The sequence below is a fragment of the Arvicanthis niloticus genome, chromosome 6 (genome assembly GCF_011762505.2).
Source record: "Arvicanthis niloticus isolate mArvNil1 chromosome 6, mArvNil1.pat.X, whole genome shotgun sequence".
Classification (NCBI taxonomy): domain Eukaryota; kingdom Metazoa; phylum Chordata; class Mammalia; order Rodentia; family Muridae; genus Arvicanthis; species Arvicanthis niloticus.
In genome coordinates, this window is record NC_047663.1 from 35,135,311 (window position 1) to 35,278,545 (window position 143,235).

Sequence of the window (143,235 nt, forward strand, 5' to 3'; positions counted from 1 at the left end):
TTGCTGGAATTAGAATATTGCCATCATTTGAAAGTCTGGCTAGTCAAGTTGCTAGGAATCAGATGACATTGTCTTTGGCAGATAGAAATGGATCCCTTTTGGTGTTATTTGAAAAAGGGGGTTGCCTAGATGGTGCAGCCTAAAATATGGGTAGTTGGCCTCAGATTTATTGACCATCCTATACTCTGGTAGCAGCCAGCATCCCAGAAACTACTCAACCTTTGTAAACTCAGCTCAGTGTATCAATTTACCTTAGCTGTCGTGTAGAATAATGAGCCTTTGTTGGGAAGTTGGGCCTCAGTGTCCAGCTGAATCATCAATTGCCAGGCAGGTTAATGAATTACACTGTTCCAAAAAGAAAAACAAAACAAAATAAACAAACAAAAAAAACCCAAAACAACCATAGGCTGGGGGGTGGTGGCAGGGGGTAGGACACCTCTGCAATTCCAGCAGCTGGGAAGTGGAAGCAGGAGGATGAAAATTTAAAGTTAGCTAGCCATGGTGGTGCACACCTTCAATGCTGGTACTCCGTAGGCCGAGCTCTCTGAGTTTGAGGCCAGTCTGTACTACCTAATGTGTTCCGGGATAGCCAGGACTATACAAACAGGGCTATTTCAAAACAAAACCATAAACAAAATAAACAGACAACAACAAAAATTTTAAGGTTGAAGCCAGGGAAATGACTTAGTGGGTAAAGTACTTGCTATGTAAGAGAAGACTGGAGTTTGGGTCCCCAGCACGCATGTAGAGACAGGTAGACACAACTCTCTGTCTATATTCCCAGTGCTTGGGAGGCGGAAACAGGGGATCCCCAAAACAAGCTGGAACGCTAGACTAGCGAGTCAGTGAGCATTCCAGTGAAAGATCCTGCCTAAATAATGTGGAGAGCATTAGAAGACACCCGACAGCTAACACTGGCCTCCAGTGTTAGCATGTGCACACACACTCAAGAGAACCACACACATTCACACACACAGAGGACAAAAACAAAGTGCAAGGTCATGCTCAGATACAAAGCGAGTTTGGGTCCAGCCTGGGCTACAGGAAACCCTATCTTAAAACAAAACAACAACAAACAGGAAGCCAGGTGGTAGTGTCGATCACCTTTAGTCCCAGCACTCAGGAGGCAGAGGCAGGTACAGCTCTGAATTCCAGGCCAACCTAGTCTACAGAGTGAGTTCAGGACAGCCAGGACTACTCAGAGAAACTCTTTGTCTTGAAAAGTCAAAACCAACCAACCAACCAACTAACCAACTAACCAAAAAAGTAAACAGGGCAGGCCAGATGTGGTCACAGAGGTCTTTAATCCCAATTGAGAGGGAGAGGCAGGTATGATCTCTGTGTTCAAGGACAGTTTGGTCTACATAGGGAATTCCAAGCCAGGGCTACACTTGAAACTCTGTCTCAAAACAAATAGACAGACAGACAGACAGACAGACAGACAGGATTAGAGAGATGGCCCAGCAGTTAAGAGTGTGCTGTGCACGGCTCTTGGAGAAGACCAGATGGAGACTGGTCCCCAGAACCAGCACTAGGCTGTTTAGAACCACAGGTAACTCCAGTTCCAAGGGAACTTCTGGTTTCTAGAGACATATACACTTATAGGTCCATGTTTAGACACACACACACACACACACACTCACACAGGGCATGCATGCATGTGCACACACATATTTTTTTAAAATTTAAAAATAGCAGTCTTGTTAAATCTTTGTCTATTTTGTGAAGTTTAACTTGATGAAGAAGAATCACTATAGTGTAGGTTGGCGAGATGGCTTAGTGATTATAGGCTCTTGCCAGGAAACCTGATGTTCTGAGTTCAAGCCCCTGGACCCACATGGTGAAAGGAAAAAACTGACTCCCTAAAGTTGTTCTCTGACCTTTGCATAGGTGTCCCCTAAAATAAATACATATTTTAAATGTTATTACAGGACACAGTAAACTGTGAAATGCCATGTACTGAAAACAAACAGTGAACTGTCTGTGGAAACTTCCAGTGTAGAATTCCCATTTTTCCCTGGCGCGCCTCAGTAACTAATGGGAGTCTACTTCAAACAGCAAACCACACAATGGATTCACTCAGACAACATCATATTTGACAGCTTTGGATACAATAGGATTATGCAATTGTTCTTCTCTGAAAATGAAGCCTGGAGCAGTAATTGGTTGTGTGTGGTCTCAAGTTTCCAGCTGCCCATTTGCTGACGGGCTATTATCACAAGAACATCTCAAAGCCAGGGAGGCCCAGGACTTGGGAAGTGGAGAGAAGAAAACCTGAAATTCAAAGTTGCTCTCGGCTATTTAGTGAGTTTGAATCCAACCTGGGCTACATAAGACCTAGAGAGCAAACAGTGAGCCAACAGCCTCAGAGGCAGCCATGCTAAAACAGCAATTCTGGTTGAAGTTATCAGGAAAATTATGTTACTCTTGCACTGTGAGGCTTCACCTGTAGACTACTCAGGGATGAACTTCCAGAGAGTTTGAATTGTATTGAGCTGGGGGACAGGGCACAGTGGCAGGACACTTGTCTTACAGGTTAGAGGCCCTATGTTTGATTCCCAGCATTAACAAGTAAATTAAGTAAACAAACAAACAAACAAACAGTAGTGCTGTTTAAGACATTTGAAAACTAGCGAACCGCGTTTGAATCCCGCTCGGTCCGGTTTGTCTCCTCCCGCGTCTCATGGGGGGTGGGGGGAGTTCCAGGCCAGCCTGGTCTACAGAGTGAGTTCCAGGACAGCCAAGGCTATACAGAAAAACCCTGTCTCGAAAAACAAAAACAACAACAACAACAAAAGACATTTGAAAACTGACCAACAGGAAATTCCTGGTTTGGTGTGCTGCCAGTGAATCTGCAGGAGGTCCCTGCAAAGCTACAGTGAGGACAAAGGGGCTGGGTAGAACACTAATGGGAGAATAACAGGCCGGGCTGTGGTGGCGCATGCCTTTAATCCCAGCACTTGGGAGTCAGAGGCAGGCGGATTTCTGAGTTCAAGGCCAGCCTGGTCTACGGAGTGAGTTCCAGGACAGCCAGGGCTCCACAGAGAAACCCTGTCTAGAAAACAAAACAAAAAACAAAAAAAATAAAACAAAACAAACAAACAAAAAAGAATAACAGAATACAGGGACCAGCCTGGCTAACCTGTGAGACCTTGGAAAACCTGATGAGAGGAATCTGTGAGTCTGTGTTTACCAGGACATAGCAGAATTTAGACTCTACAGTTAGGCAGTTGTTGTTTGTTTTAATTTAATTGTCTTTGTTTGTTTTAATTTTCTTTCTGTTTTCCTTTTGGGTCTCTCTGTGTAACAGCCCTGGCTGTCCTGGAACTCACTATGTAGACCAGGTTGACCTGGAACTTGCAGAGATCTGCCTGCCTCTGCCTCTTGAGCTCTGGGATCAAAGGTGTGCACCACCATATCTGACAATTAATTTAATACTTAAAGAAATGAACACTAAGCAAGATGTGGCAACTCACATCTGTGAATCCAGTGTTCATGAGGTTGAGGCAGGACTGCCATGAGTGCTTGTCTATTCTGGGTACCAGTGAGTTTCTGGTTATTCTGGGCTACAATGTAACACCATGACCCCTGTCAAGAAAGAAAGAGAGAGAGAGAGAGAGAGAGAGAGAGAGAGAGAGAGAGAGAGAGAGAGAGAGAGCCGTCTATACCAGTTCCTAGAACATAGGAAATGTATCACTGTCACTATATTTATTTTTTTTTCCATGTTAAGACTGAACCCACTAGGTAGCTCCTTGTGCATGTTGTATAAGTACTCTATGACTGAACTTCATCCCTAGCACTCTTTATTTTACTGATCTGTTGGCTGGCTGACTGAGAAAAGGGTTCTCCCTGTAGCCCAGGCTAGACCGGAACTCATTATGTTACTCAGACTCATGTCAATCCTTCAATCATAGCACCTTCCTAGTGCTGGATTATAGATCTGAACCACCACAACGGTCTTTAGTATTTTATATGAGAGTGTTTTGTCAGTCTAACTGAATGTATGTATGTATGTATGTATATATGTATACCATGTGCCTGCAGAGGTCAGAAGAGGGTGTTGAATGTCTAGAAAGGGAGTTCTAGATGAGTGAGACTCACCAAGTGGATGCTGGGAAACAAACATATATCCTCTGCAAGATCAAAGCGAACTCTCTGAGCTATTTCTCCAGCCCTAAATTCTTTTTTTTTTTTCAATACCAGAAACTGAACCCAGTACCTTACACAAGCACACAAGCACACAAGCTTACAAGCTTTCTGTTACCAGTCACTGGGTTGGCCATATCCCTAGCCTTTTTTTTTTTTTTTTTTTTTTTTTTTTTTTTTTTAAGATTTGTTGCTTTTTTTGTTTGTTTGTCTTTCAAGGTAGGGTTTCTTTGTGTAGCCCTATCCTGGAACTGACTTTGTAGATTGGGCTGGCCTGAAATTGAGAGATATGCTTGCCTCTGTCTCTTGGGTACTGGGATTAAAGGCATGCACCACCACAACCCAGCTTGGTTTTGTTATTTTTATTTGTGAGTGTGTGTGTGTGTGTGTGTGTGTGTGTGTGTGTGTGTGTGTATATAATGCCACATGTTTGTAAGCCTGTGGAGGTCAGGAGAAGGCATCAGGTTCCCCCAAGAGCTAGAGTTACAGGTGCTTGTGAACCACTATGTGGTTGCTGGGAACCAAACTGAGGAACCTCTGGAAGAGCAGTCAGTGCTCTTAACCACTGAGCCATCTCTCCCTTTCCACCTATTTTTTTTTTTTTTTTTTTTTAAGGAAGAAAATATCTATCTTGGAGCTTGCCTTAAAACAACAAACAGCAGGGAGTGGAGGGACACGCCTTTAATCCCAGTACTTGGGAGGTAGAGTCAGGCCAATCTTTGAGTTCAAGGCCAGCCTGGTCAACAAAGTGAGTTTCAGCATAGCCAAGGCTACACAGAGAAACCCTGTCTGGAAAAACCAAAACAACCAAAAAAAAAAAAAAAAAGACAAAAGTGTGGATCAGACACTGCTCTCTATGTGAGAGGCTCTAGGAAAATGGAAGCAGCTTTTATTAAAACAAGCTCAAGACCAGAAAGGTCCAAGGTACTTAAAAACAGCCTGCAAGGCACAGCATGAGAGACAGTCATGACCGAAAACAGTACTTGGCCTGAACTGAGAGAAAGCATTTATTGTACATCAAGAGACAAAGCACAGTTAGAATGTCTGTCCACACAGGAAGATGGCACCAGGCCCTTTTCTGTGATGTAATGCCACAGGACTTTACCGATGGGTGTGGCGAGAGAGCATGCAGTCAGTGTGAAGAGCCCTTCCCCCTCCCGACATGAGCAGAACTGGAAGTTTTCCCAGGTGGGGTGGCAGAACTTGCAGCCTTTACCCTTCAGGAAGTTTCCATTGTACTGTAATTTTTCCCCCTTTAATGCAGCCTGCCCCTTTTATTATAGAACATCCTGAAGTTTCAGGTTCAACGTGTTCATACTTGAAAGCAGAACTGCTATCCTCAGATCAGCACGCCGAGCACAGATGAGAACAGACCCCATCCAGTCCTTCGTGATTCCCACTGGATCCAACTCTGACAGGAACCTGTCTGGAGGAGCGACCAGGTGCCAGGTGCTGAAAGCGCACTGTGGATCTGATAAGCTCGGCAGCGGGGCCTGGCAGAGAGGACAGATAGCTGATAACTCTTCCTAGGGAGTGTGGAGGCCTGGGTGAGGTAATGGAGCTGTGAACAAAGTGCTATTCAGGGCACTGAGGAGAGAAACATTAATTTCCTTACAGAGGGTTAAGGGAAAGTCCTCTAAAGAGACATTTGATCTGCTCTTTGGACCCAGTCAACAGGCAAATAGTCTCTCTCTCTCTCTCTCTCTCTCTCTCTCTCTCTCTCTCTCTCTCTGTATGTGTTCTCTCTCCCTCTCTTTTCTTAATATCCTGGGCGAGCACTGCACAACTGAGCTATGTATCTTCCTTATTTTTAGTATCAATGCCATTTATTTGTTTTAAATATTAAAGATTCTCTTCAGGTTTGTAGAGACATGTACTGAGGCAGACTTCAGGTGATCGGGCCCTTTAATAAGGTGGGCCACTCCCAGCAGTGGAAGCTGGGATTTAGTGGTGATCGAGTAGCGAGTGGCAAAGCAAAGGCAATTCTCTGGCTTTGTAGACTTTAGAGGGAGGGGGTCTCAGGAGGTCGGAATGGTTTCTGAGGCAGCAGGTCAGTGCAGGCCAGTAGATAGCATAGAAGACGGTCATACAGGAAGCCGAGTGAGCCTATTGTCCTAACCTAGGAGCTTCAAAGCATAGTGAAGGGACAGATGGGGTCTAAGACATGGCTAGTCCCTCTACAGTTGCACAGATGATGGAAGCTTTCCCTGTAACCCAGGATGGCCTTGAACCAGATGAACAAACATGTTCCTACCCCAGGCTCCTGAATGCTGAGATTACAGCTGTAATTCATCATGATTTGATTATTTTAATCTCTCTCTCTCTCTCTCTCTCTCTCTCTCTCTCTCTCTCTCTTTCTTTCTTCCTCTCTCTCTCTCTCTCTTTCTTTCAATTGGCTTTTTGAGACAGGGTTTCTCTGTATAGCCCAGGCTGTCTTGGAACTTGATTTGTCCACTAGGTTAATCTTGAAGTTAGAGATCCAACTGCTTCTCACCATCTATGTATGCCTGGCTCTGTGTGTGTGTGTTTCGAATATAGATAGATAGATAGATAGATAGATAGATAGATAGATAGACAGACAGACAGATAGGGAGAGGGAGAGAGATTTCTCTATATAGCCTTGGCTGTCCTGGAACTCACTATGTACTCCAGGCTGACCTTGATCTTGAACTCACAGAGATCTACCTGCCTCTGCTACCTCAACCCACAGCTGGACCCCCAGTGCTGGGATTAAAGCCTTGCACTACCACTCAAGGATTATTTTGAATTTTGAAACAGGATATTACTCTTTAGCCCAGACCACCCTTGGTGTGCAGTCATCCTATGCTTTAGCCTTCTAGGTTACTGAGATTGAAGGTGGGCACCATGAAAAACTCTCAGATTCCTGGCATTAAAGAAACAGTAAGGGAAGCCAGGCAGTGGTGGTGCACACCTTTAGTCCCAGCACTTGGGAGGCAGACACAGGCAGATCTCTGAGTTCCAGGACAGCCTGGTCTACACACCAAGTTCTAGGATAGTCAAGGCTACACAGAGAAACAATGTCTTGATAAGCCAAGAATAGAAAAAAGAAAGAAAGAAAGCAGAGGAGGGCAATACTGTTAGAACTAGTTACAGCTAGACAGAACAGAAAACAAACTAAGTGAACAAGATGACTTCCAGGATCAATCATAAGGTATAAAGACAGTAAGAGTAAGTTGGGTATGACCCTGTCTGGGGGTCAGGTCTCATAAGACTGAATGATCCTGGAGAGCCCTCTGGAGGAAGCATTTGACCTGAGAACCAAACGTTAAAGAGGCAGGGTTCTTGAGCAAAGTGTCCCAGGTTGAGGAACAAATACAATCTGATTTAACAGACTACAGTTTAAAAATATCTCAGAAATAGAATTGTGAGTCTAGTGGACACATAGACGCCTTCTCTTCTTATCATTCTCTAAACAATAGTCTAGCAACTGTTTACATAGCACTGAATGTGAGCTAGACATATCTAAGTACATGGGAACATTTACATTAACAGGGGCTGGTGCCAATATGGAGGGGGGTGGAGCCAATCTCTAATGGGTTTCAAGGGATGACCTCATAAATATTCTACAAGATGAGGCCTGGGATATTGGTGGGATGGAAAAGAGGCCAGCCTGACTTGAGCAGGCTGAGCAAAGGACAGACCTTGGAAGGCCAGAGGGGTTGGCAGGCCTAGTGAGTGGGCTCATGGACTACCATAAGGCATTTGTTTTGAAGAAGTACCATCTGGCTAAGTATGATTTAGAAGCAGGAAGCTCTAATGGGAAGTTGTGGCTTCCTCAAGGCCTCTGTCCAGAGTGGCATTGGTGAGGATGGGCATGGTTTCTTTTTTTTTTTTTTTTTTTGACAGGGTTTCTCTGTGAGGCCCTGGCTATCCTGGAACTCACTCTGTAGACCAGGCTGGCATCCAACTCAGAAATCCAGCCTGATGCTGTGACTAAAGGTGTGCATCACCCACCGCCAACCGGCAAAGCAAATGTGCATTTCGAAGTGAAGCTGACTGGACTTGAGGGTGGATTGTGGTGTGGGAGGGGAAGGGAACAGAAGATGGGAGTATTCCCAATGCTATGGAAGGTTACAGTGACCTCGGTGCTCGTGGTTTGTCATCCCAACATGTATGAGGCTGGAGCTGGAGGAGCATCCGTAGTTCAAGGTCATCCTCTGCTATGTAGAAATGTTTTGGCTGGCCTGGCTTGAGTGAGGTCTCGTCTCAAAAAAAAGCAAACTCAGACAAAACCCCAAAGGGAGCTGATGGGGGGGGATTAGGATTAGTACAATGATCTGTATGTGTAAATATGCCATAATGAAACCCACTGCTTACATGCTACCTTGAAGTTAATAAAAGCAAAAAAGAGTGGTTGGGATGTGACTTAGTTGGTAGAATTCTTGCCTAGTGTGCACCAAACCCTGGATGTGATGCTAGGCACTGCATAAAACTGCATTTAGTGGGTAAATGTTCATGATTTCAGAGCTTCAAGGTAGGAAGAATCCTTGTCTACACAAGGAGTTCAAAGCCAGCCTGAGTTCTGAATTCTCTCAACACAGATGGTCTCTTACACATAGAGAAACAGAGAGACAAAGATACAGGAATCAGACACACACAGAGAGAGAACTTGTCTTGGTTGAAAACACCTATAGTCCCAGCATTTTGGAGGCTGAGGCAGGAGGATTGCTGCAAATAGGAGGCTAGCCCCAAGCTACAGATTTTGCCTTTATCTTAAACAACCAAACAAAACTGGGGCACGTAAAGGTCACCTTGAGGCTGGAGAGACGGCTCCAAAGGTAAATAGACTTGTGCAAGCCCAAGGACTTGGAACCCATGTAAAAAGCCAAGCAGCAACTTAGCCCGAAGTTCTGAGGACAGGTAGCTCGGAGTATGCACTGAAAAGAAATAACAAGAGTGACCCTACCTAGCAAGGGGGCAGCTGGCACTTGAGGACTCTCCTGTAGCTTGCTGTCAACACTTATAGCACAGCTCTATAATCTACATTATCCCTTTGCTCAGACTGAAGTTATCTTGGCAGCTGGAAAAATGGCTGAATGGTTAAGTGCACTTGCTGCTCTTCCAGAGGATCTGGGTTTGGCTCCCAGCACCCACACCAGATGGCTCACAACTGCTTGGAGCTCCAGCCTAGGTAATCAAACACCTTCTTCTGGCTTCAGTAAGCATGGAACTTGTATGATGCACATGTACACAGATACAACCATTATTTAAAAAAAATGGTTAATGGAAACTGCAGAGTGAACCACGTATACAAATGCAAGTTTCTTTTGTCTGTAGGAGGCACCAACCCTACAGAAACACAGAGGTCTCTAACTTAGCACAGCTGGCAAGTCTGATTATTTCCCTCGACACAACCTTCAGAACTGCCATTCTAAATATTATACTGTTTTCCCTAATATGGTCCTCAATATCTCTGCTTAATAGTGTACTGGATTACAGAAGCAAGCAAACGGTAAAGCTAGTTTCCCAACAACAACAAAAAAGTTATCTTTCTGCTTTTTGCAAAACAATGAAGCCAAGATGGAAATGGAGTGCTGACTCCCACAAGCTGTCCTTTCTTAACTTCTGCATGTACACAGTCACATACCAGCAACAAAACAAATGCTTTTTAAGTGAAAAGAGAAACTGGGCGTGGTGCTGCACATTTTTAATCCTGGCACTGGGGAGGCAGAGGCAGGAGGATCTCTGTGAGTTCAAGGTTAGACTGAGCTAACAGGTGAGTTCCAGGCAGGCAGGGCCATAAAATGCAGACTCCAGCCAGGCAGTGGTGGTGCATGCCTTTAATCCCAGCACTTGGGAGGTAGAGGCAGGTGGATCTCTGAGTTCCAGGACAGCCAGGGCTACACAGAGAAACCCTGTCTCCAAAAACAAAAAAACAAAAAACAAACAAACCAAACCAAAACAAAAAAAGGTGGGGACAAAGGAGGAAGAAAAAACTAAAACAAAAACAAAAGGCAGAAAGAGACTTGTTCCCAGCCAGAGCCGCACTTGTGTGGCAAAATCGAGAACACAGGATTAGTGAGGGAAGCTGATGGCAAACACTGACTGGGAAAGCTTTTCGAGAATGAATAAATTCGTAAATTTGGCTTGGATTTACAAAGTGGAGTGCAATTCCTCAAGACAGCCAGGCAGAGAACACGCCTGTGAGGCCAGGAGCCTCGAAAAGATTTATTGCCAACTTTTTATTGCCAACTTGTTTGTTTGTTTGTTTTTGGTTTTATTGTTTTTAAGGGGGCCTTCTGACTCTGAATAAGTTTGGTTGCTGTCTTTCTGCATGCATAGTTGCTTCATCTCGGTTGCTGCCCTCAGGATAAATATCTGTCTGTTCTCAAACTGCCCATTGACCTGGGCTTCTCTCCTCTCCATAGGTTCTCAGAATAAGTCCAAGGCAACAGGAAAACCGGCTGATATGGGCACTAAGTCAATGTGCACCGAGGGCCAGCGAAGGTGTCTGGGTGCAGAGAAAGAGAAGCAGTCTCTAGTATTTAGCTCTCCCCCCCCCCCCACCCGTTCTTTGTTTCAGTTCTCCCTTCTGTCAACTCACAAGGCTTGGCTCCTTTGGCTGGGAGAAGGCATGATCTGGCTTTTTTTTTTTTTTATTCTGGCTGGCTGATTCTATTGTTTTTCAGCCCAGTGGTTCTGGTGCCTCTTACAGTCTCCTGCAATCACACAGCAAGCCTGCAGGGGTCCTCAGCGCACCCTGCACAGGGCAGATCTTCTTCAGCTAGTGTTATCTTCTATTTAAACACAGAACAGTAGCCTCCACTCTCGTTACATAACATACCAGTATCTCAGGGTGTTAAACCAGTACAGAATCTACTATTAGGCTTTAGGGAACCTGTGGATATAAACATATTTAGTAACATGCTATTGCAGAAATGTAACCAGTTTTTAATTTTCTGTTTCCTGATTTGAAATGTTAGAGTTGGAAGGGACGTCAGAAACTATCTTATTTCAGCCGTCCTTATTTATTTTTGCAGTAATGGGTATTGAATCCAGAGCCTCAAGAACCTTAGGCAAAATCTCTACTCCGTCCCCAGATCTCAGTTCTTCCTTATTTTAGGCAATGGGTACTAAGGTCTAACCTCAGAAGGTATAGCCCTGGGCTGGTAATCAAGCTTTTGATAATCTAAAGAATTTAGTATATCTTCTCAAAGATCCAATCTCAAGTCTTTTCAAGTTTGTGATGAATTAGCTGAAGGCTTTTTGGCCCCAGGATTTACACTTCCCAAAGCAGTCAATTGTAAAAACTGACGTTGCCCTTATACTGAAACTGGTATCTACCTACAAAAGTGAGGTGGTTTTGTTCTTACTAACATTGGGACTGAATTCTTACCTACCCATGTCATGCGCATTCACTGAAGACAACTTGATTGCATGTATATTAAAAACAGCTGGGTGGAGTGACAGGTGATGTTTTGAGTAACCTGGGGATCTACCCAAATACCATACTGGGTTTGTGTGTAAGCTACTGCCAGATAGGAGACCGTGGACCTCCTTCAGCACCTCTCAGGTACCTTTTCAGTAACCTGGCTAGCTTGGAACTATGTAGTTAAGGATGACCTTGAACTGCTGATCACTTCCCAAGCCCTGGGTTATAACTGGGTTGTAAAGCACCAACCACCCCATCCAATTACCATGCATTTTCTTCTCTTCTAAAATGGCAATGAAAACACATATTTTGCCCAACACCATTTAGAACCCCAGAGGCTTAGAGAAAAGGGTGGACCTGCTGTCTCCTCCAGCAGAAATTCTTTAATCAAATTGACCTGTTTTCCTGTTGGAAGACTCTGCGCCACTCCACCCACCTGGTGCCTCCCTGGACTTCCCGACTGTCATGAGTTTATTTTTTAACCCTCTCTTCCTTGAAAAGCACCACCCCACTGACCCAGAACGCCGGCTCCTCCCCTTTGGTCACTTTGACTATTCTTATTCTATTTTCTGTTGCTAATAAATCTCACTAGCCATTAGTAATAGGGACCCCAGTTCCTCTATAGTCCTCCATGTTCTTTCACTCTTAGTACTAGGATTCAACCCAGGGACTCAACACACTAGGATTCAACACACTAGGCAACCCTTTCCTAGTTTTAATTAGGAAATTACTAGCAGGGCAGAGGGAATAGAGAATTGTCGCTCTGCTTCTGAGCAGGGCACGGGTGGACCTGATGAGACTGGTACTATCTTATTAAACACACCTGCCTTGAACTCTGAGGGCCACTTCTAGTAATTTATGCACTGGGTCAGGAGTGGTTTAAAGGTGGAGCAAGGAATTACTGTCTAGGTTCTCAAAACAAAAGCACTGTAAATCCCTCTTCCCAACATAGCCCCGGGTCCTGGGAATCCCAGTAAACCCAAACAAACAGCCTCCTATCTCAGAAAGCTCCCCCACTCTAATCACCTCTTCTCCCAGCCCCGCCCGCCAGCTGCCGGGACTGGCAGGACCCAGACCTTGCCACACTCCTCGCACGCGCGCCCCGCCAGGGCCGAGGGGCGGGTGGGGGTTGGGGGGCGGGAGGCAGGGGAAGCAGGGGCGGAGTTCCGTCCTCCGGTGATTGGCTCCTCGTGGATGGGCTGCGGCCGTGCCGGACCAACCAGTGGCGTGTTGCTATGTGCTGAGCCGATGGGATAGGCGCGGGGGCGCGTCCGTCACCCGGCAAGCCCCCAGCCCGGACTCGAGGGATGCGGAGCGGCAGTGGCGGCGGCGGTGGCGGAGACTGTGGCTTTAAGAGCGCGCAGGGAGCGCTAGAGTCAGCCGTGCAGTCTTTCGTCGCCAAGCACTCCGGATCAGCCGAGCCCGGCGCTGGCCGGACCGGGCAGCCTACCGCCAGGTATTGGGGGATCTCGAGCTGGGCTCGCGTGGGCGTGGGGCGCTTTCCGCTCGGGTTCGGGCTGTGCGCCTTAGGGACGGTCCGGCTCCCGCGCTACAGACAGCCCGGCTCGCCTGAGGCGGTGCTGTCGCGGTCCCGAGGGGGCTCCCCGAAGGTTCCCGGGGTGCTAGGGGCGGGGAGCGGGTTGCTGCGGCCACGTGACCGGTTTGTTTACAAACACTGGCGCGCGCTCCGGGTTCGGGACTTGCTGGTGACGAAAAGCAGCCGGGCAAATATGGGGACCCAGAGACCTGGGCGCCACCGCTTCACTTGTTCGGCGTGATCCACCCCCCCACCCCCCCACCACGGGTGGCCCCGGTCTCCATCGAGATACTTGGGTCTGGGGCACATCGCCTTCAAAAGTCCCCGGAGCGTTTTGGCAGCCTCAGGCCAAGGGAACCACAGCGAGTTCCTGCCTGGACGCTTCCCGGCGCCTCCCCAGCGGCCTTGCCAAGGGGTGGGCGCGAACTCGGTTGCCAGACCCGCTGCGGGGGCCTCTGCGGAGGGTCCCTCCCCGGAGCTGGCTTCTGCTTCTTCCTGCTTCAAGTTTTACCTGCCTAGTTGCTGACTCCCTTCTGGTGAGCCTTACTCCGGTCTCGTGGCTGGCACTTAGCTGGGGAAGCAGCGTTCCTTTGGACCCCTTTTGCAAAGAACTGCCTGCCACCTCTGACTACATTTTTTTTTATCCACAGTTTTTAAAAAGCTGAGTGGGCATCCTCTGGTTTGCCAAGCCTTCCACGGTCCGGCTGCTGGAAATGGCAAATGCCCCGGAGTCCTGCTTTTTTATTTTTTGGCCTCCTTGTTGATTTGTATTTGCCACGTTGGAGGGTCTTTGAGCCACTAAGTTGAAGTCTTATTAGTCTTTTGTTCCTCATGCTCGTATTAGTTCTAGCAAAATGGGGCTCCCTGTCCATCGCTCTGGACAAGACTAGGGATTACTTTTTTGAACCCCATTTACAGAACATTAGAGGCACAAAGGAATTAACAGCAAATCTAATGCTTGAGGCTCTGCAGTAGTCTGGTTTGGGGGTTCACAGGTTCTGATCAGTAAGATAGGATTGCTTTTCCTTTTGGCACACACTGCTGTAGGCTTTACCTGAGTTCATTCCTTCACCCCTTCGATTTCTTAGCATTTGATATTCTTATCTTTAAGGAAGTTTCTACCTCTATTTTAAATTCTGTTGTTTACAAAATAATGGCTTTATTAGAACATTTTCATACATATGTATCAATTGTGACTCGTTCATACTCAACCATTACTGCTTCCACCCCCATTTTTGTCCTGAGCTGTGATATGTGTGGCTGTGAGTTCTTTACACTGACAACAAGCCCAGCCTGAGGAGAGCTGGGTAAACTTCCTTTAGGCACTGTGATTTAACCCCTATTCTACGACAGGGCCAGATGGGAGAGAGTGGAGGTCCTGGGCTCATGCCCTGCCTCAGTTGGGCTCTACTTAGTTTAGAATTCAGTAACATCATTTCTTAGATCTCTCTGCTTGAATTGAGGTAGGAATGGGAAAAGGGAAGTAAAGAACATATATAAGAATCCCAGAGCCCGGCAGTGGTGGTGCACGCCTTTAATCCCAGCACTTGGGAGGCAGAGGCAGGTGGATTTCTGAGTTCGAGGCCAGCCTGGTCTACAGAGTGAGTGCCAGGACAGCCAGGGCCACACAGAGAAACCCTGTCTCGAAAAACCAACAACAACAACAACAACAACAACAAAAAAATCCCAGTACGGGTAAGGCAGAGGCAGGTGGATCTCTGTGAATGCAAAATGAGCCTGGTCTACAAAGCAAGTTCCAAGACAGCTAAAGCTACACAGAAATCCTGTCTCAAGAAAAACAAAGACTACAGTTTTCCTAGCTAGGAATGGTAGTATATAACTTAGTATATAACTAACCCCAGAACCCTGCAAGTTTGAGGTCAGCCTGGTCTGTATTAAAGGGATTCTAGGTTAGACAGGTCTATGTAGGGGAGACACTCTTGACTCAGGAAAGAAAAAACAAAATCAAACCACTTCAATTCTTTCGAGCCATGGTTTTCAAACTTGGCTAGGGATTCACAGTAAGGAATATATTACAGCAACGCCTGCTGGCCTGCTACTACAGTTCTAGGAGACAGTAACTCACCATACTACCTGCAGTATGCTCTGTTTTTTTTTCCTGCTTCATTAGAAAAAAAAAACAATCAGCTGGTGGTCATGACTCATTAATTTGATTTCCTAACCAAATGGGTCATGACCTTCAGTTTGAGAAACATTGGTTCAGGGTGGAGATCCTCCAGCCTGGATGTGCATGAATATGGCCAGAACAGTGTTTAAAAGTACAGCGGGGTTGAAAAAAAATGTGTGTTTGTATTTTGCATATACATAGATACATATGTGTATGTATGTGTATAGTGTGTTAATTACTCCAGAGATGGTTATTTTTCCTCTGTCTTATTGAGACAGGATTTCATACTATACAGCCCAGACTGGCCTGGAACATGTTGCATAATGCCAGGCTGGCTTTGCACTTTACTACAGTCCCCCTGCCTCAGCCTCCCAGGAGGTGGGGTGGGTGGGAGGGGGGAGGGGGTGTTAGAGATTCCAGGTGTTAGACACCACACATCTGTTTTGGGGATGCTAATGGCGGAGGAGGGGGCTTGGCTGATTCAGGTTGCTGATTACTGGGAGTTGGTGGTCATGAACAGTGAGAATGGGTGTGAAATGCAGAGTCAGGTAGATGGCTCATACTTGGGGTGCAAGCCGTCAGAGTCAGATCACTCGGCTGCCAGCCAGTCGTCTTTGAAAAGGGGCCTGGCATGGTGATGTTCGAACTTATGGTCCCACTCAGGAAGCCGAGGCCAGTCAGCTCTTGAGTTCTCTGCATAATAGCGAGTTCCAGGCCAGCTGGGGCTGTAGAGTGGGATCCTCCAAAGCTTTGGTAAAAGGTAAGAGACCGACTGGCAGCCCTGGCACCTGGCTGCACCTCATCTCCTCTAAGGCTGCTGCTCACTGTTCTGTAGCAATGGCTGTCTCTGAGTGCCTGGGGGTGGGAGAGGTGAACCTTGCCTGTGAGCTGCGGTGCTGTTCACAGATTTTGTGAGTTTTCATTGTCATGATGATGTTAATGGTTTTGAGGCAGTCATTGTGCCTAGGGGATTAACAATTGGCCGGCTGAAGAAAGGATTGATTTTGTTTAATGTCTGGCTGGCTGGTATTCTAGACTCTGTAGCCTGAGGGAGAAGCAGGCTGTGACTTTATTTTGATATGGGGGTTGCGGGAATCAGGGACTTGTCTATCATCAGATGTTAATAAGAGACTCAGGTTCCCACGTCTCTTGCCTAGTCAGCTGGTTCTTTCCCATTGCCTGGGCACAGGGTGTGCAGGTGGATCTAGTCAGCCAGTCATCCAGTTTCTGGTGCTTTTTACCTCTGCCTTTTAAGCACAGATACAAACACCAGTGGAGCTGTTCATTCAATTTTCCCTCTTATTTTGTCCAGACAGGTTAGTGGAAGAGATTTCTTTGAATTAAATCTGCAGTTTAGCTTTTACAAAGGACACTTAATCATCTACATTCAGACTGTGGTCCTTGGCAAAAAATGCCTTGTATGAGAACATTCACTGTGAGATTGTTTAAATTAACTTTAATAACGCTCCATTTGGCCTAGCTGCTCACATTTGGAATATCCAGTTTTGAGCACATAGAGAAATGAGAGGGGCAGAAAAGTGGGTGTGGTGGTGGTTGGGGGGAATCACAGGTCTTAGGAATAGCAGAGGTGAGGGGATTGGGAAGGAGTCAGGATCTGTTCTCTTTGTAAATTATCTCAGTCTTTCCCTGGTCTAGCAACTAAACCACTGGGTACTCTTGGCAGGTATAAAGCATCATATTGAATTCTAGCCCACAGAGATGGACAGCCAGCCAGTGCCCTCCTGTCTGCCTGCCTTCCAGCTAAAGGTATTTTGTTAGGGCTGACAGGGTTTTGGTGATATCCATAACAAAAGATGCTGTCTACTTGGGTCTGTAAAAGATTGCACCTGGCTGTGGCGAGCTCTGCCTCCTGCACTTTAGTCTACTGCAGCTTCTTTCTCTGTGCCCTTTCCCGGGCTCCCAACCCCACCCCCTCCCACCTTATCACTTTCCTTCCTAACCTCATTCCATTTCTGCTACAACTACATGAGGCCTTGTGAAGTTTCTGAAGCATGCGGTGCTGTTTTTGAGAGAGTGTCATCTCACTTGCTCACAGGCTGTCTTCAGACTTGTTCAGCAGCTCAGGCTGACCCTCTGACCTCTACCACCTGACTCTTGTTTTAAAGGGTATGTCAGTCATCACACCCAGTTTAAGCCTCCCCCCGCCCCCCCCATTACCACCCCCCCCTTAAGCATTTCCTTTTTAAAGATTTATTTTACTTGTGTATTTTGTCTGCATGCATTTATGGTCCCAGATTAGAGAGTATCAAGGGATCGTTGTTTCACCATGTGCCATCGTGTGGGTGCTGGGAACCAAACCCTGGTCCTCTCCGAGTAACAAGAGCCATACTCTCAGAACCCTGGTGCCTTTTGACTCTGCAGTTACTTTCCCCAACTACTTACCAACAGCTCCTCACCTTTGGCCCACAGTTTCTTTATATCCCTTAACTTGTTTGTCTTGGGATCCAGGAGACCTCAGGCTGGTCTTGAATTTATTATGCCAGGTGTCTGTCTCCCTAATGCTGGAATTATAGGCTGAGTTCTGTGTCTTGCAGGGCTCCCAACTACAATGCATGCTAAGCAAGCAGTCTACCAACAGCTACATCCCCCACACCCATCATCATCATCATCTTTTTAAAAACCAGTTTACTACTGACTAGGAATATATTATCTACTTATTTCTTGGAATGGGATATTGAGAGTGTCCATTCCATTCTGACTTGCTCCATCCTGGCAGTACTTGGCGATTAGTGGTGCCGGATAAATACCTGTTGGTTAAAAGCATAAACGATCAAAGAGGCAAGGCTCAGCCTCTGAAGTAGGAAGTGATTTTTGTTGTTTTGTTTGTTTTGCTTGTTGAGACAGGTTTTTTTTTTTTTCTTTGTAGCTGTGCCTGGTCTACAGCTCAGCAGAGATCCACCAACCTCTGCCTCCCAAATGCAGGGATTAAAGGCGTGAAACAATCTTTTTAAGAGACTATGAAAAAGCCAGGCAGTGGTGGCACACGCCTTTAATCCCAGCACTTGGGAGGCAGAGGCAGGCAGATTTCTGAGTTCAAGGCCAGCCTGGTCTACAGAGTGAATTCCAGGACAACCAGGACTACATAGAGAAACCCTGTCTCCAAAAACAAAAACAAAACAAAACCAAACACCCCCCCCCCCCAAAAAAAAAGACTATGAGGAAAATAAATGTTTTTTCCTCTTTCTTGGGATAATATTTTCAAAATTCCTTTTGCACTTTGCATTTTTCACAGTATTACTTTGTATTCCTTTATTCCATTATAGGCTGCCAGTCTCTGAAAGATCCAGAACCAGTTATTGTTAATAAACATCCCTTGCCTCTTCCACTGACCTCACTCTGGGCCTCCCCCAACCCCTCCCCCCCCCTTTTTTTTTTTTTCCACATGCATTGGCATTTCTATCAGGAACCAGCAGGCCCTACAGTGGAGCTGAGGGGTCTGGCTCCCGAGTCAGAAAGAACCTGGTAATTAACTCTGTGACCTTGGGCAATCTACATTTCTCTAACTCTTTGGTCCTTATTTGTAAAATGGGACTAATAATAGTAACTATCACTTGGGATTTATGGGAGGATTAGAGGAGAATGCAGGGGAAACCAGGCCCAGAGCCCAGCACCTAGGAAGCACTCAGTGCTCCTGTTAATAACAAAATGGCATTAATAGTGTGAGGTAGATTCCCAGTCTGGCTGGCAGAAATTCATCCCCAAATCAATTGATTTGGCGGGGAGTGGTGGGCAATGACCAAGTCTTTATTTATATTAAGTAAATGAAGGCCATAAATATCACTAAGGTTTGTCAGAACTAGAATGGAATTTATTTTATTTTATGGACAGGGTTTCATTATGTGGCACTGACTGTCCTGGAATTTGCTGTGTAGACCAGGCTGGCCTTGCAGAAATCCACCTGCCTCTGCCTCCTGCGTGCTGGGATTAAAGTCCTGCACTACTATGCCTGGGTAGAATGGAATTGAGTGATCATGACATTGTGTACAGCTGTCTCTGTCTCTCTCTCTGTCTCTTTCTGCCTCTCTCTCTCTCTCTCTCTCTCTCTCTCTCTCTCTCTCTCTCTCTTTCTCTCTACCTTTTGAATCTTTCTGAGATTGGGTCTTTCTCCAGCCCAGGCTGGCTTGGATGGAGCTCACCAGCTGACTGCTCTTACTTCATGTTAGCTTCCTATCCAAGACTAGTGTCTTTGGAAGAAGTAGTATTTGTGATAGTTGAAGACATACTGTTAGCTGGTTGGTAGGAGGCAGAGGCAGGTGGATCTCTGAGTTTGAGGCTAGCCTGTGCTAGAGTGAGTTCCAGGACAGCCAGGGCTACAAACCCTGTCTCAAAAACAAACAAGCAAAACAAAAACAAAGCATGCTGTCTGCCTGTCGTGGTCACTCTTGGTTTAGGCTTGACTAAACAAGCTGGGCTGACAGGAAGCTGTAGACTGAGGTCCTCTTTTCTCATTGTTACCAGAAGTGCTTTGACTAAGTGCCCTTCACTTTCACTGAAAAACAGCACGAGAAGGTGCTTTATATAACTTGTTTCTTAGGATTTATATGGTTGGAGACTCTACCACATCCTATAATGTCTCCCTTAAGAAGTTCAAGGGAGACATTCTTTTAGAACATAGTGCCAGGAAAAGCTTTGGCCCTTCAGAGGAACTGGTATGCCTTTTTTTTTCCTTCTTTCTTTTTTTGGACAATTGGAAATTTATAACTGCTCATATTTCTCTTTTTGCTATGGTTGCCAGGAAGTACAGAGCCAAAACTGTGGCTTACTCCACAGAGGCCTGCATCCTAATTTTTTCCCAGTGTTAACCTTATCATTTTTTTTTCCTTATTTCATTCGAATGACTTGTAACTTTAGATACAACCTGGCTATATGCTGGGTTGGGAATTAACTCCAGTTAGGTAGTTTCATTTAAGAAATATAAAGAAGTAAGGCTTAAGTGGCCAGAAGGACTTGTTTAACACACAGCTCTGATGAGGTGTAGCAGAACGCAGTGGGTGAGGAGGTGAAGGTGGAAGAGTGGGAAGTCCACAGCTTGGGATACATGAAACTGCATCAAACTGGGTTAGGATGTAGCTCAGTGATTTTTCTGCCTAGCATGTGCTAAGAAGCCCCGGTTTCGAGTGCCAGCATTGTATATGTAAACCAGGCAAGGCCATGCACATCTGTAATCCCAGAACTTTGTAGGTGGAGGCAGGAAGATGGGCAAGTTCATGGTCAGCCTAGGAAATGAGCTAAGTACAGATATTCTCTCTCTCTCTCTCTCTCTCTCTCTCTCTCTCTCTCTCTCTCTCTCTCTCTCAGGTCAGAGGTTCTTTCTATTTCTGTGGTTTTAGAGGAGTGCGCACTTCTGACCTAGTCCTAAATGGCCTATAATGTTTCAATCTTAAGTGAAACATGCTTCTAAAATGGGTGAATGAGCCTTTTTAGTGTCGGGCATCTCTGCCAGTGTGCTGCACTGCTGCTGCCTGCATTTCTGCTACAGAGCTGTTTTGTCTCCCAGATACAGGGCAGCCCTTCCTTATGGTTGTGGTGTTGAGAATGGGGTATGTCCAAACAAGAGTGACAGTTGAGAAAGAAGCAGGCATGGCTGGTCTGTGGCGCACGCATTTAATCCAAGCACTTGGGGGGCAGAGGCAGGTGGATTTCGGAATTCAAGGCCAGCCTGATCTACGGAGTGAGTTCCAGAACAGCCAGTATTACACAGAGAAACCCTGTCTCAAAAAACAAACAAAACAACAACAAACCTAGGAACAAACAAGAAACAAGAAAATGAAAAGAAAAAACCAGGCCTGGAGTTCTTGTGTGTTTCTCATTGGGAAAGGAAGGGTTGGCGTGAAGATAGTGAACGGGTTCCACTGGACTCAGACAGGGCCTCGGGGTGAATGGTGGCTGAACTTTATTGTTCACATTGGCTTTATTTTGTTTTGGCTGGTCGAAATTTAGTCCTGGGAGACACTGAGCTTCCTAATGGTTTACACTGTTTGGTTTCTCCAGTCCTGTTTGGGAATATAATACCTGAGGCTTTGGGAGTTTGGGGTCAACCTTGACTGCCAATGAAGAATAATACGGACCAGTAGAAGTAGAACTTCTAAGTTGGGGCTGAAATGTAATCTTGGTTCTTTTATTTTCAGAGGTAATAATCATCACTCAGATAATAAGACCTTTGGGAGAAAAAGATAAGACATGGACCTGTCCCCTGTTGGACATTGTCCAACCAGTGATGAAGGCATATGTGGACAGGGTACAAGGTAGAAGGAATTTAATTGTTGGGGAGATTGGGAAGGAAGGGTTGGGTTTTGGAGGTGGGGCTGAATAAAGAGATTCTAAATTGGGAGCATACTAAATTCAGTGTATACTGAAGGGTGCAGACGGGGAGGATGTGGGGATGCCCAGGAGCCAGCTGAAACATGGGGAAGAATGCCAGGGTGTTGCCATCCCTGCAACCAGGGGCAGTTTCATGGAAGTGAACTGTCACCTCCTTTCTCAGAACTTAAGGTTGAAGAGCTTGTAACAGTGGCTCATAGACACTGATTAAAATGTCCTTAGAAGAAAACTGGTAGAGATACTCACTCTTATTCCCTTACCCAGTCCTAGTCTCCGGTGGTCCAGGCTGACTCCTCCAAAGGCTGAGATCTGAAGTCTGTATGTATGTCTGCATTCCATGTGTATGCCTGGTGCCTGAATATCAGAAGAGGATGTTGAATCCTCGAAGACTGAGGTTATCGATGGCAGGGATAGAACCCAGGTCCTCTATAAGGGCAGCCAGTATTCTAAACCTTAGCTACCTTTGTATTTAATGTAGAAGTATTAAATCTGCTTATGTTTCAAGAGAATTTGACATTCTCATTCAGAATTTGGATGGGAATTTGACAGAATTCTCAAATACATATCATATTATCAGTATGTGATGCATAGCTATCATCCAAACATTTAGAGGTAGGAATATTGTTTCCGTTCTAAACAACAGGCCAGCCTCAACAATGCGATTGTCTTGGTCACAACACATATACTCTGACCTAACAAAGCCAATAATTTGTGCATGTGTATACATTTTATGTTTTTGTAGTGCTAGAAATTGAATCCAAGGCTTTGTGCTTGGCAGGCAAGCATTCTGCCACTGACCTGCACCCTAAATCTACATTCTATATCTACATCCCTGGCTGTATCTTTTGTTTTTGTATTTTGAGATGCTGTCTTACTCAGCCTCTTAGAGTGGCCTTGGCCATCCTGTACCCCTGCATAGCTTGAAGATTCTCCCGTTGTTTAAGCTCTGGAGGCTACAGGGGTCAAGAATACATTTCCAGAGACCTCTTCTGGTTTGTCAGGGTAGAAAGAATTTATCCCAGTATGAGGGGAATAGAAGCAGAAGGTTCAGGAATTCAGGGTCACCTTTGGCGACATCTCCAGTTTAAGACCAGACCTCTGACGATCATACTGCCTTGAACTTTTATCCTCCTGCCTCAGCTTTCCAAGCACTGTGGTTTCAGGCATGCACCCCACATCCAGCCCGACTAAGCTTTCCAAGTTTGCAAGTCCTGTCCAGCTTTGGGGACGACCCATTAACTAGCCTTGGAAGCTTCTTAAATGGAGAAGCTGAGTTGGCAAAGTGCATGTAAATCTGTCCTCCAAGCATCAGGCCTGAAAGGAAAAAGGTTTCATTTCTGAATAAGGTCTACTTGCTATTCCCATGTAGAAAAGCCCAGAAATTCGTCATGGAGTCAGCCTCTTCCCTCCCCCCCTCCCTCTTTCCCTCTCTCTGTTTCTCTCCCACCCCTTTCCCTTGCCCCCTTTTTTCATTTCCTCCATATCCTAGAATACAAATTTATCCATCTATGGGCTGGCCATTACATTGTATCTCAGGCTTCCTTTCAATAACTGTCTCTTCCCTTTCTCACTCTTAAATTTTAAAAGTTCAATTTTCAGATTCCAGTTGTGGAAAGGCAGAGCGCTCAGCCACAGACAGGCTGGATCTAGGATGTGGGATTTATGTGAACTGGGGATAAAGCTGAGAAAGCATGCAGACAGCTGAAAGCAGCATTGATTGGCAGGTTTGGGATAGATAGCCTGTAGTTAATTGGGGCCCCAGCTGTGCCCCAGAGACCCATCGGTGAGAAAAATCAAGGTCATGGCAATGCCTATTATCCAAAAGACATTCATTAATTCAGCAGATAGTTCAGTTTGGGAAGCACAGATGTGGTCAAATAATCACTTCAGTAAAAGAAAACGAAGATGGAGCCATTGATGGTTCTGAGCGTGTGCATTCTGAGGGGCCAGACTGGGGCTTGAAGGCAAACGAGGATTCTGAGCGATGTAGCTTCTGAGGAGGGGCCACTTCTTTGCTTTAGGGAGTGGATAAGTTGGTCATACAGGGGCTTCCTATGTAGCTAAGGCTGTTCTGGAACTCACTTACCTTGGCTAGCCTCAAGTGTGTAAGATTCCTGCCTCCACCTCCTGAGTTCTGGGATTCCAGACCACTCCTCTCTCAAGTCTCTTATTTTCTGAAGCTGTGTCAGTAGACTTCCTTAATGGCCGTTCTTCATTATAGGTCAAGCATAGCCTTGTTTAGGCGCAGAAGAATGGACTAGTTCTCTGGGTCACAGACCATAGAAAGAATGTTACTTGTTTTGTTTTAACCAGGATTGTCATCTGTGGGCATGGTCAAGTATTGAAGGCTGGTACTGAAGGATGGTAGAATTGGCCTGGAGAAAAAAAGGGGATTGGTTAGGCCTTTGCTATCTTGAGTAGAAACAGAGTCGAGAGCTCCTATACCTGGCCTGACCCAAGTCCGACAGTACTTGTCTCGTGGGTTTTGTCAGTGTGTCTGCAGAGAATATGCCTAGGCTGGAAGTCTGAGAGCTTCTCTAGGGTCCAGAGGGCACTTATAGCCTGGGTAGGCTCATGTGGGGTGCTCTCCTGGGATACAGTGGCGAATGAAGATTCAGGGATGCAGAACAGAGACAGTTTCACAGCGGCCAGGTAAAACTGCAGATGTTCACGTGGTGTGGTTCATCTTAGCTGTGACCTCATGGTGCTGAGTCTCACACCATCTGTAGGCCCTGGTGACCTGGCCCCTCAAGAGTTAATTGCCAAGAGTTAATGGTGAGTCCCATTAATAGTGTAATTCCCAGAATTGGGTATCTGGGCTTGTAGATTCTTAAGAGCCCAGGAAAGCAGGGAGGCACAAGAATAAGATTTGGAGCCACCAGTATAGTTTCACTGATAGTCTCTCTCTCATCTCCCAGTTAGCCACCTTTCAAGGCTCCCTAGTGTGCTGAGTGCTGAGTCCTGGGTGTAAAGGATGGGCTAGGACATTGGACCTTTTCAGGCAGTTCCTATCTATCTTGCAGGATAGAGTCTAACTCAGAGAAAGATGTTCTTTGTGTGCTGGTATAAGGGGCTGCCAGCTCTGCCTAGGGTTTCATTTATGCTGGGTATTAAGGGATGAGCATTTACAGGGCACAGGAGATAGGTTAAAATATGGCAGGTAACTGAAATACTTTGGAGCAGTGTAGTAAGTACCTTGGTCCATTGGGCAGGTTTGGAGTGGAGCCGGGAGGCAATGAGAATATACAGAGTTGGCCCAGGCTCTTGGTACTGCCAGAGTGGTGTAGACTGTGCCCTGTAGTCTGGTAGGAAACTGGTACAGGTTTTGAAATATGAGAGAGAAGTGGTCAAAATGTGTTTTAGAAATAGAATTCTAGAATGGGCTGGAGAAAGAGCTGAGTCAGGGAGTCAGGAAGCAAGGACAGTTGTCTGTTGAAAGGATGGCGCTTGTGCAGTGGCCCCCGTGAGGATTGCCATGGATGGTAGGGTGACAGCAGGCCTGGGGGAGAAGGAAGTGTAGCTTAGTAGGAGAGTGCTTGCCAGGCATATCTGTGGCCCTGCAGCCTATTAACCAAACCAAACAAAACCCCCAAAACAAGAGTCAACTGCTTAGAAGCCCTGAGCTATAAAAGGAGAGAAAGGAGCTGCCTGCTTCGTCAGTGGGGTCTTTAAGGAGATGAAATGGGTTTGAGGCCTGTGGGACACAACATCTGCTTATCATGTGCAGGGCTCTAGGTTCAGTCTCCAGCATCACAAAGGGTTGGGGAGAAAGATAATTGGTGAAACTGTAGCAAGCCTGTGGAGAAGAGGTGATGACTCTTTAAGCTGCCTTTGGGGTCTGGAGCTATAGAGGGCTTCTCAGATAAGAGCACTTCTTGCTCTTGTAGAGAACTCCCCAGTACACAACCCATCTATAACTCCAGTTCTAGGAGATCCAGTGGCACCATTCACTCTTCTGCACATATAAACATGAGCTCAGAAAACTCAATACATAAGGACAAACCTAAGCATACTACAAGGACTAGCGAGGGACTAAAGGCACTTGCTGTGCAAGCCTGGTGAACTGAGCTGGAGTCACGGATGCTGTAGTGAGCATGCACAAACATACACATCCATGGATACATACACATCCACACAGTGATAAAGGTATATTTTTAAAATACAGTACCTGCAGGTAGTCCGAACCCAGAGCCTCATGGGTAGCTAAGTGCTCTACCACTTAGCTTCATCCCATCCATGATGTCTACTTCAAATAAGCTTAGTGTGATGTGTCTTCTTAGAGCTTACAAGAAGTGCCCCTAGGAAAGGGGTCTGAGGTGCGGAAGCAGAGTGTACAGCTTAGGCTTGGATGTCTATGGAGGAACCCATCCGTGGGGAGTCAGGCTTAGGGAGGAAGTGAAGCCCAGGAAGCTTTGCTTTTGAGATCCAGGGGCTTGCTGACTTCTGTAGCTCACGCTGCTTGGGACTTGCTTTATTGTTTAGGCTGTTCTTAAACTAGCAGTCCTCCTGAGTCCCCTGATTATAGGCATGCACCGCCATGCCCAGCGTGGGTAAGGAGCTGATGCCGCACCATGGCTGAATAGTGTTAGCAGTAAATAAACTTTTAGTGTTTGCAACTTGCTTGTTTGCAGAGAGAGGCCCATGTTTTTGTTCCTCAATCTTGATTGTGATTAATGATGATGAAGCCTTGCCAGAAACTTCTGTGGCTTGTCATTCTGCTTGAGTCAGCACTAACCCTAGACTCCAGGAAGACCATCTGAAATCCATGTTCTGCTCTGATTCCCCCCCACACACACACACCCCAGCTTCAAGCTTATGTCTTGTTTTCGAAGAGGATGTTCCAAAAAATAATTTTATGAGATAGTCACATGATCTGAACTCTTCAGGTAGTCTTGGAAGATTTTTGACACTGAGACAGGGTCTCACTGTAACCCAGGTTGGCCTAGAACTCACTAAGTAGGTTAGGCCAACGCTGAACTACAACAGTCCCCTCGCCTCAATCTCTGAGTGCCAGGACTACCGGTATGAGCCACAAGGCCTGGTTTATCTTGGGATTTTGTATATTAGATTTCTCACCGACTTCCTGTCCTCACAGGAAAATTTCAAAAATCTGTATACTCAGTTCCAGGATGCTTGCAGGTCAGGTATTTCACTTCCCCAGATCATGAGGAGTTGAAAAGGAAATTTTCATTTGAGCTTCAGAAGTAATTTTTTAAATTTATTATTATTATTATTTTGGTTTTTTGAGACAAGGTTTCTCTGTGTAGCCCTGGCTGTCCTGGAACTCACTCTGTAGACCAGGCTGGCCTCTAACTCAGAAATCCGCCTGCCTCTGCCTCCCAAGTGCTGGGATTAAAGGCCTGCGCCACCACTGCCCCGGCCAGAAGTAATTTTAAGAACATTCATTTGAAGCTGGACTTGACCTCCTTATCATACATACATATTTTAAAAGCTGGTGTATGTGAATATGTGTTTATGCACCAAGTGTTAACTGCATGTGTGTAGGTGCCATGGAGGCCAGAAGAGGTTGTTGGTTGTTCCCTGGGGCTGAAGTTAGGCAATTGAGAGCCTTCTAACCTGAGTTCTGAGTCCTCTGGAGGAGCATCAGGGCTCTTAGCCGTTAGTCCAGCCTGTCTTCATCACTGTTCTATTGCTATGAAGAGACACCGTGACCACGGCAACTCTTATGAAAGAAAGCATTTGACTGGGGCCTTGCTTATGTTTTTCATTGTGATCATGTTGGGAGCTTGGTGGTAGGTAGGTGTGGTGCTGGAGAAGTAGCCGACAGCTATATCCTGATCCTTAAGCAGAGGGCACAACACTGGGCATGTCCTGGGCTTTTGAGACCACACCAATAGTGACACACTTCCTCTAACAAGGCCATACCTACTAATCCTTCTCAAATAATGTCACTCCCTGGTGACTAAGCATTCCAATATAAGCCTATGGGAGCCAGTTTTATTCAAACTACCACACAGCTCATAATTCTGTTATTTTGAAAAGATATTTTGTGTGTACAAGTGTTTGCCTGCATGTATGTCTTATGCATCATATGTACCTGTAGGCACCAGAGGTTAGAAGGCATCAGTAATATCATCTGAAACAGGAGTTAGAGATGCTGTGAGCCATCATATGTCTGCTGGGATTAATTAAACCCAGGTCCTCTGTAAGAACACTCAGAGCTCTTAAACTGGTGAGCTATCTCTTGACTGACACTTGCTTTTTAAAATATATTTAAACTCTAGAGTCTGCATGAGATAACAGGTATTTTCTCCTCCTCACCCTTATCCTCCCTTTTCTTTCTCTAGCACGATTTTAATCCCAGCACTTAGGGAGGAAGAGGCACCTGGATCTTCCTGTTCAAGGCCAGCCTCGTCTACAGAGAGTTCCAGGACAGCCAGGGCTACCAGAGAAACCCTGTTTGTTTTGTCTTAAAAAAAAAAAAAAAAAAAAAAGCAAAACAAAAACCTCTTCCTTTCAGTCTCCCACTTACTTTCATGGCCTGTATATATTTTCATATTTAATTCTAGATTTCACACTTGATAGAACTAATTTCTCTTCTTAATTTTACTACCTGATCCTGATTTTATAATCTTAAATCTTGATGTATAGTAAATACATATTTTCCTTTGTTTTGCCACATGTGATCTCAACTATGTAGACCAAGCTGTTTTGGAACTCAGAATCCCCCTGCCTCTGCCTCCCAGAGTATTGGGATTAAAGGGGTACATTACCACACCTGGCCCTGTGTACATACTTTGTAAGTTACCTTAACTCTGGTTCGGAGCTGGGAACTAACTGTATAAGAAAAGAAAGAGAAGCTGTTGAATTCTGGCCGAGTGGCCTTAGTGTCTGCAGATACTTGAGGTCTCCCTACTCTTCTCTATTGCAGTTGTAGACACAACTTGTGATATTTGATCTTCTTGATAGCCAGCCTCAGCTGCTTCTGCCCAGTACCTAGTAAATGCCATGGAAGTTGGAGGATGTTCAAGGGAACTGTTTGTTTTTCCACACAGATGTGCTAGCAGATGTGAGCCTCGCCAGGTAAATTGCCACACTCAAAGCCATGGTCACATTGCTCTTCTAATGGATGTTGCAAGGGCACCATTCAGCAGCCACCTCTGAATGGACTTTCTAGGACCGGCATGTCCTGTGACCTTGCTGAATTGGAGGCCTTAATAAAATGAAGGTTGGTGCAAGAAAGACGCTTCACTCTAGAAGAAGGTTTTCCTTAAACACTAAAACATGGAGTTAGAGGGGCTGGAGAGACGGCTCAGTGCTGAAGAGCACTTGCTTTTTTTGGAAGACCCAGGTTTGATTCCCAGCACTAACACACTGACTTAAAACTACCTGTAACTCCTGATTTTCCAGGGCCTCCTACATTGTCTTCTGGCCTCTGAGGGCCCTGCATAGACACATGCAGGCAAAACAGTCATCCACAGTTAAACTTTTTTTTTTTCCTGTTTTTTCAAGACAGGGTTTCTCTGTGTAGTCCTGGCTGTCCTGGAACTCACTCTGTAGACCAGGCTGGCCTCGAACTCAGAAATCCGCCTGCCTCGGTCTCCCAAGTGCTGGGATTAAAGGCGTGCACCACCACTGCCCGGCCACAGTTAAACTTTAATCCCAACAGGAAAGCGTAACAACTGCAGCACACTTTAAAGAGAGGAGTCCCAGAGATCATGAAGGATTATCATGTGACAGATACCTCCCCAAAATCAAGACTATATATCCAGGGTTGAGGTAAATGGCTGGCTTTGTTTCTGAAGGACCATGGTTCCTTGCTGTCCAAGCTGGGTTGTGTTACTACATGCATTTCAAGTTTTCTGTGGTCCAGAGCTATAAAAGAGGTATCTGGGAGCTGGAGAGATGGCTCAGCAGTTAAGAGTACCCTCTGCTCTTCTAGAGGTCCTGAGTTCAATTCCCAGCAACCACATGGTGGCTCACAACCATCTGTAATGGGATCCACTGCCCTTCTCTGGTGTGTCTGAAGATAGTAACAGAGTACTCACATACATAAAATAAATAATTTTTTTCCTGTTGATTTCTTTTTTCTTTTTTGTTTTGGAATTGAGGCAAGGTTTCATTGAGTGGCCCTTGCTAACCTTGAACTTGAAATATAGACTGGCCTGGATCAAACTTGGGGAAGTCTTCCTGGAGTGCTGGGATTGTAGGCCTGGTCCATCACACCCAAGTTATGACAGTAGGTAGCTTAGCTTTGTTTTGTTTTTGAGACAGGGTCTCACTATGTATGTAGTCCTGGCTGACGTGAAACTCTGCAACCTCCTAACCACCATGAATCATGGCATGGGGACACTGGTACCCTGGTCTTGGTGGGGGGGAGGGTAGGAATGATTATAGCTAATTAGGGATGTTGAATGTTCCACTCTTTCAGGTATTTTGCTCAGTTTGCTATGGCAACTAGTGAGAAAAATCCAGACTGAATCCAAGTTTACCTGCTCCCCAGGTCTCATGTTTCTTGCTGTCTGCAGGCTCTCCTCATAGCATCTTCCTGCCTCAGCTTTACAAATGCCAGTTTTGCAGCATTGCCACACCCACCTTCCTGGCTAAGTTTGAGTGGACAAGTGAGGGCTTGGTCTAGGGACAGGAGAAAGTTGTACTAGACTTGGGAGGTGGTGGGAGTGGCCACAGAAGTTCGGGGTGTGAATGTGAACATGGTGTGTTGGAACCACCCAAACAGTTCAAGCTGTCCCATCCCAAGTGGGATCATTCTGTTTCTGCTGAGCACTGAAAATACAGTTTGTAGATTGTGTGCCAGCCCTGGGTCATCTCATCTCACACTTGGACGTAAAAGCAAGGGTCAGTGATTGAGGACTTGCTGGGTATTACCCAGCTAGGAGGGAATAGAACTCATTTGTGAGATTCTAGAATCTACTTCTGTTCACCTTCCCTCTACATAAATAACAGCACAAACACATTAGGGACAGCCCTGTCTTTTCCTGTGGTACTTTCTCCAGCGGCTAGTTTGAGACTGTTGCGTGGTGCTGCCTGGCTTCCAGGTCACCTCTCAGGTTCCTTATGGCTTAACTAAAAGAGCACATGCCACTCTTCCCAGTGACACCTGGGAGGTACAGTTTTGAATTTCAGTGACTACTGTGACTCCCCAAGGGAATGGCCTGTCAGTCAGGAGGGGCTGCCAGGCACAGCTTGTGTCCCCTATGCCATTGACTCTCGAGGTGGTGGTATTATCTGAGATCTTTTTTTTAATCATAACACTTCTCATTTTCTTTCCATGGTGATCAGCACGAGCCAGCTGGTGGTGGTAGAAAAGTCTCCCTTTAATTTCCACTGTGGATTATTAGTTCACTTAAAATGCTGTTTAAATTGTACATAAGCCCTGGGGCTTTTGATTATTGTTGGAAATCAATTGGACTTCACAAAATGCTCAACAGGTTGGACTCTTGATTCCACACACGCTGTGGCACCATTAGCAGAGACCAAAGTTCAGAAATTAAAATGTGCCGAGTTTTGTGACCCTGTATGCGCAGTTTCTTTCCCTTCAGAAAAAGCAATGCAATTCTCTTTATTGAGAATTAGATCAAGCAATTTAAATCTCCCTTAAATGATGCGATGGCTGTTCTTGGTTGTCTACTATATCTGGAATTAAAACCCAAGCTTCAGGGCATACCTGTGAGGGATCTCTTTTCTTTTTGTTTTTCCTTTTCCTTTCCTTTCCTCTTTCCTTCATCCAGGCAGGATTTCTCCCCTGAACTCGAGATCCAGCCTGTTCCCATCCCTGTTCAGTGTCCCCTCCTCCCCCAAATCCCCCACCAAGTGTTGGGATTAAATGCATGTGCCACCACCACCCAGCTAGGGACTTTTCTTGATTTGAAATGGGAAGACCCACTTTAATCTGGACTTACACCTGCTGGCAAAGCCCATAGAAGGACACGGGAAATAAAGCTTTTGCTCTACTTGTCCTTTTCTGGCATTAGAGACGCCTTCAGGATTCAGGCATATGCAGAAGGCAGCTGAGACATTCGCCTCTGAATGTCTCCTGGATTCTCGACTTACTCTGGGTAGCCAGCCTAGCTGGACCAAAGCCTTTGAGCACCTCCAATCCCATGTCAGTTCTGCCCCTTAAAAACCCTGACTGCTATAAATGAAAGGAATGCTGAGTGATTAGGTGATTACCCCCACACCACCACCACCAACACACACACACACCTTCCCGGGGTCTGGAATTGATCTTTTCTATTTGGCCTGTGGTTTATTAGATGCAAAATGCCTCTTGCTACTGCCTGGACATTCATGCAAGGTGTTTTATTTTAAGAGGAGGAGTGTATACAACTCTGAGGTCAGAGGCATTGGATCCCCCGAAGCTGGAGTTGCAGGCTGCTGTGAGCCATCTGCTGTGGGTGCTGGAAGCTGACTGTGCCAGAGCAGTGCATGGTCTTAACTGTCACTGTCTCTCCTGCCTGGTCTCACTACCATTCTTGCCGTTTTTCTAGGTCTTTCTACCTTGTCTGGACCAGTTTTTAACCACCACTATTTCTAATACTTTCTCTGAGTTCAAGGCCAGCCTGGTTTACCTGGTTCTAGGTCAGCCAAAGTCACATAGTGAGACCCTGTCCCGGTCTTCCCAGGGTTTTTAGTACCTTGCAGCCTGGGCCATTACTTACATGGTAGCTCAGCCTTGGCGAGGTGAGGCATATTACGCGGCTCCATGCTTGTGACCTACTCAATACTTAAGATGCCACAGAGCCTCGTTCTATAGACGGAGCCGTGAATTCAGTGTTTGTGGATTCAGGGCATAACCGGGAACCTCTGCCTGTGTACTTTTTTAAGGCTTCCTACAGAGGAGCAGTGAGAAAAGAAATAATTCTACTCCAGGGAAATGCATAATTGAGAAGCTGTCTGCGTGCTTAAGAAAACACCCTGTATGGCCTCTCTAAGGCAGAAAGGCTGCCAGAGCCATTGTTTTTCTTTCTCTCCCCAGCGTTTGTGTAAGACCCGTGGGTTCAGCATTGTTCATCCTGGCCACTGGGCAGCCACGGCTGTGGACTTAGACATCTGGGCATGGCACTGCACGCTTCTAATCCCAGCTCTAGGGAACCAAGACAAGAAGTTCCAGGCCTGCCTGGGCTATGGAGAAAGCAAACAAACGCAGCCCAGACCAAACAAAAAGAACTCCCACCTGCTAATATACAACACAGCAGCATTTGGCATGAACTGAGGCTGGATGCTGCTTCCATGGTTCTATGTCCTCTTCTGGAATTTTTGTTCTTGCTAGGAGCAGAATCAGGGTGTTGGAAATATTGAGCATGTGTCAGGAAACCCAGTGGAAGGGCGGGGAAATAGTAACTTAGCTCTTTCACCTTTTAGCCTTTGGTCACCACAGGCTAGCTTGGGATCCAAGGCATCTGTTGTGGCTAAGCCTAACTCTGAGGCACAGTGTAAGGTATCATTTCCCACCTCTGTCTCCTGCCAGCATTTCTGTGTGTAACCCAATTCCTCATCTCGAACAGGTGGGAGACTGGGCCGGGAAGGCATCGTGCCCTGGTCCCTGTGGGTTTGAATCTGAATCCCTTTAGAAATCAGACAAGTCACATGAGACTTGTGACTACACATGGAGTCCACTTGGCTCAAGGATGCTGTGAAGAGACATGTATAAGGGATACTAGCCGCTCGTTTTCGCTGCAGTACTACCGGGCAGTGATATTATCCACTCTGAAAGGTAGACAGCCCAAAGGGCTGGCGTGGGAAGAATGAAAGGCAGGCTGGTGGGGAAGGGTGTGAAGCCTCCCATGGAAGACTTGCTTCTAGTGCGTGTAGAGGGGAAAGAACATTATGATTCGCAGGTTTTCTCTTAAGTCCACATGGATCCCAGACAGTCCAGCAAGGAAGAGCTTATTTTATTTGTCTTCCTCCCCCGTTTCTCTTAATTTAATCTTCAAAGCATGGTGCAGGTGTTAATTAACACTCATGGCTCTCCTGGGAAGGTAGGCAAGTGGGAACGCCTCCCCCCATTAGGAAGTCCAGGGAATAGACAGGTTGTCAGAGCCTCAGGTAAGCGAAGCTTTTAGTCCTTCAGAGTCATTCACTCATGATTCCACTGGGAGCCTTGTTTCTCTCCCCCACTCGTGCCCCGTGTTCCCAGAGCTGGGACTACATGATAGAGTCTTCAACCTGCGAGAAGTAATGGGGAGACAGGAAAGTGGGGAAGAAGTTGTGAACCTGACGATCATTACGGTCTTTCAAATGTGAGCACGTTATGTCGCTGAGTTACTTTATCTACTTGCCTTTTAAAATACACAAACATACATACACACACTGGCCATCTTGTCTCAACAAGACGTTACAAAGGGAATCACCTCTCAGACAAGCTGGCTACCCTCCTCAGGGGTTTTATTAAATGGGAAGTTAGTCCTTTGTATCCCACACCTATTCCAGCAGAGGCCATTCTGTGGTTTCATCCTCTGCTGGTTGTGGCTCCGAGGGCCGGTATCCTCTTGGTATCTGAAAGTGGATGAGCCTCAGACAGGGCCGTTGGATGTGGAAGATAGTCCCCGCATCAAAGGTGATGGTTGCTAGAAGGTCTTTTCCCAAGGACTGCACAGAGTCCACTTTCAGTCCTAGTCTTTGACCAGGGATGGTGATGATGCCAGTTTGCTGGGTGCCTGCGTGATTCTTGCAGATACTGTGCTAATACATAACCTCCAACTGTCTATCAGGCTAGAGTGGACACAGAGAGAGGGAACACAGAAGAAGGTGATGGTTTATGTGGCAGGGTCTGTTGCTCCTCTCAGGGTGGCATGTGTGCTCATCTTGTAGGAAGCTTTGTTCCATTTGCTGATGGTCATTGTCCCTTTGCTGTAGGCTGCTGAGAACAAGCTCTAGACCTCTGCCAGAGAGTCCTTCTTCTGAAGACATCACCAGTGTGTGGAGCCTGCCGCACACCCACCCCCTGCCAAACCACGGCCTTTACCTGTGTCTTTCGGTGTTTCCCGTGCGACCCGTCCTGTGGGAGTGCCTCGTGGGCTGCCCCGGAGTTTGCCCCACACTCAGCAGCGCCAATGGTGAAGATGACAAGATCCAAGACCTTTCAGGCATACCTGCCCTCCTGCCACCGGACCTACAGCTGCATCCACTGCCGAGCTCACTTGGCCAATCACGACGAACTCATTTCCAAGGTACCTGCCTGCCACTGAGGAGGGCATTTCCTGTTCCTGGGGTTACAGATTCATATAGGCTGGGTTTTTTTGTTTGTTTTTTTTGTTTTTGTTTTTTTTTTTTCAAGACAGGGTTTCTCTGTGTAACTCTGGCTGTCTTGGAACTTACTCTATAAACCAGAAATCCGCCTGCCTCTGCCTCCCAAGCGCTGGGATTAAAGGCGTGCGCCATCACTGCTGGGCTAGACTGGGATATTTGCATGCTGTCTTTTATAGAAGGGGAGGGCTGACCCACAGGCTATCTCCTCAACTGAGAGTTAACTCTGATTTGTGGGGACAGAGTAATGGTTCTGTGTGTTATTTTGGAAGTTAGATGTCAACTGTCTCAAAGGCTTCAGGGCCTGGCAGCTCACAGACCAGACAAGGCAGGAAAAAGGTTTTTGGTTTTTGGCTTGTTTTGGTTTGGTTTTTGCGACAGGGTTTTTCTGTATAGCCCTGGCTGTCCTGGAACTCATTCTGTAGACCAGGCTGGTCTTGAACTCAGAAATCTGCCTGCCTCTCCCTCCCAAGTGCTGCCCAGCAGGAAAAAGTTTTAGAACCTTATGTTTGTTTACTGAGTTTAGCTTGGTAGAATAAGGAACAGTTCTAAAAACCGTATGTTTGTTTACTTGGTTTAGAATGAAAAAAAAATGCTTTCTGCTTGGAAGTGAATTCTCAGAGAGGTGAGGAAGAGGGGTCTTGTGGAGGGTGTTGTTTGGTTTTGCAGTCCATCCAGGCCTCTGTATGTTAGGCAAGAACTTGACCACAGAGCCACACTCCAACTTGACTGGAGCAGCTTTGTTAGCTGAGATGGGAGAGCCCCTGGCAAGCCCCAGGGAGAGTCGCTAGGCTGTAACATTACGACACTTGTTCTTTGGGAAGGAGCAGAAGTAGCCTGTTGAAGAAGCTGAGCCCCTGGCCTGTTGGGACCTTAATATATGAAGTGATACAGTGTGACATTTGATCACAATCAAATGTGATCATTTGAAGATCGAGCCCATGGTTTCCCAGAGGTGCCTTGATAGCTGCTTCTGAAGTTGAGGCTGGGGCTTACCAATAAATAAAGCCAGCATCACGGTTGTGTAATACAGGAACCCAATACTTTGGGCAGCATTCTCAAGGGAGCTATCTCCCTCCTGGCCCTAGATTCCCAGGGGAGGAGGAACAGGTTTTACTGGGGCTAGATGACAAAGAGGAAAAGATCGTGGGAGAATTTCCCCCTTAATAGCATCTTTCCTGAGAAGCTAGCCTTCACACAATTAGAGGACAAACAGATACTTACGCAGATCCAGACTTTAAAAAAAAAAAAAAAAAAAAAAAAAGCAATCTCCAGCTGTTTGCAAGAAGCACTGGCAAAGGCACCTGCCTCTCACTGCTTGCTTTTCTTTAGGTTTTGTAGTCTCAGCTCCAGATGAGTGACAGCCAGCATCCTCTTCAGCAGGCTGACATGACAGGCACCTGAAGGCTGCCTAGACAACCACATCTGTGGTTATAGATTCTAACCTGAGGCCTCAGAACAGACCTCTGTGGTTCTAGTCCAGGGTGCTGACTTACACACTGGATTCCTAGAGCGCCCAGGGTCCTGGCTGAACTTTACCTTTTCCAACTCTCTTTTGCATTCTCAAACTTTGTTATTTATACTTAAGCCTGCCTTTACTTTCCACCTATGTCATATAATTCCTTTTAAGTTTTGGGGTAAACCATTGGCTGGGAATTTGGATATAGGAAGCCATGTCTGTCATTGGGAGAACTAGCCAGTCTCCTGGCATGGAACGTGAGCCCACAAACTTGTATTTGAGTTGGCTCTGTTCTCCCCTTCCACAACCTTTTTTTGTAGACATTTCCAAAATAAGTGTTTCTATCTAGGGAGGAATCTGAGGCACCATTTTAACATAAGAAGTCAAGGCTCTAATAAAGTATATTTTTTGGTATCTTTTATGTACTGAAAACTGTTATCTCACTAACCTGTGTAACTCTTCAAGGTGAGTGGATACTCATGTCATACCAGTGAGAAACTGAGACTCAAAAATATTCAAGATCTCAACGTGGAGGTTAAGAAAAGTGATTATTGTTTGCCGGTGCTCAGTGAGATTTCTTGACAAGGTCTTTCTTTGAGCTGGGCCTGAAAAGATGGGTGGAAGTTGGATATGTAGAGATGGCAGTGCTTTTCGGGGTCATATCTGCTGTATTTAGGCAGGTGTGCAGGGCCTTGCTTTGTTTTAGCCACGAGACAGTAGCACCGTTCCATGAGCATGCTGGTAACCGGTATCTCACATCTCTGCCAAGAAGCAGCCCCCCTTACCTTCTCTCTCGAACCTTCCATGTCCTTCTGTGAGTTCTGTTTGACTTAATCCCCTGATCAGAATTTGACAGACCCATGGCAGAAGCTCAGTAAATGATCAAATAAGTGGGCAGATGATGCTTGTGCCTTGGGAGACGATGAAGAAGAAACAGAAGAGTCGGTATTGCCTTCCTGTCCTCCTCCTTACCCGTTCTGGGGCAGGAAGGCTCACAAGTCTAAGCCAAAGTCAGCAGAGGCTTTGATTTCATTGGCCACAGCCAGTGCACAGATGGGGTACATTAGAGCTGGGTGATTTAAGGAGTTGGGTGAAATGCCTGACTGGGGAAAGAGTGAGGGAGCCGTGCTTGGAATTGGACAAAGATTCCTTTATTCCGCTGCACAGCCACCCCCGGCATTAAATAATCTATACATTCTTATGCACGTCCCCTTAATGGAAAGATCATTGCCTCGGCCCCCTCCTTGGAAAAATGGGCCTTTCTTCTCATGCCCACCCCCCTCCGTCTAGGAAAGTTCAAGGAGAGAATGTCCCTCCTGTTCCCCTCTTGACTTAATCTCCTGTGTGGTTTCAGAGTCTGCCCAGTAGGAGTAGAGAGCTGGGCAGCAGATAGTCAGTTGGGGCGGGAACCCAGTGAAATTAATGAGGCTTTGTACTTGTAATAGGGTCTTTAGTCAGAGAGCTGGATGTTTGTTGTGTGTGTGTGGGGGGGGGGGGGGAGACAAAAATAAAAAAGTGAGCCTGACTTCATGATGGAGAGAGACAGGCAAAGGCCCAGAGGAGTGAGTGAGTGTCTAGGATGCCACCAGGGAAATGCAGCATTGTAAAGTTTTAAACAGTTGAGTGTGTTGATTCTGGGGGTGGAAAGCTCTGTGCTGGGCTTGTTTCCTGCCCGGCTCACTTTACATACCCGGGAGCTAAGTTGCCAGCAACCAGCTGTCCAACCCCTGAGTCTCAGTTTCTTACAAAATGGGCAAAATGGCATCCTCTGTGTTTATATGCCTGAGTGTGTGGGGGCTGGAGTCACCAGACTCTCACCAGAGTGGCTCCTGAACAAGCAAGTTTACCTCTCACAGGTCTGGAGGCTGGAAAACCCCAGATTTGGAAATTTGGCAGACTCTGTGTATCAAGGTTTAGTTTCCAGTTCACACATGGCTTGTTACTGTGTGGCCTTATGTGGGAGGGGCAAAAGATGTTCCTCCAGCTTATGTCTTTATTACCGTATTTTGTGTGTATGCTTTGAGACAGTCTTGTGGAGTTGCCCTTATCTACGGTCTTTAACTGCTGGGCCTTAAGAGGTTTCTCTGCTTCCAGAAAACAAACCGCTGTGCTTGGTTTGTTCTGGCCCCTTTATACTGACAATAATCTCACTTATGAAGGCTCTGCCTTCATTGCCTAATAACTCCCTAAAAGCCACATGTCCCAGTATATCTGGGGGATGGGTAGACGCTGAGACCATATCAAGTGGCAGGTAACTAGCATTTAATGTATTCCTCCGTGTGCTGTCTCCATAGCAAGGCAAACCTCACTGGGAAGGGAGCGCCCTTACCTCATTGGGTTGCCACACAACTCAGATGCTATCAGGGTGGATTGTGAATGACAAAAATCTTCACAATATAAAGTTGTTCCAAATGTAAAGCGGGAAGCAGGTTGGAAGGATATTCTGCTTAAGTAAGGAGTTTTCCATCAAGACCTGGTGTATAGACATTGGATGTAGGGAAAGGACAGTTGGTAGCACAGTGTGTCTAGAGGTAGTACCAGAGCCTCCGGACTGTGGGATGGGAGAAGTTTGAATTTATAATAGAACCATCTAGAGAATGTGCTAAGGCGCCCCACATTCTCTTTCTTGAGGGTGCTGGGGTCTGCAGAGGGATTTTGAGCTGGTCTGAAGAATTGCTTGCACTATTAATGCTGCCAGCCCCAGAAAGCATAAAAATACACTTGGGTTATAAAATAATAATGGCTCCCACCGGATCAGTGAGTTCTTCTGCCTCAACCTCCCATGTAGTCAAGATGTACAGACCGTACCACCAAGTCCAGCTGGGAGGCCTCTCGACTTGCTGTCCTCCTGCCAACCCTCAATTGAGCAGCCGGGCGTTTGAGAATTTGTGACTTCATTCCAAGACTTGATCCTTATCAGAGGGAAGGGCATTGTGGTAGGCTGTTAGGTGGGAGTCCAGGGCAGGTGGAAAGAAGAAATAGTTTGCTGGACACCCGACCTACTTGTTACTGTTTGGTTAGATCTTTGGGTCTGATTATTTTTTTAGAGACAGAGGTGCTCCAGAACTGCAAAGCTGTCTAGTCTTGGTCAGGAAACAGGTCAGAGTGAGGCAGTGAAGCAGCAGCCTTAGGTCACACTGCCTCTGAACCAGGGACCTCTGTCTCAGCCTAGGCCATGTTCTGTGGGATAAGCCCTGAACTGACTTGCCTTCTGATTTCTGGCAATACTTGGGAAGCAGGGGTTTTTTGTTCCTTGTGGGGTTCCTCGGGCTGCCTGTGGTGGCATTTGGACTCTTTCTTCCTGCCAAGAGATTAGATGTAGCATTGCATTGAGAAGAGAGTCAGGAGGGCAACAGGAGGGCAATATGCTACAGCTGTATTGATCTTGTGGCTGCCAGAGGGCTAACCTGCCCTCGTTTCCCACCTGTGCCATTGAGCCCTAGAGGTGACACCTGTGGTTCCCAGCAAGCCTTTGACCTCTTGTTCCAGTGCACTGGTTTACAGGTTACAGACATGGGGCTGCTGATGTGGCAGCCCAGAGATATGCCCCATCCTGCTGACCGTCCTGCCAAGGCAGACTTTGTTTCCCTTAGTTTCTTCTGCCCACCATTTTGTGCTTTTAATAAATAAAGCAGATGTTCTCAACCTTCCCAATGCTGTGACCCTTTAATACAGTTCCTCACGTTGTGGTAACCCCCAACCATAAAATTATTTTCATTGCTACATGCATAACTGTAATTTTGCTACTGTTATGAATCATAGTGTAAATATCTGATATGCAGGATGGTCTTAAGGCAATCCTTATAAAAGGGTCATTGAACCCCCAAAGGGTTATAACCCACAGGTTGAAAACCGCTGCTCTACAGTATTAAGGCCCTGAGCAGAGGATGTATCCAGAGTGTTTGAACTAGCATGTAGGAAGCCCTAAATTAGATCCCAGAACTACAGATATGTGTGATACCAGCATTAAGGAAATGGAGACAGTATGGTCAGGAAGTTCAAAGGTCACCCTTGGCTACATAGCAAGTTTGAGGCCAACCTGAGCTATATAAAGTCCTATTTCAAAAAGAAGGAAAAAAAGCACATGAAGAATATAGAAGTAGGAAATGCCTGCATTTCCTTTTCTTTAGGTAAAACTGAAAGCAGACAGACCTTGGCCTGTTAGAACAGTTGTAGTGTGTGCTCCCATGGAAGGTAGAAATGCATAAGGAACACTTCCGTATAACACGGCCCTCACTGGCTAGTAGTCCCTTAGTATCTGTCTCTAGCTTGCAAATTATGTTGAACTCTAATTTGACTGTGTATGTGTTTGCCTGAATGTATGTATACCATATGTGTCTGGTGCCTGAGGAGGGCCCTGGATCCTCTGTAACTGGAATTATGGCCCTGAGCCACCATGTGGGTTTTAGGAATTGAACTCTGGTCCTTTCTTAACTGCTGAGCCATCTCACCCGCCCCTTGCATTTTTTTTTTTTTTTTTTTTTTTTTTTTTTTTTAAAATCCAATGGATATATGTTCTGTTTGGTTTAAAGAAAAACACTGAAATGAAATTAGTTTCTATTGACACTGGGAAGAAAACAAAGGCCTGAAATTAAATCTATAAATAAATATCTAGCTTCATAAAAAGTTTTTGAGTAACAGGGCTTCACTTGTATCCCAGTAATTAAAAGGCTTTGAGAAACAGGTGGTTGATCCATTCCTGTGTGACCTAAATCAAAGTTTTGTGACCCGAGTCTTTGTGTTTTTCTTTTTAAAGTTTCTTCCCTCTGTCCCCTAACTCCCCCCCCCCCGCCCCCATGTCTGTCAGTTTATAGGTGTGGCCCTGTCTATGTACCTATACTTACATGTGGAGGCCAGAGGTCAGTCTTCAGTGTTACTCCTCAGCTGTGGTTCACCTTGTCTCTTACTGGCCTAGAACTCACTGATTAGGCTTGACTGATTGGCCAGCCAGCCCCAGGAATCCCCCTGCCTCTGCCTCCCAGTTGCAGGAAGTGCATACCATCACACCTGTCATTTACTTATTTTTTTTCCACACAGCTTTTTTTTTCTCCCCCTTCACACCCAATTTTTCATTTTAATATGGGTTGTAAGGTTTGAACTCAGGACTCCCTGCGTGTGCAGCAAGCCCTCTGTCTCTCCAGCCTGAACGTCTTGAAGGGATGTGTGTATACGTGTGTTTTGGGTAAAAGAAATCTGAACAGAAAAGTTTTTGAACCACATGCCCTGGTTGGACTGCAGCATTTCTTGGTAAAACTGTCTGGAACCTGCAGATGCTGTGACGCATGGTGTCTTCAGGGTGAGATGAGCCACAGATGAGATTGATCCTGTGATGACAGCAGCGACCGAGCTTGTACTTTCTCTTGAGTTTCGTTTGCTCCTTCTGTCGTTGTACAAACACCACATATGCACCGAGCTCTCTCTTTGTGCATGGCCATGCTGCACACAGGAGGTTACTGTCTGCAATGATTTCACTGAGGAGCTTTGATCCTCAAGGTGACAATAGGTTCATTCCTCGGAAAGTTTGCACTTGACCTTAAGTTTCTCCTGAGACAGCCATCACCAGTGTGATGACATCTGTGTCCCATTGGTCCATGTGTTACTTGACAGGGTGGTTATGATGTCATGTTACTCTGACGTCAGCAGCGCTCTTCAAGATTATTTAGTAGTAAAATAAGACTAGCACCAGGAGGCAGGTTTTCACCAAAGTCCCAGTCTAGGGTCTGTGGAGTCCCTGAAATTATGTATGTGATTATTATATATGCATAGGAAGATAGCTCTGTCGGATATTTGACAGCAGGCAAAGAAAACAGCTGAACCCCTGTGCTGTTCTAGCTGTACTTGAAGGACATGTCTGTGAACCAAGCATGGTGGGTGGCACATGCTTTGCAGTCCCCTCCCTCTTGGGAAACTTAGGCAGGAGACCTTTACCCACTGTGTTTAGAAGCCTGTAGAAATAGCGGGAAGGACTGCATGCACACAGGCCATGCAGGAAGCCTTTCTTCTGGGTTAATAAAAGATTGAAGGAGAAGGTGGAAGCCATTTTTTTCTGGAAGTTGAGGCTTCATCCAATTGGCAGTGTGATGTTACTAAAGACTGGGCATGAAGGTTTGTATATACTTGGCCTAGGGAGTGCCACTATTAGAAGGTGTGGCCTTGTGGTAAGGCTTTAAGACCCTCATCCTAGCTGCCTGGAAGCCAGTATTCTGCTAGCAGCCTTCAGATGAAGATGTTGAACTCTCAGCTCCTCCTGCACCATGCCGGCCTGGATGCTGCCATGTTCCCACCTTGATGGTAATGGTCTGAACCTCTGTAAGCCAGCCCCGATTAAATGTTGCCCTTATAAGAGTTGCCTTGGTCATGGTGTCTGCTCACACAGCAGTAAGACCCTCACTAAGACACTGGGTAAGTCATGCTGTGGCCAGCTTGCAGTTAGTGCTGCTGTGGTGTGGAAGATGAGCGAGCTGAGGAGGGGCTGCAGCTGCAACTTGATTATGTCCACTGCTCCACTGCTGTTGTCTGAATGTTCTGGAACCTGCATGGCAGTTCAGGCCTCCACAAGTCAAGCTGGCCACATGGTTGCTCCCTGGGAGAGTGAATGACCCAGCACCTGTGTTACTCACCGTCTGTCATCAAGAGCTCTCTGGGGACCAGGACTGATAGTCTGTGTCTTGCTGCAGACTGCAGGGAGCTGAAACACAAAGGTGCTCAAATGGGATCCTTTCCGTGTGGTTCCTTTAAATAGCAGAAAGAGGCATGTGCTGCAAGCCTGTTCTGTGGCTGACAAACATGTACCAGACTACCCTAAGATTCTATCTAGATTGTACCCCAAGAATGGGTTTACGTGACTGCACCCTAAGATTGGGTTTCACATTATTATTTGGACAGCTGTTCATAAGTTTATTTCCACTCGAAATCCATGGGAGGCAGACATGCACACACATACACTTATTTTGCTCTGTAGCCCAGGCTGGCCTAGAACTCTACATAGTATAGGCTTCAGGCTTGCAGTCATTCTGCCTCTTGCTGAGATTACAGGTAGGCACCATCACTTCTCCTGGCAAGAAACTTACTCAGGAGTGCTCATGTTTGGGAACAAGACTTTGCTGTAAGCCTGCCCCACTCCTGCCATTTTGCTCTAGCGCTTCCTCTGGCCTTCGGAATGACAAAGCCGTCCCACTGCTGGTTTGGTTGCTGAACTTGGAGGACCTGACCAGAGTCTAAGTTCTTGTACAGTTTGTTGAATATTTTATTTCTTGTGCTCAATCTCACCGCTTGATTGTCTTGATCCATTGTCAGTGTTGACCTGGGATCCTCTGTTTTAGCCTGCCTGTTGCTACGATTTTAGGGGTAGAATCGTAGACTCAACATGAATGATACTTCTTTAAACACTTGTTTTGGAGCTAGGGATGAGGAGATGAAGGCAGCGTGATTTCTGCAGTGAGGGCCAGTGATCTTCGTAGATGAGACAGGGGAGAGCAAGGCTCACTGAGGGTAGAAGAATGTTACTTCTGAGACTGCTTTGGGTATTATTTAAAAAAAAAAAAAATGACCTAAGAAATTTACATCGCCGCTGTTGGCTATGTGCTGCCTGTCAGACTGTTCCAGATGTTTCTCCTTCATGCACTTTGCAACAGCCCTTCTAGGTAGGCATTGTGTGGCGTGCCCAAGGCCAAGGTTACAGAGGAGCCAAATCTGAACCCGCCCAGTTTTTTTCAGCACAGCCTGTGCGACCTGGGCTACTCCTTTTGGCCTTTGCTAACCTATGGTTATTTAGAAGTATCGGTGGTAGATACCACCCTCCGTTCCCCACACAGCCCATGCTGGGGAATCTTCCTTACTCCCACCTAAGTCCCATACATTGGAGGGGTGGGGGTGGACCTTGGGATGGAACCTAGGACCTCACCCATGCCAGGCAAGCACATCCTACATGAAATCTCTACCCATTCTCGGACCAGCTGAGGTTGTTTACTATGAGCTGCCTGGCCCGTAACTGTCCCTCCCTGCTTTGAATTGTTACAGAACTGCCTGGTTTTTAACCTCCGACCCCCCATTCCCACGGGGAGAGTCTCATTGTGTAGCCTAGGTCAGGCTGGATCCTCCTGTCTTGGTCTCAAGTTCTGGAATCAGGGTTCCCCCCTCACCCCCAGCAGATAGATGCACTTTTCACGTATAATCGCCTTGTTTCCTAATGACGTTCACTTGCCCTTAGAACTTTATAACTGAATGGCTTTGAACCTGAGCGCTCTCCTTTTATGGATTAGGAAACCAAGGCCCAGAGAGAGAAATGGAGGAGGAGGGCTTTTGAGTTTATTCTTTGCTGCCTCACTGCTCACTGCTTACTGCCTTGCATATAACAGGTGCTTACAAGCAGTGGGTCCAGCCCCTGCTGCCAGGAGAATGAAGGTGTCAAGCCTGTGGTCCTCCAGGGCTGCTCCACTCTAACTCTTTTCTGTGTGCATCTACATAAGTGCAGGATGCTAGACTGGCAAGGTTCCTTCCACCTCCTCCACCTTCTGAATGCAAGACCTTGCAAAAGAGGATCCACGGCAACAGTTTGGTACAAACCAGGCCGCCAGCATTCCGACCTCCACTGTCTTCACCTGGTCACTGTGCAAGCTCAGTGACAAAGTGAGACTAGCATAGCAAGAAATATGTGGTTTGATTTTGGGTGGGGAGGAATTAAGCGAGGTAACTGGAAAGGAGTGCACACAGTGTAATACAAAGTATAGCCGTGGTAGTGGCGGTGGCTTCCCGGAGCTAGCCCTCTGAATTTCCTTCTTTGAGACTCTTAGATTTTGCATGGCAGCCATCAGTTATCCTCAGTGATGGACGCCTTTGCAATCATGGAGTCTCTTTACAATTGGAAGGTAGCTGAAGAGCAGCTCCTTGGAGCAGCGCTTGTCTCTTGGCAGTGGCAGCAGAGGAGCTCCCACCTTCCCATCTAATCTTTGAGTTTGGTTCATTCTTTTTGTTTTGCTTTTGGCCCACATTTCAGCCAGTTACAGAGATGTTGACCCAGTGTGACAGCCGCTGCTCTGGCCTCTGGAGGAGGGTTTTCAGGCTGGCTTTGCATCCCTAGTTGAGAATGTCTTGTCAGTTTGCCTCATTCTGTGAGGCTGCAGGGTGGACTTAGGGGTTGGGGTTCTTTTGAAAGGAGACATTTTCTTTATCTTGAAACAAAACAAAACAAAAACAAAAAACTGATATCTTTGTTCCTGAAATTCAGCAAACCTGAGGGGAAGGGTTTGACCCTGTGATCCCAAGTATTGTCTTAGAGGTCAGAGCAGCCAAACTCCTCTCTCTCTCTTCCCTGGCCTGTGGCTGGGCACTTGAGTCAGAGGAGAGGGGGAGGAGATAGTGCAGCCAGCTGCACTATCCAGCATCCACTGGTCCACAAACACCCTCTTTAGACCCACAGTAATGTCAGAGGGCATAGCCGGTGGTGTTGGTCACCCTTTCTCTATGGCTCCTCTCCCTTTGTTGTTTTTTTTTTTTTGGGGTGGGGGGCAGCTTATAAACATCAGTAGGAAATTTGCCCGTCTTTGAGAAGCCAGGAGCCCCTTTTCCTTCATGTTAGGTTTGGCCCCATTAAGAACATTTTTCTTTTTTCTTTTTTTAGCGTCTGTTTCCCAACAGATGGATAGAGAACATCCATGGATGTGAAAAGAGGCCAGCAGGAGACCTGCTGCTGCAAGCCTGTCCCTTAGCTCTTAGATTAGGGATGCCAAAGTGACAGAAAAGAGTCTTGGCCTCCCTGAGCTGGTCCACTGGACCCTTTGGCTACATAGTAGATAGTAGTAGCCAAAATGAAAGCCCTCACCCCGAGCCTGGTCCCTGAGATTGTCTGTGGTGCCGAGAAACCATCACCTCCATACTATTCAGATTGTCTGACATGAGATGCCCCGGTGTCCACAGCTTTGCCCCTGTCCATCCTGCAGTGCCAGCCTGTGCTAGTTCAGCCTAGCACAACTGCCCGCTGTTTGCTCTTGTTTGGGGAGGCTGTCTGTTCCCAGGGGCAGGGCCTCTCCCTGTTAGCTATCGGCGGCTGCTCTGCTCATAACTCTGGACCTTCTAAAAGTTGTCCAAGCCCACCCCCAGGCTCCCTTTTCACTTTCCATGCTGAAAGCTCCAAATGACAAGAAGGGTACCCAGGAGGCTTATTCCAGACAGATTTCACCCAGGAAACCTGAAGGGAGAAAGCAAATGAAATCATATTTCTTCATCCTCCCCTCACCAGGAGAAAGAAGAAACGCAAAGTCTATCTGTGGGGGAGGAAAGCTCCTCCCTGCCTGTCTGCCTCTCTGTGAAAACTACAGGCCATTCCGCCCTGGGCACTGTGGGGGTGGGGTGCTGGGTAAGTACATGAGGAAGAAGGAAAGCCGATAAGATAAGCCCTGGCACATCTAGGTCACCAGGCTGCTGCTAGCCACCTGTGTGATTGGTCACCTTGAAACTGACAGGGGGATGGACTTTGGTTCAGGGCTAGACTGGCTGACTTCCCATGCCTCAGCTTTATTCAGTAAACATTTATTGAGCACCATTAGGTGCCAGGTCATGTGCTAGGTATTCAGGCTCCTGTATGTCTCTAAACTGGCTAGTGTGGATCCCAGGCTTGCAAACAGTGCTAAAAAAAGAAATGACTTCATTCAAAAAAAACTGAGCTTGCAAAGAAAGGGGAGGTGAGGGGTGAGAGTGGGGAGCCTGTCTCGGGGGGGCGGGGGGGCGGCTCTCCGGAGTCTTGAGCCTCTCTTTTTGGGTTGAAGCCAAGGGTCTACAAGACTTTCTGTAAAGACTAGATTAAATATTAGGCTTTGCTGAGCCTGTATCATCTTAGTGGCCAACCTCTGTGGTACTGGAGAAAACATCAACAAACAGCGTCAGAGCTCCACCAAAACAACATGAGTGGCCCTGGGCTTCCAGGCCTTGCAAATGCCTGGGGTAGATGTTTGAGATGACCATTGCGAAGTCAGTGTTGGAGGAAGTGGTCGCACAGGGCTCCAGTGGGCATGGCATGGATAATTTAGGAATTGAGGCAACGGTATGGAAAATTCCATTTCACTGCCTGGACATTTTTTCTCACCATAGGGTTAAGCTGATGACCAAGCCAGCTTTAAAAAGTTCCCCATTCTAATTGTGCAGACCTATTGGGTAAAGAGTCAGTGGCGCAATTTTCAAAATCTTGTGCTTGAGGCCTGGCTTTGCACCAAGTTTTCAGTGTTAAATTGGACAAGTCTCTAAACCTCCCTGACCACTAGGCAGACAGTGAACACTGCCGGATGCAGTTCTGAAGCTGTTGAGGTGGCCAGAATATAATGCCTATAGACAGCTTATGTTCTAGTGCAAAAGTTGTTATAAAATGGGCTGAAACACACACAGGCTCAGGCTGTTCTGTACACTGCATAGATGTGAAGTCTTGCTCTGTGGCTAGTGGACAGGAGTCCATTCTGAGTGGAGTGTGTCTTAGAGTCATGTCTGGGGAGCCATAACTAAGGCAGCCTGTGTCAGAAGCAGGAGGTCTGCAGGTGTGGGTCACAGAGTGTAAGGAGTTTAGACACCATTTTGTATGCTGTAACGGACAGGAATATCATAGCATAGCCTGTTTCTGGAAAATCCAACTTCCCTTTAGCTTCTGTAAGTGACTCGACTACCATTGCTGACCATGTATACCAGTTGATAAAGCATTGATAATGTGCTATGGCTGTTTATAATTAATAATAATCAGGCTCCATCACCCTGACAATGCTATCAGCTAAGCAGCAGTCAGCAGGCAGGTAAATCATTTGCCAACCACAGGCCATGGCAGGCCTTTATAAAGGCTCCCTATGTGGCCTGGAGGCTCTCAGGGCCTGGGCCCAATGTCCCCAACTTCTTGAGTTAAGGCTGCCTGGATGATTAAGAGCTGTCCGTTGTAGCCCCACACTTGGAAGCTTCTTCTATTACTTTTTTTTTTTTTTTTTAATTACATCATTTGTTTATGTATGTGCATGCAGTGGGTTTGCCTGTGCAAGAATATGTAGAAAGAGACCTGGAACTTGGTAATTGGCAAAGGCCAGCCAGCTGCGAATACCCCGAGTTTGCCTGATCTCAGCCATGTCTTTTCCTCTCCTCCCACCCAACACTTCCTCCTAATCACCATCGCTGGGGTTACAGGTGGAGGCTGCCATGCCCAGATTTTCTGCAGAGCAACCTCTTTATCACATCATCTTAGCCCATAGAAAGCTTTGTAGAGACAAGGTCTTTCTTACTGTATAGCCTAGGCAGGTCCTGAACTCCTCCTGCCTCCTCCTCCAGAGTGCTGGGATTACAGGTGTGGACCAGCAGGCCTGGCTCTGTTTATTTGTCTTAGGCCATTTATTTTTTCCTCTGTGGGTGTGTGAGGGCTGAAGTATATATTTGGGTGTGCCTGCTGCGTCCTGTGTGTGGATGTCAGAGGACAGTTTGGATCCTAGTTTTCCTCCTCTGCCGTGTGTGTCCTGGAACTCAGGTGATCAGACTTTACCAGGGCAAGCACCATCTTGCCACCCCTACCCCCTACCCCTACCCCCACCCTCCCTTTTCAAAAATAGGGTTTTGTTGTTGTTGTTTGGTTTTGGTATTTTTGTTTGGTTTCTTTGTTTTGGTTTTGGTTTTTGGCTCAGATCCACCGCACAGGAGAGGATAGAGAGGGAAGCCATGATCTCCTGCAGGGGTAGACAGTTACTTTTCTTAAAATGTTTGCTGATTAACTCTCTTCTTTCCAGAAACCAGATGAGAAGAGGAAATCAACAGTCAGCAGGGCTTGGGAGCCTTAATTAACTGTGGTCCCAACTGGGTCAGGGGAGTGACCTTTGGATTGCCCCTCCCTCAGCCCCCACATGTATACTTCAGCTCACTGGAGCAGAGTTCCCCCATCACTGAGGGGTTAGGATTCCAGCACCCAGCCAAGGGAATCTGTTTCTGTAAAACACAGGCCTGCCTGTTCATTGCCTTCCTCCCTGGTGCTCTGGTCCAGCCAGTGCTGCTGTTTCCCCAATGCCCACTCTCCTGTTTCACACCTCAGGCTGAGGTCCTGCAGCCAGCCAAATGCTTTTTCTCGGCTCACCTTTCCTACTTGCTGCTCACTGATAAGCTCTTGAGAGGAGGGCAGAGGGAAGGTGGAGAGGTGGCTACCCCCACCCCCCATAGACTTCTTTGTCATTGGCATGGTGCCCTGAAGTTCCACAGAGCTGTGTAGGTAGGGTCCAGGCCTCTGCTGGCAGATGGAACCTGGCTGGGGCCCAGTTGTGTATACGCTGAAGCTTTACCTCACGGTGGAAATCAGAGGTTGAAGTCAAGGGACAAGGCAACTCTGAAGTGTGGTTCTTGGACACAGGGGTTACCTGAACCAGACTCTGTTTCTGGGCATGCCAGATGCACTGTCCAATTCCCTGGGCCGGACTGAACTGAGACACTTCCTGTGGCTGGAGCAGGAGGTAGAAGCCAGTGGACAGATGTTAGATAGGCCTGCTGCAGCATAGCCGGAGTCCTTAGGAGCAGAGATGAAACCTCTTCCCCTTCTCTACCCTTCCCATGCACTGAGTAATGAGTTCTGTTTCTGCCCAGCTCCACGGGTTTTAATTTACCTTTCTGCTGAGACAAACGTGTGTAAATAAAGAAGGCAACAATGGGGAGTCCCCACAGGTCACATTGCAGGCCTGCTTTGGAGAGTAGCCGTGTACGCCTAGGCCAGGATTCCCTGTTACCCAGTACCTAGGACCTGGTTATAGAGATCACCAAGTTACCTGGTAGAGCTGTAACCCAGTCAGCCTCAAGACCGGTTCCCAGGGAGTAATTCTTCACCCACGGCTATCAAACAATGACCTTGTGGGCCCAGGCCACAGTGACAGAATCCAAGAACTCAGCCTCTCTGTCTGCATTGCTCTTGAGTATCTTGAGTGTCTGTTGAGCATCCCGAGACTGTTTTCAGATGTGTATGGAAAGGTGGCAGTGTTTGTCTCGGAATAACCCCAGCCTCTGTGCTCTCCCGGGAGCCCGTGCCTAGGGAGGGTGATTATAAATAGATCTGAGGAACACTTCCTGCCCAGCAGATGGCTGACAGCAAATGCTAGGGCTTGTGGCTGACCTTTCTTCTGAAATCTGCTCTGTGTTTCCATGATGCTAATTGAGTCCCTTGCTAGGCCTAATCAGAGGCTCTGTCACTGACATGTAAAACACCAGGACTTACTGTCCTGGCTCAGCAATGTGACAGTGCTGCAGGTGGTATGGAAACACCCACTCCTTGGTCCAACTGGCTGGTCCTTGTGTAAAAAACTAACAAGTTCTGCTTTCAGATCGACGACCCCTCTGTTAGCTGTCCCTCACCTTGTCCAGCCCCATCAGCAGTGGAAGTTGAGTAAGGAAGCAGTAAGAAAGCCCAGTGTTTAGAAGTACACACAATACACCAGGCGTACAGACCAATATACAGATGCCTGAAAGGGATCAAAGCTTCTTTGGGGGTCTAAGAGTAGCCCAGGCCCCAGGCCTTTTTCCTCACCCACACAACACAGATAGTAACTGCCTTCATAGTCCTAGGGGTTACAAGATGGCCCAGCAGCTAAAGGTGCCTGTGGCCAAGTCTGAAGATTTTCGTCCCCATCACCTGCAGAGTGAAAGGAGGGAACCGGTTTCTGGAAACTGTCCTCTGACCTCCATATGTGTACACATTCACAAAATAAATGAATACATGTGAAGAAAAAATCAATACCATGTCCCATTGGTATAAAATTGTGGGAAATATAAGGGGGGGGTCTTTATTTTGCCCACAAATGGCTCATACCTGTACTGGTACCCTTGAGTGGTTGAGGTGTGATCACTTAGTTCAGGGTACCTGGGCTCCCACGTTCATAGCAAGATGTTGTCTCAATTGTCTTGACACCTGTTTGTATCACTGTTTCTTTTCTTTTTCTCTTCTTTTTTTTTATGAGTACACTATCACTGTTCTCAGAAACACCAGGGGGGGTGGGCATCGGATCCTATTACAGATGGTTGTGAGTCACCATGTGGTTGCTGGGAATTGAACTCAGAACCTCTGAAAGAGCAGTCAGTGTTCTTAACCACTGAGCCATCTCTCCAGCACCCACTGTTTGTTTCTATCACATGTGGGCAGGGTAGGTGGCTGGCTTCTGACTTTGATGGCTTCTTATCTTAGGCTTAACTCTTTTTTTCTTTCCAACGAAAGCCCTCTCCTGTGGACAGACCCAGGCAATGCTCCAACCCTCTCCAGACCAGCCATCTTCTCTAAACACAGAGTGTTAGAATGTTTTATTATTTATGTATTTTTGGCCTGTCTCCTGCTTGGCCAGATTGTAATAAGCACCTTCAGGACAGATGTCTAGCTGAAATCCTCCATGGTACCCAGCCGGTCTTGCAGCTTTAAATAAAGGATACTAGTATGCTGTTCATGTGACCATACAGGATGGTTCTGAACCCCTCCCTCCCTCATTGGGTATTTAGACATCCTCAGTTCTTTTGACTAGGCAGTGATCTTCCAATGCCTCATAATTCATGGTGAGCCCAATACTGTCATGTTGGCCAAGGAAATTGAACACCAGATTATATGACAGGAATTTTAGTTTCCCTATCTAAGTGTTGAGAGCCCTAGGGAAAGGGACCATCAGTTAGACCAGCCGATGAGCAGCAAAGCCACAAGGAGGACACTCACAAACATGTGGCAAGGTCTAACTTGGGAGTCAGAAATGTTCAGTTAGCTGTCTTTAGAGAATATGAGCTCAGAAGGTTTGCTCTGTAAGAGACCTTGTCAGCTCCTGCAGCTCACAGATTATGCAGTGTTCAGAGTGTTCAAGACAGGTTGTAGAGCCGTTCCTGGTTTGGGTAGGATCAGATCACCTAGTTATTCTGATCCAGTTATGTTCTATTTCTGGGGAGCCAGAAATACCAGGAGTCTTTATTGTGTGTATAGCTTTTGCCCTGTAGCAAGCTCTTAGGTGCTTTACCTGGTTTCTTCAGTCCACACTGAGGCTCTTACAGGGACACTCCCCTCCCGCACATCTGCTTTTTTCCATGCTGAGATACAGTCTCTTTATGTAGCTCTGGCTGTCCTCAAACTCACTATGTAGATGAGGTCTGCAGCTCACAGAGATCCACTGAACTCCAGGCTTTTTTTTCCTGGCATTCAGGCTGGCCTGGAGTTACCACATTGCCAAGCTAGTCTTGGACTCTGGAACTCCTTTTTGCTTTAGCTTCTCCTCTCAAATGTTATGACCTTTTAAGTAATGTATCTGACTTCATGATTGTATCATTCCACTCCCCTAAACCCAGTTCCTAAAGGTATGTGAGTGTAGAAGCTGGAGGTGGGAATATGCTGATAATGGTATAAGCTGGAGAGCTGCCGCAGCAGGAAAGAACGTTTTTATCAGCCTCTTTAGTTTGAACCGACCTGAAACACAGTTACTTTTAGTAAAGCCTTACGTTGATTGGCATCTCCAGGAGGAGAAAGAGGTATTGCGCATTTAGGGCTGAAAATGAGGCACAGACATCTAGGGCGGCGTGGGCAGGAGGTGGAAAGCAAGGATAACTGAAGGGAAGTGGATGTTGTCTTCCCAGTGCACAGAGGAGGAACTGGAGACCAGAGACACATAAAGCTCAAGACAAAGTGTTAGAACCATGGATTAAGTCTCTCTTGCCCAAGCACAGTCATGTGTCAGCAGAATGTTCTGAGAAGTTTGTCCCTAGAAGATTTCAGCCTTGTACAGCTATCACAGGGTACTAGTTAGTTCTGTCACCAGGCCTTCTATGCTTAGAGAACTGCCCCCCCCCCGCCCCCAAGACAGACACACATTTTGAGACAGGGTTTTATTATATTTGGCTGTGGATGGCCTTGAACTTGCCACGTAGACCAGGCTAGCCTAGAACTCAGATCTATCTGCCTCTGTTTTTTGGGTTCTGGGATTAAAAGTATGTGCCAGCCAAACTGCTGGGTGTCAGACCATAGGTGCTTGATACAGCCAAAACTTCAAATAGATGACCCAAAGAATGAAAACAGCAAAGGATCTGAGGCTCTAAGAGAAAAGGGTGCACTCAGCTCATTTGAGGAATTTGGCAGTGTAGGGTCAGTCGGCCGTAACATGGGTTGACTCAGAAGGTAGTGAGTTCACTCCAAAAAGTGTTGAGATTTGGTTGCGATTCAGGCAAGAACTGTGTATGTCTATGAAATAAGATAAAGGCCTATGTGTTTGGAGGGCTTCCAGGACACTCTAAGCTCAGCCCACTACACGGACTTTCGGGGGACCACAGTTACTGGAGCATTTGATGTACAAGTCCCAAACAGTCTTCTAATTCTTCTTTGCCAAGGAAAGGCTTTTTAAGGAGCTAAAAAAGCTAAAAGCTAACTTCTTAGCTTTGAATTATTTATTTCAAGTGTTGTGCAGTAACCATTCAGAAGTGATCTGGAAGAGCTGTTTTTAGTCTGGGATGCAGAACATTCCCTGGGTGGTCCTCAGTTAACCTTCAACACTGTAGGCCAATAAATCAAGGTTTTTTTGTTTTTGTTTTGTTTTTGTTTTTGTTTTTTTGTTTTTTAACCACAGGGTGAACCAACTCTGAACTGGTTCACTATAACAAAAGTCATTGGAAGCTGAGGTAAGTCAGAATTCGAATTCATTAATTCATAGTGGTGTACTTAATCCTGAAGGCGGGAACTGTGTGCTATCTTCCTTGAAGGTGAACTCACTTGAGCAAGATAATTAAATTTGTACCATTAAGTAAATATGGCATCAGAGCAGAGGCATGTGACTAGCCTATGAGATTTCACCAGTTCTGACAAATTGACCCATCCCTGTTCATTAAAGAGACAGCTTTCTCCAGTGAACACCTGCTTGGGAAATCTTGGGACTCAGGGACTCAGAAGCCGTAGATTACGTCCTGACCTTGACTGTAACCAAGCTGTGGGGAGCTGGGAGGTTCCTTCGGGCTCTGGGCTTTACTTAAACTATAACATGCACTATAGCCTGTAACTCTGGAGTCCCTTCTTTTTAGGATGTCATGTATACAACACCCTTGTTACCCTATCTTAGTTCTCCAGGTTTTAGAGCCAATTTTCTGAGTCTCTCACATGTTGTTTGATCCTTACTTGGTGTTTTCTTATTTATTCATGAACCACTTTGTGTTTTCTGTATCCATAAAGTGGGTGGGTGGGGGTAATTTAATTTTCTCATCATATTGCATAGAGGATTGTGTTCAGATCACAATCTGAATCATACCTGGCATATAGTAAGTTACCATGTCAGCATGAGCCATGACTGTTATGTCCAGCCTTACCCCCCAACACCCCCCTCCGCCCACTTTGTTTTTTCAAGATTTTACTGCATTTTAACTTATTGTGTGGTTCTCTCTATCATGTGACCTGGGGAATGAACTCGTCATCAGACTTAGCGAATGCCTTAACCCGCTGAGCCTTTTTGGCCCCCACTTCAATCCTTACAGTGAACCACTTCAATCTCATGCATTTTTAACTCTCTGCAATTTCACTGCAGCAATAGCTAAAAATATTTAGAAAGCATGGGTTTTTTGTTATTGTTTTGTTTTGTGTAGAGCATGTGACTTTAGCCTTGGAAGGTGTTGGAAGCTTATTCTTTAGGAGTCTATTGGTTTTAACCACAGACTTCACAGTTATCCTTAGGACTCTAAAGATAGATATTTCATTAGCAAGTGCTTCATGGATTTCAGGAATAGTGCAGATAGTCAGCAGATGTTTTGATTTTTTTTTGTATATTTAATATATTTTAAATTGATATTAATTATGAAATATAAATACTGATATTGATACTTCAAGCATAGTATCATTGGATAATAGCAACTCTGAATTATTTTCAAAGGCCCAATGGCTTTGAGCTCCAACATGAATACTCTCTTCAAAGTTTTTGGGTTTATATTTGAATTGCAAAGGGCCCAGCGGCTGACTGCCATTACATCATTCCACCACCCCCAGTGGCCAGTTCAGAAAAGGTCGCTTTCCTAGGCAGGCCTCGTGAGGGTGACTCCAGCCTTTGTCCTGGGGGACAGGGTGTGTTGCTTTGTACATCCTCTACTCTGTGGAGCTGAAAGCTGAGCATTTGCTAGTCCGTATTTTTCTGCGGGGATAGGGGAGGGGCTGAGGACCACCTCGAGCTGGCAACATCTGTCTTCTTACTGGCTGGTTGTTTTCATGAGGGGTTACCACTCAAACCCACTGCCACAGACTGGGGAGCTTAGCCTGCCTTTAGTTCAGCAGAGAGCAACCAGTCACCAAGTCTGTCTGAGGCACTAGGACAGTGGAAGAAGGAGCCTGTGGGGTTCTGAGGGCAAAGGCAATTTGGAAGGGAGTCTGGGAGGCCCGTTGTGAGCTCCCTAAAAGCTATGGTTGTGTGAAAGAAAACACTTATCAATGAAGCGCTTATTAAGGCCTCTCTATGAAGCAGGCTGCGTGTCTACTATATACGCATGCACTTAATCATCACACCATCCTTCTTGTGGTATATCATGGGGGAGGCACTATTTTCAAAACCCTTCTGCATATGGGTGCCCGAGGCTCAGAAGAGACTTACCCAGGGATGTGCAGCCAGTAAGAACTGTTCCAAGGCAACAAAGCTGCCAGCATTCTTTCTACCAAACAGGCAGACATGACTGTGAGCAGGGGCCTGTCCTCAGGCCCAGCCTTGAAACTACTGGTCACATGGCTCAGCAGGTGTGGGGTAGGTCTCAACATCAAGAGGCATGGATCCTAGACTCTGGTTTTCAGCAATGGATGGAAGCACCCAAGGCCCTGAATCCTCCTGTGCACAGCAGATATTCTGTGTTCCTTCTGTCCCGCCTTCTGTGTGCTTAAAGCCGGTGAGGGTGAAGGGGACTCATAGGCCAAAGGCATGGAAGAGGGACCATCCTGCAGGCATTCCTTTCCTTCTGTTTGTTTGACAGAGCCTCCCTATTGTAATTCTGGGTCACATGGTACTCAGCTCAACATCAGTTCTGCCGCTGCTGAGGTGGGGGGGGGGGGGGCGTGGTGGGGGTTGGTGGTGCTGGGATCACACATGCAACACTTAGCACCACTGAGGTTTCTAGATCCCTATGTGAAAGTTTTGGGTAAGTCATGAAGATACACAAATTTTATCCCTGTCTTTCCTGGTGACCTATGTCCCAGTGTGGAAATCACAGTCAGGAAATTCCTTTATAATTAACTCGTCTCCCCTGTTTCCATGTGAGTCCATTTCCTTTGGTTCTTGTAGAGACGATGGGAGAAGTCCCCTGCAGAAATCCTTGCTCTTAGCTAAACCGCACTTGTGTTCTAATTCTGCGAGTCTCTAACATTGCTCACAGTTCCCCACTCTTCCACCTCTCCATGTGCTTCATCAAGGATGAGGTCCAGGCAAGATCTAGTGCTATTTGTTCCTGGTCTAGCAGGTTACAGTGACACGAGAAAACCCGTAGGATAGACAGAGAAAAGAATGAGACTGAATAATAGGAAAGTGGCTGACCAGACCCTTGCTCATAACATACACATCTGTTTCCTGCTGGGTCAGGGGTGGCGCCAGCCAAAATTCCAAGGGAAAAAATATTACTAATCCCCCCTTGTCCCTCTACCCAAACACTCGCAACCATCCTAGGAAATGCTTTAACCAGCTCTTAAGTGTAATGCCTTGTGCATAGAGAGGTACAAATGAGTCTGGCTCCCAGAGGCTGAGACCAGAGACAGAAAGGTGCTGTGAGATTTCTTTTTGGAGTGTGAGAATGTTCTAGAATTAGATAGTGATAATGATTGTACAACCTGTGATTATACTAAGATCTATGGAATGTTATATTAAGTCATGTTTCCATCCTTTTTGTGTATTTTTGAGTCAAAATCTCCTATCCCAGGCTGGTCTCGAACTCACTAACCTCATTCTCCTTTTGTATGAAGACAAAGAGGGGGAGCTTTGCCTTTTGTCATTCTGAGAGAGAGGGTGGAGAAGAACTAAGCTGTCAAAAGCTCTTGGTGCTTTTAGGGTGGACATGGATCTGACCTCCAGCACCCCAGACAGAGCACAGCCATCCATAGCTTTAGTCCCAGGGGAACCGATGGCCTCTTCTGACCTCTGGGCACCAGGCACACAAGCGATGTGATGCACTTGTACAAACCTATATAAAACACTTGGACATGTAAAAACTATTTTTAAGATCCCCCCCACCACCACCAAATCAAAGTTACCAAAGAAAAAGGGACTTGAGGGATTGAATAGGCTTTTCATCTCTTCCTCAGGCCCTGAGAACCCTTCAGTGAGATAGAAACTTTCTGATTTGACTCAGCCTGTTCTGCTCACTGTTCTTAACTGCCCTGTGAAACAGGCTGATTTCCATTCACAGATGGAGAAGAAGAGCCAAGAGATGGTTTAAGTGGGAGCTGCACTGTCAGATTTAGATGTGAACAAGGGCTCAGTCAATTCCCAGAGGTCATACCTGCTCCCCACACCTCCTCATTCAGCTACCCTCCACCCACATTACAGTTGTGTGCTGCCAAACTCAAAGCCTGTTTATTTTAATCATTTTGAGACAGGGTCTTGCTGTGTAGCCCACATTGGCCTTGAACCTGCATTCCTTCTTCCTCTGCCTTGTTAACAAATGTGGACTACCACACCAGGCTCCAGCAGTTCTACTTAAAAAAGGAATTGCTGCCTTCCAGACTCCCAACAGGGCCAGAAATGAGTGGTTTTGGCTACCAAACAGGAAACTCAAAGCCCTTTCCGTTTCTTTGAGCTGGCTGGAAGGGCTGGGCCTGCAACTAGTACTGTACCATAAAGGATAGGAGAAAAGTTTTGTATGGCTTGAAAGAAAACAAACAAAACAAAACAAAACAAAAAAAACCTCTCCGGAAGGCCTGCACACCAGCCTTGGTTGACACACAACATGGAAAAGAACTGCCTTGTTGCCAGGCAGTAATGACAGCAAACAAATGTGTCTGACAGTCTGTTCGGCATCTCCTGTCTGAATCCTATTTGCTTCATTTCAGTTGCTTCCTCAGCTCCCTTTCGGCTTCCCCACCTCAGCACCACCCCCACCCAGGGGAACACCAGGCTGTGCCAGGTTGTGCTGGGCTAGGCTGGGCCCCACAGGATACAGTGACCCAGCCAGGCTATTCTTGTCTGTGTCTATTTGCAAGAAGCCTGTTGTTCTCAGTGTCTGTTTTTCTCATCATAAATGTTGAGTTGGCAGGGTCCCCAGGGTGGTGGAAGCCACGGTAGAAGATTGTCCAGACTTCTGCCTAAAAAAAAAAAAGAAAGAAAAGAAAAAGAAAAAAAGAAAGAACAAAAGAAAGAATATGCATCTGGCTATGAATGCCAGGCTGAGGAACGGGGCGCAGATGCTGCATCTGTGGGCTTACCTGAGGAAATGTTCCCACACGACAGCCCTGCTTGCATCTAGCCCCCTTGGCAGGACCTGGACTTCTACCAGTAGAGTTGCACCAAACATGCCTGGAGGAACTGTCCTAGCATACCTGTGAGCCACCTTTAAGCCTAAGAAGATTGTTTTCTTTGCCCATCCATCCTCCCCTGCCCCTACTCTCTAGGAATCTTAATCTGGGTCAGACTAGCGCTCGCTACTCCTGGGCAGTGCGCTGGAGCAGATGGACATCCCCAGAGCAAGTGACCTTTCAGCAAAGCTCAATCGTCCTTTTCACGTACATGTGCGTGGATTCCATGAATGTACCGCTATGAAGTGTATTTGTTGTGAACATAAGAATTTTATATGGGGCTGGAGAGATGGCTCAGTGATTAAGAGCACCAGCTACTCCTCCAGAAGTCCTGAGTTCAGTTCTTAGCAACCACGTGACAGCTCATACTCCAATGCCTCTTCTGGTGTGCAGACATGCAGGCAGACAAAATATCTGTATACATAAATAAACTTTTAAAAATTTTTTACATTGCTTTATTTTATTTTATATCACTTTTCATATTATTGAATTGTTACTGTTTTTGCCCTGTTATTCTTTCTGATCTTTTTGTTTGGGTGGTGTTTGAGATAGGGTCTTGCTTTGTAGCTCTGACTGGCCTCAGACTCCAACCCCATCCCCCAAGAGATCCACCTTCAAGATTAAAGCATGTACCATGACTGGCTTCTCTGATCATTCAACTTTTGGTTTTTTGAGACAGGGTTTCTCTGTACAGCTCTAGCTATTCTGGAACTCATTCTGTAGACCAGGCTAGCCCCAAACTCAGAAATCTGCCTGCCTCTGCCTCCCAAGTGCTGGGATTAAATGTATGTGACACCACACTGTGCTCTGATCATTTTTCAAACACAAAAACACAGAAAAGGGTAGGGTGGTGTTGCCTACTATATAACCCTGGCCCTTGAGTGCTGGAGACAGGAGGCAGGACAGCTGCTGTGCAGGGAGTTTGTGATTAGCCTGGGTTTTATGTACATGAAACCCTGGCACAAAAGAAAGAAAAGGAATAAACTGGGTTTTAATACAGCATGGATACTTTTTGAAAGAACTGCTAGAGGCTGGAGGTAACGGCTCCACAGTGAAGAACATTTGCTGCTGTTATAGAGGACCTGGGTTCAGTTCCCAGCACCCACATCAGATGGGCACCAACTTGGGATACATACACATAAATAAAATACACCATAAATTTTGTAAATACTTCTGAGTAAAAAGCCTAACAAGAAAAGCACATATTTGAGTGACAGAAAGCAGAGTTTGCCTGTGGAGCCATAATCGGTAAAGTCACGAAGAGCAGAGGGCAGTAGACTTGGAGGCCCTAGGAAATCTTGAATAATTGGTGCCCTCCGCCCTTTGTTTTTGCCTCACTATGTTACCTTGGCTAGCCTGCAACACTCTTAGGTAGACTAGGTTGGCCTCAACCAATTGAGAGCTGGGCCAGGTGCAGTGTGCCTTTTTGATCCTACCCAAGTGCACATCTGCCCATGATCAGAAGTTTGTATTTTACAGATAGATGCTAAGTGATATTCCTGAGATCATTGTGTAACTGCATTTAATGGCTTGTTATTCAGCAGGGGACTGTAACACACTTTGTATTTCTAGAATACATGGAGAAAGAAGCAATGATATGGGGGAGTGACACCACTGAGTTCCAGATGAAAAATCTATTGTAGTCTAGTGTGGTGGCGCATGGCCTTAATCCCAGGCACGGGCAGCTAGTTCAGTCTACCAACCAGGGACACACACATACTCACTCACTCACTGAGTCCTGCCTCAAAAACACAAAACTGGCTCTCTGAAATGTTATATAGACCAATGTCACCAGGCCTGATGATTATCCTTAGTCTTGATTGTGGTGATGCCTTCCTGGGCTCACAGGTATCAGAGCTCATATAGTAATGCACCCCAATAGAAAACAATAGGGAGGCAGCTGACTGGAGTACGTTTATGTGGTGACTGAACTGGATGTAATGGCTCACACCCATGATAGTATCAGCTCTGGAGGCTGAAACAGGAGGAGTATTACTGGGAGAGTTCAAGGCCAGTCCGGGATAGACTCTTCAAAATAAAAATAAGCAATTATTATGTGCCAGAGGCACATGCTGTGGGGTTTGGAGAGATCCTGAAGATGAGAGCCATACCTCTTAGACTCACAGCATAGAGAAGGAATTTGATTAAAATTTTTAAATCCAGACGTAAAGAAAAAAGAAAAGCACACAGAATAAGGAGCCTCTGGAACACAGGTGTTGGTTGCGTGTCTTACTGGGAAGGCCAGAGAACAGTGTGGGCAACCTGGGAAGTTAACCATTGTGGGCAGTCAGGCTTGGGCTAGAGCGTTGGGCACAGCCTTGAAGTAGCCAGAGAGCAGTTTGTGTAATGTCTAGGCTTTGTCACGGGGACCTTTGTTTTCAATTTGAGAGGTTTTGGTCCCCAGAGTAGCTTCATTGTGCCTGGGAGGTCTGGTTTAAGAAATGTGGTTCAGGTCTGGACAGCAGCTGGTGACTATCTGCTTGCTCCTTAAACTGCACCTGGGCAGGAAGGCAGCCAGCAATCCAGCTGTTCCTTAGCGGCATCTCCACAGGAAGTCTGCCTTTCTCTGGCCAGAGGCACCAAGCCTGAAGACAGAATGGCTGTCCTAGGCACAGTGATCTGAGCCCCATCTGGTGCTTTTAGTCATCTGTCAGCTAGAAGCCCTAGATTTCTTCAGAGTTCCTTGTTTCCTTGTCTGTTTTTATACTGGTTCCCCCCACACTCCCAGAGCTGACTAGGAAGTTAAATTGGGATACAATTGTCATACTGCATTAAAAATGCAAGCAGCAAGGCAGAATATGGCAGGCTCATGTCGGCCAGACAGCTCAGTGAGACCAGAGGAGGGAAACCTGTGTGAATGGAGGTAGATGTCAGATTGCATGGCAAGCCCTGACTCCTTTCTGTCCCGTCCTGTCACCTCTGCCACCGACAAGCCAGAGGGTGAAATGGGACTTCTGCTCAGTGGGCGTCAGTGAGACCACTTAGACAGCAGAAGAGGAGCCTGAGAGTCCCCACTTAGGACCGGAACTGCTGTGGTGGATGGAACTGACCAGAGCAAGACAAGTAACGAGTGCAGGCTCTTTTGCTGGGGCCTGAGGAAGAAGAGGGCAATCTAAAATGTCCATACTGGTTCCCCATGCGACAGCCAGCACAGAGAGCTGACTTCAGGTCAAACCAGGAAAGATAGGGCAGATTAATTTTCCCAGTGAATTGTCAGGCAGTGTCAAGAACAGAGGGGTATTTAATTACCTGGAGTTGTGTTGTTAAATAAAGATCAACTTTCTCAGTGTGTCCCAGGTTGGCCATAGCTTTCCAGCCTGGCTACTCTCTTGTGTCTGTACCCTGGCCCTCAAGTCACCTGAGCTGGTAAAAATAGCGCAAGTGTGTGGGATGCCTTGATCTCTGAACTGTTTATTCGTCTTCACCACCTCCCACCTCATGCCAGCTGCCAGCTAGACAAACTCCTTGCTGGCTACGTGCTCCCTTCTGCATGGAAGGTCGGGTTTGTTGTGATTTGGAGTCAGTTTCCCAAATAAGAAACATGGATATCTAACTATTGATTTGTCTTCTTGTATTTCAGTCCTTCCAGGGAAGTCAAGGGCGAGCCTACCTCTTCAACTCAGTGTGAGTATCTCTGACTGGGACATCTGTTTTTTATTGGGTGCAAGTCTTGAGGGGTAGGGAAAGTACTCCCTTGATTCAGCAAGGACCGCTGCCTTAGTAATATTAATAATAATAAAATCCCTAGGGGTATTCCCATTAATAACTGATAGTCGGTTACCTTAAGGGAAATTGTGTTGGCAGCATCTCCAACTAAAAATACTACACTCACTATAGTGTCCCCAGAACTGGCCCTTTCCCCAGGGAAGACTTAGAGAGGTCTCTGCTAGACCTTCAGCATGGAGGTCAACCAGACCTTAGATTTGTGATGGGGGTGGTGGCCTTAGGGGGAAGGCTTAGGAAGAGCCTCATCCCTTCTGCAGAGGATGTCGACACAGCCTGTTGTCACCATGGGCATGGGATTCACAGCCTCTGACTGGGATAGGAAGCTCACAGTCATCTGATAAACTGTGAAAGGAAATGTAGCACATTCCTTGAAATCTGTTCTCTAAAGCATGTGTGATACTCAGGGCTTACTCGTCCTTATTTAAGGGCCAAATGCATTGTGTTCACTGTCTTAGGCATCCTCTAGGCCTGTAACCCTGTGGACTTGTATAAAGGCTGTGGACCTCCCCTTCAGTTACAAGACTCAGGGAGAAGAGATGGCTGAGGCAGTGCTGCCAAGCCTGGCAACATGGGGTTGGATCACTAGAAACCTAAGCTTACTGTAGGAGGAGAGGACCCATCCCCAAAGCTGTCCTTGCCTCCACACAGGCGGCACAGCATGCATGTGTCCACCCCATCAACAAGTACATGAATATGAATTTTCTTTAGTTACAGGATTAAAAATTTGTGTCAGAAAATTTAAATCCTAAGCAAACTGTCATCCAGTGCTATTTTGGTCAACCCACAGAATTGAATCCTGCAGATCTAGGATTTATTCCCACAGAGACATTTCCATGTGGTTACCTTTGAGGAGATGGATGTTTTTCATTTCAGTTTTAGACCAGTTTTTTCTCCCTGTTGGCTTCCCTGGGAGTAGCCTTGTCCAGTCAGTTTTTGCCAGAAGCTCAGCTTGAATGACTAATGGTTGTTTATCCTTCTGACTAACCACCCGCTCACTCTCTTTCTGTCTTTGGCGTAGAGTTAATGTGGGCTGTGGGCCTGCAGAAGAGCGGGTGTTGCTAACAGGACTACATGCCGTTGCAGACATTTACTGTGAAAACTGCAAAACCACTTTGGGCTGGAAATATGTAAGTACAGAAGAGCTTGGGGTGGGGGTGGGGGCTATGAGGGATAGATAGCAGAGGGCCTGGGGGGGGGCTATGAGAGATAGATAGCAGAGGGCCTGGGGGGGCTATGAGGGATAGATAGCAGAGGGCCTCCTGGTTAAGAGAGGCTTCCCTCCAGAGGCTGCCCTCAGCCCTGGGTTCTTGCACCTCCCGGCTCATTCCTTCATGTGTCCTGGAAATGCTTCCATGGGAGTGCATGTATGCATTTACTAACAGGACCTTAAAGCATCTCCTGAAACCTTACTGTGTAACAACACTGGGAAGACAGCTCAGTCAGCAAAATGCTTGTCTATAAACACAAGGACATGAATTCTGATCCCCAGCACCCTTGGAAAAAACTGGGTGCAGCATTCCATGTTTGTAATCCCAGAGCTGGGTAGGCACAGACCAGGAGAATCCTTGAGGCAGCTAGTCTAGCCAGTCCATGAGCTCCTGATTCAGTGGGAGACACTCTCAAAAAAGTAACTGAGGAAGACACTTGACATTAACCTCTGGCTAACACACCTTCATTTTTTCTTTCTCTCTCACACATAAACACATATACACACATAAACAGATATATACATAAAAATAAAAAAAACCCACTAGTTATCCAGACATGGTCCTACACGCTTATAATATGTGTACTTAAGAGGTTAAAGTACGGGGCCGGGCAGTGGTGGCGCATGCCTTTAATCCCAGCACTTGGGAGGCAGAGAAAGGTGGATTTCTGAGTTCGAGGCCAGCCTGGTCTACAGAGTGAGTTCCAGGACAGCCAAGGCTATACAGAGAAACCCTGTCTCGAAAAACCAAAAAAACAAACAAACAAACAAACAAAAACCAAGAGGTTAAAGTAGGAAAATGACAGACCCAGATGGACTACATGAGACCCTCTGTCAGTAAACTAAGATAAACAGCCAGTCCGCCAGCCAACAGCAACCATCAGTACTGACTGGGTATTATAGCTGGGTATTCTAGCTGGATTTGGGTCTCTACAGAAGTATGATCAAGGCTTCCACAGCTACCAGCTAGTTTTTAAATGCCGTCTAAGCAGCAGAATGGGGTTCCAGTACGGCTCTGTCTCTTAGCTGGCTTTATGCCCTGTCACTTAGCCTTTCGGTGCCACCTGGGCACAGCCGTGCAAGCCTGTTATTTTAGTATTTGGGAGGAAGTGGTAGAAGGAACTTGGCCTTGCTGGGGAACTAATAAAATCTCTTTAAAAAATAATAAAGTTTATTGCAGGGAAATAAATTTAGGAACAGTAGGGCTGTGGGGTGGTGGTGTTAGGTTTTGCTAAGGGCTAGATTGGCCTGAAATTGGGTCCTTTCTCTTCAGCGCCCCCATGAGCAGTACCACCACGTGACCACACAGTTCTCCTGTTGCTCCTAGAGCTGCTTCATCCATTGAGATGTTGGAGTAGAGGAAGAGATAACCCTGATTGGCTGGTTTCGTTTGTTGCTTGAGGTTCAGGTTCAGTGATCTGACAATTTTATAAAAAGCTGTTGCCTAGAAACTTCATGGGAGCGAATGCAGCAGCGAGCACTTGCCTAGCAGCCCTGAGTTTGATTCTCGGCATCAGGAGAGAGAAAAAGATGGCGATCCACTCCCTGACATGATGATCGGGAAGACACTAGGGAAGCATCCGATGGTATCATATTGATGCCCTGAACGTACTCAACTCTGCTCCTTAGTTGTGGTATTTTTATGAACCTACAGAACAGTCCTGTGTGGGTCTCAACCTTCCTAATGCTGTGACCCTTTACTACAGTTCCTCATGTTGTGATGACCTCCAACCAAAAGATTATTTTTGTTGCTACCTTATAACTGTAGTTTTGCTACTGTTATGAATGATGATGTGAATATTTTTGGAGACCGAGGTTTGCCCGAGGGGTTGTGACCCATAGGTTGAGAGCCGCTGCTACAGACGCTGACTGAGTAGCTAATCAGTTGGTGAGCAGTTCCAGAGACTGACCCAGATTACTGACTCTTCCTGCTGGAGTCCAGTGCCGCTGCCACAGATGCCAGTGGGTGGTTGGATTTGCTTTGCTTTTCTTTATCACAGGATGTATCGCAGGATGGCTGGAAACTGGTTTGTAGCTCAGGCTTTACTCCTTGCTCCTGCCTCTGTTTACCAGTGCTGGGATTACAGAAATGCCCCTTGGTACCTGAGGAAAACTCACCCTATTATTTATTGGGTTTTTTTTTTTTAAAGATTTATTTTATGTAAGTACACTGTAGCTATCTTCAGACACACCAGAAGAGGGTATTGGATCCCATTACAGATGGTTGTGAGCCACCATGTGGTTGCTGGGAATTGAACTCAGGAAGATCAGTCAGTGCTTTTAACTGCTGAGCCATCTCTCTAGCCCCCCACTCTAGTATTCTTACTCTCTACTTCTGCCCAAAACATGGGCGCAACAGGTCTTATTCTCAAATCATAGCTAGCGTGTTCTCGTTCTCTCTCTCTCTCTCTCTCTCTCTCTCCAGTTGTTTGCACATTCTCTGGTCTCCTGGCTCCCCTCTTCCTCCTCGCTTTGTAAATTGATTCTTCACTCAACAAGACAACTTAAAGTCTGAACTCTAAAACACAAAGCCCCCAGGTTCTGAAATAGACATCGTACTTCACTAGTAATGCCCTGCTGGGTGGTGGTGGCACAGGCCTCTAATCCAAGCACTTTGGAGGCAGAGGCAAGCTGACCTCTGAGTTTAAGGACAGCCAGGGATACACAGAGAGACCCTGTCTTGAAAACAAACAAACAAACAAACAAAAAAAAACAAAACAAAACAAAAAAAAAGCTGTAGTCCATATCAATATTTTGTTGGAACCTACTTGACAGTAGGACTTGGTTTCTTACTGATCTCAGAGGCTCAGCCAGAAGAGACACTTGTCTACTGCTTGTGCCTCTGTCATTACCCGAGTGACTCCAGGGACCCGTGTTCTGGGACAATGCATAAATGCTTGTGTTTCCTCGTTGCATGGAAATAGTCCTTTCCTATATTGGGCAGGATGGCTTTCTGTAGGACCCACTGAGAGGCTCCACAAGGGTAGAAGCGACCTGCCAGGTAGGTAGAGAGGGTGGGGTGGGAGAAGGTTCTGCAGCTTCGGGGTTCATGCAGTGTCTGTCTCCCTGGAGAAAGGCAGTGAAAGAGAAACACTTGATTCACCTGACATGGAAACATCGAGAACAGAAAATAAGTTATGGTTGGCCTCAGTACTGGTTTCTCTTGTTGTCCTACTTCTTAAGATGACAACCAGGCTTCCCTGTGCTCCTAGAAACTCATGGAAATAACATAGAAACATGCAATGTCTGTAAGGCAGACTTCTAGTAAGCTTCAGGATTCTCAGTTCCCCGAAGAGCTCATGTGTATGTGTGTGAATGATCATCAGCTTAACACAGGGATCACTGTGTAGCCTTGGCTGGCCTGGAGCTCACACAGACCTGCCTGCCTCTGCCTCCCAAGTGCTAGGATCAAAGGTGTGCACCATGTTGTCAGGAATTTTTTTTTTTTTTTTAGTTTTTTTAAAAAAAGAAACCAAGAAACTTCATATGAAACCAAGGTCGTCCTCAACTCTTGTGCTCCCAAATTGGCTTCCAGATTCAGTAGCTGTTTACTGAAGGCCTGTTATCTGGCTTTTAGTCTTCAAGAATACAGCGGTATGCAAAGCAAGAGCATCTCTGCTTTGCTTCAAGTTTTTACTGCATTACAGGCAACAGAAAGTGACTGAGACTAGAGATTAGGGAATGTGATGGGAAGAGATGGCTGTGGCGTGAGGCCACGGGTGAACTTGGGATTTCAGATTGAGTAGCTGGGAAAGAACTTACTGAGATGCTGACCTTTGGGCAGAGGTTTAAAAGGGGACTGATCCATATAAATCCTGTCATGATGCTGAGGAAGCCCAGATGTCCCTCAGTTGTGCTGTTAACAGCGAGAACTCAGGATGCCTGCAAGCTTGGGTGTTTGGTGAACCTGATTGCTGTCCAGGTGCCTGTCGTCAGCCCTGTCGATGTTTTCTGTGTCTCAGCAGTCATCTTTGCCTTCAGTCACTCAGTGTCTTTTTTTTTTTTTTCTCTTCCTCTGTTTTTTATAGGAACATGCCTTTGAAAGCAGTCAGAAATACAAAGAAGGCAAGTACATCATTGAACTAGCACACATGATCAAGGACAATGGCTGGGACTGATAGCATCCACCCGGTCCAGCATCCATGTGAATGCCACCCAACTGAACATTCTACCCAAGCGTGAGAGAGTGACTGAACACACTCAGTTCCATCTACTTAGGGGCCTTGCCATCAGGGGGCATCCTCCCACCCTGACGTCATCTTTTTTGGTGACTGGCCTCTAAATCACTGTCTCTCTGTCTCTTTGCTTTGTATCTGTTTGTGAGTTGATCTCAGCTTCTCTGTTCTAGTGTTGGCTGAAAACAGTTCTGAGCGGAACGGACCCTTGGCCGGGTGGTGGCAGCGCACCTTGGAAAGGGGGCCCCCTGCCCACATGAGAGCTGCCTAATTGCCTGTCAGAGCAGTAGTACATGGGCATGAGGAACAGAAAAGGGGAACCTGAGAGTCCTGGGATTGGGGAAGGGACAGGAGGGTAGAACAATACTGTACCGCTCTTGGAGACCTGGTAACTTAGGCTTGAAATAATTGACTCCTTCAAAAGGACAAAGAGAAAAAAAAAAAAAATACCTCATGGCTTTTGTTCTCTCTGATGACAAACTCTTGCCCTAGCATCAGATGTGCCAGGACAGCAGTTAGCACAAGAAGTGGCCCTGATTCTAGCTGACAGGGCAAGACCCTGGCATTCTGGACCTGGACTGGAGAAGGTCCTGTTACAGTGAGTTGAGTGGGGGGTTGGGGTGGTGGGTAAAACTCAATGGGTTTTAGTGATTCTGCCCTACCCCCTCCTGGGCAATCACCTTCTTGGTCTCCTTAGCTGTTACAGGGAAAGATGCAAGATGCAAATGTCCCTTATAGCCTGAAGCACAGTAAAATCAGTAATGGAGAACCAGGAACAGAAGGAGTTGCTGTAGCCTGGGAGCTCCTGATCGCAAGCAGGAAGTGTGAAAATTGAGAACCAGTCAGCAGTTACATAAGAGTAATGTGGCAGAGGCGAGGTTCTAGGAGGGACAGTTCAGGTTTGAGCTGGCACAGGCTTGGCACATCTTTCCAGTGTGCTTGGATGTTCAGTAGCTTCCATGGGACCAGTAATCCTTTGTATAATGTTTCTGGGTTTTGGGTTTTTTCCCTCTCTCCAATTCCGACACCATAACCTGAGAAACAAAAGATCCCTCAAGCCTCCGTTCCTAGACCCGAATATCCTATGTGGAGAGACATCTTTTGACAGTCCAGGTCCAGCAGTGGGGAGGGATTACAGATTCAATATTCCTCCTTTACCCACTCTACCAAGCTTCCTTGAGTTAGGGATTGGGAGGGGGAAAAAATCCCTGTAAATCTGTTGAAATGAAAAGGAACTTATTGTATTTAATCAACACTGTGAAGACTGTTTTGCAGCAACCAGCTATTTTGTGGATCATGGACGAAACTCACTCGTTTGAATCAATTTCATTTCTTAGGCAGAAAATAATGTTTAAAATATGGACATATTAGGTACTTCTCAGCATCTTAGTTCTCTAACTAGGCTGGTCCTACAGGAAAATTCACCTCTGAAAAAAAGCCCAAGAAAAGAGGGAGCAAGAGAGTGCACTCACAGAGATAAGAACCCGTGGCATTGGTTAAGTAAGGCTAAAAGCCCACCAGGAACATCCAGTCCACATCTTCATCTTCAGCAGATCAAAATTCCCAAAAGGAGAGAACTGTGGTGGGCATGGCTTTGTCCCGAATGTCCTGATATGGAAATGGATAAATTGAGACTTGTCAGGGCAGTAGAAAGCCAGCCAGCTCAGTTGGCTGCCTGTCTTCTGGGACACAAAAGGATTCCTAGAAACAGAATTTTGTTCCTCAAGTCTGCTTGTCCTGGGCCCTGGAAGACTAGCTCTGCCTCACACCCCAGCCACTGGACTGCAAGGCCAGCTAAGGCACATAGCCATTGGGTTTTGGTTCCAAAAAAACCACCCATGGCTCCCAGGCTCAAGTTGTCAGTGACACATTTTTCCACTTGCACATTCCTAAGCTGGCTTCCCAGCTCTGAGAGTCATTGTCCCCAACCCCCCTTATCCTGTTGAATGTGGCCTTCATTTAAAGATTTGATTAGACCCTTTGCTCAGGGAATACCTAGCTATCTATATACTACAATATACTACAAGTCCTTTTTTTTTTTTTTTTTTTTTTTTTTTTTTTTAATTAGGGGGTGGGGGTGAAACCTAGGTAGTTTCTTTAAAATTAAAGTTGGTGACATGAAGAAACTGGATCTGTGGTGCCCTGGAATCCTTACAGAGCAGAGCAGAGAAAGGGGACCAGTGTGCCACTGTTTGTCCTAGGGGCAAGGTCCTTCAACTACAAGTTTAGGGGGTGAGACTAAAAGTAACAGGTCTCCCTTTGACGGTAAAACCAAAAGTGCTTCTTATGACCATTCTTCGCTAACTCCCAGCTCGTCTGCCTAACACTTAACAGTATTAGCAAGGCCGCAGCTAAGCGGCAGAGACTCTTACACCCAACGCCTCCCGTCAGTTTCTTTCTTTCTTTTTTTTTTTTCTCCTCACCAAATGATTGACTCAGCATAACCAAAGACCTCACCCCTTCACTTCACATAGGTTCAGGGACTGGGGAAGTTGATTGGGTGAACCTGGCCAGGGGTAGGCAAGGGCAGCAGAGAAAAGAACAGGAGGGCCTGAAGGTCTGTACCTCAGCTGCCAGCTACCTTCATTTTGAATTGAAGTCTAGCCGACCAGCTCTTGTTCCATCTGCCCTGTGCCACTGTGGGTGATCGGGCCTTGGCCACCCTGGAACACATCCACCCTACCCCACCCCACCCAGCCCCACCTCCATATCTCCCCCAGGCTGCTGATGAGTAAATCGTCATGAGTCAAGTATAGCCAAGCTTGATGCTCACAAGCTCTCAGCTGGTCCTGGCTGAGTGCCGCCCCAGCTCCTATGACAGATCATGTAGATTAAGTAAAAATCTTAGCTGGTGGATTGATGCATACAACAGAAGTGTCCCCTTTATAATAAGATTTCCATATATATATATATACAGTCGCTTGTGAAATATACTTTTGTAAATAATATTTAATTTTTTAAATAATATATTTGGTGCTGTATTCTCAGATCCCCTGAGAGCACTTTTATTTTCAATTCTATAGCTTCCTCTGTGTTTCTTGGAGTATATTTTAAGGGAAAGAATAATCATCAAGATACTTTTTTTTTCCTTAAGGATCTGTCACTATAAAATGGATTGAGGCTTTAAAACATTTTTGCAGTTTTCTGTTTGCATTTTTACCCAGCAGAACAGACTAGTAAATTACCAAGTTGTGAACTGATACTTTCTTGCTCAGTATTGGCTAGAAAAGAAACAGCTTAGTAGTAACAACTTAAGAGTAATTGCTGTAGTTGAGAGAACTTCCAAGAAATTGGAATAGACTGTGTGTGTGTGTGTGTGTGTGTGTGTGTGTGTGTGTGTGTATCTTTCACTTTTCTGTTTCCTACTGAGGACACTATGAACTATAGTTTACACCTTGGGCACAGAGTTTTCCCTCTCTGGTTTCCATGTGTGAGTGGACCAACAGCCCGAAGCAAGATATGTGGAGCTGTGGCCAGTTCCTCTTCCTATGTGTGTTTAGCTTCTACAGCCAGTAAAGCAAATCTGTGAAGATAAGCCAGAGTGAGGTCTGTGCTTCTGAGATGGGAGCAGATCAGCCTCACATCCCAGGGCTCTGGTTGTTCTAGAAGCCATGTCATATTAGAGTTCAGGTTAAAAGGACATTAATAACAAAATAGCTTTTTTTTTTAAAGGTCAGATTGCTTGGGGTTCAGGCAGAGGCTGGCAAATCAAACCTTGAACACAACTTTTGTATTAAAAAAAACTGCCTCAATGAAAATGCTAGTTCTATGACTGGGAAAGATTGTTTTTAAAATCGTGTTTGATTAATAAAATTACTATACAGCCATGAAATGTGCCAGAAAGGCGTCTTCCTGGGCTTAGATCTGTCCAGTGTCTTACATGGTTTGGTGAGAACAGGAATCAGTTTCCTTTTCCCAGCCTGCAGAGACTGTGCACCTTCAATTTGTCTGTCTGTCTGTGTGTGTTTACAAACTGTATTTTTTGGGGGTTGGGATTGCTTTTGTTTTTCTTTTTTTCCTTTCTTGGGTGGGAATTTTTTTCCCAGGTTACTTTGCTTCAATAACAAAGGCAATTGTTTTGAATGCTTTGTCTTTCCCTCCCCGGGTATCTGTATATAATGATGCAGTATTGGTAAGAAGTGGGTCGTTTCTGTCATTGCTGATCTGTGTTGGTGCTCATTTGAGAAAATAAAGTTTTCAAATACTAACTCTTGGGAGAACTTCTGTTTTCTTTTGGTACAGTGTGTGTGTCTCTTGTCGTTTAGCATGTATATTATTGGGAACCCTGCATGAGGCCATCTGTCTAACCCTGGGCACAGACCTGTTAGATGATACCATAAAGGTTATTTCCCCTAGGGACAGCAAGCCAATTAATGAATGAATCTCAGGTCTCCTGTTCATCTGCACGTTTCTCCTGGCTTTAGCTATCAGAATGACCTGTACCCAGTCATCTCTGCCATGACCCATGTGAGAGTCTAAAAGCTTGTCTGACATCATTGTCTTTGATATAAGATTGCATTAGGAAGGGTGCATGCTGACAGTGAGAGTGTGATACATACGTGTTACAATATGTGAACAAATAAAAATCAAACCTGGTTCAAGTATTAAATTGAGATTACAAGCACTAACAAATCTGTCACTGTAATAATTCAGCTGTTTATATTTTATAAGCATATAATCTTGAATAACCAGTCACTTGAAATTACAGTAATATGCACTTATATGTACTGGTGCCTTTTTAAGAATAAACATTATACTAGAATCCATGCCTGTGCAAACGTGTTCTGTATTTTAAACTACTTCGGAGGGCTGGGCACGGTGCCACACACATTTAGTCCCAGCACTCAGCGGCAGAGGTAGGCAGATCTCTGAGTTTTAAGGCCTGTCTAGTCTACAAAGAGTTCTAGGATAGGGCTACATAGAGAAATCCTGTTTCAAACCCACACGAGCACTGACCCCTCCTGCTCACTTCCCAAGACTTGTCACCCATCGTCTGGGCCCAGCTGCGGTTGTCTTTTTCTTGTCATTGAGCACATTATCTCCTTCCTGTGACCTGTTTTGCTTCAGTAGACTTTCCTCTTATCATCTCACTCTTGTTTGCCTTTTGTGAACAGAGATGAGAAAAAATGTGCAGCAGACAGCCAGTCCCAGGCAAGGCAGCTGGACCCTTGTTCTAATCTCTGGTTCCAAGGGACTGAGGCTGGGATGGGAGAGCACAAGTGCTTGGGTCTCTGCCTGACCTGTAACTCTTCTGGCTTTGCTTGCAGAACATTGAGTAGGGTTCTTAAGCTCAGGCACTCTTTACAGCACCCTAAGAAATCTTATCCTACAAGAGAGCTGGCTGTCCTCATTTCTTTAAACTGATGGTCAACAAGCATGACTCTTAGGTTTGTTTTTTGTGTATGTGGGGTTTTTTTTTTTTTTTAAAGATTTATCTCATATATGTGAGTAAACTGTCGCTATCTTCAGACACACCAGAAGAATATATTGGATCCCATTACAGATGGTTGTGAGCCACCATGTGGTTGCTGGGAATTGAACTGAGGACCTGGAAGTGCAGTCAATGCTCTTAACCTCTGAGCTGTCTCTTCAGCCCTCCACAACTCCTAGGTTTTTTCCTATACTGTGGCTCAAGGTGGATTTTGGTGGTTTTTTTTTTTTTAATTCAATTTATTTTACCTTACGTGTATAAATGTTTACTTGCTTGCCTGTATTTGTGCCCTTTGCACCCTTGGGGTTGGGGTTAGGGATAATTGTCAGTTGCTATGTGGGTGCTGGGAATTGAACCTGGGTCCTCTGATGGAGCAAGTACTCTTAACTGCTGGGCCATCTCTCTAGCCCCTGTTTTACTTTTATATAGGGTCTCACTATGTAGGCTTGGGTGGCCTAGATCTCAGACATCCATCTCCCTAATACTGGGACCAAAGGTCTAGTTCAGGTTCCAAACTTGAGCCTCTCCCCCTTCAGCCCTAGTGAGCCAGCTGTGGCTTCCTGTGACGAAATCTTGTCTGCCAAACTTGGCTGCTCTGTGCTCTGCACCGTTTTGTTTTCACAATAATTTTCTTCAAGATGAGGAAACCAGAGATAGGAGACCATAAACGGATCCCCAAGGCAAAGCTGGGATTTTCTGTAGACCTGGTGGCTCATGCTGTAATCTTGTCCCTGGGAACAATGGGGCGGGAGGGTTTCTATGAGACCTGCCAGTACAGCTGTGTGAAATGCTGTCTCAAAACACAAAAAAACAACTGCAAAACCAAAAAACGTAAAACTGGGTGGTAGTGACATACATCTTTAATCTTGGGAAGCAGAGGCAGATGCATTCCAGGCCAGCCTGGTCTACAGAGTGAGTTCTAGAACAGCTGAAGCTACACAGAGAAACCCTGACTCGAAAAAACAGAGCTATGACGACCGCTTCTAAAGCCACCTTATGGGCAGCACCAGCCCACCATGACCTTTGGCAGATGTTAATCTCACACCCAAAATGTCATGGTTGTTTTCTTTTCTCCTTTCCTTCTAGCTCTTCCCCCTTAATCTTCAGCAAAATCAAAAGTGCTTAATGTCTAGAATCTTCAAGTCTAGGGGCTAGGGATGCAGCCCAGGAGTCTGGTCTCCAGCACTGGGTGAACCATGCTGGAGAATGACAAGGGCTAAGGTTGTCCTTGGAGACAGGCTGAGTTTGAGTCCTGCCTGAGATAAGTATGAGTCTGTGTCAACAAAATAAAAAGAACCAGCTTTTGGCCAGCCCATTCAGTCCTGTATCCTGTATGTATGTATGTGTGTGTGTGTATATATATATATATATATATATATATATATATATATATATATATATATATATATGACCTGAGAGAAATTCAGACTTTTGATTACTGGAAACTAAGAACAGAGAAAGTCTGGCTTTTTTTTTTTTTTTTTTTTTTTTTTTAGGACTGTTGGTTGGTTTTGTTGTTGCTGGTTTTGTTTTTTTTTGGGGGGGGGTTGTTTGGTTTGGTTTAGTTTGGTTTGGTGTGGTTTTTGGAGACAGGGTCTCTGTGTAACAACCCTGGTTGTCCTGGAACTCACAGAGATCCACTGCCTCTGCCTCTCTAATGCTAGGATTAAGAAAGGCATGTGTCCCCAGGCCAGTGGTGGCACATGCCTTTAATCCCAGCACTTGGGAGGCAGAGGCAGGCAAATTTTTGAGTTTGAGGCCAGCCTGGTCTACAGAGTGAGTTCCAGGACAGCCAGGGCTACACAGAGAAACCCTGCCTCGAAAAAGAAAAAAAAAAAGAAAGAAAGAAAGAAAAAAGAAAAAAAAAAAAAAGAAAGAAAGGCATGTGTCAATACTGCCTGGCTGATTGTTTTATTGTTTTGGAAAGAGAAAAAAAAAATGTTGCTTTCAGTTAAGAATGATTGATATTTAACCCAACATTTCAGCATATGAAAGTGACTAAGATATCTCAATATCTGGCAATCGAAGGTGCCAGACTCTTGTGGAACAAGCCAAGAGTCTGATTTTGAGCAAAACAGCCAGTTCCATCAAAGTAGTATGCAGGTGCCTTACAATTGGGCCTATTGGATTCATTCCTAGGAGGGGCTTTGGGAGGTAAGAAGAGCCTCACCTGAGATTGTAGCCACTCCTTCCCACACCACCTGCAATCCCTTCCAGCTATCTGGATTCCTGTGTACCCCACAGGTGGCCTCAAGGTCTGGGAAGGTCTGATAAAGTGTGTGGGGTCAACTAAGTGAGTGATGTCATCTATGCAGCCCCTGGGGGTGAGACTTTTCAAGGATGTGGCTGTTTGGGTGACCCACAGGATGACCCCTCACTCGTGCTAATGTCAGTAAGCCCAGCAAATTCACTGGTTTCCAAGGTTGGATCTTGGTGTAATGGTTACTTTGGTCTATCTTTGGAATTATATTTGGCAGGTGGGAGGTGGGTGTTTCTGTCTACCCAGGAGAAGTTCACTGAACAACAGACTTGGTGGTTCACCCCTATAATCCCAGCTGGAGGAAGGCAGAGGCAAGTGGAAACGTTCAAGGGCAGCATGGACTATATACTGAGATTTTTTTTTTCCTTGGGACTACTTTTTAAAAAATAAAATGTCATATGTCACATGAAGAGATTTCTAATTTCCAAGTTATATGAGAATCATTTTAATAGAGCAGCCAGGAAAGTTAATATTCTGAAGGTGCTTAGGAAATCATTTGAAACCCATGACAGAACAATTAAGTGTTGTTTGGGGGAATTAGAATAGTGCTAATGATTTACCTCAAGGTCATGAACTCAGAGCCAAATTGTAGGCAGTGATGGAGGCCTGTAATCACAGCACCTGGGAAGTGGAGGCGGGGAGGGTGAGAGAAAGGCCATTCTTTTGTGACCACCTCATACTACATTCAAAGCAACAAACAAAAATCTCAGGACACACACAAAAGAAATCATCAGAGTCAAGTAAGAACACTGGCTCTGGTGTTCAGAGGAGAATATACAGATATCATCTGGCAGCATAGACATTTCTCTCTGAGAAAGCTGCTGCAATCTGGGACTCAGATGCCAGCACCAACCTAAATTACTAAGAGGTCAAATACAGGCACATGCCTTTAATCCCAGCACTTGGGAGGCAGAGGCAGGTGGATCTCTGAGCTCAAGGCCAACCTGGACTACAGAGTGAGTTCCAGGACAGCCAGGGCTCCAGAGAGATCCTATCTAAATCAATCAATCATACAAACAAAAAGGAGGTCAAATACAGTAACACTGTGTAGTCCCTGGCACATATTTGATATTGGCACATGTATTCCTTTATGTGGTGTAATTACAACTCACTGTGAAAGACAGTACTAGCATTCATTCCTCTAATCTCAGGCCTACAAGGAGGTAACACCCATACACAGGTTCTGGGCCTGCTAACATAGTGGCATGAGGCTCGGACCTACCCAACCAGGAGTTTAGTAGATAGAGGGTGCGCGTAGTACAGTACTTACCCAGCATAAGCAAGACCTGGGTTCTATCCCAAGCACCATTAAAACAGAACCAATGACTTAAGGGAGACGGAGGAGGATGAGGAGAGGGGTCTGAAAATCCATTCTTGGCTCTGATGGGCACACACACCTTTGGTGGTCTTTAGAAAATCAAAATTAGCTCATTATACTTGCTCCACACTGGAGAAGAGAGAGACTGTCACACTTGACAATACTGTCGAGCGTGTTCCCATAGCCTCCCCCGAGAACCCCCAACTTGTGGGCCACTTCTCCAGAGTGAAGCCATACAAATAAAGCAGCCAAGCTAAGGAATCAGAAATGCTTTGTTTATGGGCTTCATAAAGGAGTTTCTTGGGAAATTTTTGGTTTTCATCTGCTTAAAGCAAAAATGCTTATACAGAAAGTTCTTGAAATGTATTGTTATTCATGTCTTTCCTCCATCCCATTCTTTGGAGCCTGAATAGCACTTACAACATACTTTGCAAAAGTGGAATGAGCTGTCCTTCATTTGCCTGGTATGTTCTGTACCCACCCAGTCCCCCGGCGGACATCAAAGCTGTCCTCTGAATTATGCTTCTGCTGGTGGCACAGCTCTTTGTTGGACATGATGTATGTATGGCCCAAACCGCTGCTAATCTGATAGAAAACCTTGCTTTAGCCTTGTCCAGTACCCAATCCTTTACTTCCCCAGCAGTTGGGAGAAGGCTCCCTGCGCCCACATCTTTCTGGAGGCATGATGTTGTTTCCATGGCGACAAGACATAGCCAATGTTCCGATTTCATTTCGTTTTAGATCTCAATGATTATATTATAAAAGAACTTGTTTACTAAGGAGAATGCCAGCCATCTGAGAGTGAAGACTGCAGTAGAGGAAGAGCCACTGACCTTCTGGAGGGTTCTTTGTAGGAAGGGCCCGAGGGCGTTTCTGTTTAACAATGGGGTTGGGCAGTCATCCTGGAAAGAGCTGTGTCCCAGAGGACTGGCACAGACTAGTTGTGTCCAGAGCATCTGATACTTCTCTTGCATTGGTGAAATCCATGTTTAACTTGAGGGAGGCTTGCCTCAGAAAGGGCGTGCATCAGACTGAAGAACTTAGGCTGTGCTGAAGCTCCTTCCTGCCGGTGGGCTGGGGTCCCTGGGACTAATGCAGGTGAAAAGCAGGAGTCAGATGTCTAGGTTCTGAACATAAATGGGCCCATTCTCCAATGAGGCTGAACGGATTCTATAAGAGTTGTGAAGGCAAGGGAAGCATACAAGGGCCCAGGCAGATCTGGGACCCTGAACTTAAAGTTCATTAGTGCTTAGGCAGTGGTGAGTGGTAGACCTGGTGTGTGTCCAGTAAAATGGAGAAACAATTGTACAACTGGACAGAGAAAAGGATTATTAATATAACAGAAGATAGCAAAATGAGGCTTTCCCCCCCCCCCATCCCCTTTTGGCACTTCCTAAACAAGTTTGTCATTTCAATATTTTTTTTTCCTGTTTTGGTGGGGATGGCGTGTCAAGAGTAGGAACTGACAAATAGTGTGTCCATATGACCATAGGGCAGAAGCCAGTCTTCAGAGGACAAGAAGCCCATCTTTTCCCTGGCCTCATCTAAGGAATAGAGCATGGTGGGAAACAGAGAGAAATACAGACCCACCTGAGGGGGTGGAGGCTACAGAGACCAAAGCCCAGGCCTGGGTGCTTTGGCCCCATCCTCAGCTCACTGGCCCACTACAGCCTTTACCCTTTCTTAATAAATATCTCCATTTGTATTCGGAGTTTAACTTCAAAGGCGTGGCTTTTTCTCCATCTCTCCTCTTGGGAGCAACTGGGATTTCTCATCCAACCCATCCTAGACCTTTCTCTTTGTTTTGTTTGTTTGTTTGTTTGTTTGTTTGTTTTTGTTCTTGTTTTTCAAGACAGGGTTTCTCTGTGTAGTCCTGGCTGTCCTGGAACTCACTCTGTAGACCAGGCTGGCCTTGAACTCAGAAATCCACCTGCCTCTGCCTCCCAAGTGCTGGGATTAAAGGCATGCGCCACCACCGCCCGGCTCTAATTTTTTTTAATTAACACACACATATGAAATTAGTTTATTAAATTATTGTGTTTTTTCTCTTTCAAAGAGAGACTAATGGGCTGGAGAGATGGCTCAGCAGATAAGAGCACTGACTGCTCTTCCAGAGGTCCTAAGTTCAATTTCCAGCAACCACATGGTGGCTCACAACCATCTGTAAGGGGGATCTGATGCCCTCTTCTGGTGTGTCTGAAGATAGCTACAGTGTACTCATATACATGAAATAAGTAAATCTTGAGAGAAGAGAGAGAGAGAGAGAGAGAGAGAGAGAGAGAGAGAGAGAGAGAGAGAGAGAGATATTAAGAACTTTGGTTTCCCCAATAACACTGGGCACAGAACACAGGGCCTTGTACATACAAGGCAAATACTCACATATAAAGATGCATCCCTGGTCCTCTAACCCCGTTTTGTTGTTGTTGTTGTTGTTGTTTTGTTTTGAAGACACTCTCATGTAGCCCAGGTTGGCCTATAGATGTGTTCTCAAGGCTGGGATTGATTGCAGGTCTGTAGTCTCCAAAAAAAAAAAAAAAAAAAAAAAAACCCAAGAATAAACAGTCCCCAGTCCCAGCACTCAGGAGTTTTCTTGGATCCCTGCAGACACTTCCCCTTAACTAGGGGAGTGCAAACTTGCCCGGTAAAGAAAAGACCAGAGTTGCCACAGCAATTACTGTCTGGATTAAACAGTATCTGTTGTAGGCTAAGGCTGTAACTTACTATTACAGCATTTGCCTAAGTGCAGGTCCTAGATTCCACCTGCCCTCAACCCATGCCCCAAACGTGAAGACAGCTGAAGAAAGGCTTCCTGGACCTTGCTAGGCAGCCTGCCTTCCACTGAGTCCCTGAAGCTCTGGTCCGAGGTCTCCAGAATTGCCCTCATTAAGTAAGTGGCATTTATTGTCTGTGTCCTTCTATAGGAAGGAATGACTCCTAAGAAACCATGAGCACAGACTTTTCCTCCCCAAAGGTTTAATCCCCAGAACTGCCTAAATTGGGCACGCTTTTGTATACTTGTAATTCTAGCATTGGGGAAGTAGAGGCAGGATCATCAGAAGTTCAGGTCATCCTTAACTACTTAGAATTTGAGGCCAGCCTGGGCTACATGAGATCCTGTCTCAAACAACAGTACAGTTTTCTTGAGCCTAGGGAGAGGCTCAGTGGGTAAAGTGCTTGCAGTGTAAACCTGAGTTTGAGTCTTAGCATCTACATTTTTTAAAATTGAGTTTGGGATACACACTTATTATTCCAATGCAGTAGAAAGGTGGGAATAGATGGATTTCTGTGTCTCTCTGACCAACTAGCAGAATCATGGAGCCCCAGACCACTGAGAAATCTTGCCTCAATAGATAGATAGATAGATAGATAGATAGATAGATAGATAGATAGCAACAAAAACAATGCCCCCCTCTCCAAACATATGTGAGCAACATATAAGGGATGAGCTTCTGTAGTCCCTCTCCCCTGGTGTCTCCAACACCTAACAACCATGTTTTCTGTTTTTAGTATTTTACTTTTGTAGGGATCCCATACAGTGTATACCACCCCACCCAGCAACCTTCATAATAGTGGAGTTTGAACCCAGGGCTTTTTTGAGCATGGTAGACCAGAGCTCTCCTACTGACCATACTCACAGCCCCAGATGTAGCCATCTTTGTTTGTTTTAGAGACAGGGTTTCACACTACAACCCAAGCTAGCTGGGATCTCACTGTGTAACCCAACGTGACCTTGGACTCAGGGCAATCTTTCTGCTTTGGCCCCCTAGAATGTTGAGATTATAGGCATGAGCCACCATCTCTGGTTCCAGATGTAGCCTTCTCAGTTGGCTTTATTTTACCTAGTATGATGCTTGAAAGATTTATGGACCAATAACTTCCTTTTTTTATTGCTAAATAGCATGCCATTGTATGGATATACTGCAGAGTACTCGCCATGAATCGACATTTGTACGGTTATTTTGCTCTCCGAAGTTTATAGAGTTCTTGGTGTACAGCCTGGTCAGCATTGAGGATCATCTGTTTCATTTGTCAGCTTAGTACCAGTGACAGGTGTGCCTGCTTGTTCACCTATGGTTTTCACCACTGCTTTTCTTCCTTGGGATAAATGTACAGAAAACCCTATTTAATAAACTGAGGTATGAATTCAAGAGGAAATTCAAGGGTGAGTTTCTATATTAAAAATGTGGCCAGTGAGATGGTTCAGAGGGTAAAAGGCCTTTGCTGTACAAGCCTGATGGATTGATTTGATGCCCAGAATTCACAGTGGGAGGAGATGACTGACTCCCAAAATGATATCTGGGCTGAGCTGTGTGTGTGTGTGGGGGGGGGGGAGACAAGAGAGGAGGAAGAGGGGGAAGAAGAAGAAGGGAGAGAGAGGGAGGGAGAAAGAGAGAAAGATAGAAGGAGAAAAAGAAGAGGAGGAAGAGGAGGAGGAAGAGGAGGAAGAGGAGGAGGAAGAGGAGAAGGAGAAGGAGAAGGAGAAGGAGAAGGAGAAGGAGAAGGAGAAGGAGAAGGAGAAGGAGAAGGAGAAGGAGAAGGAGAAGGAGAAGGAGAAGGAGAAGGAGAAGAAGAAGAAGAAGAAGAAGAAGAAGAAGAAGAAGAAGAAGAAGAAGAAGAAGAAGAAGAAGAAGAAGAAGAAGAAGAAAGCAGTTGCCATCACCTGAGGGTGGATGGCATATGCCTTCAATCCCAACAAACCTCTGGAAGTCTGAGGCTAGCCTGGAATGGAAGAGAGAAGGAAGGGAGAGCAGAGAAGGGGTAGGTAAAACAACGCAGTGAGCAGCTGTAACAAACCAAGGCCAAGGTATAGTTCATTGATAGAACACTTGCACAGCACATTCAAGACCCTGCGTTCGGTACCTGGCACCCACCACACCCACCTGCCCACTCACACAAAACACCCCACGACCCAACCTGAGATGAGTGCCTTTGTCCCATGTTCTTACTTCAAGTGGACAGTGCTTGTTGCTGTCTGAACTCCCTGTGTCAGTCCAAGCAAACCGAACGAGAGACAGCAGGGGCCTAAGAGTGAAGGTGTTGAAGACGTTAGGTGAGCTGCTGCTGGCTGGCAGAGCTTACTTTTAAAGTGTCCTCCGAGTTTCCACATTCCCAGATTCCATCTGGGTCCATTCTCTCCAAAGCCCCCGGGGTGACCCAGCATGAAGGTGAACGTGAGGCCTGATGAAGCAAAGTGCCCACATTTGAGAACTAGATTCCAAATGTCTGGTTCCAAAAATGATGGTGACCCAGTGGGGTCCAGTGGAGCTGTTGGAAAATAGCTGGTAGCAATAGTTCACAGGTGGTGTGCACACCTTCGTGGTCATGACCCCACACCATGAACCTGAGTGTTAGTCTTTACATTAGCCCTTAAGGTGGGCCCGTTGTCAACTCAGTTTTCTTCCTTTCTTTGTCCCTTTGATTTTTATAGTCCATCATGATCTCACATAGCCCAGGTTAGCCCTAAAGTCACCATGTAGCTGAGGCTGGGATTATGGGCAAGTGCCACCATGCCAGGCCTTAATTCTCTCTGTATGTAGAACAAAATTTCATTATGTTGGAACTTAATTGCCATGTTGGGGCCAGCCTGTCTCTGTTCCCCAGGCACTACCAGGTGAGTCTGTCTGTCCATCCTCTGTGAGATTTTGTTGGAGTTTCACAAGCAAGAACTAATAGTTGTGAATGCTCTGGGTTGTCTGGAGGAAGAGACACATGAATGGGTGGTGTCTCCCGACAACCCCGGCTCACTGAACAGCAGCGGCACCCTCCCAGGCTTACTAGATTTGCTATCTAGTGACATCTTCAGTTGTTCCTTTCTGTCACCCAGCCCTCATTCACATCTGACTCATTTGCAAGGCCCGGAAATTACATAAACGAGCAGTTTTCAACATCTTCAACCAACCAAGCTTTACCCCTAGCCCTGCTCTTTAGGGTTTCTGTGGTTTTGTTTCTTTCCAGTGCTGGGGTTGAAAGGCAAAAGGTCCTATGCATGTTAGACATGCACCTACCCCCTTCTCTAGCCTGAGCCGTAGTAGGCTAACCAGCCAGTTTCCCCACTTCCTGTCAGGCTCCTTCCGGTACATTCCCAACAGTCCTGATGAGATCTTCTCAGAGCATAAGAGCTTACTTAGCTAGTCACTCCTCTGTGATTTACATCAAAACCAAACTCCTCAAGACTGTGTATACTCTAAACCAAAGCCCCACAACACCCAACCACGCAGACCTTGAGTCTTCAGCTATACCCAGCTTACCTGGGGACTTTGCACAGAGGTCTTTGATGCGGAGGATGGTCTTTCATAACTGGACTCAGATGTCAAATCCTTTAGGAGACATTGTGTGGCCACTCTATGTCACCCCTTCATCCTCCAGTCACGCTTTAATCTATTCACCTGTCGCTAGTTTTTTCTTCCCCTTTACTCCCCTCCTTTCTCCTCCCCTTCTTTCTCTTTTCCCCTCTCCCCGTCTCCACTCTTTCCTCTCTCTTCCCTTCTCTCTCTAGATGGCTTACAGAATGACACCTCTGAGTTTGGTCGCCTCTATGCCCCACGTGCCTTGCACATAGTAGGTGGTCCATAATTTGACTGACTGACTCAGTACAGTGCTACAGTGAGCATGGTCCCACTAGGGTGCTGATGATGGCTGCCTGCTGTACTGGAAAGGATACCAACCAACCAGTACTCAGTTCAGTCTGACCAGCAACAAGAACATGGAGCCTCGCCAAGCTGCAACTGTGGGAGCCGTGTCATTTCGTGGATCCTGAAGTATTCGCCTTTCGTTCTTTCTGTTTGTTTTTGAGACAGTGTGTAGCCTGGCCCTGAACTCTATGCAAATCTGGCAGAATGCAAATTCACAGATCTCTGCCCACCTCTGCCTCCTGGGTGCTAGGACTAAAGGTGTGTGTCACCTTCTCCAACCTTAGTTTTTAACCTATATCCCCAATACATGCTCTCATTTGTAACTGGGGTGGGGAAGGATACAGAGAGGGTTTGTTTGTTTGTTTGTTTGTTTGTTTCTCTGTGTAGACCTAGTTGTGCTCAGACTCAGAGGTCTGCCTGCCCCTCTCTGCCTCTTGAGTGCTGGAATTAAAGGCGTGTGCCACCACCTCGGAGTCTTACAGTGAAGGAGCCAATTGGTAAATTTGGTTCTCTATCTGAATCAAATAGAATTCAGCATCATTATCCTTTCTGTTCCCCTCCAGGTGCTTGTAGAAGGCAACTGCTTTCCCAGCTAAGTAGTGGAGCACCTCAGGCTAAGTGGTGGAGCACCTTAGGAGGTGCAGGAAGCAAAGCCCTTTTGAACTTTGAAATTCTTCTAATGTTATTGCCAGTCACAAATGTACTTACACTGCACAACACCATGTGAATTCTTCTGGGTCATACCAGTCTCTGAGGGAGTCTGGCTTCTCTTGAGCAGTTTGTACATCTGTTCCATTGTGTTGTCATCTAGCAACTTTATACAGCCATAGGGCCAAGACCATTCGGACGGGCTCTTTCCTTGAGGATGTAGGTAACCCATGATGGGTGTCTGGCAGTAAAAGGCTATTTATTGTTCTGCTATTGAGGCAGGGTCTCACTGTGCAGCCTAGGCTGACCCAGAACATCTATGTAGCCCAGGCTATCCTCAAATTCACAAATCTCCTGCTTTTAGTTTCCCAGATGCTGGAATTATAAACATGAGACACTGCACCTGGCTTTGGATCATTTAACCTTGATATAACCACCAAGACATGCAGTGGTAGTCCACACGCTCCATCCCAGTCACCTTCCAAACCCCTTGGCTATCTCTTACATGACTCTGCAGAGCAAGTAACCATCTTCCTTTTCATCTTGCATGCAAAGAAGCTGAACCCCAAAGAAGATGCATAATGTGTCCAAGCCCACAAAGCTGACAGAAGGGAGATGAGGTTCAGTCAAAGGTCTGTGTGGCCCTGATGTTGGAGCTCTTTTCTATGGCAGACTGAATATCCAAACCCTTAACTCAGGAGGTGGGTATCCTGCTATCCGTTATTCAGCTAAGGCTGATTTAGGAAAACAACCCCGATAAAAAGTTATAGAGAAGTGACTGGAATTAGCTGACCCAGCAGGAATGGCAAGTTTTCTCCAGAACTGAAGCTCGGAGACAGTCCAGGGCAGGACTGTGGGGTCCCTGCAGGAAGGAGTTTTGAAAGATGCCGAGACCATAAAGAGCTTCTCTGGGATCTGCCAGGGAGGACAATGTCCTCCCAGAGGAAAGAAAATACTGGGGGTCAGAACCAAGGAGCTGGCAAGGGAGTCAAGGGGACTAGAAAGGCCCTGGCACTGAGGGCCAAAAAGGGATGAGAAACAGATGCTTCACATCAGAGACAAGGAAGAAAGGGTTTCCAGCCCCCCCTCCCAGAATTCATTTCTAGGCACCCCTGATTAAGGTGCTCTTACATTCTTCTTGGAACTTTTTTTTTTTTTTTTTTTTTTTTTTTTTTTGAGAAACCACCACTAGCAATGGCAGGCTTGGCTTGGAGACTTTTAACTGAGTAGTAAAAAGAGTCCTTTATGTGCAATTGTGTTGAAGTAATTATTTAAAATGGCCACTGGTCAAGCCCACTATATAAGCTGTGGCGGCTCTGCCTAGCTCAGCCACCAAGTTCCGAGGCCAGAAGCCACATGCGCACTGCAGCTAGAAACACCAGCCCTGCCACATGCGCACTGCAGCCAGAAACACCAGCCCTGCCACCCACGAGACGCCAGCGTGGGAGATGGCTCTGCCAATCTTCTCCACAAGGCTGGGCATTGCCCAGGCCATCCCACCATCCATGCGGGGCCCAGTAAGAAAATGAGACTCTAATGTTTAAAGATTAATCAAAGGCTTTATATGTTTGGTAATGCTCAATAACAATATGCCCATACAAAGAGAGGTGTTTCCCAATTAGCTAACCTAAATATAAGCTGTTACCCAGGACTGCTCTCCACACCTGCGTGGCTCTTCATCCTCCTACATCTCTGCTCTCTTTACTCCTCCCACCTTAGCTCCTCCTACACAATTGCTATGGAAATCTAGGTTCTTAAACACTTAAGAACCCTGGGATGGCTGGGATGGGAAATGTGGACTACCATTGGGTGTCTTGGTGGTTATATCAAGGTTAAATGATCTGCTCCAAAGCCAGGTGCAGTGTCTCATGTTTATAATCCCAGATCCCAGGAAACTAAAAGCAGGAGATTTGTGAGTTTGAGGACAGCCTGGGCTACACAGTGAGACCCTGTCTCAATAACAGAACAATAGCTTTTTATTGCCAGAGACCCATCATGGGTTTCCTTAGGCCTCCCCCCTTCTCTCTAACTCAGACACTCTTGTCATCATCTTTACTTCCTCTCAATAGCGTCATCTGTCACGGTTTTCAATTATTCACTTGATAATTCTCATGCTCATTGTCTAGGGCGCAGACCTTCTTTTTAAAAAAAAAAAAAAAAAAATAAATAAAGAAATAAAAAAAGAAAAAAAGAAAGAAAAAAAAAAAGAAAGAAAATTCATTATCACATGTTAAGAGCCTGGAACAAGTGTTGGCCACAGTGCCTCACACCTTTAATCCCAGCACTTGGGGAGACAGAGACAGGTGAATCTCTTTGAGTTTGAAGTCAATCCTATCTCCATAGAAAGTTCCAGTGGTGGCGCACGCCTTTGAGCCCACCACTTGGGAGGCAGAGGCAGGCGGATTTCTGAGTTCGAGGCCAGCCTGGTCTACAGAGGGAGTTCCAGGACAGCCAAGGCTATACAGAGAAACCCCATCTCAAAAAACAAACAAAACAAAACAAAAACAAACCAAAAAAAGAAAGTTCCAGGCTAGCCAGGGTGATATAAGGAGACCCTGGCTCAAAACAAAACAAGAATATGATCTATCAGAATGATTGGACAAATGTTTGAGTGGCTAGTTCTTTCCTGATTGAACAAGTGTCAGAGTGCTGGTCCCTCATGGGCAGTCTTTGTGGCATGCAAATAAATTCCAGCAAATAAATTCCAGTGTGTATATCACCAATTGCTTGCAGGTGGATCAAGGCTAGAGATAACACAAAAGACAGGTGCAGAAAGGGAATACGGACCGTTCTCTATGAGGGGTCAAGGTATTGCCTTTTTGCCTATGAAGCAGAGAGGGGAATTCTAAGCAGCCCCTTTCTGTCGAGTCTATACACATCCCTTGCTGACCTGAAACTTGCTCTACACTCCATGCTGGCTTCCCAATCTAAGAGTTCCACCTGCCTCTGCCTTGTTAAGTGCTACGTTTCAAGTTGTGCACCACCGTACCCAGCCTGGGATGCTATTATGGAAAGGAGACTGAGTCAAGTTAGAACCAGTCTCTCCTCTCCTGCCCTTGCCCTAGTCAATGCCAGACCAGAGGCTGCACATAGGGGTTGGGGGCAGGTCATGCTGGGGCTTGCCCCGCTTTGCTCTGCCAAGACCTCTGGCCGGCAAGCATAAGCCAGCTTTTGGCATGCAAGAAGGAAGTGAGCTGAGCCGGAGCAAGCACAGTCTCCCAGCCCCCTCCCGGACAGGTGAAGGAGTATGATGAGAAGAGCCAACTGGTACGTCGTGAAAGAGACCATCATTATCATCGAATACACGATGGTTTTGGCTGGGCAGATCTCTTAGCAGGTTGAAAGTATCACCTGATATCTTGTTTCTCCCTTAGCCTTCCTGATAGGAGTGTTTCCCTGAGGCCTCGTTGACCTGGTTCTTCAAAGGAAAACCTTGAAAATAGATTCCAACTTAGCTTACCTCCTCTGTGTGTGCCAGTCCATAGGAGCATGTGTGCATGCATACATGTAGGGTGTGTGTGTGTGTGTGTGTGTGTGTTCTTAAACATTAGATCATATCTCCAGCTTTCAACTTGCCTGGTTTTGTTGGGAAGAAACCAGATGAGGGTAAGCATTAAAAAAAATGGTGTTTGGTAGAGTTCAAAGTACCCCATCCCATCCAGATCATCAGAGCTCCTGAAAATAGGTCACCTTATTACTGCCGAGGCTGAGAAAGGATGACCTTGGTAGAGACTAACTCCGGTTTGGCGAAGGACTGGACATCCTGAGTGACTGAGGAACCTGCATGGTAGATATGCCAGCAGCCATGCTTTCTTGGTGCCCAGGAATACCTGGGAATAGGATGACAAGCCGCATGCCTATCTCGTGCTCCAAACCAGGATCAGATCCACAGGGTGGAAACAACCCCATAGCAGTGGTTTGTCTTTTTAGTCTCCCAACTTCTGTGCGAACTCAGCCACAGCCTCCCCCTGTAGTCAGGGCTGCAGCATGTGCTCTCTGCAGGCCCCTGGCAACCCAGCTCAGGAAGGGCTCTGCTTCCTCGCTTGAGATGTATTATTAAACTGTAATCATACTGTGAGTGGAGTCAGCCAAAGCAGTGGCTATTAATAGGGAGGTGAAGAAAGCTGAGTCAGAAGGAAGCTGACTTAGGCTGGCGAGCGGAGCTGGGCCACCTTGGCCTACAATCCTTTGCAAGAGGTCAGTGGATGGGACAGACCTGAGCTCATTTTCCTCCTAGGCAATCGTCAGCACTATCTGGATTTCTCAATTTGGGAAACAGAAAACCTGGATCGGTCCTGAACAAAAGAGGGCTTTTAGTTGTCTCATCCTGGCCCCTGGGGAGTCTCAGAGCCCTGTACACAGACAGCTGGAGTTGTTGTGACTCAGCACCAACTTCTCTCTCCTTGTCTTAGGTCGATGGGACTTGGAAAGGGGCTCCACTTCTCTGGCCTCTTTTGGCCAGGCAGCCAGTGCTGACCCAGCCCTTTAGCTGGCCAGCCTTCCCCAGAGGCTGAGACATCTGAGCAGGGTGATTCTGTTCCTGGCTTGGTGACAAGGCTTAGGGATATGGCTGTTAGAGATAGGTGGAAGTGGAAAGGTTAGGGGCCACTGGGGATCTTAAAGTGTGGGAACAAGATATCCTTTGCAACTTGTGTAATGTACTGCACTTCCCCGGGTCTTGGTCATGTCAACATTATCAGGCACCTGGAAGCTGGAGAAATCCCTAAATCATTCCCAGAGGATCATGGGAGACTTGAAATGGTTTCTAGAGCCAGGCTCCTGTTTTCCAGGCCATGTTCAGACCATAACTCAAAGTCTGAGTACTGCCTCTGGGAGAATGTTCTCACCAGACACAACAAGTGGTACCAATCCCCTGAGAGGTAAAAGGTGTTGTGACTTGGTGACAAGGATAAAATGACACCGAGGGAGAGGAGCTAGGCTTACCTCTGCTGTCTGTAAATGTCCCACCCAGACAGCTGTTGTCTCTGACCTATTGTTACTGTATCCTCACCTTGAGGCCATGGATGCAGGTGTGTGTGTGTGTGTGTGTGATGAGAGCTTCTAAAGATGTCCAGAAAAAAATTTTTTCATTGGTCAGGTATGTTTCCCCAAACTGGAATACTCATTTTGGTTCCCAGGTCACTGAAGGAGATCTCTTCTTCTGCTCCCTAAAATATTCATTAAATAAATATTCACTGGATTCCAGCTCTGGGTAACCTGGGGACTTGCAGATTACAGAGCAATTTAATACCACTGGTCGGGCTGGGTGGGGCGTGGGGGTGTTTGCAGGATTTGTGTCCATGTTTAGCAAGGGCTCTACCACCAAACTATATCCCAGCCTCCTTTTGCTTGCTTATTTATTTATTTATTTACCCACTTTCCCTAAGTTGCTCAGGCCTTGACTCACTCTGCTGCCCAAGCAGGCCTCGAACCTCCCATCATACTACTTCAGCCTCACAAGCGGCTAACATTACAGGCCTGCACCTCAGCTGACTCAGCTGGTCGTGTGTGTGTGTGTGTGTGTGTGTGTGTGTGTGTTTCTGCAGCTTTCTAATACATTTTAATGTGAAAAGAATAATCCACTAATTACTGGCATGGTGGCACCAGCCCCTAAGCCCTGCACTTGGGAGGTGGAGGCAGGAGGATCAGAAGTTCAAGGTCATCTTCAGATTCATAGTGAATTGGAGGTCAGCTTGGGTTAAACAGACAGATATCCACATGTATCTGCCTCTTTAGAGTTACTCAGGTACCATCTCAGGTACCATTATTGTGTGCTTAGTATGTTTGTAGAATAACTTTTTTGTTTTTTAATCTGAGTTAAATTCCCAGTACAGAGACCTGGAGAGATTGCTCAGTGGTTAAGAGCATTGTCTGTTTTTCCAGAGCACATGGGTTCAATCCCCAGTATCCTCACAATTGACATGGTTGCTCACAGCCATCAGTACATCCAGTTCTGGGGGGCGGCGGGAGTGGGGGGGGGGGAATCTGATGCCCTCTTCTGGCCCCAGTGGATACCAGGCATGCACATGGTACACAGAAAAACATGCAGGCAAACACTCATACACATAAAAATGATAAGATTAATTTTAATAATTCCTAGTGCAGGGGGAGAAAGACATCTCAAGGTGTCCTATGGGTCAACTTTTGAACATGAAAGAGATTTTATACCCTGGGTACAGGACCCAACCTCTATCGATACACAAGGGTTTTCAGTGCACAGCCCTCAAATGATCTCAGACCGCGCTTAAGGGAATGTGGTCATCTCTTTGTAGCCTGTACAATGCTTGCAAAGAGCCTGAGAGAAATGGAAAGCAGATCCCCACTCAAACCCCAACCCCTTGTTTTGAAAGGCAAATGCCCTCAGAACAGTACCAGTCAACAGGAGAGTGGAGGCATCCAGGCCCAGCTGGCTGCCTTCTCTCACCGTGGTCAAAGCTAATTAATTCACACTGTACCTTGAACTAGGTCACCCACAGGTCTGTGCTGGGGATAGCAGGGTGTCAGAGGAGGGCATTGCCAGACTAGTTCTTGGGGTGATCTCCTAGGGAGGCCATACAAAGGGGTATGTTTCACCTCTGTGTGGGATTGTCTCTCTTCTTCCGGAGAAGTGACCATTTTCAGATCTGTGGGTGGAAAAGAAAATCTTCTCTTCCCAAAATAATCTCTTTCTGCAGTTTGAAGCTGGGGGTTTGAAGCTGGACCCGGCAGCTAGCACTATTTTTACCCAACTCACAGTTCAGGGTGTAAACAGCAACTCTGGCTGTGTTTTCCTCTCCCCCAGCAGCTGACAACGGGGTCAACCTCTTTGAGGCAGAAGTGTCCTGGTATTTTTGCAAAGATAAAGACAGGACAGAGTTTACCATGGACCAGGTGATGATTCCTGGACCAAGGGGTCAGTGTACAAACACAGAGACATCACCATGACTCCGCTATCTCTGTCATAAACACCAGGCCACATGACAGCTACTGTGCTGAGGCTGGTTTAAAGGTGTACAGGCAGTGTCACGAGGGAAAAGGCAGGTCCTCAAAGCCCTGTGCACGCTGAGGTTTCCGGAGCTCAAGCCGTGACCCTCACTCCCTCTTTCGCAGTCAAGCACCTTCTCCTGGGTTGCTTCACTGTGAGGTGATTTTGCTTCACAGTCAAGAGATCCGGAGCTGAGGAAAGCAAGTGTTTACTCCAAATGTGGGAGAGCTCTAAAAATCAAAGCCACCTAGATCTCCAGAGAATGGAGGCCCACAGCTTTCTGTGATAGTGTCACTCTGAGGCCACAGAGACGAGACCAGCTCCCTACATGTCCCCAGTTGGCAGAGAGCACAAAGAGCTAACCAAAAATCCTTGTCTTATGTCTCACCCACGGGAGTGAGTGAGAGTCAAGTTTGGCCTCCTGGAGGGCATCCTGTTCATGAAATAAACAAACCAGAAAAGGTGAGAATGGACCCAACAGAGCCCGCAGTTCCGACTACTTCTCTTCTAGCAAGGGATTAGGCTTCCATGGTCTTTCCCTGTAGCCATGTTTGTTATCCAATGCTCTCCCTGGGGCTTTTTCTCTACAATATGGAAGGAGTTCTGACTCAGCAGGAACGCTCACTCCAGTTCCTTATAAACAATGAACAACTTCTTCATTTCTAAAAATTTATTTTGGAGTGTTATCATTATTATTACCAATATACCTCAGTGCTAACTGAAACTCTGGAAACTGTCCGCAACCTCCAAATCCTCCTGCCTCTAACTCCCAGATGCTGAGAATACTGTGTGCACCACCACTCTTGGCTACCAGTACCTTCCTAGCGCTGCTATGTCCTCCTGGCCTCCTGGCTTCCTGTACTCATCAACCCAAGCACTTCTCAAACACCATATGTGTACTCAGAACTGCACATCTAGGTGACCTGGTTCCAGTTTCAAATTCTTCTGGTAGATGGTTTTGTAGGAAGCATGAAAAGGAATTAGCAGGTAGGCAGCTGAGTACACGCCACCACCCCCCAGTCAGCTCTTTTAGAGGACATGATTTCAATTGATTCTGGGCAACTGTTTATTGCAAAACTCCCTGCCAATTATTGATAGCTAAAGTGGCATTGGACAGCTATGGATGGTACAAATGGAGCAGGAGATGGATGAGAGGGTGGTTTATCTTTAAGAAGAGAGGTCGAGAACATATTGTCTCTTTACCTGCTGTGTCCTAGATTTCCACTGTTAACCTGGGCTCTCCCAGGACTGGGCACCAGAATCCAAATAGTGATGTCCAGTCCAGTCTAGAGTGAGACTCCGAAAAGCCAAAGCCAGGGGCTGGACAAATGTCTCTGAGTTAGAAGTCTTTGCAGCTCTTTGAAATTCAGAGTTTGGTTCCCAGCACCTATGTTAGGGCAGCTCCCAACAGCCTGAAACTCCAGTTCTAGGGGATTTGACTCCCTCTTCTGGCCTCCACGGGCACCTCCTTATACATGGCATAGACACACACAGATACACAGAAATATATGCAAATAAAAATTAAAAACAAAATTAGATCAGGCATGATGGCATTCACCTTTCTTTCCAGCCCTCAGGAGGCAGAGGCAGGTAGACCTCTGTGAGTGTAAAGCCAGCCTGTTCTACGTAACAAGTTCCAGGCCAGCCAGCGATATATAGTGTCTCAAAACCAAACGAAAGGGAAAACAGCAACAGCTAAACAAAAGGTAGCCATGTGGAGATGTAACTCTACAGGAGAGCCACTGGCAGGCAATAAACCCCTGAGTTAAATCCTTGGTACTGCAAAAGACAGGGGATGTGGCTCAGTTAGTAGTCTACCTGCGTAGCACACTAGAGTCTTATGTTTGAGCCTCCAGCACAGCAGAAACCACGTGCAATACATAGCACATGCCTGTTATCCCAGCATTCAGGAAGGAGGTGGAGGCAGGGCTGTCAGGAATTCAAAATCATCCTTAGCTTCATTGTGAGTCTGAGGCTAGCCTGAACTCCATAAATCCCTGTCTCAAAAAACAAAACAAAAACAAAAAACAAAACAAAACAAAACAAAACAAAAAAACAAGACCATCAGGTAAAAACCAGGAAAACAGAATCAGGGAAACCAAAAGCACGTGGCAGCCAGGCAAGCTGCCAGGCTAACCACCGTTTATTGTAAACCATGCTCATGCCCCAGTGTTGACACCGTAGAAAGCAGAACCTGCAGGTGATTGCTGTGCATGAATTTCCCAGAATCCATCCCGATGCACCTTCTCCTGTCAGCTTTGGTTAAGCTTTGGTTCTGCTCTCTCAGTGACTCACATGTGCTGTGTTGCTCTGAGATCATCCAGAAAGACACTGACAGTTGGCGTGGGAAGCATGTGCTCTTAAGATGCCTTTTATGGGCGTGGTGAGTGGGCACAAGGACTTTTGCCACCTAGTGCCCCTGATTATGTAATTTTTTTCATGAATTCTAGTTTCTTCTGAATTCTGCTTTAAGAAAAAAATTTTTTTTTCAAACAGTCTCACTATGTAGCTTTGGCTGGCCTTGGAACTTACAGAGATCCACCTGCCTCTGCCTTCTGAGAGCTTGGCTTAAAATTGTGCATCACTGTGCATGGGCTCCCAGGTTTTATTTCTCTCTCTCTCTCTCTCTCTCTCTCTCTCTCTCTCTCTCTCTCTCTCTCTCTCTCTGTGTGTGTGTGTGTGTGTGTGTGTGTGTGTGTGTGTGCGTGTGTACACTCACGTCTTTGTGCATGCCTAGGCACATACATGTGTAGCAGTCGGAGGAGAACTTGTGGGAGCTTTTACTATAAGATCTCAGAAAATAAATTCAGATCACTAGGTTGAGGCACAGTGCTCTACCACTGAGTTATATCCCCACTGTATTTCTAAAAATGATTTCTAAGCTGAGAGCACTAATTCCTATGGAAGGTGGATATTGCATGGTGTATGAGCTGTTTCTGGAGATACATAGTTTAGATTAAAATTCCACAGCTTTGAAGAAGATCCATTTTGACTGAAACAGAATTATTAACTGAATCTCACCTAATATATAACAGGGCAATACATTCCTTTCATTTTTAATTTCCTCCTCTCCTCTGCCTTACCCTTCCAGTTCTCCTTCCCTCTCCTGCTCTTATTTGAAATAAGGTCTCATTAATTTTGCCCAGGCTGGTCTTGAACTGTAGCCCAGATGACGTTAAACTTGCCTCAGGCTCTGGAGTTGTGTAGTTGTGTTTTTGTACCAGGCCCTCCCAGCTCACACTTTCTATTTTGTTTAGTTTTCCTTTAAGACAAAGTCTTTCGTAGCCTAGGCTGGCCTTGAACTCACTATGTACCCAAGGATGGTCTTAAAACTCCTGATGCTTTTGACTCAGTTTCCCAAGTAGCTTGGATGACAGGTCTGAGACACAGGGACATCCTGGGTGATGTTTTCTTCCTTCTGAAAGAAACCCAATTGGCAGAGCACCCCTGGATTCTGCCTCCTCACCCCTCCCTCAGGAGGAGGAGTTTGGCACAAATGATGGATAGGAAGGAGGAAGCAGACCTTATAGCATCCTTTTCTCCTGTTTTCTTGTGTGCAAATTGTTCTCTTGCAGGGTGAGAAACAGGCTCTCAGCATGCCCCAGGATCCTCTCTAAGTGGCCAAGTTGATCTGACTGAGTCCTGGGAAGCTCAATTTTTTGACAGTATGAGCCACTTTTTCTCCATCAGTTTATCTGCACTAGAGATTATTTTGGTTTCTCGTTTAACTTAACTAGGCCTTCTGATTCCATTGGAAACTTGCAGGGAAGGGAAGGGGCTGCTATTTTTAGGCCTCCACAAAGACCCCAACAGATTTACTGGGAAACTTCCTGCTAAGTTTGAGAAGCTGGCTTCTAGGTTCTTATTACTTGTCTAAAGAACGCCAGGTTCTTTAGCTGTCAAGTGAGCAGATGGAGTTGGAAGGTGTTTTTCCCAACAGAAATGCATCAACAGTGATGCACCCAATGCCCAGGAATGTGTGGATGATGGAGAGAGACACTCGGTGCCATCATACTTTAGAGTCTAGCTAGTATGTATCAATTACAATATTTAATGTTGCAAATGAACAAAGTGATTTCAAACATTTGTTGGCTCATTGGAGATCTGGGAACAATTGGTCCCAGAATTCAGACAACACACATCTATTCCTTGGCTCTGCTCTCTCTGGGTTGGATTTATTTTTTAGCCACCCCATGACATAACTCCTCTTCTCTCCCCCCAGCTTGGTGCTTCCCACTCTTTGACTGCAGCAGATTGTAGCTGTACCAGACAGTAAGGAGCCCAAGTCCTAACCTGCTCTTCACACTGCTGGGCTCTACTCTGATTAAATCGGTGGTTTTCAGCCTGTGGGTCAAGACCCTGATGGGGTTCAAATGACCCTTTCACACGGGCTGCCTAAGACCATTCTGCATATGAGATACTTGCATTACAATTCATAACAGTAACAAAATTACACTTATGAAGTAACTACAAAAATAATTTATGGTTAGTACTCACTCCGCCTTAGTTTCTTTTCCTGTTGCTGTGATAAAACACTGATGAACAGAGCTGGAGAGATGGCTCAGAGGTTAATAGCAATGGTGGTGGCTGTTCTTTCAAAGGACCCGGGTTTAGTTCTCAACACCCATATGGTGGTTCACAATCATCTATAAGGCCCAGTTGTAAGGAATCCAACACCCTCTTCTGGTCTCCAGAGGCTCCAGGCATACAGATGGTACACAGACATATATGCAGGCAGAACACCCATATATATAAAGCTTTAAATAAAAAAAATACTCTGAAAATTTAAAAAGCACCTTAAGGGAGAAAGTGTTTCTTTTAGCTCAGAGTTCATGGTACAATCCTTGCTGGTGAGGAGTCCAGTGCAGGAGCCTGAAGCAGGTGGTCATGTGACATCCACATTCAGAAAACAGAGGGCCAATGGGTAACAGTGCTCACTTCACTCTCTCCATTTTGTACAATCTGGGGACCCCTGACCACAAAGTGGCCCCACCCACAGTTAATATAGATCTTTCCACATCAACGAACTGCTCGAGATACCCCCTCCCCCTTCATATTCAGAAGCCTGTCTCTCAGGTAATTTCATCAGGTTACAATGAACACTGAGGAGAACATGGGGCCTTTCCACAGGCTCAGTAATCTGGATGTCTTTGGAAAGCAGAAAGGACAAACAAGTCTGCTGGCTGGTTGGGTTTTGTCAACTTGACACAAACCTAGATATATTTGGGAAGAAGGAATCTTAGATGAGAAAATGTCTCCATAAGACTGGCCTGTAGGCAAGTACATGGGATACTGCCTTGATTTTTGTTTGACGGGGGAGGGCCCAGGTCATTATGCATGATGCTACCCCTAGGCAGGTGGTCCTGGGTTCTATAAGAAAACTCAGTGGTTAAGAGCACTGACTGCTCTTCCAGAGGTCCTGAGTTCAATTCCCAGCAACTACATGGTGGCTTACAACCATCAGTAATGGGATTCCATGCCCTCTTCTGGTGTGTCTGAAGACAGCTACAGTGTACTCATATAAATGAAATATATGTCTGAAGGAGTAGGAGGAAGAAGAGGAGGAGGAGGAGAAGGAGGAGGAGGAGAAGGAGGAGGAGGAGGAGGAGGAGGAGAAGGAGAAGGAGAAGGAGAAGGAGAAGGAGAAGGAGAAGGAGAAGGAGAAGGAGGAGAAGGAGAAGGAGAAGAAGGAAGGAAGAAGGTGGCCATGGGGAGCAAGCCTGTAAGCAGCACTCCTCCATGACCTGCACTTTCCTGTCTCCAGGTTGCTGCTCTGACTTCCCTCCATGATGGAGTGTGATCTGGAAGTGTAAGATAAACCCTTTCCTCCCCAAGTTGCTTTTGATCATGGTGTTTGTCAGAACAGTAAGAGAGTAAGTAATACACTAAGCAATAGCAGACTATGACAGAAGAAAAAGAAAAAAATACAATTAGAATTCTGTAAGTGAACATTCTTGTCAGTAAACACCGTATATGGTGATTAGCAAACACATAGCCTTTACCCTGCATATGGGCCTGGTATTGCACTCTGTGGTTCTAGCTACTCAGGAGGCTGAGACAGGAGGGTGATAAGTTCAAAGCCCGCCTGGGTTAAAGGCAGCCTAGGCAGTGAGATCCTGACTCAAAATAAGAAGTGAAAATAGAGGGCAGGGGTACAGCTCAGTAGCAGGACAATGTTCAGTACATGGGAGGCCCTGGTCAGATATCTTACTCCCCCACCCGAAAAAAGACAGAAAGAAAATAAAACAGAGCCATCTTACACCTCAGTGCTCAGGTGCATACCTGGGAAGCCAGACATTTGCATTCTAAATTCAGTGCATGTTGTTATTCAAAGCAGCCCCTCTGGACACTGTAGAGGTTAATAGAGTTGCTTTGTTTTGTTTTATATGCGTGGGTGTGTGTGTTCTCATGCTCATTTGAAGACCACAGGACAACCTTGGATGTCATCCTAAGAAACTCTCCCTACCTTTTTTTTTTTTTTTTTTTTTTAAAGGCAGGGTTTCTCTGTGTAGCCTTGGCTGTCCTGGAACTTACTCTGTAGACCAGGCTGGCCTCAGACTCAGAGATCTACCTGCTTTTGTCTCTTGAGTGCTGGGATTAAAGGCCTGCACACCCACCACCAGCCCCCAGCTTCTTCCCATCTCCTTTGAAACACTGACCTGCACTATCTTTTAAGCTACACTTACCTTCCAAGTGTGTACCACTACACTCAGCATTTTTACACAGATTCTGGGGACTAGGCTCAGGCCCTGGTACTTGCAAGGCAAGCTCTTTACTAAGTAAAGGGCTCTCTTCATCACTAGACATTACTTCTTGATCTGTTTCTTTGGGTGTTGTCCTTGGGTTAGATTTTTCTGTTCTGTGATCCTGCCCTCCCCTACCTTCCCTCTGATTAAACAAATACATAATATTAAATATTATGTGTATATATACACTCATAATATTATGTGTGTACATGTATACACACATAATATAAATTATATACACACATATGTATTTGTATATATTCATATATGTATATATATGTATTTGTATATATACATATATATGTGTAAATACACACACTGGTTATGGTGGCAAGTGCCTTTAATTACAATGTCTCTGTGAGTTTGAAACCAGCCTGGTCTACATAGAGAGTTCCAGGCCAGTTGAGGCTACATAGAGAAAACTGATTTCAAAGTTTTTTGGTTTTAGGGGTGAGGATCTTGGCACCAAGTCTCATGTAGAGCAGGCCAGCCTTAAATTTACTGTGAACTTGAACATGATCTTGATCTTCTGTTTCTCTGTCCTACTTCACCTGAATGAACAACCATGCTGGATTTATGCAGCAGCCCCAGGGCCATGTGCATGCTAGGCAAACGGTCTACCAATTTAACTACATCATTAGTTTCCTGGGATTTTAAAATAGGTTCTCATGTAGCCCAGGCTAGCCTGAAACTTGTTCTGTAACCAAGGATCATCTTAACCTGGAAATCCTTCTGCCTGCACCTCCCGAGTGCAGAGATCATAGGTGTGTACCAGCATGTCCAACTTTCTTCTTCTCCTTCTTCCCCTTCCTCTCCTTCTTCTTCTTCTCCTTCTTCTTCTATAGGAACATAACATGTGCCCGAGAGAGGCTGGGACAATCACTAAGGTGATATCTATAAGAAAAAATGGGCAAGTCACCTTACTTAGGCCACCTATTAGCTAGGGTTGTTATTTCTATCAGATTTAAGGACACAGAGTTGGTGGTTTTAAGAGCTAACCATTAACCATGCTAGGGCAGATCAGCACTGTATGAGTTATGAGCCATGAAGATACACTGGCCCTCAGTGTTCTAAGTTCAGAAGATCTGTGAACAAGATATAACTCCAGTGAACTGAAACCCCAGGGTGCAGCCACACGCACAGAGTAAAAGGAGCTTGCTGATCGACCCTGCTGGTCCACAGGAGCTTCTAGAATGAATCAAAACTGTCCACAGATGCCTGAGAAATCCCTTGTTTCTCCAGAGATCCACCTGCCTCTGGCTCCCCAGTGCTGGTCAACAAATATTTTTAGGTACATTTCATGTAAGATGCTACAACAGGGATTTGGGGGGATATAGCTTAGTGATAAGATATCTTCTCAATAGCCGGGCAGTGGTGGCGCATGCCTTTAATCCCAGCACTTGGGAGGCAGAGGCAGGCGGATTTCTGAGTTCCAGGCCAGCCTGGTCTACAGAGTGAGTTCCAGGACAGCCAAGGCTATACAGAGAAACCCTGTCTCGAAAACAAACAAACAAACAAACAAAAAAAGATATCTTCTCAATCTATAAAAAAACTTGAGTTTGGCACACAACCATCCCTACCCTCCCCTTAAAAAAAAAAAAAAGAAAAGAGGTACAGTGAGGGACTCAGGGACTCACAATTGGTTTATGAAGAGATCATGTAGCCCAGGCTAACCTCAGGCTTTCTGTGTATCTGAGAATGACCTTGAATTTAGGATTCTTCTTACCTCAACCTCTGGGTGCTGGGATCACAGATAGATGCTGCCATGCCAGATATGCAATCCTGGATATGCAGGTATGCCTGGTTTATAAAATGAGTTCCAAGACAGCCAAGGCTACACACAGAAACCCTGTATTGGAAAAAACAAAACAAACAGATAGACAAAACCAAACAAACAAACAAATCCAAAAGGGAATTAAAAATAAATAAATATTTACCAATAGATAAATCTTTATAAGAAACTACATGTGCTTCTCTGCTCTCTGAGTCCTCTGGGCCAAGCCAAGTTGCCCCGAGAAGCCTACTAAACCAGGGGGGACCTCCATTCTCCTGGCACATCTCCATCAGACTCCTGAACCATACAGACAGGATCATGTTGTTTTCTGAGAGGCTCCTCCCAGCAGCTGACTTAGACAGATACAGATAGACACCTACAGCCAAGCAGTGCATGGCGCTTGGAGACTCTTATGGAAGAATAGAAGGAAGGATTGAGGGCCCCAAAGGGGATAACAACTGCACGGGAAGACAAACAGAGTCAGCTAACCTGGTCCCTTGGGGCTCTTAGAGACTGAACCACAAACTAAAGATTGCGCACAGGTTGGACCTAGGCCTCCCGGCACATATGTAGCAGATGTGCAGCTTGGTCTTCATTTAAGTCTTGAACGGGGGAACATATCCTGTATATGGGATATAGTCTTCTAGCTGGGCTGCCTTGTAGGGCCTCTAGGGAGAGGAAGTGCCTAGCCTCAGAGACTTGAAGTACCAGGGCTGGTGTGTGTGTGTGTGTGTGTGTGTGTGTGTGTGTGTAACCCAAGGCAGCCGACACACACACTCAAAGGAGAAAGGGAGGAGGAATTAGGGGAAGGATTGTGGGAGGGGTGACTGGAAAGGGGGCAGTGAGCAGAATGTAAAGTGAATAAGTAAAAACAATTAAATAAAAAAAATTCTACATGCAACTTGGATGCAGTAGCACAAGACTGTGTGTTACAGCAGTAGGAGGCTAAGGGAATGCCTCTGGAGTTTGGGGCCTACCTGGGATGCATACTATAGTCAGGGCAAGCCTGGGCTCCAGGAAAAGCAACAGCAGAACTGGCTTCATTTCTAGAGAGGAAGAGCTGTGCTTGAGAACTGACCTTGAACTTAACCTTAAGCAAGTAGGCTAGGTCACAAGAATCCAATCAGCCCTCAGGACACTATACTATCTATCTATCTCATTAGATAACTGTACTATCTGTCTATCTAATTAGATAGACAGGCAGTAGCCTATCTATACTTTTTCTGTTGCTCTTTTTTTTTTTTTTTGGTTTTTCGAGACAAGGTTTCTCTGTGTAGCCCTGGCTGTCCTGGAACTCACTCTGTAGACCAGGCTGGCCTCGAACTCAGAAATCCGCCTGCCTCTGCCTCCCAAGTGCTGGGATTAAAGGCGTGTGCCACCACTGCCCGGCTTTCTGTTGCTCTTATACTGGCTTGTGCCATAGTTGATGATTTATTCATTTATTTATTTGGTCATTCACTCACTGAATCATGATAGAAGGCTCACTTAACCTGAAGTCATGCCCAAGACCAGGCACAAAGGCAGAGTGAGAGAGTGAGCTTCTGTACGCTAGGAGCTCAGACCAAGCCGAGAAGAGGCATAGATACGATGCCTCTAGCATGACAGGTGCTCTAACAGAGACACGCCTGGAGAGCTTAGAGGTGAAGTCTTCATAAAGAAAGTGACCCGGAAGAAGGTTCTAGAACCGAATTTGCAGGGAAAGTGGAAAGTCCCTGGAAGAGGAGCCAATTTGTGTGCCAAGGCTGTGGTAAGTACTTTGGAATGCAAGACTCTGAGTTGTGTCGGAAGAGGGACCTGTAAAGAGAAATGGGTTTTAAGTCATGTGGAATGCTATTTCACTAACCCAGAGGACAGATGATAAGGTCTTCAACAACTGAAACTGAAAAAGAACCAACTGGATGAGTTTAAGAATAGAGGGATCTTATCAGCAAGACAAGCCACTGGGTAGTTGTTGACATGAGCAAAGAGACTCAGTAACGCAAAAGGTATCCTCTTGTGATGGCCCCTGCTGGTCATTCCAGCACTGGAAAGGCTGAAGCAAGAGGATTGTGTGAGTTCAAGGCCAGTCTAGGCTGCATAGTTTAAAAAAAAAAAAAATTGGGAAAACCTGTGCAGCAGAGGAAATGGGAGCCCCAATCTCCACTCTATGGTAATAGATTTGATATGTTGTTTATGGCATTCTCCATCTATGGTAATAGATTTGATATGCTGTTTACTGTTTATGACATCCACATAACATCCAGTGGGCATGCCTTGTTTGTAGTTAATAAATTCTTCCTTAGGGAGTTAGAGAGTACTCAGTGGTTATAAATGCATACTCCTCTTGCAGAGAACCAGAATTCTGTTCCCAGCATCTACACAAGGCAGTTTACAACCAGCTATAACCCCAGCTCCAGGGGATCTGATGCCATTTTCAGGCCTCTGAAGGCACTGCATGAAAATGCATACCCCTTCCTGTTGTAGTAATTATTTTTAAAAAGTGGTCGCCAGTTAAGCCAACTGGCTAAGCTACAGCAGCTCTGCCTAGCTCAACCACATGGCCAAAGGCCACATGCTTGCCACAGCTAGAAACGACCAGCCAGAAACACCAGCCCTGCCACCCACAAGACGCCAGTGTGGGAGATGGCTCTGCCAGTCTTCCACGCTGTCTCTGCAAGGTTGGACATTGCCCAGACTATCCCACCAACCACACAGGCTTGGTACAGATAAGACTCTAATGCTTAGATTATCCAAAGGCTTATATATTTGGTAATGATCAATAACAAGATGCCAATACAATCAGAAGTGTAACCCAATACCCAACCTAGATATACCTGCTACCTTTGACTGCTACAGACAAGTGAACATCAGCCTCCATGTCCCCCTCTCTTGTTCTCCTCCCTCTCTTAGCTCCTCCTCTTCCTTTTCCTCTTTCTCCCTTACTCCTCCTTTTCCTCCCTTACTCCTCCCACCTTAGCTCCTCCTACACCTTCCTCCAATTAATTATATTATACACCTAATTAATTTTAAAATAAAAATAAAAAAGTTGTTTGGTCTTGTCTCCATGTAGCTGGCCTGGAACATGGTTACATAGGCCAGGGTGGCCTAGAACTCACAGAGATCTGCTTACCTCTGTCATGCAAGTGCTGGGATTAAAGGTGTTTGCCACTATACTAGGTCAAAATATTTTAAAAATACTGTCTTTAGAGTTAAAAATGGAAGCTAGTTTGGTCTGTTGGCGGGTATGTGTCATGCCTTTGTACCACATGGTACAGACTAGGCAGAGTTGAAGAATCAGCTCTAGAAGAGGCCTAGAAAAATCCAATCTAGAGGGGATTGTAGGTGACTCTAGCACAATAGACTGGTCAAGGCCAGCAGCTGGCAGGGGTTGGGGGTAAGGATTGGTAAAGGGAGTAAAGAGGGGATTCCAGAGAAGAGCAGGGAGAGTCAGGAGATAATTGGAAGTCACAGCAAGCAAGAAGAAACAGTCATTAGGTCAGAGCTGCTGAGCGAGAATTCCTGAATAGTATTTGTGACTGTCTCCATGAAAGAAAGAAGACAGCCGGTAGATGGTTGCCTAGCATGCATGAAGCCCTGGGGTCTAAACACAGCGCTGCATAAGCCAGGCATGGTGGCACTCCTGTAATCCTAGTACTCAGAAACTCAGAAGGTGCAGGTAGAGGGGATGAAAAATCCACTTCTACCTAGAGAGTTCTAGGTTAGCTTGGGCTAAAGAAATCCAGTCTCAAAGTCAGTGTGTGTTTGTGTGTGTGTGTGGGGGTGTATCTTCAAATTCTATTAAAAACCTGGTGCCACCACCCTGTGTATTTCTTTGTACTTAGTCTTCAGGAGGACATACATATTAAATACTATCGAGTGTGGATGCTGTAGTTTGTTGGAATTGGAGCGCTCAACAGAAGTTGCTGGAGCACAGAAATTGATGTAATTTGACATTTAGAAAAGTCATTCTGAGGCCGTCTTCACAGTGTTCTAGGAACTAAGCTGTCTTCAAATGTCATGCAGCATTCAGACCCCTTGCATTTGCTCATCCTTTCAACATTGTTTGAACATCTGAAATGGCCTAGAGAATGCCAGGGACAAAAGGCGCCATCTCATCTCTCAAGAAGCTCATTGTCCAGCGGATCTAAACTGGGACTGTCAATGAGGTAAGCGTGGCCTCCAGCTGAAGATGGAAGATGGCCCAGTGCAGAAGCAGGAAACATGGTTGCTAGCATGATTAGAAATCTTTCCAGATGAGGCAGGGGTGGGTGGTGCATGCCTATAATCTCAGCACTTGGGAGGTGGAGGCGGGAGGATCAGAAATTCACGGTTGCCCACTGAGTAGCAAGTTCAAGGCAGCAGGGAATACTGGAGACCTGCAGTAGGTTGGCTGGCCTAATGCTTCTTGTATTGTATTTTAAGGCTAATATTGGGCCCCCAAGTTATTACTGATTGGTGAATAAAGATGCCAACAGCCAATAGCTGGGCAGAAGACAGGTAGGTGGGGTTTAGGTTTCGCAGGCTTGAGGTCTGAGGAGAAGCATGAGGGAGAAGAAGAGTGCAGGAGGAGGAAGGAGAAGCCACCATGAGTTAGGAGTCAACAGAACATGGCCCCGAGGGCTGGCCAATTGGAGTTAAGAGCAGTCTAGGTGAAACATAGTAAGTAATATTTCGGCGTTACCGGTAGGAAAATAGATTCTAACAGCATACAGAGTAGTATCTGTCCAGCTCTTGTGCTGTTTAAGGCTTACTGAAAAAATAGAGGTTGTATGTGTCTTTCATCTGGGAACTTAAGTAGAAACCTTGAGCCAGGATGTAATACACTCTACTACAGAGACCCTATCTCACCCTCTTTTCAGCGGTCAGGAGGTAGAGTCAGGTGAACCTCTGTGAGCTCAATGCCAGCCTGGTCTACATAGGAATTCCAGAACAGTCAGGACTATACAGAGAGACTTGTTTGCAAAAAGCAACCAACCAACCAAACAAACAAACCAACAAACACCTCAAACCAAACCAACCAACTAAACAAACAAAAAGAACCAATGTCTTCAAGGTGATTCACTGGAGCATGAGGGTTCAAATTCAAGGGAGAACAACTGTAAACAAAGAACAGAGTCCAGTGTGGCTGAACAAGGTAGAAGAGGAGGGCGCAGGAGATGAACAGGGAGCGGTGGGCACCAGGTGACTTTGTAGATCCCTGTGGCCCTTCTAGAGTTTGACCTTGCTGGGGTGTAGCTGAGTGGTACTTACCTGACATGCACAATTCTGTAGGTTCAATTCTCAGTAAGAGAGGAAGGAAGGGAGGGAGAGAAAGAAGGGGTAGGGGTGGGACTCAAATATCACAAGTGTGGAGGACAGAGGACAACTTGGGGTGGGTCATATCTCTCCTACCACATGGGTTGCAGGGGTCTACTTTCAAGCTTGGTGGCAGCACCTTTACCCACCGAGCCATCTGGCTGTGCTACTTTTTTGTTGTTTATACACATTTTTTTTTTTTAAATTTTATGGGGCTGGAGAGATGGCTCAATAGTTAAGAGTGCTTGCTGCTCTTCCAAAGGATCCAGGTTCGATTCCCAGCCCCTTCATGGAGGCTCACAGCCATCTGTAACTCCAGCTCCAAGGAATCTGAAGTCCTCTCTGGCTTCCATGAATACTGCATGCGTGTAATTCACAGACACACATACAGGTAAAACACTCATATGTATAAAATAAAGATTAAATTGTGGGGGTTGGGGAATTTAGCTCAGTGGTAGAGAGCACTTGCTAGGCAAGTGGGTTCGGTCCTCAGCTCCGGAAAAAAAAAAAAAAAAAGACAAAGTAACAAAAATATTAAATTGTGTACAAATTTTTCCATCTTTTCTTCCTCTCTTGCTTCATCCTGACCTTGTTCCTTCCATTCTGTTTGCATTTTCAAATCATAGCTGATCTGGCTTATACTTAGAGAGGATAAAGGCAAGATTTTATTTATGGTTTGTTCATGCTTTGGTGTGGAGAAAAGTTAAGTGTTGCAGATTCCTGACACCCAGTTCCCACCCGTGACGGGGATCAGACTGTGGGCCTTGGGCATGCTAGCGCTAGCGAGGTGAGTTCTCTGTGGCTCCGTTACAACTCCAGACTTTAGGTTTTTAAGTCAGGGTCGCAAAATGTAGCTCAGGCTGGCCTAAAACTTAGCATTACCAAGTACTGGGAATACAGGTGTGAGCCCCCACGCCAGCTTGCAACCTGAGCTTTGGTGACAATAAGAGACAAAGCAAGAGGATTCCAGAAATAATTCATATCATACAGAGATCCCCTTTCACCCCAATCTGCCTGTGTTCTGATTTTAAAGGGCACTGGGACCCCACAAGGGGTGAACAGAGAGGTCTAGACAGGCTACTAACAATAGGGCCCCTGCATCAGCAGACTCAGCCTCACCCAGGAACTGGCTGCACAGACAGAAATCTCCAGCCCCACCCTCAATCTCCCACACCGGTGCCTCTGTTTTTTTAAGATATGTCAGAGTGACACCATGAACATTGGGCTTGAAAAGCTCTGATCTACAAGATAGGAAACTGCCTGGCTGGTAAACTTTATATCACAGTATTGCAACCTACACATTGTTCTGTGTGGCTGATTGACCGATGGTCCCTTTGTCAGCCTCTGTGAGCACAAATTTATGACCCAAAGTAAACTCTATTTTTTTTTTAACTTTTCAAAAAAATGTTTTTAAATCAGTACCAGGGATTGGATCCAAGGCCTTGTATGCACTGGGCAAGTACTCTGTCACTTACCAACATGCCCAGCCCTGTTAGATAGTTTTATTTTGAGACAGGGTTTCACTAAGTTGCCCAGGCTAGCCTTGAACTCACTCTGTAGCACAAGTGGGCCTTGAACTTGTGACCCCTCTTGCCTCTGCCTCACAGAGTAGCTGGGATTACAACAGGCCTGTGCTGCCACCATCCTACCTATTTTATTTTATTTGGCTATGTTTGTTTGTTTGTTTGTTTGTTTTTTGAGACAGGATCTGTCTACAGTCCTATTATCCTACAGCTCAGTATATAGACCCGGCTGGTGTTGAATTCACAGAGATCCCCCTGCCTCTGTCTCCCTTTCCAAGTGCTGGGATTAAAGATGTACGCTATTATACCTGCCTTACTGTACTTATTTTTAAGCTATGGCTTTTGTGGGGGCCAGGAGTCCAGAAGAGGGTGTTAGATTCCTGAAGCTTAAGTTATGAGTGGTTGTAACCAGCCTGATGTGGGTGCTGGGATCTAAATTCAAGTCCTCTGGAGGAGCAATCCATGCTCTTAACCCTTCAGCCATCTCTGCAGCAGCAGCAGCAGCAGCCTTTTGCTGGGTCTGGTTTTGGCAGGATCTTCCTACAATTCTGAGTCCACCTTCCAGCTCACTGTGTAGTGTAACTTCAATTTTTTCAAACCTTATTTTTAATGATGGTTTTTAAACATGTATAGCCCATCACCCAACAGAGGTGGTGGAAAAGAAAGGATACAGGGGAAGTGAACTTGTTTAGAAAGGTTCTTTGGAGCAATTCCCATCTGTATTGTCTGGAAATAGGCAGTTCAGTTCGAAGGTTGGTAGGCAGGGGCAGCTCAGTCCACTTGCAAACACTTCACAGATACACCAACAGTCCAGTCTGGCAGAGTCGGGATAGCAACAGCAGTGACACGACCTAGCAGAGACAGCCAGGCCTCAGCCTCTGACTGAGTCAGCAGGACGGACCCAGAGGAACATCAGGAGACGTTCTCAGCTGCGCCTCTCTTAGGAAAGCAAAGATCCGCGAAGACATGAGACCCACAAGCATTGCACAGCTAGTTGTGCCAGCAAGCCAAGCTCTGTGCCATCAATCCGTTGAGTCCTATGTATACCCTCCAAACATCATGCCTTGCCTTAGCACCTGCATCCAGTCAGCCCAAATCCTCAGAAGTGGCAACACCCTGCAGCACACCACCAGAAGTTTTTTGGTGCGTTTCTCTTTATGGCAGACCAATACATGCATGTCATTAGCAAAGAATCCTTCCTTCATCACATGTCCCTTCACGTGCTTCATCTTCTCTCCTGTGTCTGCTTCAGCCAAACATCCCTTTTCCAGTCTGCTCTAGCCTTTCACACCATTCCTTCGGGGTTTTGCCCCAGCAGAACACCATCCAAATGACTTTCCAGAGGACCTTTAAGTGTCCATTTCAGTGTAGTCAAAGCTGGCCTTGAATTCCTGATGCTTTCGCCTCTACCTACTGAATACTGTGGTTATGGGCATGCAGCACCATGACCACTTCCAGAGAGCTGTCATTGTCCCAAATTGCAGTAGAGTCACACAGTGACTGCCCATCAGCACCCCTGACCATGACTATACATTTAGTCTCTCTGAACTGGACAATTCCAGGTATCAGGGAACACAATGACACTTGTCTTTTGTTTGGTTGATTTTGTTTGTTTGAAACAGAACTCTGTGTAGTTCTGGCTGTCCTGGAACTCATTCTGTAGCCCAGGCTGGCCTCAAACTCAGAGATCCACCTGCCTCTGTCTCCCGAATGCTGGCATTAAAGGTGTGCACCGCCAAGCAATACTTGTCTTTGAGTTTATTTTCCTCCTTGTATCTGTGTTGTAGCGTTTTTTTTTTTTTTTTCTTTCCTTGCATTCATTTTTTTCTCATTCATGTGGTAGCGGAATCTCTCTCCTTTCTAAAGCTGAATGATATTCCACAGCCTGCATCCAGTGTACTTTATCATCCATCCAAACCTTTGAATTTGCTTTTACCTTTTGCCTATTGTGGACAATGCTGCTACTGTACAGGTGTAAAAAGAGTTCCAACCCCTCTTTTGTTCTTGAGACGGAGGCCTAATATATGTTGTACAGCCTAGTCTAAAAAACTCATGGGCCAAAGGAATCTTACCACCTGGATCTCCCAAGTAGCAGAGACTCCTATAGGCATTCAGCACCATACTCAGCTGAAGAATCACTGGGGATTAGGGGTGAGACAGGGGCTCCCTCTATAGCTCAGGATGGCTTTGAACTCACAGGTGTCAATTGTTCTGCTTCAGCCTCTTGAGCGCTGGGGTTATTTGACCTGTGACAGCACTGAGTTATTTAAGAACAACTATTTGCTTGGTATGGTGGCTCTCTGTATTCTTTTTGTTTTATTTTATTTTGTTTTGTTTTGTTTTGTTTTTGTCCAGACAGGGTTTCTCTGTGTAGCCCTGGCTGTCCTGGAACTCACTCTGTAGACCAGGCTGGCCTCGAACTCAGAGATCCGCCTGCCTCTGCCTCCCAAGTGCTGGGATTAAAGGCGTGCGCCACCACTGCCCGGAGGCATGGTGGCTCTCATGTGAAACTCCAGCACTCAGAAGGTGGAGGATGGGAGGCTAAGAGTTCTAGGTCAACCTGAGCTACATACAGAAGAGAAAGAGAAAAAGAAAGACTCCTCTTACAACCAGCATTCTTGACAGCCAGAGTCCTCTCAGCCTAGACTCATTATTATCTAAAAGCCGAATCAACACAGAATCCCAGCTAGCGGAGGCTCATCTCAGATTCTTCTTTAATCTATCAAGTCTCTAGATGACTCTCATTAAGAAAAATGAACGTTCTGTTGTTGGGAGCAAACTGTCTTTTTTATTTAGTGGCTCTTTCCTAAGGGAGGGGCTTCAGACCCAGAACTGGAGCCTAAACATTCATTTGTGAGGTTCGAGAATTGATGTGGCGATGCCCGTTTTATCCCCTGATGCTATTCCTATCCACCCAAATTATCTTTGTGAATATAGAAACCTTCCTCCCTCCCCCAGTGTGCTGGGAAGCTGGTGATAGGCAGTTTGCTGATAGGCTCTGACAGAGATGCACAGTTGGCTGCCCTGGGCCAGTGAGGCCGTCCTCCCTGCCAGTGTTGCTAGGCAGAAACATATGTAGCCCCAAAGCCCAGGGCAGACACGGCCCAGCATCTCCACGCTCGCCCCACCCTTGTTTCATCCATTTCACAGAAGGGCAGAGCTCACCCAAAGGGAGGGGAGGCTGAGCTTATGTGTGACCCATTCTAAAGCCTTAGGGGGGCTGGGGAGAGCCCAGTCAGTAAATTGCATGCTGTGCAAGTTTGAGCCCCTGAGTTAGGCTCTCCCAATGCCAGAATAAAACCCAGTGCCTGTAATCACAGTGCAGGGAGGTAGAGGCAGAAGAAGAGAATCCCGGAGGCTTGCTGCAGCTTGCTGCGGTTTGCTGGCCAGTCTAACCGAATCAGCGAGCTCCTGGTTCAGCAAGAGCAAGAGACCTTGTCTTAGAAAATAGAGAGTGTTTGAGGAAGGCTGCTATCTGTGTAACATCAATGCCTGGCTGCCACATGCATGTCCACACACATGGACTGTACTGTGGATTCTCTCTCTCTCTCTCTCTCTCTCTCTCTCTCTCTCTCTCTCTTTCTCTCTCTCTCCCTCTTTTTTCCCTCCCTCCCTCCTTCTTTCTTTCCTTTCTTTTCTTTTCTTTTTTCTTTTTGAGACAGGGTTCTACCCAAGGATAACCTTGGCTGTCCTGGAACTTACTTTGTAGACCAGGCTGGCCTCAAACTCAGAGATTCTCTAGCAGGGCTGGGATTAAAGGCCTAGGTGCCAACACTGCCCTCTGGTATTCTGCATTTCATTCCTACTATTTCCCTTCTAGGAGAACCCTAGGTTGTCAGATTCTCTAGTGAAGAGAAGGTAACAATCATACCAGCGCATTTGGGAAGCAGGGGCTAAAACTCTGGATTTCACCTTTCATGGAATCTCTTTCACTTTGGGGGGAAAAAAGCTAGACCAAAGATAGGGAAACAAGACCAATGCACCCATTCTCACATTTAGGCCTGGTCCTCAAAGATGATCACTTCTGGGCTGATCATTTAAGGGATCCGATTAAGGGCTTTTGCAGAGATTTGCACCTTCTCTTCCGGAGGCTCCATCGATTTGGAAGAATGCACACAGAAGGAGCTTCCATTTACCATGCTCTCAAAAGAAATCATAAAAGAACTGCAAAACAACCAAGTCCACGAGGTGGGAAGGAGCGAGGGCCTGCCTGGATGAAGCTAAAGACACAGCAGTTTGCACGTGGGTATAGATATTTGATGAGTCTCCAGGCGAACCAGTGTCCAGCCAGAAGCTTTGACTCCATGGGTAGTTTATGAGTAGGCAGCAGGTGACAGGAAGGGTTCAGGGAAAGCCTGGGATCTGCATGAAATATTAGCACATTTGTAGGCCATTGCCTGGAATTTACAGCTTGCCATCTCCCAGACTGATTCCAGTCCGTCCACTTGGAATGGATGTCCTTCCTTCCCTGTGCGTTCCATGCCCCTTAGAGCGTGCTATGGGCTTATTCTAGAGGTCCCGTAGCTGGGACCGTTCCTGTTTGCTCTTCTATTTTTTAAATCCTGGAAATGGGAACTGAAGCCTCGTGAATGAACAAGAGGGAAGCCATACCCTGAGCTCCATTAGAGGAGAGGAGAAAAGGCAACAGATGGGGGAGGCTTATGCGTGCTTCACGCTGCCCTCCACAGCGTTAACATCTTGAATGGCTACAGTACATCGCACGAGCAGGAAGCTGACTTTGGGATGGTTGTCCAGTCGAAGGCCCTATCATTGTTCCCTTTATCTAAACATTCTGTTCTGAGATAGGGTCTTGCTGAGTTGCCCAGGCTAAAGGAGCTTGCCCGTGGCACAGGCAGCTCTAGAACTTGAGATCTAGGATTACAGGCCCAAGACACCAGGCCTGGTTTATCTTCCTTTTGTACACATCCAGTAGGGCAGCCTCCCTCCCTCCCTCTCTGTCTCTGTATTATTTTGTATTATTTTTAAATGCAAGTCTCACTATGCAGCCCATGCTAAATTCGTAGTTGTAACAGTTACCTCAGACACTGGAGTATAGAAGCCATCATATCTGGCTTCAGTGATGTATTCTTTTCCTTAAAAAAAAAATTTTAGTTATTTATTTTATGTATACAAGTACACCATTGCTCTCTTCGAACACATCAGTAGAGGGCATCAGGTCCCATTACAGATGGTGTAAGTCACCATGTGGTTGCTGGGAATTGAACTCAGGACCTCTGGAAGAGCAGTCGGTGCTCTTAACCGCTAAGGCACCTCTCCAGCCCTCTTTTCCTTTTTTTTTTTTTTTAAATTAAAAAATTACATTCATGATGGTGCATGACCTTTCAACGCTTTAATTAATTCCTTTAGTCCCAGCACTCTGGAGACAGAGGCTTTTTGTGAGTTTGAGGGGCTGGTCTAGTCTACAATAGTGAGTTCCAGGCTGACTAGAGCTCCACAGTGAGATCCTGTTTCAAAAACATACATTTGTGTGTGTGTGTGTGTATGGTGTGTGTGTGGTGTGTGTGTGTGTGTGTGTGTGTGGTGTGTGTAGGGGGGTGTTGGTGTATGTGTGTGTGTTTGGTGTGTGTGTGTATAGGGGGGTGTTGGTGTATGTGTGTGTGTTTGGTGTGTGGTGTGTGTATGGTGGTGTATGTGCCTGTAGAAGTCTGAGGACAACTTGTCGAGCCGGTTCACTGGCCCTAATGGTATTCTTTCTTATTTTGTTGTATTTCTTTTTTTATTTTGTTTTGTGTATTTCTTTATTCTTTTCCCAATGTGGTATTTCTTAATGCCATTTTCTGCATGTTTGGTGTGTGTTCTAGAATCTATTTAACTGTTTTAGCAAAGGAAGTGTGATGTTCTGTTATTGGTGGTCTTTTCTCCTAGGTAGCCTAAAGTAGCGCCCTTTCTGTTTTCTAGAAAGGGTGGTCATGTGTAGCCCAGATTGTCCTTAAACTAGATATATAGCCAGGGAACTCCCGCTCCTCCTGTCTGCCTGCACCTCATAAGGTCTTGTTATATCCAGTGCCCTGCCTTAGTATAAACCAGTAAAGACTTTGTTTCACTTTTTGGAGCTAGATTCTTGCTTATAGCCTAGGTTTGCTTGAAAGTCTCTATGTAGCCCAGGCTGGTCCTCAAATTCATTACCCTCCTGCCTCAGCCTCCCAAGTGCCGGGATTACGTGTATGCACCAGCATGCTGAGGCTCCAATTAAGTCCACTCAGCCCAGAGGCTCCCTTTCTTTGAGGCTGGGGAAATGCTTGCACCATGTGGTTTCAAGTGGGCATTGAGAGACAGCTGATGCTGCCTCTGGGACCTAAGCATCTCAGACTCTGCCTGCTGGGAGCTCCTGGACTCGCTTTTATTATCATTATGTTTTTAAACCAGTAAATTTTGAAATGGTGGTTGTTTTCTAGGAAGATTTCCATTCTGAAGCCAGAGCCTTCAAGCCGATGCTACCTTATAATAAGGTCTTTCTCTGCTTTGATCACTGACCTTCCCCTAAATCAGTTGAAGCCTGAGAACGTGGTTTTGTTATGAGGCAGTTGTTGGAGCTTGTGTTTAAATTCTAGGAATACATTTGGTTTTACTAATGTAATTTGAGAGGACTGGTGAGTTATTTTGGGTGTGCATGGTCCAGCCCTGTAATGCTAGGCCACTCTTGATAAGAACCACGATTGTACCAGCTAGTTCCCTAAAAAGGCTTGCATTCCATCCAGCGTGGAGTGCTGAGATTGCAGATGCCTGCTATCTGGACTATAGGCTCTCGCTTTTCTCCCAAGTGAATTAGGTAGCTGGAAGCAGAAGAAAGCTTGTTTTCCTTTACCCGTGTCCCATAAGCCCCTGCTCTACCATGCGCAAAGATTCTCCCCTGGTTTCACACTAGAAACTAGGGAAAATCAAGTCCCAACTCCCTACCCCAGAGATAGGGTATCAGGTAGCCCAGGCTGGCCTTGAACTTCTATCCTCCTACCTCCACCTCCCTAGTGAAGACTCCAGACCTTTGCCACCATGCCTGGCTCAAGTTAGTAGTAATTTAGTTACACCAAGTAGATGTTCATAAATACTTTGAAACCAGAGGACGGACAGAAAGACAGATACTCAGCTGGCACTACCATACCCACATCGGAATAGATTCCTAGCACAGAACCAAAAGGAGGACAGGCCAATGTCTGGGCTTCAGATGGCTTGTCTATAAGACCAAGGTGTCGGGTAGCATTCATTTAATCTCAGCACTTGGAGGCAGAAGCAAGGAGATCAGTCATTCAAGGTCATTCCTGGTCACACAAGGAGTCTGAGGCCAGCCTCGGTTACATGAGATGCTATCTCAAAGAAACAAAAACAAAACTAGGAAAAAAAACGTTAAAATAAAAGTTAACATCTAGATGTTAGGGTGGAAATATTCTATCAGGCCTAAGGTCTGCCGTAGAATCTTCTACCAGAGGAATCAGACACATGCGTGCCCCAGCTGGCTGCCGGACAGCACAGTGTCACGGGGAGTCTTGGCTGACTCGACTGTTTCGCTGGTCTCAGCCCAAATGCCTGCCCTGATATGGTACTAGGTTATCCCTTCCTAGAAAATTCGGTGCCTCACTTTGGCCCATCTGTTGTGGAAAGACCTGGAAAGATGTGCCCTGTGCCGCCACCTAACGGCTGCTCCCAGTCAAGGCAGGGCTTCTCTCGTTTCTCAGCTGCACCTTACAGCCCCTCTCTCCCCATCCCACCAGCTTTGAGAGGCTCCAGGAGCAAAGGGAGGAGCGCTCTTCCAGGTGCGCTCATTCAAGGCACCAGGGCTGTGACTAACAAATGTCAAGTCTTCTTAAACTTCGCAATGTCCACGTTGTTATTTCCTGTCTGTTTCCCCGAGCCGTGATTAACGGTAAAACTCTGAAGGCAGCGAGGAACCAGTGTGCTTGTTTACTGGGAGAGGAAGGAAGCGGGGAGCTGGGGAGAAGGTACCTAGGTTTAAGGGAAATAACAGCCTGGAGATGAGGTGGGCGGATGAAGCTGATGGGAAGGGAGACTTGTTAAGAAAAAGGAAAGAGCAGGTGCCAGTCAGATAGCTCCACCAGCCTTTCCAGTTTTATCCTTTTAAATAATGATTTGTTTATTTGAGACGGGGTCTCATGCAGCGCAATCAAGCCTATGTGCCTTGAAGTCATCTCCTCCTCCTCCTCCTCCTCCTCCTCCTCCTCCTCCTCCTCCTCCTCCTCCTCCTCCTCCTCCTCCTCCTCCTCCTCCTCCTCCTCCTCCTCCTCCTCCTCCTCCTCCTCCCCTTCTGAGACAGGACCACACAATGTAGCTCTGGAACTCCACTGTGTAAACCAGACTGGCCTGGAACTCACAGAGATTCTCCTGCCTCGTCTCCCAGCTGCTGAGATTACAGGAATGTGCCACCATACCTATGTGCACATGTGCTTTCAAGCAGGAGAATAAGGCAAACATTAGCGTTACCAGCTAGTGCTGCAGGTTAGGGGCCTCGGTAGCAAAAGGCAACCCCCCCCCCGCCCCCACTGTACAGGATCCTAAGTACAAATGGCTGCAGAAAGGCTTAGTATATAGGATGAACAGTAAGGAGCGGTGGGTGCTGTGGTGAAGGAGAACACAGGCCTCGGCAAGGGAAGCAACAGCTGCCTAGCCATGGGTGGTTATGAGTTTAATGAAATGGTGCACCTGCATCGCCAGATCTTTCAGTTTCTAAAGAGCTGGGAGTCTGGATTCTTCTGTGAAGTCTCTTTCTTTTGAAGTGTTGGCAGCTAATGTTGCTTTAAAAAAAAAAAAAAAGCAGCATTCTGTGGGCCAAATAAAACATGTCAGCGAGGCATATTTAGCTCCAAGGCCGACTCGGCAAACTTGGATCAAGGGCTATTTGTGTTCTGGAATCGTGACACACTAACAGGACCCTTTCAAGGCATGTGGTCTCCAGCAAGCAAGTGCTAGATAACGGGGAACGAATGTGTGAAGTGCTTCTGCTCAGACGTATTAGCGCCCACAGTCATACCTAGAAGTCTACAGAGAAAACATTGAGTGTATTCATCCACTAATTTCACAAGCACTTATTGGCTGGACCCAGTGATATAGGCCTGTAACCCCAGCTTTTCAGGAGGCTAAGGCAGGAGGATATCAAGTTTGGGGCCTGTCTGGGCAGCATAGTGACACTCTGTTTCAAAATAAAAAGAAGTCTGGGAATATAATTCTGCATTAGAGAACTCGCCGAGCACATACAAGGCAATAGGTACAATCCCTAGTGAGGAAGAAAAGGAGATGCATTTATTGAGCACCGCGTACCTGCGACGTAAAGACAAGTCCATCTTTTTCTGTGGAGGCCCAGGTTCTGTTTTAGACTTTTAGGGCCATACGGTCCTGGTCCTACCCTGTCCACAGCTACTCAGGTAGAAAAGCAGCTTTAGGACCACACAAGCCAAAGGGTGTGGCTGGGGTCTCTAAACCCTTTTCTCAGTGGGCAGCAATTCAAATTCGGCTTATGGGTCAAAGCTTGGCAAATCCTGACCTAGAAGATTTAAGAGAACTTGCTGACTAATGTAGCTTGCCTTCCTTCCTTCCTTCCTTCCTTCCTTCCCTCCTTCCTTCCCTCCTTCCTTCCCTCCTTCCTTCCTTTCTCCCCATGGGTAGCCTTGGCTGTCCTAGAACTTGCTTTGTAGACTAGGCTGCCCTTGAACTCAGAGGTCCACCTGCCTCTGCCTCCTGAGTGCTGGGATTAAAGGTGTGTGCCACCGTGCCTGGTTTAGTATTCTTTCTTCTTCTATTATTAAATCATTTGTGTGTGTGTGTGTGTGTGTGTGTGTGTGCGTGTGCCATTCACATCTGTGAGAGTGTGCCATGGCACACATGCAGAGAGCAGAGGACAACTTTTATTTTTATTTGTTTGATTCAGAGATACTCTGTGTAGCCCTGGCTGTCCTGGAACTCACTCTGTAGACCAGGTTGGACTTGAACTCACAGGGATCCACCTGCCTCTGCCTCCCAAGTGTTGGGATAAAAGACATGCATCATCATTACTTTGGGGCTCAGAGTTACTTTTTTCCTTCAACCCTGAAGGTCCTGGGATTGAATACAGGTTGTCAGCCTTGGTGGCAAGTGGTTTTACCCACAAATTATTATTATTATTATCATTAAAACCTACACATATGTGTTTTGCCTATCAGGACAAGAATTTAAGGTAGTATCATCACTGTGATTTTAAAGTTACGTTTACTAAGATACTCAATGTAACAGCATAATAATCTTTTTTTTTTTTTTTTTTTTTTTTTTTGAGACAGAATGCCTCCTGAGTGCTGGGATTAATGGTATGAGCCCATGTCTGGTACCATAACCTCCTGTTAGCTGTCGTTATCTAGTTCCAGTGACTTAAAACTAGCTGACTGAAGTCACTAAAGTCACCGAGGTGGTGCTAGGCTAGTCTGTCCAGGTTGCCTGACTATGAACTTGGATTAAGATAATCTCCACAAAGGGAACCACCTCCACTGAATGTCGACTCTTTGACCAAGCCTGAGTTGTCTTAAAAGAGTGATTCCATTCTCTCTCTTTCCCTCAAGCAGAGCAGATGTATATTTGTTAGAAGAATAAGTGGGGAGGGACTGTGTCACGTGGGAGGGTCATCAGGGAAGAGTAACCCAGCGCTCTGTTCTGATGGGATTAGAGACAGTCACTGAGAGACAGCAGGACTTAGCACACCTGTTTGTTCCTGTAGCCCCTGGACTTGCTACTTGGCCTTCAAAAATATAATCCAAAGATAGTAAAATTGAGTAGCATTTTTTTTTTTACTTTAAATTTCATTTTTATTTTTTAAATTAAATCTGTTACTATAATTTTCTCTTTCCCCTTTAAAAAAGATTTATTTATTCAGTTATTATGTATACATGTGTGTATGTGAGTGCATGTAGGGTACCCATGGAGGTCAGAAGAGGGCATTGGATCCTTTGAAACTAGAGCTATAGGCAGTTGTGAGCTGCCTAAGGTAGACCCTAGAACTGAACTCAGCTCTGTCTGTAAGAGCAGTGGGTGCTTATAACTGCTGAGCCATCTCTCCAGGCCTTTTTTTGAAACATCACTGAAGATGCTTTGGCATCTCCAGGAAAGGCCTGATTGTTAGGTACCAATGAGCTACTTATAGCCATCTTATTTTTGAGAGACCCTTCTGCAGGTAAAAGACCAAACACACCAGTTTTGCATAAAAGACACAGACAGAACCATCTGTTTAGGGACCTGGGGAAAGTTTTCCGATAAGTTTGGTCTCTTAGCCATGTCTTTTTCTATTTTGCCTGGGACATGCACTTAACACCTAAGAAGTTGTGCAATTGTCTTGTAACCATGAAAACAAAAGCTACAGACTAATCATGGTGGAGTGTGTGTGTGTGTGTGTGTGTGTGTATGTGTATGTGTGTGTATGCTGATATCACTCTGCTAGCCCTGGACTGAAGGCTTTTGTTTCTTTTTTTCATTATTTATTTTTATTTTATGTTTACAGGTGTTTTTTCAGCATATATGTTTGTGTGAGGGTGTCAGAACCCCTGGAACTCAAGTTACTTACAGACAGTTATGAGCTGCCATATAGGTTGCTGGAAACTGAACCTGGACCTTCTGGAAGAGCAGTCAGTGCTCTAACCACTGAGCCATCACTCCAGCCCCTTCTTTGTTTCTTTTACTTTCTTCTCTTCTTTGCTTTTTCCTTTGTTAAGATTTATTTATTTACTTTATTGAGTGTGTGTATATGTACACACGAATGCAGTGCCTGTGGAATCCACCAGAGGGCGTCTGACCACCGAGCTAGCATTACAAGTGATTGTGAGTTGCTTTATGGGAGTACCAAGAACCAGATCCAGGTCCCTTGCAAGAGCTGCAATTGCTCTTAGTCGTTGGACCATCTTTCCAGACCCTCTTTTTAAATTATTATTATTATTTTTTTTATTCAGGTTCCTGCTAGGTAGACCAGGCTAGGCTCAAACTGGCACCGTGTAACAGTTCTTCCCCCTTTGCCTTCCAAGTTGTGGGGTTAAAGGTATACACCACCACCTAGCTTCCTTTGGGTTTCTTATTCTTTGGGGAAAGTCTCTGTGGGGTAAAGTCACCATCATATAGTTTTTGCTTTTGTTTTTTGTTTTGAGACAGGGTACTATAGGCTGGCCTTGAACTCACTAAGTAGTTGAGACTGGCCCAGAACTTTCTACTCTCCCTCTCCTGGGGCACCAGGCTCTATCTGAGCCACTTAGAGTTTTCTCCTAGTCTCACATTTCATCAACTACTTAGGGTCTGAACACACAGAGCATCTAGCAGCCAGATCTGTGTTAATGTCCACTTCTTCCACTGTTACTTTGAAAGGTTAAGAATTGTTTCAAATCACGAGCTGGGTTGTGACTCAGAAATAAACATCATGCCTTGCTCAAGGACTTGGGTTCTATCCCCTGCACCAAGAAGAAATAAAGAAATAGAATCTTGTTACAAATGAAATAACATATGAAGCTCGAAGCTCCTTGGCCTTCTGAGGAAGATGTGCTATCATGAGACATCAACACGCGGTTACAAGCACACACTTGACAAAGCAACTTCTCATAAAATCAAAGGGCCTGTCAACAGACTTCCCCTGGAGTATGTAGCAAACACACCGTGCTGACAGATTACCCGAAAGGTATTTTAAAAGACCTGACAGCAGCCTGTATTTTAGAGTTTCGTATTCTCGTAGCCCATCATATTTTGTGGCGTGTAGATTATATTAAAGGCCTTTCAAGTCTTCGAGCTCTGACTTGCCACATTTAATACAATTTGAGTTTTAAATAATACTGTTGGTGCTGGATGACAGCATATGCTGTATGGAGGGAAAACTGTATCAGTTCACGGTAGCTCAGAAGCATGCCAGCATCAGATCCCCTGGACTTGGAGTTACATGTTGTTGTGAGCCGTCCAAAGTGGGGGAGCTGGAAACTGAACTCCAGTCGTCTGCAAGACCAGCAAGCACTTTTAACCACTGAGCTATCTCTCTAGACTTGCTGCTGCTGCTCTGTGTGTGTGTGTGTGTGTGTGTGTGTGTGTGTGTGTGTGTGTGTGTGAGTGTGTGTGTATTAGGCAGCAACCGGGAGTTACAACATAACCAATTGATCCCACTCTTGGTAGATGCAAGAAGAAAATAAAAAATAACAGAGAAGAATAAGAACACATGTGATCATACGTGTGCTGCAAAATTTGAACATCAAAGCCAACACATGCAGTCCTGGCTCTCTGGAAGCTGAGGCGTGAGGATTCGCATGAGCTCAAGGCCGTCCTGGCCTTCATAGAGACTCCGAGACTGCATGGTGGGTGCCCTCCTAACACCTATGGTTTTCCCTTCCTTCCCACATTATTTATCCGGTAGTCGTTGTATGCTTGTCTGTCTTTCCAACTGAGCTAGGATGGCAGAAACTTTCTAATTCTTTCAGGACCAGCCTTAATGGCATGCAACCTAGGCTGTCTCACTTTGCCAAAAAGTAGCTAAGGATGACTTTGAACTCCTGATCTTCCTGCCTCCACTTCCAAACTCAGGGAATTAAAAGCATGGTGCCACCAGGCCTGGTTTATGCACTGTCTCAGACCCAGGGCCTCGCCCATCCTAGACAAGAACTCCCACCCACTCAGCCCCAACTTTGAAATTTTGATGCTGTTTGAACACGTAAAGGTGTTCTTCCACGGAGCCACCCACTTTGCACTTTGCGTTATGCAGCAGCCCTTCTGAACCCATCTCTGCATGCCCAGCTCTTAGCTCAGTGCTCACACACAGCATACACTCCACAGGAATTACTTCTGCCAAGCCCACTGCTCCAGGAACGAAACCGTGACCTTTGGCATGGGTGTATCCCAGCTCCTTATGGGCCAGGCACTGCATTGGCCACTGGGGAAGCCTCAGGCAGACAAGACTGTCTTCTTGGTCTCTGCAGGGAGCTGCTCCCCAGGAAGCTCCTAGGAAGATACAAGTGCCTACCTTCAACTGCAGTGACAGCATCTGACTCATTTGTACTCAGAGAAAAACACATCACCTTGAGATCTTTTGTCAGTCCCACTGTTACAGGAAATAGGAGTCTCTGGTGAATCTAGATGGATCTTGTTCTTTTCCAGGGTGTGAGTAAGAAGTCTACTTTGCCTTTTTAAGTGTCTTTGTTAACAGTCACATTGACTCCATAATTAAAGAGGTCTTGTCAGCACCTTTGTTCAATCTGGTGTCTAGGCATAAAACAGCAAGAGGTACTGCCTTGGAAGACTGCAGATGGCTCTCTTTAAGTCACATGGTGTCCTGAAACTTCAGCACTGGCAAGAGTAAGCTACAACGAAAATTCTTGACATCCTGATAAACCTGGAATTGCTACATATGCTTGCCAGGTGAGGTGTGTGTGTGTGTGTGGGGGGGGGCAATTCTTTAATCTCTCTAAACTTTGAGGTTTTTATCAGTTAACAGAACCCTGGGGGTCACAAAGCTTCCTGTAAAGATTAAATGTGATTTTGTGTGTCAGGCATGATGTAGCCTGTGTGACATACTGAGTTCACAGATGGCATGGGATATACAGGAAAACCCTGCAGAAAAGAAAAGGAAGGGAGGGAGGGAAGGAGGAAGGGAGAAAGGGGGGAGGGGAGGGGAGGGGAGAGAAGAGAAAGGAGAAGGGAAAGGAAAAGAAACCAAAGGGGGGAGGGGAAGAAGAGAAAAAAGACAAGCCAGGTGCAGTGGCCCATGCTTGTCACCCCAGCACTTGGCAGGAGGATGGCCAGAAGTTCGAGGCCAGACTCTTTGAAGTACCTAGCTGCAGGCCAGTCTAGGCACTGTACATTACCTTGTCTCAAACAAACAATCAAGAGCTAGAACATGAATAATTCATAGCATAATTCATCTGCCCTTAGTCAGAATGTCACCCTAGAAACAGAACCTAAAAATAAATAAATCCTAAATAGCAAAACAGAACCTAAAATGTCTGGTAAAGCTGCCGTGTTTCCATCCTCACAGTGAGCTGTGCTGTTCTGGCACAGAGCCATATGTAAACTACATGCCTGCAATCTCTACTTCTCCTAGGACCAGAGTTCTGATCCCCACATCCTCATGGTGGCTCACAGCCCATCTGCAACTCTGGTTCTAAGGGATCCAGTGCCCTCTTCTGGCCTTTGCGGGTATTTGCATGCATACATGCATGTGCACACAAAATCAAATCAAATTTAAAAATAAATAAAATGATGTAGTCAGAAATGGTATGTTCTATACACCAAATTAAAGACATGTTTGCTGCTATACTGGGAAGACACTGACTTTTTTTTTTTTTTTTCATTTATTGTATTCATTTCCAGTCCTGGAGATTGAACCTAGGCCTTATGCTGGGCAAGCACTGTATCCCTGAGCTATGTCTCTAGCCTCCCCCTTCTTTTCTTTTCCTTTATTTCCTTTTAATTTTCTAATTTTTAAATTATAATTACTTTCTTTCCCCTTCCCTTTGCCTTTGATTCCCTCAAAGCCTTGTATACATTCCTCCTTGCCTCCTTGACCTCCCGGTCCTCTGCCAACTCCGCAAGGCCTCGCTGTGTAACTGAAGCTGGCCTCACTCATGAGTCTCCTTCCCCAGCGTCTCCAGAGCTGGGCCCCAAGTGAGTGCTATGAGACCCAGCTCCATTTAAGGGTTGGAAGCATGTATTACTAGAACATAAAAGAGAGAAAGCAGGAGTGCTTAGTAAGGGGAGAGTGAAGACACCCCCCCCTTGGCATTTTGACTTTTTTTTTAACAGTCTCATGGCATAGATCTGGCTGTCTGGAACTTGCTTATAGACCAGGCTAGTCTTGAGCTCACAGAATATCTACCTGACATTTTGATGTTTAAAACAAACGTAGCCTTAGAGCTGGGAGTGCAGCTCAGTTGGTTAAGTGTTTGCTTAGAGCCCAGCAGTGGTGGTGCACACCTTTAATCCCAGCACTTGGGAGGCAGAGGCAGGTGGATTTCTGAGTTCGAGGCCAGCCTGGTCTACAGAGTGAGTTCCAGGACAGCCAGGACTACACAGAGAAAACCTGTCTCGAAAAAAAAAAAAAAAAGTGTTCGCTTAGCACGGAGGAAATCCTAGGTTGAGCCCTGCATTGCATCAACGAGGCATAGTGGTACATGCTTGTCATCCCAGCTCCCCAGGCATGGAGGCAGGAGGATCAGAAGTTCAAGGTCATTCTCAGCTGTACTGCAAGTTCGAGGCCAGCTTGGATTACTTTGGACTGTGTCTCAAAAAAATAAAGTTATGCTGGGCAGTGGTGGCACACTTTAACCCCAGCACTTGGGAGGCAGAGACAGGTGGATTTCTGAGTTCAAGGCCAGCCTGGTCTACAGAGTGAGTTCCAGGACAGCCAGGGCTATACAGAGAAACCTGTCTCAAAACAACAACAACAACAACAACAAAGTTATTTAATAAAAAAGACATAAAGGAAAAGAAAAGGCAGGGAGAGTCAGGCCATGTGGGCGGAGAGACAGACACTGTGCAAACTGGTACATCAGTCTTACACCGAGCCTTCTGCCTCCAGTCCCCTTTCCATGGTGGAGAGACCCCCGCAGGCCTGCACCACCATGCCCAGCTGAGAGGACTCAATTTTTAAAAGGCTAAGACTCACCTAGCAGCCAGCCCTAGATGACTGACAGAATAGAAGTCCTTTCTTTAAAAAAAAAAAAAAAGTGAGGTGGGAGGGGTGTGTGTGTCCCAGCTGGGAGTACTGACTCAGTGGTAGAGCACTTTCGTAGTACGCATGAGGCCTTAGGTTCACTCCCTGGCATCTCAATAAATAATACATAGCAGAACAATAAGAAAAGGGACCCAGAGAAAGACACAGAGAGAAAGCTGCCAAGGGAGTGAGAGATGGTCACTTCCTCTGGGACACGTTAGTGTTCTAAGTTGTGGTGGACTCTCCAGTAGCCAGTAGAGGCCTCAGCTCAGAGCCTCGGGGACTAGGGGCACAGCCATGGATAGGAATCCTCTATCGCAAGCCAGAGTTTGAATGACATTGTCAGGCAAACAGAAAAGAAGAAGGTCAAGGACTTGCTCCTCGGATGTTTTCAGTGGATCTGCTGTGCCCTCCCTAAGTACTTTCTGACAGATTGATTTTCTCTGCACAGGAGACTCACATTTTGAACTTTGGTTTCTAAAATACATTAAATCATACTTTGGCTTCTAAGGGGCAGGAGAGGCTGAGCATAATGAGGAGTCATTCGCTTCATGTCTCATCTAAGGAAATTATCTCTTCAAAACGATCAGGTGCTCCTGACCTGTTCTTAAGTGTCGGTATTTTTGAGCTAACTTAGGAAGTGTGTTAGCACTCAGAGGACCCAGTTCCAGCCTAGTGTTAAAGTCTCAGCGATGCACAGATGCCCCCTTTCTTTGTAGAGGAAAGAAAAGGTGCTTGTGCATGCCAGGATTGCTGCTAGAAACCTCAGGGTGGCTGGCAAGTTGACAGCTCCTACCACAGATCAACAGTCAGAAGCCAAGCATTCTATTGTGTAGAAACATCCCAAAGCTGTCCCCCCTCCTGTGTGTGAAGAGTTAGGTGTGTGAGCGAGCACATGATGAACATACAGGGTAGAGGCCCATGCTGGTGTTCTTTGTGGTTCCTTCCCCCCACCCCCGATTTTATCTTATGTGTATGGTGTTTTGTTTGTTTTTGTTTTGTTGCCTGCATTCATGCCTCAACACCATGTATATGTAGTTCCCACAGTGGCCAGAAGAGGGCACTAGATCCTCTGGGACTGCAGTTACAGGTGGCTGTGGGTGCTGGGAATTGAACTGGGCAGGTCTTTGGGAAGCACAGCCATTGCTCTTAACCACTGAGCCACCTCTCCAACCCTCCCCTCCCCACTTTTTTTTTTGAGACTGTATCTTTTCCTGAACCCACAGCTCACCCATTCAGTAAGACTCACTGGCCAATGAGCTCCAAAGACCCTCCCGAGTCTGCCTCCCCAGATCACAGACAGGTGCTACCATGCTTGGCTTTTTAAGTGGGTGCTAGGGATCCAAACTCAGATCCTCATGTCTGTTTAGCAAATACTTTACCAAACTGAACCGCCTCCCCAGTTGCCTCCTTTTGTTTACTTGTTTTGAGATAGGCTGCCTTCAAACTTACTATGTAGCTGAGGCTGGCCTTGAACTCCCGATTTTCCTGCTGGGATTACAGGCACATGTCATCATATCATCATATCTGACTCTATCATTTCCCCATAGTTTACCCAATTTTCATCGGTTTGTGGAAACAGTAAAAGGTGGCATCGACCAACAGCAGTCCTCACGGGGAGAAAGAAACCAATGTATTATTTGTACCAGGCACGAGGCTAAGACCAAATGCTAGTCCTCATCCAATGCTCTCAAAAATGTCTCCAAATAAATTTTCTTATATGCTTCATTTTAATGAATGCAGAAATTGAGGCTTAGAGGGCAAATTTCAGGTTCCTAACTTCCCCTAGACAGTCCCCGCTTCTCTCTAGGGTTGGACTCACCTGCAGGCTTTCAGATACAGCCTTGAAATACGAAGCCTCTTCAGGAAAGAAAGAGGCAAGAGTAACCCCCCTTACCTCCACCAGGTTGCACTGTAACTCTGCTTACCTGAGTCCTTCTGCAGCATTCCTTCACAGAGCTCTGAACTTTGCCTGCCTGGATCTAAGTGCAGGTTTCTTGGCCCCGATTCTGTGAGCTTCCAATACCACTGGTTTCCCTGGGGATGGAGCATAGCTCGCTGCACTACCTACAAAGGTTAGCATACAGCAAGACAAGCACCCAAACCAGCTCCACTCAGCAAGGCAAAGCCTGTTCCAAGGAGAGCGTGCTCCATTCTGAGACAGTCTGTCTGCTCAGACTTGCAGAATTTATTAGACCAGGGATACAGAAGACTGGGGGTGTAGCTCAGTGTTTGAGCACTTGTCTAGCACATATAAAGCCCTGGGTTCAAGTCCCATCTTTTAAAAAGTGGAGGGCTACAGTCCAGGAGGTGGTGGGAGGCAAAATGGAAATACATTCCTGGTGGGCAAGCCTCATGCTGGGAGAAAGGCACAGCCCAGAACATCAAGGGCTCCCTGTGAGAGAGTGCAGCAGGGAGAAATTCAAGAAGGCTCAATATTTAAGAATTGAGCCAGGCCAGGAATGGTGGCATATAGCTAAAATCCCAGCAGTCAGAAAACAAAGGTGGAAGGCTGGTGAATTCTAAGCCAGCCTGGGTCACATAGCAAGATCCTGTCTCAAAGCAAATAAGAGACCAGCTGTCATGGAGGGGCCTTGCTCTGCCTATACCCGCCCGCTCTTAGCACTAGAAGGCTACTCTCTCCAGATCATATGTAAAATTCCTAAGCCCTAGCAACTCAGTATATGACCTGACGTGGAAATATAGCTGTTATAGATGGAAATCGTTCAGGCATCATGAAGGTGGCCCTGTTCTCAGTACTGATAAAAGAAAATCAGAAAGTCGGATGGTGCAGTGGTTAAGAACACTGGCTGCTTTCCTAGAGGACTGCAGTTCAACTCCCACCAACCACATGGCAGCTCACAATTGTTTATAACTTCAGTTCCAGGAGATCCAGTGATATTTTCTGGCCTCTGTGGACACCAGGGATACACATGGTCCACATGGTTCACAGACATACATGCAGGCAAGACACTCATGCACATAGAATGACAAAATAAAATTTAATTTAAAACAAAAGAAGAAATTCAGAGACATACAGAGAATATCACATGAGGAGAAAGGCAGAGAAAAGGATGGTGCAGCCATATGCCAAGGGGTGCCACAGCTCATCAGTGACACAGGAAGCTAGGGGGAGACAGGGAACACTTCCTCTGAGCCCTCAGAAGAGACCCACCCAGCCGGCATTTTGATTTCAGACTTTTTGGATTCCAGAGCTAAGAGACAATAAAATTCTGCTGTTGAAGCTGATCAGCTTATGGTATTTTGGGCAGTGGCCTTGCAGACTAATGCATCCCTTTTCTCTAGTGAGGTACCCATTTTGTGTTGCTTCTGACCAATCTAAGTACTGGCTTCCTAACCCTAGCCTCAGAGAAGCTGAGGTTGTGGGGAGCTTTTCAATAAAAATCTCAGGCTTACCTCTCCTGGGTAAGCAGGGGAGCTCCCTGGAAGCCAGAGGGCAGTGAAGGGGGATTAGTTCTATTTACAGTGGGTAATACTCAAAGCCCCACCCCCGGGGGGGGGGGACCCTGAAGCATGTGGTCTAAGGGAACGAGGTCTCCGAATAGAGCTGGGTGCCAACTCTCAGGGAATCCAAATATTCAATCCCAAGTCTGGAGCATGGATGTCACTTAATATGGCTCACAAAGTCTTTGTTCTCAGTGTTCTCTTTGTCAGACATTCAGCATTGTTACCAACTTGCCTTTAGTTAATCTGATAAAGGCAGCCAGTTTCCATGGTTACCTCTGAGCATGCAGCAAGGTGCCTTTCCTAGGAGGCCCTAGGTTTAAGCAAATAACAAAACATGGTCCCTGGCACAGTGAAAGTAAGTAATATGGACCCAGGGAGCAGAGTGGGATACTGGGGGGCGCAAAACCAGAGACCTAGTGATTAGAACTGGGTGTGTTCAGAAACATCGCAGAGAGCCTCCCTAGTGCCACGTCAGTTCCTAGAAAGTAAGGGCAGTGTGAAGCCCTTCATCTGGCTTTCCTCCACTTGGTCTTTGCCTGGGAGATTATGCCCAGTCACAGGTCACTGGACCAGTACTGTTAGTCTTAGCAAGGAAGGTCAGGATGTGTCTCTTGACAGTTGCAGACAAGAGGTGCCGATCCAAAGTGTGGGCCTCATGCTTGTATGTGTGGGAGGAAGGCCATAGCAAGCTCTAAACAATTACGTGGGGGCTGAAACTTGCTTAAAAGGGTTTCTAGTTTCTTCATTTCCCTTATGTTGTGGCAGCTCCCCAGTGCCCAGCCATGGTGCTGAGTTATCTAATGACTCAGATGGAGGGACCAGTCATCATCATAAGTCTGCCTTCAGCTTAGATGCCGATGCCAAGTTGGTAGGTTCTCAGACCAGCCTTGCTTCAGCTGGCTACAGATGTAGAGGTCCCCACAGATGATTCACAGACGGCAGGAGGTGTGCATACAGTTCAGATTTATTTATTATTTTATGTGTATGAGTGTTTTATTTGCACGAATGTCTATACACTGCTTGTCTGGTGCCCAAAAAGGCCAGAAGATGGGTTTGGATCCCTTAAAACTGCAGTCATGGGTGGTTGTGAGCCACCACATGGGTGCTAGGAACTGAACCCTAGTCCTCTACAAGAGCAGCCCATACTGGTAACGACCGAGCGATGTGTCTAACCCTAAGCTCCTATATTTATGGGGATAATTTATCAGAGTGAACTGTACAGATCTGAATCAGCCAAGGGAAGGGATACACAGGCAGGGCTCAGGAGGTGTCCACATGCAAGCTTCTGGAAATGCTCCCCCTGGAGCCCTGGAGTCCTGCCTGTGAGGCCGGAGGATATCCACATAGAATCCCCATGCTTGCTTAGGGAAGCTCATCCTATTTCCTGCTTAGTGTTCAATGGGGTTTGACCGCAGAATGCCCACGTGGCGTTTAATCTCCAGGCCCTTCTAAAGGTCACCACTGATATCATTGTGACCCAAAGTCCGGGTCCTAAATCTCATGTTAGCTTTTCCAATGGCCAAAGCCCCTAGGCAAACAAAAACATTGCTATCTAAGCAGGACTTTCAGGAACCTGGTGGTCTCTGATGAATAGCCAGGGCAAAGGCCAGCTCCACTGATAGCCTTTAGTCTCCTGCATTCCTTGTCTTCCCCAGCCAGACCACATGTCACCAGTCTGTCTAGTTTGGAATGGGCTCAGGAGACATCTGAGATAATCTATGTTAAACTAAGCAGGTCTTATCTAGTGGAAGATTTACCGGGAACCACCAACCATCCCCACTGTTGGGGTAGCAAATCCCGTTGCAGCCTCTAGACAAAAAAAAAAAAAAAAAAAAAAAAAAAAAAAAAAAAAAAAATCCCTCTGTGGCACACAGAGGAGAGTCTACAATCTATTTATATTTGTTTATCTTTATCTTTTTGTGGTGCTGGGGATCAAACCCCATATATTTATGCTGTTAAACACATGTTCTGCCACTGGACTCCACTCTCAGCTGCTGTCGACTTCTTTAAATGTCAAATATATTATTACTTTATTTTTTATAATTTGTTCGGGTGTTTCAGCTGTCTGTATGTGTGTGCATCATGTGACTGCGTGGTGCCTGTGGAAGCCGAAAGAAGGTGTCAGATACCCTGGAAATGGAGTTGTAGCTGTCATGTGGATAGTGGGACTTGAACCCTGGAAGAGGAACCAGTGTGCACTTAATCACCAAGCCACCTCTCCAGTCCTTGCAACTTTCTTTAAGCTCTCTTACAGGAAATATTTGTTGCTACATGAAGAATGGCGGCATCCCCATTCAGTCAGTCCTTTGAACATATTCTCTGTTCTACCTTTGCTTCATCCCGTGCTTCTTGCTCTAATCTTAGGCCTTTGGTTGGCAAGGAACATGTCTTTTTCTTATATCCCCAGTGCCTTGCATGAGCCAGTCCCGAAAAGTGTTCTGTAAATATGAGTCCTGGTTCATCTGCTCAAGAACACAGCTCTGTTTAATGTCTCCAGATAAGGGCTAGTACAGATGCTTCTGGCTGCAGGCCTGCCTGCTTTTTGGTAAAAACACATTCATTTGGAGGATTTACTCTGTGTAAAAAGATGATCCCTTCTAATCCCCTGTACCTATGAGATACATACTCTAACCCCATAAACAAATAAAGAGACCGAGGTGCAAAGAACATGTTCCCCCATCTCTCTAACCCTCCCTCAGGTGGTCCACCAGGAACAAAACCAGACCTGCTGGATTCCAGAGCTCCAAGCCCTAAACCACTATTCTGTGATGACTAGAGCAGTCAGTCCAGTGAGATCAACGCTGTTGACAGGAAGTTTCCAGAAGAGAGCTGAGGTTGAAACTCATGCTTATAGTTGGGGCAAAGGTTATAAAATGAACATACACTAACAAGAGAAAAACCAAACATCGATCCTGTTGGTTTGAGGTAGCACAGAGCTGCTGTCTGCCAGCTCATAGGCTGAAAACGGTTAGTGTTAACGGTGAGTTTAAATTTAACCACAGGGAAAGTGCTGGCTGGGTCACTTCTGCATGGATTTTTCCATTTTTTCCACCTCAGAGGAAGGGCTGGGATTACAGATGTGCATTGCCACATCTGGCTTTATTTGGGTTCTAGGGATCAAACTCAGATCCTCATGCCCAACAGGCATTTTGTGGGTCACCCATCCAGGCCCCAAACAGCAAATGTTTCCTGTAATTAAAGTTTTAAAAGGAGATTTATTTATTTTATTTTATGTGTATGAGTGTTCTGACTACATGTGTGTGCACTGTATGTGTGCCTGGTATCTGAGGGGACTGAGGAACATGTAGTGTCCCCTGGAACTGGTGATATGGACACTTGCATGAGGCCTGTGGGGACTGGGAGTGGAACCTCATGCCTGTGGTCAGAAGATAACTTTGGGAGATGCTCTCTCTTTCTGCCTTGGGTTCTGGGTTTCTGCCTCTGGGTTCAATCTCAGGTCATTAGGCTTACATGGCAGTATTTTAACCCACCGTGCCTTCTCCGCAGCCCTTTATTAATTTTTCAACAAATATCTGAACTAAGCACTGTTGCTAGGTGCCAGGGTGGACAGATATAAAGGACTGTTCTTATACCACTTAGAAGTACTTGTCAGGATCCAAATTTAGGTCTGACATCAGCAGAGGAGGCTGCATAACAGCCCAACTGCAACTGCCTTTTCTCCCGGCACTGCAGCACCTCATGCATTTGACCCTCTGTGGGGAAACTGTTGGAGACTGAACCTTCCACATGCTGTCATTGAGCCTCATACCCAATCCTTACTTTTCACTGGGTCTAAAGAAGAAGGCCATTTGATTCAGTAAAATTGCTATCTATATACATTATTGAATTCCTTACTGCAAAACAGTATTGAGTTCTGCCCGTTGAGGAAATAGGAATTAAATTCTAGATAGTTCAACAGCAAATTGCTTCAACAAAAATAAGTACATATGGATGTGGAGATGTAGCTCAGTTGGTAAAGTGCTTTCCTAGCGTGCATGCGTCCTTGGTTCCATCCCCAGTGTCGCATAAGACGGTGGCACCCCTTAGTAGTTTCATCATGCAGGAGTCAGAGGCAAGAGGTTCAGGAGCTCAAGGTCAGCCTCAACTCAAGGTCATCTTGGCTGCCTGAGACTGTCCCTCCATTCCTTCACCCTTATCTGTCCTTAAGCAAATAAGAACATTTGCACTTGCGTGTATTTTCACTTCTGTAGTCACTATTGCAGGCAGTGATCTCTGAAGTCTGGAGCCAGAGTCAGGGGGACCAGGAGTTCAGGGACAGTCAGTGTCAGCTGTGCAGCAAGTTTGAGCCAGCCAAGACTTTGTCCTTAAAAGGAAAAATCAAAACAAAATGTAGTAATGAGACTTAAATTTACTTAGAATTATTTTAATGTGGACTATTATCATAAATTGACATCTCATTTTGTAACACAGTCTCTAAGATCTTAATTGTTACATTACTGAAAATAGGGGCATCGAGGGCAATAACGGTCAGCATGTTTTAGAGCCCTCTGTGTGTTAGCTCAGTCCTTGCTGGTCACAGTCTCTTGACATCGATATCGTTTTTTGTTCCTGTATTACCAATGAGGAAATTAAGGTCACAGAACAAGGCAGCGGAAGTCTAGGACTCCCACCCAAGTCTATTTCAGGCTAGAGTCTGCACTTTTAATCTCTAAGCCATAGTGCCTCTATAATTGGGAAATGAAGTCTGGGCAAGGTCATTTATTTATTTATGATTTTGCCTTGTTCCAGAAAGCATTTCAGACATCTGGTTAAGTAACTTGCCCAAGATCACCCAGACCGTTAGAGGCAGAGCCAGGAATCTCTTTCTCTCACGAACTGTACAAACAGTGAGATAACAGAGGCAAACTCACATTATATATTTCTTCCCAAACAGGAGAAGAGGAAACGGGCATTTTCTTTGGCTGCTTTCCTGTTCATTGTGGTTGGATATATTCTTGGCTTTGTAGTTTGAGAACAGGCTGAATAGCAGAAGAGAAATTAAGTAGCAATGAGACCAGGCGAGCAATGAGATCCGGCAAGCAAGGATGCAGTGTCTGGGGTGGGTTAGATGAAAGACCCAAGAGCTGCCTAAGAAGTGTGCTCGGGGCATGCGCAGCAGTTTTCAAACTAAAGTGCAAACCCAGCAGTTTTCAGTACTAAAGCTTAAGAAATAGCAAGAGAAGAGGTCAGTGAGACAGTTCAAGCTCAGAAGCCATGTCGCCGGAAGAAGGAAGGAAATAGAAGGAGCCTTGCTGTCCAGAGAGAGTAAGAGTGGCATGCCATAGCTGAGGTAGTGTTTGGGGGCTTATTCTGCCTCCTGAGGGTGCAACATGGGCACGCATGCATGTGCGCGCACACACACACACACACACACACACACACACACACACACACGTCTACACACATGCACGCAGGCACGCGCTCCCCACACCATTCTGTGCACGTACACAAACAAGTAATTGGGTTTGAGAGCACACAAATGAGCTAAGCATGAAATACAAACACTACCTGACATACATTTCTTTAAAAAAAAAAATGCACACACATCTTCAGCTATCTTCGGACAGTCCCCTCAGCTCAGGGATTGAGCTTTCTCAGACTCTGTCCCCTTCTTGGTTCAATAACATCGTTCCTCTTAAAACAAATCCTTGGCTCGTTTTCCTTTATCCTAAGAACTCATTCTAAACAGAGTTTGTATAACAAACTGTCTTTTCTTGGCAATAACTTGGAAAATAAACAAACGAGACATACAGTTGTGTGTGGTACTTTTTTTTTTTTTTTAACGGAACATTCATTTGCTTTCAGTTTGAATTATTATAAAAACATTGCAGGACCTTGTCCCCAGACTTTTTTATTTATTTATTTATTTTGAAAAGAATGTGTCTTGATTTAGCATCCTTAACCAAACATGCTTTAGTGGCAAGGCAAGGACTGACTATAAAGAAAACACGGACTTTTGACAGCACCCTTTACTCTGGCAATCCACCCAAAGCCGCCAAGGCAAGGTGTGTGTGAAGTGCTTCTCTTGGGGAAGTGTGCTGTTTACCTGAAGTTGGCCTAGGCCACTCTGTCTAAGAGAAGCAGAAGGTGAGGGCTGAGAGGCAGGCACAGGAAAACAAAATGATGCCCCTGTGCTTTTAGTTTCCCAAAGGTGCTCAGAGTGCATACTGCTCACTCTCCATGGCTGTGTGGTTCCAGGTGAGGAACATTTCGCTGTTAGGATGGATGGATGCTTGTGAACTTGACAACCATGAATTTGTTTTTTTCTAAGTTGTTCTTTTCAGGACATTCTCCTAGGCATATGCTGAAAGAAAAAAAAGAAACAAAGGAAGGAAGGAAAGAAGAAAGAAAAGAGAAAGAAAAGGAAAGAAGAAAGAAAGAAAGAAAGAAAGAAAGAAAGAAAGAAAGAAAGGAAGAAAGGAAGGAAGAAAGGAAGAAAGGGAAAGAAAGAAAGAAAGAAAAAAAAAAAGACCTCCCAGGAATCAGGGGCCAGAGGCAGGCAGATCTCTGAGTTTGAGGCCAGTGTGGTCTTCAAAGCAAGATCCAGGACAGCCAGGGCTACACAGAGAAACCCTATCTTGAAACAAAACAAAACAATGTAAACAAAATTTGAAAAGTCATTAAAATACTGACTTTTTGGACAGAATCCTGTGGTATATTGATCACAGTGCCTTCATGTTTGCCAGGAGCTGAGAACAAAGAGTTCTTTTGTAAATAAATGAGTCCAGGACAAAGAAAATTCCACATCACTTTGAGCTAATATGGCTATTCCTTTTACTTTTAAAATATATGTAACTTTTAGAAAAGATTTATTTTTTATCTCTTACCCATGGGAGTGCTTTGTCCACGTGTATGTATGCACACAGCATGCCTGGTGCCAGTGGGCAGATGAGGGTGTCAGAACCCATTCCGGAGCTGGAGTCCCAGACAATTGTAAGCCAACATGTGGGTTATTGCTATTATAAAATTGTTAGAATACTATTGTGACTAAAAACCTGGCCTGAATTAAATGTAATCCCTCACTGGTAACTTGGTTAAACCTAATTTTCAACAAGAACAAGCTGGTCACAAATCCAGTAAAGGCACAAACCGGGACTTAAATTCCCCTTACAGTGACCAGAGGCAAGTCTGAACCCTGGCATTATTTTTCAGAATTCGGACCGATTAGCTGTTCTAAGAAACCGTGAAAGAAAAGTGAATCATCCCATAAAGCATTTGCATGAAGGAGGTGAGCTGGAATTTACTGGTGACTGTAAGTTATTACGAAGCGGCTGATTCCGTGAAGAGCAATTTGGTATTTATAATGGCCCCGCTGTCAATTGCCTTAATAAGAAATAGGATGACTCAAAGGTCTGTGATGAGCAAGGGATGGCGGGGCGGAAACTCCATAACAGAGTGTTTAGTGGTGAGGAGAGAAGAAACGCAGAAGAAAAAAAAAATATAATTGCATTTGTTTTTAAATTTCCTTACTGCCGGGCATGGTAGCTTATGCCTGTGATACCTGCCCACTGGAGATTGAAGCAGGAGAATTACTATGAGTTCAAAGCCACCCAGAGCTACAAAGTGAGTTCCAGTTAAGCCAAAGCTACACAGTGAGTCTCAAAACATTTTTTTTTTAAATTTCATTAAAAATTTGATTGGTGACCATCCTTGAAGGACTTGTGTTTATGACATTCTCAGAAGCCACAAACTAGGTCTGTCTCCATCATCCCTTGGCTACATATCCCAGTCTATCTAAATTGTAAACCACTGTCTTTTTCTGCAGTTTGCATTCTATAACCTCACCCACTGCATACTACCTTTGGAGGACAATGTAGGTTTTGTAAATGTCAGAAACGTAGGTGAGTGATCAGACCCCACTGGATGATAGATTGTGCCAAGAATGCTCTTTCTTTCTTTCTTTTTTTTTTCTCTTCACACATGGTGTGTTAAGGAGGAAATAGAAGCTTAAAAGGAAAGAGCTGTCTGTGAGACTGTCAGTGTAGCAATGGTGCCTGCCCCTGGGGTGGAAATTAACTCATGCTTCAGGACAATCCATTGACTTCCGCTGCACCATGCTTATTACAGAGTGGCTAACCCATGAGCGCAATTACATTGTGAGTCTACACCTTTATGACTGGAACGAGTTGAATTAACCGGTGGAAAATGTACCTTGCCAGAACAGAACACCATCTGTGCCCTCTGATTGCTTTACCGCACCCCAAACAAAAGGCATTGAAGTTTGGCAATAGTGTAAGGCATCCACTTCAATTAAAACCACATATACTTAGAATAAAGTATGTATAAGAGCCCAGCATATGGAAATGTGTTCACAACATTGCCGGCATGGTAGTCAATGTTTCACTTTTCAGAACAAGAAAAATGATGTATTAAACACTTAAATTACAGAGGCTATTCTGTTGAGAAATTATGACACATTTTCCTTTTTCCCTCTTTTCTTCTTCCCTTTTCTTGCTATTGTTGTTTGAGATGAGTGTGCAGTGTAGCCCAGGCTAGATTTGAATTTGCCATTATCCCTCTGCCTCAGACTCCCCAGAGCTGCCAGACTTGGCTATAGTTACGACTGTTACCGTTACTATTATTACTATTAATATTACGTGGTGTGTGGCTATAGGAGGTATATGGAGGGGGTACGCATTACACAGTGTGCATGTTGAGGTCAGAGGACTGCTTTCTGGAGTCACTTCTCCCCTCCCACCTCTGTGGGTTCCAGGATCAAACCCAGGTCACTAGACCCTTCAAAGCATGAAAATTTACTCTGAGGCATCTCACCCTACAGAAAAAATACTTACTATTTTTAATAAAATAAAAGATACAATATATATTTTCTTTTATACATATATGTGTGTGTGCCTGAGTATGTGCGCCATGGAGGTGCAGAAGGCTGTGGAGTTTGAGCAGGAGCTGGATCCCCTGAGTTGTGAGCTCTGTGGATTATTGGGAACGGAACCCAGGTCCTGAGCAGTAAGTGATCCTATAGTACAACTTTCTTTTGGCAGAAGAGGACAGGTTTTCTCTGTGTAGCCCTGGCTGTCCTAGAACTCACTATGTAGACCAGGCTGACCTTGAATTCACAGAGCTCTGACTGCTTCTGCCTCTCAAGTGCTGGATTAAAGGTGTGATTCACTACTGCAGACCTCTATAGTACATTGTTATACTACTCCCACTCCCAGGAAAGATCTTGGCCTTGAAATTTTGTTTTTCCCCTTGTGGAGAGTATAGCTGGAAAAACACAGATGGCAATTATATTTGCCTAAAAATGTTTTTCTCATGATTCCTGAAACTCTGTAATGTGAATTATATACATTGTTGGAGTGGGGCAGGGTGTTATTGATAGATAGATAGATAGATAGATAGATAGATAGATAGATAGATGATAGATGGATGATAGTTGATAGATAGATAGATAGATAGACAGATGATAGGTAGATATATATAAATATATATATATACACAGAGAAATAGATAGATAGATAGATAGATAGATGATAGAAAGACAAAAACACATCTCCCCACAGCTTCATAACACATTTTTAAAAGCCAGAAAATGTAATGTATGTAACTCATTTGAAATCTAACCAATCCAGAAAATGCATGAACATTCACTGAGTCTGTTCGTGTAGTTTTGTAATGTGCTTTTGTAAAAGCAAAAGAGAGCTGGCAGTAATTGCCTTTTCTTGAAATAGCTTTCCCCCCCCCCTACAAAGTGCAGCTAAGAATCCTTATGTACCCACGTGAACTAAGTTACTGTCTGCAGGCGCTGGTGTGCTGCTGGGTTTGGGGAAACGGTGGACAAGCCACGGAGATTCTGCCTGGTTCCTTCATTCACCTCCACACAGGAGGCAGAAAGCGTCAAAGCTCCAGCTTTGGCCTGTCCACACACCAAATACTGAATGGGACTAATAATTGCGGTGGTATATTAAACGTGCCTCTGGTGCCTGGACTCCCCAACTCGCTGTTTCACTGAAATTCATAGGTTTAGACATTTTCTCTCATAAAAAGATTGGATGTATTTTTTTTTTTTAAAGAAAAGAGTTAATTTTAGAAAATCCATTGCGTGTAGGTTCAATTTTAAAATGTTCTTTTCTTTTATGTTGCATCAGGAAAATTGTCCAATGGCACCAAGTCAGAGCTCAGAGGCTGTCAGGCCTCAACAGAGCCTTGGCTAAGCTGCTGCTCACTGAATGGCTTACTACAGTATTCATTGGCTTTAAGGTCACATAGGTCTGTGTATTACTTTGGATTGTATGTATGTATGTATGTATGTATGTATGTATGTATGTATACACACACACACACACACACACACACACACACACACACAGACTCTCACTATGTAGCCCTGGTTGTCCTGGAACTCATTCTATAGACCAGGCTGACCTTGAACTCACAGAGACCTTCCTGCCTCTGCCTCCTGAATGCTGGGATTAAAAGTGTGAGCCATCACACCTGTTCAGCAAGTCATTTTGATTAGATGTGTTTGCCCAAGGACTTCAGTGTGGTGTTTCCCACCTGTAATCCCAGTACTTCAGAGGTGAAGGCAGGAAGAGTAGCCTTGGCTCTGTAGCAAACTTAGAGCAAGGGTACTCTAAGAATAACATAGACTGAAGAAATGGAAGGCTTGCTCAGCAGGGGGCTGGAGAGCCCACTAAAAGGCTAAGAACACTTACTACTCTCGCAGAGGACATACTAGGTTCTCAGCATCACATGGTGACTCAAAATGATCCAATGCTTCCTGGACTTGTAAGGGCACCAGGCCTGTGATGCACACACATATATACACAGAGGCAAAATATTTACACACATAAAATAAATAAATCTTGGGTTTTCTTTCTTTCTCCTTCTTTCTTTCTTTCTCTCTCTCTCTCTCTTTCTTTCTTTTTTTTGATTTCCCAGACAGGGTGTCTCTATTTAGATAAATAAACTTTTTTTTTTTTTAAGCAAAAAATCTGTGTGGAACATAACAATGCATACTACCCTTTGTCTAGCAAAAGGAGAAGAAATAGATTTATATTTGATTATATCTGCAGAAAGAAACTCTGTCTGGAAGGACAAACAAAAAACTGTAGAGTTTCTGGGCCAGCGAGATGGTTCAGTGGGTAAAGGGGCTTGCTGCCAACTAAAGACCATAGTTTGGTTCCAAGGTCCCATGTGATAGAAGGAAAGAACGTCTGAACGTTCCCTTCTAACCTCCATTTACACACCACAGTACACAAGAGCACGCACACACACACACACAAATGTACACAAGACACATGACTAAGGAAAATGCATAGGTTGAGTCTAATGATATACATATAATCAAATGCATTCGTTTTTGCATTGAGCCCAACGATACAAATGTAAATGCCTTAATAAAATGCATTGCTTTTATAATAAAATTTAATAATTAAAAAATAAAAAAAAAAGAAACACTTCCTCAAAACGACATTGGGTGTATTCTTTTGTCAGGGAAGGATGTTGAATGCTGAGTGGTGTAAACACTGTCTGCCACACCACCACTCCCTCGAGGCTCCCTGGTTCCTTAGAGTCACTTCCGCTTTGGGAAAATGATAAAATGTAGCTCTTCAAAAGATTTCAGACTCCTCGAAAAAATTCTCAGCCTGAAATAGGCTGTTCAGAGGACATTTTACTTTTTAAAGCAGGTCGGAAAAGTTGCTATTCTAATCAAGAAAGAGCAAGAGGTTAAGGAAACACTCGAATACGCCCCAAACAGAAATTTAGGAGTCAGTTAATGACAAATTGTTGGCAAAACTGATGACCAAGTTAGACTAGAATAACATTTTTTTTTTAAATTGTATCTGGGTCTGTGAGCTTTGTTTTACTGTATATTGTTCAGAATGGTGACCATAGCAAGTTTTTCAGGACTCTACAAGGAAAAGCTTGAAAGCAGGAAGGCTTTCCTTCCAGGAAGTTGTCCCTGAAAGTGCTCTCTCCTCCAGGTGCTGTCAGTCCCTGGCTGGGTCCCATTAGCGTTCTACACCTTTGTCAACTATGAAACAGGCGGCAGGTGGTAAAGATCCACGGCTGGCTGTTTTCTCATCCTTGCTGGTGCCCTCGGAACCCTTCAATATCTCAACAATCAGCTCATGTACATGAATAAGTCCTGCCATATATGGCAGGAAAAGGTCCCAGGAGGCAGACTGGGTGCAGTTGGACTGAAATAACAAGTTCTGTCTTATGTCCCCGACTGGTGATGTTTAAAACGGGAAACCGTTTTTGTTCCACTCTCCTTGTCAAAGGCTGGTCCTTACTGGTGTTCCTAAGCTTGCATAGATGGGTCTGCTCTCCTGAGTTCCTTCCTGGCCTTTGGTCAGTGGGGAGCCAGGGTTTGTGTTTAGGATGGCACTGGTGTTTTGAAATAGGAAGGGTTTGGAACAGCAATATGATTGGAATAAGAGTAGCATAGGGGAGTCTGCGATAGCTTGTATATTTAATTAATTACCTTTTCTGGATATTATTAATTAATTTGTTTACTGGGGATTGAACTCTAGACATGACGCACCCTGAGCAGGCACTCCACCACTGAACTATATGCCCAGCTTTAGCCTGACTGGGGTCTTTTTAGTGGTGATTCTGGGGGAGAGGAGAAATGGTTAAAGAGCTCATGCCAGGCCACGTGTTGGCATTGCCACTACCCATATACCCCGTCTTAGTCACTGTTCTAGTGCTGTGAAGAGACACCATGCACAAGGCAACACTTATGGAAAAAAAAAAAGCCATTTAATTGGGGGCTTGCTTACAGTTTCAGAGGTTTAGTCCATCACAGTCATGGGGTTGAGAGCACGGCACCATGCAGTCAGGTGCTGGAGTGGTAATTGTGACCAACATCCTGATCTGCAGGCAGAGAGAGAGACAGAGAGAGATAGAGACATTCAGACTTCCTCCAACAAAGACCACACCTTCCAATCCTAATCTTTATAATCCTTTCAAATAGTGCCACTCCCTGGTGACTACATATTCACATATATGAGACTATGGGGGCCATTCTATTCAAACTACCACATTCTCCTCCCCACTCCCTTTTTCTCTTGTAGAAATTGCTCTTTATGGCGTACACTGTCCCACCCTGTTAAACAGATTCACTCATGGGAAAATATCCAACTTCCATGGACAGTGCATTGGAGGATTCTACATTCACATGAGACTGGGGATGTCCCTGTCCCCAAGTTGTTCACAGTTCAAAGTGAATTGAGATATTAAAAAAAACAAAGACTGGGGACTGGACAGATGGCTCAGCAGAGGACTCAGATTTGGTTCCCAGCACCCATATCAGGCAGCTCACAACCACCCGGAACTCCAGTTCCAGGGGATCCAACACCCTCTGGCCCCTGCAGGCACTTCCATACACGTGATGCACGTAGATGCATGTGCATAAACATGAAAAAAAAAAAACTTAAAACAAAACAAAGCAAAAGGCCACTCACAGGAGACTCCTGAAGGATGCTTGAAAGAAATTACAGTGTGGGCATGAGGGAAGGTTTCACTGGCTTATTTCTAGTTTTTGTTCTGCACCATCTTACATCACACTACCTTCTTCCCCACATCCAACTCACTAAGCAAATATTGGTTTCATGTCTCTGCTGAAGTTGTTGGGGCTGCCGGGAGTATAGGACTTTTATTCCAGTGGGGGGAAGAGATTATGAATAACGAAGTAAGATATCAGATCAGGATAAACAAAGCAGGCTAAGGGCAAGATAATGATTTTAGATGGTGGTCAAAGGGGAGAGGTTCTAAGGAGATAGGCATGGCTGGAAGGTAAGGAGTAGGCACAAGGGATTTGGAGGGGGCGTTTGGCTGCCGAGGTGGAAGGGCAGGAGTGAGCTCCGTGAGCTGGAAGGAGTGTTTGGAAACTCAGAAGCAGAGGCCAGTGACTAGAGTTCGGCACAAAGTGAAGACAGACGGAGCCGACCAGAAGTGTCTCTAAGGGCGGGGAGGCTGCTGGGTGGAGGGTCGTGGTTTTTAAGTTGCATTTTTGGTTCAGTCTGGAGAGGGGAGTGTAGGTTTTCAGGGATCAGCTATGGGCGTTTCCTGTCCTTTCTTTAACTGTTACTTACTCGACAGTTTCATGAGCGTGACATTAGAGCAAAAATAGAACAATTTTAAAAACTTAAGTATTACATATGTGTGTATATGTGTACATGCAGGCACACTTAGGCATGCATGCGTGGGGTGGGCATCTGCTATAACACATATGTAGAATTCATAGGACAACTTGCAGGAGTTGGTTCTCTCCTTCCACCATGTGTGTCCCATGGATCTGACTTCCCGGTAAACTCCTTTGCCCACTGAACTGGGTTGCTGGTCCTAGACTAGATGTTTTAGGTAGGCTGGTGTGAACTGAACTTACTGGAATGGAGCCACACCTTAAACTGAACCTTCTACAAAGGCTGAGTAACTGATTAGGATTTAAGTGAAGGTGCAGAGGTTGGAATGTTGCCAGTCCAGAGCCTAATTACAATTTACCTTCAGTTATCTTTACCCATAACCCACTTACCTTTTGAAAAAACCACTCATTCCTCCACCTTGGGAATTCTTAGACAATTTGGTAAATCCTTTTGGAATGTAGCAGCAGACCCCCTAGCTTCACCAGTCCAAAGGCTAAGAAAGTTAGACAGAGCCTGAGGCCCCGGCAGAGGTCTTGCTCTAACCCGCCCACCTGATGTTTCTTTCCACCAGTGTGTTTGAAAAGCTTGCTGATTTCTGGCTTTTTTTGCTCTGTTACAAGTCGGACTTCATGACATTGTTGCAATGTTGGAACACGAAGTTTGGGAAAACCTAAATCTGTGTTCAGGAGCCAGAATAAAAGGTCCCTTGTGCCTTTTGAGATGAGAGCTCAGATTTTTCTATTGGCACTACGCAAGTATTGGGTCTTCTGCATTTCTATTGGGTCTTCTGCATTGGGAATCTTCCTTTCAAATATCACAATATTTGTTAAGTACTATACTAGACATGTTAAGTCCTTTTGGAAAATTAAAAATCTTCGTGTCTCCTTGCCTTTAGGGTTGACAAGGAGTCACTCACTTTTGCTTATACTCTTTCCTTTTGTTCATTTGACTGTTTTGAGACAGGGTCTCACTCTGTAAACTCTGATTGTCTTGGATCTCACTGTGTAAACCGGGCTGGCCTTGAACATCCAGAGATATGCCTGCCTCTGCCTCTTGAGTGCTAGGATTAAAGTTATGTGCCACTAGGCACCTGCTATTTGTGTTCTTTTATGAAACAATTTAAAAAAACGTATTAGGTGCTGGAGAGATGGCTTATCAGCAAAGAGCATTTGGCCTGCACTTCCAGAAGACCTGGGTTCGGTTCCTAGCACCCACATGGTGGCTTTCAGCATTCTAGAACTCCAGTCACAGGGGGTCTGATCCCTTCTAAGTGTCTCCTTACTCTGTAAGTACCAGGTACTTATGTGGTGCACAGACATTCACACAGGCAAACACTCATACACATAAAACATAAATAAATAAATCTTTAAAACCCATTTTAATGGCGTATGCTAATTATGGCATTGTAATTATATACATATATATATTGTAAAAGTATGAGTGTGTGTTTGTGTGAGTCTCTGAATATGGGTGCAGTTGCCAAAAGACAGTGTCTGAGTTACAGATAGAGCTGGAGTTACAGATAGTTGTGAATCACCTGACCTGGGAGTTGGAAACTGAGCCCAGGTCTTATAAAAGAACAGTAAGCATTCTGAACCACTGAGCCCTCTCTAGCGCTACAGAAATACAATGTATTTTTATAATAGTCTCCCACTCCCCTGCTGCTTATCTGATTCTTCTTCTCACCTAACCCCTCTTCCGTTTTCATGTCTTTATTCATGTGTGGCTCAGTGGGTTCCATCACGGTTGCCTCTCTCCAAGGGATTCAATGTTCAATTAGGATCCTGGGTGAGGGACTGTTTTTAGGCCCAGGACTCCTTTGTTTGTGTTTGTGACCACATCACTGAAGAAAATGTTTCTCCTTTCCCTGCAACAATTAACTCCCCATAGCTCCTGAAACAGGGGTGGGGACCCTGAGCCGCTTCCTCAGCTTTGCCTCCGTTCTTTACTGTTTTCCTTTCTTAACTTCTACAACCCTTCATCCTAGTTCCACTTAGGGATCATATTTAATTTCAAATATTTAATTCAAGCTGAGATGTTGTGGCACATAATTCCAGCAGCTGGTAGCTGGAGGCAGGAAGAGCAGAAGTTCAAGGCCAACTTCACCTGCAGAGTGAGTTTAAGGCCAGCCTGAGCTACATGAGATTCTGTCTCAAAAAAAGCCAAACAAGCATTTGAGAGACTGAGACAGGTAGGTTTTTGTGAGTTCAAGGCTTGCCTGGTTGACAGATCGAGTTCTAGGACAGTCAGATCTACAAATCGAGATTCTGTCTCAAAAACAAACAAACAAACAATATACACCTTTAATCTCAGTACTCTGTAGGCAGAAGTAGATAGATCGCTGTGGATTCTGGGCCAACCTGGTCTGTATATAGAGTTCCAAGACAACAAGGAAAGAGATCCTACATAAAGAGACCCTGTCTCAAACAAAACCAAAACTAAGGTAAAAAGCACTGCATCAACCCCAAAGAGTAAGACTTCTGAGCTGATCTTTTTGTATTTTATTTTTAAAATTTATAATTATATGGGGGATGTTTGAGGGTACACACGTGCTACAGTGTACATGTGGAGGACAACACGAAAGAGTCAATTCTCTCCCACCCTGTGGGTTCTGGGGATCCAGGTCAAGTCTTTAG

General features: G+C 45.7%; 1 protein-coding gene, 2 long non-coding RNA genes and 1 other non-coding gene across 7 annotated transcripts; 2 read left to right on the forward strand and 2 right to left on the reverse strand.

Moving 5' to 3' along the window:
- Window positions 1-9,389: 9,389 nt before the first annotated feature.
- Window positions 9,390-9,522, forward strand: LOC117712211 (small Cajal body-specific RNA 3). Its single transcript, XR_004607270.1, has one exon.
- A 3,263-nt stretch (window positions 9,523-12,785) lies between these two features.
- On the forward strand, window positions 12,786-72,004 carry Ypel2 (yippee like 2). Of its 3 annotated transcripts, none has more exons than XM_034506456.2 (5): window positions 12,786-12,995; window positions 34,384-34,697; window positions 62,269-62,312; window positions 63,433-63,541; window positions 67,650-72,004. In XM_034506456.2, exons 2-5 carry the CDS (start codon window positions 34,581-34,583, stop codon window positions 67,737-67,739), a joined length of 360 nt encoding a protein of 119 aa, XP_034362347.1. In that variant the 5' UTR covers window positions 12,786-12,995; window positions 34,384-34,580; the 3' UTR covers window positions 67,740-72,004. The 3 variants fall into 3 exon arrangements, with proteins under 3 accessions (XP_034362347.1, XP_076792202.1, XP_076792203.1); XM_076936087.1 differs by lacking the exon at window positions 12,786-12,995 and adding an exon at window positions 13,458-13,612; XM_076936088.1 differs by lacking the exon at window positions 12,786-12,995 and adding an exon at window positions 28,476-28,735.
- Window positions 72,005-74,772: 2,768 nt separating this feature from the next.
- Window positions 74,773-83,555, reverse strand: LOC143442714 (uncharacterized). 2 transcript variants are annotated; one of them, XR_013111121.1, is made up of 4 exons: window positions 83,054-83,555; window positions 81,752-81,827; window positions 79,185-79,323; window positions 74,773-77,894 (listed from the first exon to the last, which is right to left on the reverse strand). It is a non-coding gene; the product is annotated as an uncharacterized LOC143442714 (long non-coding RNA). The 2 variants fall into 2 exon arrangements; XR_013111120.1 differs by having other exon boundaries at window positions 79,185-81,827.
- Window positions 83,556-98,120: 14,565 nt separating this feature from the next.
- On the reverse strand, window positions 98,121-102,453 carry LOC143442524 (uncharacterized). Its single transcript, XR_013110761.1, has 3 exons — window positions 102,383-102,453; window positions 99,522-99,644; window positions 98,121-98,689 (listed from the first exon to the last, which is right to left on the reverse strand). It is a non-coding gene; the product is annotated as an uncharacterized LOC143442524 (long non-coding RNA).
- Between the last annotated feature and the right edge of the window lie 40,782 nt (window positions 102,454-143,235).

Excerpts from the sequence above, each read along its gene's own strand:
- Ypel2 (XM_034506456.2), top strand. The coding sequence starts at position 34,581 with ATGGTGAAGATGACAAGATCCAAGACCTTTCAGGCATACCTGCCCTCC. Across the intron at positions 34,698-62,268 it reads ACGACGAACTCATTTCCAAG|TCCTTCCAGGGAAGTCAAGG; the intron begins GTACCTGCCTGC and ends CTTGTATTTCAG. Across the intron at positions 62,313-63,432 it reads GCCTACCTCTTCAACTCAGT|AGTTAATGTGGGCTGTGGGC; the intron begins GTGAGTATCTCT and ends TCTTTGGCGTAG.